Source organism: Trematomus bernacchii, unplaced genomic scaffold, assembly GCF_902827165.1.
Source record: "Trematomus bernacchii unplaced genomic scaffold, fTreBer1.1, whole genome shotgun sequence".
NCBI classification, from domain to species: domain Eukaryota; kingdom Metazoa; phylum Chordata; class Actinopteri; order Perciformes; family Nototheniidae; genus Trematomus; species Trematomus bernacchii.
The window spans coordinates 2,978,524-3,122,702 of NW_022987524.1; the positions used below are offsets into that span (position 1 = coordinate 2,978,524).

The following is a 144,179-nucleotide window of genomic DNA, read 5'->3' on the forward strand; positions in this document are numbered from 1 at the left end:
GTTTGAAATTATCTTCCTGAAAGGTGTCACTTCGGATGTAGTCTGTGGTCTACAGTAAATGTATTCCTGACAGCCACAGGTGATAAGAATCAAAGGTTCCCATAGGATTCCATAGAAAATGCATGGGGGACATTTTTTACCCACTTGGGGTAGTAATACAAAAACTAAAATGTCTTAATATGTAAATTAAAAATTTGAATGGGATGATATCAAAAACATGTTTTTTGAGGAATAGCTGGAATATGAAATTATGAAAACATTTGAGGGCAATAGATTCATATTCAATTTCTATTCAGTTTTATTGAAACAGGCATATTAAGGACATTGCTTTGTGTGCAGTGTAGTCGTTACAATTTCATCTTTCGGACCCTCCTGCCCCCCTCCCAATACATCCATGCCCCCTCCTCATCCCAGAGAGCCTGTATTGTTGTACGTATTGGATCGTACTAAGCGCAGCAAAAAGTGGGGGTGTTTGATTAGTACGGCAGCTCAGCTCAGTTCGTCTTTCTGGTGATGCACCTGGAGCACGATGCCCGGCCTGCGTTACAGCCGTCAGGTCTCAAGATAGTTCTGGAGATAGTGTATCAAAGCCCGATAAATTACATTGAGGCGAGTTGAAAAGAAAGGAAGGACAAGACAAAAAGCACAGGCGGTGGGCAGCCATTGGTTTCTGTCTTCGCTGCTAATAAAGAAAGCAGCGTCTCGCGCACAGGTCTCGCGGGGTGAAACAACAGAGCTTCTGGATCCGGTCATCCCGCTCTGCTCTGTGGACCGAGAACATGAATCTGCTGCTGGTCCTGGTGACCATCATCAGCACCTGCAGCGCAGCATCCCCAGTATCCCACAGTAAGTACACAGCACACACACCACACCACACACACACACACACACACACACACACACACACACACACACACCACACACACACACACACACACACCACACACACACACACACACACACACACACACACACACACACACACACACACACACACACACACACACACACACACACACACACACACACACACACACACACACACACACACACACACACACACACACACACACACACACACACACACACACACACACACACACACACACTAGCAACCATGCTAATCTGGTAGCCGCTCTTGTCGGGGCAGTGCAGTGTTTAAGCAGGAAGGACTCAGCCTGGGGCCAAAGCAGCAGCACACAGCAGGGCTCATACAGAATTGTACTATTGACGACACCCATAATAATGTGATTTGTTTCATATAATTCAGAACACCCCCCTCCTCGCCCCTCATAATGGTCAATGCATTCATATGTGCTCCACAATGTAACCAAAAATAGAAATGATAGCCTTATAGTCAGTGTAAAGCATACACACATGATATAAAACATGTGTCAACCAAGTTTGTCAGTGTGTAAAAAGTTAAAAACACAGTTCAACCAAGATTATACAATATTAAAAAAAGCTCCAGCACATTTAGTAAATGAAACTTAAAGGTAGGGTAAGGTAAGAATGGAGAAACCAGCTCGAGTAAGCTAGAATTTGAAAGTACACAACCGAAAACAATCTGCCCCTTCCTTCAGACTTCCTTACAGAGCCCCTCCTCCAACACACACGAACGCGCACATGACCAATAGTGAGGCGAAGTCCCGCCCATCTACTTCCGACCCATGGGACCTTATTTCGGAAAAATTATGTATTGAAGTCAATGGGGAGAGTGTAGTGCCGAGAGATAGGAGTCGGAGGCGGTGCATCGAAGGTGCAAATGGGAACTTTAATGAGCAACAGAAATAGACATGTTGTCGGGTCGCAGCCCGGGAAGAGAAGAGGAAGAAGCAAGGAGGGCACACAATAAGTACTGTCAACAACATGTGTGTCCGTGCGGAAACAATACCCCCAACATGATTGGATTATGTAACCCCAGTGTATGAATCAGTGATCACTACACAAGCCCCCCCAGAATTCAAACATGGCACAATCCTCGCGTCCGGGAGGAAGCACCACAGGGGCCGAGGAGGGCGGGGCCGCAGGCGAGGGTCGGGGCATGGAACGGGCCGTCGGAAGGGGGCCGCAGGAGAGGGTAGGAGCCCTAACGAGGGCGAGGGCATCCCCACCGGGGGTGGGGGGCGGGCCGGAACGGGCCGTCGTAAGGGGGCCGCGGTAGGCATCGTGGAGAACGAAGAAAACCTCCGCCAGCCGTAGAAAACAGGGCCGCTGTGCTGCGACGTGGGGACGGGCGTGAATATCCCGGTGGTCCCCAGCAGGGAGGAGCGCTGCCCGGCCGCAGGCGAAGGCACAGCGGCGGCGTGTACGAAGTCCTCGGGAGGAAGGAGCCGTGTCCCCGGGAGGAAGGAGCCGGGGAGAGGCCAGACGGGGCGCCGTCCGAAGCCGCCGTCGAGGCGAACCGTGAGCCGCGGTTAGAGGAGAGGCCAGGCAGGGTCCAGAAGCGCGCCACCCACGGGCCGATGAAGGCATGGGCGACGTCCGAAACCGCCGAGGCGAGGGAAGAGGCCGGACGGGGTCCAGAAGCGCGCCACCCACGGGCCGAAGAAGGCATGGGCGACGTCCGAAGCCGCCGTTGAGGTGGTGAAATTGCGAGAGGGTCCACACGAGGCCGACCAGACATGGTCGAACCTCCTCTCAGGCACCAGAAAAAAACTCAAAAGGGTCGTCCTGTCCACGATCAAAAACAGGTGGGCGAAATTGTGAGAGAATCCACACGAGGCCGACCAGACTTGATCGAACCTCCTCTCCGGCACCACAAAAAAAAAAGGGGCTAACAGTCGGATGTCGATAGCCAATGGATGTCGTTAGCCGCTAGCTGCTAGCCGTTAGCTGTTGTGGCTAGCCGTTCTCGACGGCCGTTAGTCGCTGTCGTCGTCGTCGTCGTCAGCCCCGGAGCCTCCACTAGGCGGCGTGCCCCCACCAGGGAAGGTGCTGCAGCGTGTAGTGGGTAAATCGCCGGGCGGCCAGGAAGAACCGGCTAGCTTCTTCGGCTAAAGCGCGGGGCCCAACACTAGCCGTGTTAGCTAGCGCAGCCTGGACATGCAGCCGCATGTCCCAAAGACACAGCTCCATGAGGTAGAAGTCGGGTTCCTCCATACCTAGCAGGTCGCGGGAATGGCGAGCGACGTCCTCAGCCATTCCGTGGGGCGCACCGAGCCTCAGTCCGTGTGCACGTGGCAGCCACGGACGTCTCCAAAAATCTCCGGCATTTCGAGAAAAACAGTGTTTGTTTTTTGCCGTGTTCGGTTCAGTCTCGGATCCTTCGCGAGACTTATGTCGGGGTCACCAATGTAGTGCCGAGAGATAGGAGTCGGAGGCGGTGCATCGAAGGTGCAAATGGGAACTTTAATGAGCAACAGAAATAGACATGTTGTCGGGTCGCAGCCCGGGAAGAGAAGAGGAAGAAGCAAGGAGGGCACACAATAAGTACTGTCAACAACATGTGTGTCCGTGCGGAAACAATACCCCCAACCTGTAGTTCCATGATTGGATTATGTAACCCCAGTGTATGAATCAGTGATCACTACAAGAGAAAGATTATCTTTCGATCCCGTTTGAATTGTGCCATGAATTACACATATGATGTTTGTCAATCTTAAAAAATAATTTCCACGTCAAAAAAGTCACAATTTGTCGTAAAACTGTTGAAATATAAGACTATGAAAAATACGCAACTAGAAAGACTACATTACATGTTACTTGTTAGACGCTTTTATCCAAAGCGACTTACATACTCAATACTGTGGGCAATCCCCACAGGAGCAATTTGGGGTGAAGTGTCTTGCCCAGGGACACAACGACATGCTGACTGCAGTGGGGTTTGAACCTGTGACCCCCTCATCCCAACACCAAGGCTCTATCCACACGCCTCCCCACAAATCCCAGAATCCCGGTCCCGCATACTGGCTCTTACGGAACCGACTAACTCCCCTTGTGTGTATGTACAGCTCTCAACATGCCCAGACTTGTAGTGATTTTCACCTCTTTTAATACTTTTCGCCTCATTCTGAAAGAAAGAAGTGAAATGTGCCAACGTGATAGCCGTCTTGGTGTGTGGTGCGATACGGGAGATGTAGGTCATTGAGTGGTTTCACACAAAAAAAAGTGTTACTTCACAGTTTTATGACACATTTTTATTTGTTTGACTTGCAAAATTATCTTTTAAATTGACAAACATCATATGTGTAATTCGTGGCACAATTCAAACGGGATCGAAAGATAATCTTTCTCTCGCCATTGACTTCAATACATACTTTTTCCGAAATAAGGTCCCATGGAGGTCCCCCGGAAAGGGAGGGACTTCGGCTCTCTATGAGGGCACGAGATAAGTTTGTGCACGAGATGGAAGGCTGACAGGCAGGTAGGCCATCCAATTATCTGCCGCGGGCCGAGGCAGATAATTGGACTTGCTTTTTACAGCGCCACGGCTTCCACAGATGAAATATTTGTATATATTTATTGTCAAAGCATTTAATTTCTTCATTGCTATCGGGAAGTTAAGAGCATTCCATGGAATATAACAAAGTGTTTCTGAAGTGAATTACCTACCCTACCTTTAAGATGATATTGTTCACTCTAAAATAATTTTATACTGATGGAGGATTTCATGGGAACAAATTAGTACAGTGTGTTATAAATCTATTATTCGTGTTTAATGCAAATGTCCCAATCATTCTCAGGGACTTGAATGTGTGTAAATGTGTTAAAAACGATGAAGGACAGATGATTAAAACGATTTGTATATTATATTATATATACCATTAATTATATTGAGCATTTTATACTTTCAGTATCAAACATTGATACCCTGTAAATCTAACCTTTGAACTCCTGCATCAAATTGATCCTAATTATGAATTTTATGACAAAAGGAGTACAATTCCAATAAGGACCACACTTACAAATATGATAAAAGGAAGATTATTCCAAACTGTTAGAGCTAACAAACAACACTACTCTGCCATCTTGACATAGTTTGAATAAAGTAGGAATACATGAAAAAGAGAGGCAATATTGTTCAAATGACAAAATAAGATCAAATATTCTTCAAATTCTAATGATTCTTCAGAAATGAGACATCATTGGAGTGTCTGGGGGTATTATATATGCTATTTTTTTGTTGAGAATCTCTCCCTTCGTCCTGTAAACAGCTTGAGACATGCTTGGCTTGGTGTTTTGTAATGCATATGAGGAAAGGCATTACCATGCCCCACACCTGTCACACACACACACACACACACACACACACACACACACACACACACACACACACACACACACACACACACACACACACACACACACACACACACACACTGAGCTGACCCCTCCCCCGCCAAAAAGCTGTTATGTGTTGAGAACAAAGACACCCCCCCACACCACACACACACACACACACACACACACACACACACACACACACACACACACACACACACACACACAACACACACACACACACACACACACATATTTATGATTTGTTTTTGACAAGGTTGAGAAGAAACAAACTGTTCAGCCTTGTACAAAACCAAATCAATGTAACTGTTTCCATGTATTTGTTGTTATTGTTATTTGGCCTTTAAAAAAACTGTTAGTGAAAAACATATAAGTGCAATAGGGTTAGAATAACCTTAATGATACTGAATTATTTCTAATTCAGCCTTTATAAAATGACAAGACACTGATGTTGGGCATAGATGCAATGCTGTTTCTTCTTATTTTCTTATCATTTTAATGAGCACTTGAATCCATAATGTCTAACGATAACGGGTCCAAAGGTGGATAGATCTGGAAACGGAGCGCTCTGATCTATACGATCATTTTGTGATAATGATGACGCAATAGCCCCGCCTCCCCCCACCTCTGCTGCTCACCCCCGCAAAAGTAAACTGCACACTGAATTCAGATTATTTATCTTTATCTCGATATGGACATAAACGCGAGTGAAGTCTAATCTGACAGGACGGAGACACGCAGCTCCTCCCGCTGTGATGCAGCGGGAGGAGCAAAACACACACTTCAAGTCAGATCATCACCCTTAGCTATTTTTATTACCTCTCAAACTACCTAAACTAGTTATAAATATGTTTATTTTTACTGTCGGGTCACTCATTACTGGATCAGCTGCTGCATGAGACAGACACTGACGCTGTCAGAAGAGAGGGAGTTAAAAGAGAGGCTCCGTATATTTTATTATTATATATCATCATATATAGTCGTTATTCATTTGTTTTAAAGCTCAATAAATAACAAAGAAGACCTTTGACCAGCACTTTTATAATTTTGTCCGGAAGATTTAAACTTCAACACACGTTGACCGGCGAAAAACTCTGCCCGGTTCCCTCGGCCCCCACCGCGGAGAATAAACAGAAGGGCAGCCATGACAACCACGCTTCTTCGCTGCTTTTGTGGAGGAAGTTACAGCGCCACGTACAGGCTCGGCATATGTACTGCAGCTTTTCCAGCGGTTGGAACAAACCGTCGTTCGGTCCCCTCGTTCCTTGGAAGAGGTGGGAGAGTGGGTGTTTGTCATCTGCTGGTGGACTAACCGGAGAGAATTACAGTGCTTGCCTCGACGGGGAGGGATTGCATTGAATTAAAGCAGCGGGAGCAAACGCTTGCCTCGGGGAGGGAGAAAAAGAGCCACAGCGGAGAATAAACAGAAGGGCAACCATGGTAACTATGGGCGGGAAGTCTTCTTCGCTGCTTTTGTGGCAGACTACAGCGCCACTTACAGGCCTGGCATATGTACTACAACGTCTCCAGCGCTTTCGAGCGGCAATGGCCGGCCGTGGCCCAACCCCACATTCCCCTGATAGGTGGAGAGTTGGCCATATAGGCGGAGCTCCTCGTTCCTGATGTCAGAGAATGTTCAAATCTGTATCAGTCTGTATCAGATCCGTTGCAGCCTCGTTTTTAGAGATTTGGGTATGGAGGAAAAGAGAGAGGGTTGTGTTTTCTGACACTTGGTGAGTGTCCTGACACACCGGGGACACATATTCATGTATAAAAGACGTACAAAAGTGCATTTTGCATGATAGGTCCCCTTTAAAATGAAAGCGTTTATTTAAGTAAAGTTTAAGTTTATTTAACAAAAGAGCACATGTTCAATGTGAAAAGTGACAGTAGATATAGATTAGTTGCAATTTGGTGCTATATATATATATATATATATATATATATATATATATATATTAAAAAAAATGATAATTATTATTTTTTTTAAACACCTTGAATTTCAGGGGGGGCACGGGGCTCTGTTGGCCCTCCAAGACAATGGCAGGGGAAACACTGATATATGCTATTTTTTATAGCATATATAATATGCTTTACACCCACGCCCCTATCAGAAACGTTGCTGTATCAGAAACAATGCGCGACATGTTTTGGAAGTAATATGGTCCGTGTTTACATTAGCAAGCATCGCTAACACTCAGAGCTAACGCTGTGCTGGAGAGAGTATGTGTAAAGAAGCGGGTTGTAAAATGTACAGTCCTTGTGGTAAACCGTTTGAGCTCCATACTGTTTCAGAAATAATGCTTGATGTGGTTTGGAACATAATATGGCGTTTAATCACGGCAGCGTTTTTCTTATTTTTTTTAAAGCTATGGACCCAGAATCAGCACTTTAGTAACAGGGCTGAAATAGAGGGGTATAAGGCATGCTACAATGGGGGATCTGTTTGGTATTTTGAGCAAAACATAGACATGTTTGGTATATATCTGAGACCTATAATATATGCCTAAAAATAGTATAATAGGAGAGGAGACCTTTAAACATGTGATTCACAAATGCTATCCATATCAGAAATTTATTGGTGTGTTGTGTCTGTTATTTTGACAGTTATTAGTTGGCATGCTTACAGCTGATAATCAGCCAATACAGACTGACATATTTGCTGATAAACATTGCGTCTGTTTTCTGTCTGTCATTCAGGAAAGTGTGAGAACAGCCTGGCCACTCCTCTGCCCTATAGCTCCTTCAGCAGCTCCTCAGTGTACACCCAAGGATGTGGAGCGGGTTACGCCAAACTCAATCGGAAACAAGGTACTGTATGCTTCTGTAATGGGAGCTGCTGCTGTGTCCTACTTACTACAGTGTGTGCACATAGGATCATACTCTAGATTTTGTCTGTTAATATACTGATGATACATTTAATCCTGCATACTAGTAGTTGTTGCGTGGAATAGTACTGAAGAATTGTGATGGATTTTTTCCATTATGTTTTGAAAATAACAACACTTTGTAAGTAGAGAGGGAGGATCCACTTCCACTAAGTCAGGGTTCATCTTCTTCACCCACTGAGGAGGTTTTAGCTTGCAGTACATGCCTTTAGACATTAGCTGCTACAAGCTCAAATATTCCCTTTCAGATTAAACATGATATAATAGAGTGATGTACGAATGGTTCCTAAAACAAGGAAATTATTTAGCAATTTACCATTTCCTGTTCCCTCGTCTGGTAGTCAATGGTGTTGTGAGTATGTTTGTGGTTAGAGGACTGTCATAAGATCTGTTAACACAAGCTAAAGAGATTTAAAGTCTTGTGTTCTACGGCATAAAATACATCATACAAACAGCAGTTGATATCATGCTGATTAAATTAAACTACTAAATGTAATTACGCTGAACATTAGCCGCCTTTAGCTTAGGGGTGGTGAAGGCAGACATGTGACCGTGATGTAGTTTCTTTATAGCCTAAATTAGCTCTTTACTTTTGGCGATTGTATGTACGCTTCAAAAATCATTAAGTGTTGTTAATATGTGGAGATTACAAAATATGCATTCAGGGGTGTAGTGCTATTTGTACTGGAGCGCTCCTATGATGCATGCATGCGTTCACGCACACGGTTTTGGCTCGTTTGAAAGGTTATGTAACCGCTGTTAATTAACATTCTCCGGACAGAATTGACAATGCAGATTATTTCAGTACCTGCGGCACACAGCTGCTTCATAGTATAAAAAGCTCACTAATCATTTCATGAAATCACTGCAGCAGAGCCATAGGTTCAGGGCTGCAGCCTGAGAAGTGCCTGCACGCACAATATGCTTTATATGCAGCCAACTGCATTTACTTTCATTAGATCTAAAAATCGACAGCAGGCTGCTTTTGGATGAAGGAGATGTGGATTTTATTTAACAAAAGTACATATTGTCTCTGTTGTTGCTTATCACTGACTCACATTGCAGTGCAAATGCTGTTGTGTCACAAATATGTGATTATCCACAGTAGACGATACACAATAATTATATATAAAACAGTGCCAGTTCGCCATATTCAAACTTTTTACCAAATCACTTTCATTATTATTTTATTTGTGTCGATTTAACAGTGTCTTCCTCATGTTAAATCTTACTCAATCTGCACTAGGTGGTGCGTGCTGCTGTGTTCCAAAAGTTAAACTAGGATACTTTCAACTAATGACACTGTAGTGCCCTGGTGATGAACAGGGAATTTGAGCATGCAAATACTTGGCATTGGTACGGGGCCTTATGCGTAGGCCTACTACAAATATACATTTTCCTCTGAAAATAAATGTCAATGCGGCGTTCTGGTGCGGTCTGGCAGTACTACGCCCCTGCATGCAAGTACCTTAAACGTGTGTTCGCCATAGATACATTTTTTCAAACTTATAACACCCTTCACAAATTAGCTTGCAAGTTACCTAACTAGAGTGGTGTTGAATACATACATTTTAACAGATATACTCAGATACTAATGTATCTGTATTTCCAGAGGGCTGCCCACAAACTAAATGGGCCGCAGCGGTGGGGGCCACACGCTAAATATTGTGACATATGCCCCTTTTCCACCAAACCGGTTCCAGGGCCGGTTCCGGGCTAGAGCCTGATTAAGCTCCGGTTCTTAGCTGGCCCCACTCGGCTGCCCGGCAAGAACCAAGAACCAATACTTCACACTTACGTTGGAAGGGGTGAGCTTAACCTGAGCAATAACAGTTTATGGCGAGTTCTGCCTCTGTCTGGCTTGGACTCAGGTGCTTGCCCCACGGGAACGCATACGGCAAAACGCATAGGATTAACACAATCGCAATCGCAAAAAAGGCTTCCGTCCACACGCAATATACACCGGATAGTGTCTGTTCACACGAGACAGCTCCGTTTAGCTCCAACCGCTGGAAAAAGCTGCAGTTCATATGCCGAGCCTGTACGTAGCGCTGTAACTTCCTCCACAAAAGCAGCGAAGAAGCGTGGTTGTCATGGTTCCCCTTCTGTTTATTCACCGTGGTGGGGGCCGAGGGAACCGGGCAGAGTTTTTCGCCGGTCAACGTGTGTTGAAGTTTAAATCTTCCGGACAAAATTATAAAAGTGCCGGTCAAAGGTCTTCTTTGTTATTTATTGAGCTTTAAAACAAATAAATAACGACGATATAATGATATATAATAATAAAATATACGGAGCCTCTCTTTTTCCTCCCCCTGTTCTGACAGCGTCAGTGTCTGTCTCATGCAGCAGCTGATCCAGTAATGAGTGACCCGACAGTAAAAATAAACATATTTATAACTAGTTTAGGTAGTTTGAGAGGTAATTAAAATAGCTAAGGGTGATGATCTGACTTGAAGTGTGTGTTTTGCTCCCGCTGCATCACAGCGGCAGGAGCTGCGTGTCTCCGTCCTGTCAGAATAGACTTCACTCGCGTTTATGTCCATATCGAGATAAAGATAAATAATCTGAATTCAGTGTGCAGTTTACCTTGACGCGGGGGTGAGCAGCAGAGGTGGGGGGAGGCGGGGCTATTGCGTCATCATTATCACAAAATGATCGTATAGAGGCGATCACACGGAGCCGTTTGACCCCCCAGAGCGCTCCGTTCCCAGATCTATCCACCTTTGGACCCGTTATCGTTTGCGGGGTCCGTTTCTATCGTTTAGTTACGGCCTCGTGTGGCAAAAAGGGCTATACGCAAGAGAAATATGCAGATACAACCCGTTTTCGTCCTCGTGGGGCACCAGCCTCAGGCAGGTCACTAACTAGAAGCCAAAAGCCTCACTCTCCATGAACGACCGACGCCTTGCAAACTACCTGAATCAGTTTTTCTGTCGCTTTGAAGACAAAGAGTTTAGTCCTGACCCCACCATCCCCCGTGACAGCTCCCAACAGCTCCAGTCTCACACCTCCACGCCCCCTCCCCTACAGTGTCCCGCTTTCCCAGACCACTGCCCTTGTAAATAAACGTTTAAAAAAACTCAGTACCAGAAAAGCTACTGGCCCAGATAATGTCTCCCCCTCCACCCTGAAGCACTGTGCTGATCAGCTGTCTCTGGTGTTTACAGACATCTTCAACACCTCACTGGAGACATGCCACGTTCCAGCATGCTTCAAAACCTCTACCATCATCCCGGTTCCCAAGAAAACAAGGATCACAGGATTAAATGACTACAGACCCGTCACCCTGACCTCTATGGTTATGAAGTCCTTTGAGCGCCTTGTCCTGTCCCACATCAAATCCATCACAGACCCCCTCCTGGACCTCCTGCAGTTGGCCTACAGAGCCAACAGGTCTGTAGATGATGTTGTCAGCATGGCCCTTCACTTCCTCCTCCAGCACCTGGACACAGCAGGAACCTATGCCAGGATCCTGTTTGTGGACTTCAGCTCCGCCTTCAACACCATCATCCCGGCTCTGCTGCAGGACAAGCTCTCCCAGCTGCACGTGCCCGACTCCACCTGCAGGTGGATCACAGACTTCCTGTCTGACAGGAAGCAGCACGTGAGGCTGGGGAAACACGTCTCTGACCCCCGGACCATCAGCACTGGTTCCCCTCAAGGCTGCATTCTTTCCCCTCTGCTCTTCTCACTGTACACCAACAGCTGCACCTCCAGTCACCAGTCTGTTAAGCTCCTGAAGTTCGCAGACGACAACACGCTCATCGGACTCATCTCTGGTGGGGACGAGTCTGCCTACAGGTGGGAGATGGACCATCTGGTGACCTGGTGCAGGGACAACCACCTGGAGCTCAACGCTCTCAAGACAGTGGAGATGGTTGTGGATTTTAGAAAGAACGCAGCCCCACCCGCCCCCATCACTCTGTGTGACTCCCCAGTCACTGCTGTGGAGTCTTTCCGCTTCCTGGGCACCATCATCGCCCAGGACCTAAAACGGGAGCAGAACATCTGCTCCCTCAGCCCAGCAGAGGATGTTCTTCCTGAGGCAGCTGAAGAAATTCAACCTGCAAAAGACGATGATGGTGAACTTCTACACCTCCATCAGGTATACTGATACTTCTACCTCCTCCATCACCATCTGGTACGCCGCAGCCACAGCCAAGGATAAGGGCAGGCTGCAGCGTGTCATCCGCTCTGCAGAGAAGGTGATCGGCTGCAATCTGCCATCCCTCCACGACCTGCATGCCTCCAGGACCCTGAGGCGGGCAGGGAAGATAGTGGCCGACCCCTCCCACCCTGGACACAAACTGTTCACCCCCCTCCCCTCTGGCAGGAGGCTGCGCTCCATCAGGACCAAAACCTCTTGCCACCTGAACAGTTTCTTCCCCTCCCGGCCTCATCAACAAGGCCTGCCCCCCCCCACTGACACTTTACCTCAGCCACATCATAGACTATGCATTACATTAATGCACACAATGTTGACAATATTGCTTAAAGCACATATTTTATATTCTATAATTTATTGCATTATATTTCAATGTAAATACTGCTTACTTTATTGCTATCTTACTATATTTGTATTAAAGTGTTCTTAATATAGTTAGCTATCTGTGTTTTTTTAAATTAGTGTTTTTTTATTTTAACAGTAAAATTCCTCGTACGTGTGAACCTACCTGGTAATAAACCCGTTTCTGATTCTGATTCTGAGTACCTTAGACTGACAGCCTTGACTGACAGGAAACTTCCTATAATTATGTTATAATGCTCAAATCCATAATTGTGCTCTTCTTCCTTTTCCCCATTTTTTTTTACCCTACCCACACCACTAGGTGCTGGAGGCTGGTCCCCCCTGGATACAGACCGTTATCAATGGTTACAGGTAGACCTGGGTTCAAGGAAGCAGGTGGTTTCCGTAGCGACACAGGGTCGCTACAGTAGCTCTGATTGGACCAGCAAATATCGGCTACTTTACAGTGACACACAGAAAAACTGGAGGCCTTATCTACAGGATGGAAACATCTGGGTAAGAATCATATGTCATCTCATCTAAACTTTACTCTTAACCAATTGAGGAAATTTGTGGCAGAAATTGCCCAAATATGTAATTTACATACTGCTGAACTCAGTGCAGCTAAGTCTCTGCAGTGACAGTGACTCTTTCAATACATAAACCCTCAAAACTCTTCAGATGTAACTTCACATCTTTAAGTAATAGTTATAACGCAAGTAGGAAATGCATAGAATTACAAAAATGTACATACAAACTGTCAGGGTTAGGCCAGAGTGTGGACCCAAAAGCAGTACAAACAGGGGAGGCAGGTATGAGAAAGTAACGAAAGGCGAGCTTTTATTAAATGAAAGCTGGTTCAACACAAAACGGCAGGAGCAGGCGAGGTGGAACAAAAGGAAAAGTAACAAACAAAACTAGAACAGGAGGGCAGACCAGGGAAATCCAGAACAAGACATCCAAACCACAGGACAAACGATGACGAACTGACAAGGAACGCAAGGGAAAGAAAGACTAAATACACAAGGGTAATAACACAGCTGGAGAGGGGAGGTGAAACACAGAGACAGGAAGTAAATACAGACATGAGACAGGGGGTGAACACCTTTCAAAGTAAAGCAGGAAACCAACGTAAAAATGAAAATAAACAGTTTGTGACAAAAAACTATACAGTAGCTACTGCTAATTCAATGATTGCAAAGCAAACTGCATATTTGCACTAAGCTAATGCAAATTACATAACTGTCTTAAACACAATACATATTTTGTCAATAGTCAGGCTTTATAATATGTCTCCCATAAAGTATGGGTAATTACAAAGTAATGGACATTTTGTCTCTCCCTTTGTATAAAATCCCAAATTTGACTGAAGTTGAGCTATGACTTTAGTAAAGTCATAGCTTGCCTGGTAGTTCACTGGCTCGAGACAGAGGATCTAGATCAGGGGTCTCAAACTCAAGGCCCGGGGGCCAAATCCGGCCCGCGACTTCGTTTTATGTGGCCCTGCAAGAGCTTGCAAAGAATATAATACGTTTATTATACGGTTACATGCCACTTTACAGAAGCAGGTTGCCCATAAACTACATGTCCCACAATGCATCTCGTTTTGTGACATGCACTGAAGAGACTTGCAATTATTTGCCCTGGACTTCTGCCAATTACTAAGTTATTATCCTATCCGATAATAATCCAATTCAGAGGCAATGATATAATATAATACATTATTTTATATATATATTATATATTTATGTAGTTACAACCGGCCCTTTGAGTGCAACCTTTATGCGAATGTGGCCTGCGATGAAATTGAGTTTGACACCCCTGATCTAGATGAATGCGACGAAGCAATTCATGCCGTTTTATTGTTTTTAACGTTGAAATGGCAAGTGCAACAGGTGAAGATGAAGTTGTTGCGGAATTGTTGTGAGTACCCTTTTCAAGACGACAATTTAGTGAAAAGACGGACATTATAACGCCGGGGGCGGCGGCGGCGGCGGGGGGTATGTGTGTCTACAGAAGGTCCAGTTGTGATAGACACGGTTCGCCACTGGACTTTACTATAAGCCAGTGCTTCTCAAAGTGACCACTGGTGGCCCGTGAGCGCCCCCTAGTGGTCCTTGAGTATATTGGTAACATTTCACATTTGAAATAAATAAATACATTTAAGTTTTCCACACTCTCGCGGGAATATCTCCGCAATGGAGCGAGCTTAAGTTTTGATTGCATGATATAGCCCAGCGCAACACCTTCGTCACACATGTTGCAACTTGTTTGTACCATTTTCAGGCGATTTGTAATCTGTTATAGAAAAACGATGTGTTTTTTTTTTAGATTTCATGAAGCGTATAAAACAAACAATGGATGTCTTTTATGAACATTTATCCATGCTGGAAGTAGATTTAGATGTGTTAGGAGTGAGATAGAGATTATTATCTAATATATGCATGCAATGAAGCATTGCATGAAGTCTGTTGATGATCAGAGGCTGTTGTTGGGGCTGCAAAAACGTTTTTTTATTTTTGTTTTGTAGGCAGACCATGCAGGCCAGCCCAATGGCCAGCCAAACATGTGAAAAAATTGCTTCGACCTCAGAGAGTTAAACTTGGGCCTGCGACCATAGTTTTACTGTATTTTGTTTTGATACAGCGGAGGTTTGTGTCGTACACACGCGGTGTGTATTTTGCATATCTCTCAGTAGCCAACGAGCTGTGAGTCTGTTGGCTCGGACATAAACTCCGTAATAAATGTAGTCTACATTTCATAAGAGGTGTAAAACCTGAGCATTTTAAATCGCATTTGAACTAAATGCTTACATAATCTGTAGTTGTATTTGTATTGTTGATTTAATGTGTGAACGAGGTCATATAGAGAAGGTTAAGCTGTCATTATTAGGCTGTAATTGTTATATACTGTTGGAGGTGGTAAGCAGGCCTATTGTTTTTGGATATTTGGGGAGTTAGGTGGGCCGCGAGTGTTTTTCTATTGGTTTAAAGTGGACCTATCATGCTATATTTGAATAATATAGTGTAGGACCATACCTATATAAGGCATATTTATACTTTTTTTTTTTCAAAATACCAAACAGATCATGCATTTTAGCCATGCCTCATTTTGCTCAATTGACATTTTTTAGCTCTGTTTTTTGCAAGGGCAGATTCAGTGAGAACAGCACCATCTACAGGCCTGGGCATATGTACTACAGCGTCTCCAGCGCTTTAGAACGGGCAATGGCCGTGGCTGTCTCCTCCTGATTGGTGGAGTTGGCCCAATAGCCGTAGCGCCACTGTCCTGACGTCAGGACAGTGTTCAAATCTGGATCAGTTTTTATCAGATCCGTTGCAGCCCCTTTTTTAGAGATTTGGGTATGGAGGAAAATAGAGAGGGTTTGTGTTTTCTGACACTTGGTGAGTTCCCTGGAACACCGGGGATACATATTCATGTATAAAAGACGTACAAAAGTGCATTTTGCATGATAGGTCCCCTTAAGTGGTCCTTGGTATGAAAAAAGTTTGAGAAACACTGCTATAAGCACTTCACTGTCCATGAATGAGCTTGCCACCGCTCTGTCTGATGACAATAATTAGAACTGTGGCGACCTTTTTGACAGAATTGTTTTGCATGTTTGTGTTTCAGACGTTTGAGGGGAATATGGACAGTGAAGCGTCTGTTCGCCACGAGCTGCAGCACGCCATTCTGGCTCGCTACATCCGCTTCATCCCAGTGGGCTGGAGCAGGGAGGGACGCATCGGACTTCGCCTGGAGCTCTACGGCTGCTCATACTGTGAGTGACAACAGAGGGAATCCTCGTGTTCAGGGTTTTATAATAATAATAATAATAATAATAATAATAATAATAATACATTTTATTTGGGGGGCGCCTTTCATAACACCGAAGGACACCTTACAGGGCATAGGGTAATATAGGGGAAATCAAAACAGTGGATTTAATGAAATGTCAGCCGGGGTAAAACAAGACAAACAACAGGAAATGGACTACAAAAGGACACAAAAGGACACAGGGTACAGTTTATAATGAGAATGCCAGTTTGAACAGGTGGGTTTTGAGTTGGGTTTTGAATGTTGTTATGGAATCAGACTGTCGGATATGTAGTGGCAGGGAGTTCCAGAGTCTGGGAGCCAAGCAGCTGAAAGCTCGAGCACCCATGGTTTTGAGGCGAGAGCTTGAGATGGTGAGAAGTCCTACGGAGGAAGAGCAGAGGGTGCGGGAGGGGGTGTACTCCTGAAGGAGGTCGGTGATGTAGATGGGGGCAAGGTTGTGGAGAGCTTTATATGTAAGTAGAAGGTTTTTGTATTCAATACGGCAGCGTACAGGAAGCCAATGTAGTTGAGTGAGAATGGGGGTGATGTGGATGAGTTGGTGTGGGTGATGATCCGGGCAGCAGAGTTCTGGATTATTTGCAGTCTATTAATGAGTTTGATGGGAAGGCCAGTCAGAAGTGCATTGCAGTAATCAATCCGGGATGTGACAAATGAGTGGACCAGGATTTCGGTGCTGGGTTGGGACAGAGATGAGTGGAGTCTGGAGATGTTCCGAAGATGGAAGAAGGCAGTGCGGGTGATGTTTTTAATGTGTGGTGCGAATGAGAGGGAGCCGTCCAGAATGACACCGAGGCTTTTCACTTGGGCAGAGAATGGTATGGCGAAGCCGTCGATGATGATGTTTGGTGCTGGGGTGTTTTGTGACTTGGTGAGGGTGGATTTGGAGCCGATGAGCAGGGCCTCAGTTTTGCTACTATTAAGCTTCAAGAAATTCCTGCTCATCCAGCTCCTGATGTCCTCAAGGCAGGTGGTGAGGGAGCTGGGGGGCAGGGCAGTGGTGGGTTTGGAGGAAATGTAGACCTGTGTGTCGTCGGCGTAGCAGTGAAAATTAACCTCATGGTGACGGAGGATTGTGCCCAGGGGGAGGAGATGTATGATTAATAGGAGTGGACCCAGAACTGACCCCTGGGGGACACCCAGTGAAATGTCAGCACACCCTGACTTGTGATTACCGAGTTGTACAAACTGTTGTCTGTCAGTGAGTCGTTTATTTTACCTTCGTCGTCCCGACATGACTTTGCGCTGTGGACGGTTCCCAGGTTGGCTAACTTTTTGCTGAACAACGGAAACTGCCTTCAGTAGAAGCTTCTGGATCCTGTCCTCCGAGTAAATCTCCAGAAGCGCCGACACATCATCATCACTCCACCGTTCCGCTGATTTATTTGGTGTTGCCATAGCTGCTTTCACAAAAGTAATCTCTTCGTTGGTGCGCTGCGATGACATTTTAATGCGAGCAAATAAAATGGCGGCTTCACAAACGTTTTTGGGAGTTTTACGGGGCGTGGTTTGCATTCCGCCCAGCCAATCAGACATATGAACCTTTTTCTCCCACGAAAGTCCCTGCTCTCTAGCAGGGACTGAAAAGCGGGTAAAAATGGTTCTGATGAACTAATTTAGTTCCTGGGGCTTTTTGGTGTGAACCCAAATATATCGTAGTTCTGATGAACTATTGTGGGACAAGTACTCCGGTGTGAACGCGCTAAATGCCAGCCAGGCGGTACAGGAGTAGTGGGTGAGAAATGGTATCGAATGCAGCGCTGAGGTCAAGGAGGATGAGGATGGTGAGAAGTCCGGAGTCAGCTGCACGGAGGAGGTCGTTGGTGATTTTAACCGTACTGTGTTTTTGGCGGAAACCAGATTGAAAAGGTTCATGGAGGTTGTTTATGTCAAGATGGGACTGAAGCAGTGCGGCAACTACCCTGTCAAGGGTCTTGGAAATGAAGGGTAGGTTGGAGATGGGCCTGTAGTGGTTTAGATCGGCTGGGTCAGTACTGGGTTTTTTGAGGATGGGAGTGATTGCAGCCAGTTTGATGGTGGGGGGTACAATTCCAGAGGTGAGGGAGGAGTTAATTATGTCAGTGATCATGGGTGATATGGCTGGTAGGCAAGCCTTGACCAGGGTGGTGGGAAGAGGATCAAACTGACAGGTGGTGGTTTTGGCTTTACGGATGAGCTCTGAGATGGTGTATTCCGATGCTGGGGTGAAGATGGAGAGGGAGCTGATGAGTGGTGGACCAGTGGTAACCATCCAGGGTGGATCACTTGAGGAGGTGCATGCTGAGGCCAGCTGTAGGTGAATGGTGTTAATTTTGGAGTGAAAAAATTGCAGAAAGTCAGTGCATTGGTCAATGGAGATATCGGGAGGGAGGGGTTTGAGGAGGCTGAAGTAGGTGACTGACTGTAGAGAAAATAACTCTGCTGTTACCAATGCTGATGAGGTTGTAGAGGTGAAGGTGATCCGAGTACATTTGAGTGTGAACTGAGAGTCCGGTGTTTTTGCACAGCCGCTCCAGTCGGCGGCCAGTTGTTTTGAGCTGACGGAGCTCAGAGGTAAACCAGGGGGCGGAGTGGGTGAATGAAACTTTGCGAGTTTTCAGGGGAGCCAGGGCAGTGAGGGAAGAGGAGAGACAGTTATTATAGTGATTCACCATGTCAGCAGGGTGGGGGGATGTGGGAGGATTGGGGTAAGAATTAATCAGAGTGGTGAGATCTGTGGGGTTAATATGTTTAATGTTTCTGAAGGTGATGGACCGTTGTTCTTTGGCTTTGGAAAGGGGGGCATGGATATCAAAGATTACAGCTTTATGGTCAGAAATGGGGAATTCAATGACAGCAAGGTTAGTGGGAGTGATGCCAGTGCAGCAGAGTAAGTCCAGTATGTGACCTTTGTTATGTGTTGGGGGGTTGACATGTTGTGTGATATCGAGGCAGTCCAGGAGTGAGATGAAATCATTTGCAAAAACATTGGATGGGTCGTCAATGTGGATGTTAAAGTCACCTAAGAGGATAACAGTAGGGGACATTGCACATACAGATGTTAGTAGTGATGAAAATTCAGTGAGAAAAACAGCAGAGGGCTTCGGTGGTCTGTAGATGGAAATAATGATGATGGGTTTGGGGCCAGTGAGTTTTACAGCTAACTATTCAAAAGAGGAGTGATGGGGGACAGTGACAGCAATGACTTTAATGTTTTCACGGTGCAACACAGCAAGCCGCCCCCCCCCCCTCCCAGTGGCACGGGGTTTACTCATAAAAGCATAACCCGGAGGGACAGCTGCATTAAACTGGAAGAAGTCATCAGACTGTTACCAGAGGCCTGTACTACGAAGCTGGATTTTCGCTTAGCCGGCTAAATTCAGGGAAATCTCGGGCTTTCCGGTCCTACGACGCTGGTTCTCTTTTTAGCAGGCTAGATTTCCATGGTAACTTATGCTGAGCGGCAAACCTGCTCCGGAGCAGGTTAGGTGGCAGGCTAAGAGATCAACTCAGTGAAAGCACCGCCTGCTGACCAATCAGAGCTCCGTGTGCGGTGTTTAAAGCTATCAAGTCATATTACAGGATAGAGGAAATACAGAAAAACTGCCGTTGCAGGAAAGACGGCCGGCCAAAATCAACTGACTGTGTGAACGTGAAATTAATACAATATCCCCTCCCATCTTCAGAGCAATCTGACTATTATAATATTAGCGTTAAGAAAGCTTACTTAAATATCTGCCACGACATAAGTAACCGGATCAGAGTAACATTAAGTACAGTCCGCAGCACTGTGAGTGCAGACGTCGATGTGTCCCATTATCATTCATATCATATCACATCATAATGTATCATATATTTCCTTATCTGAGTCAGCTGAGCCGTATCTGGCCGTGCAACACTCACAGTGTCACATACTGTATGCAGAAGTATTATTTTAAGCAACACATTAAGTTGATGAAACACTCGAGTCAAATTCTCCTAATTAAAGTCAGATCCACTCGTGTCTTGGGGCAGTGATTTCATAAACCTGTTAATGTACGCATTCAAACACTTTTTCTTTTACCAGCTGTATTCACCTTGCAGCTGCAGCTATGTGGCTTTTATCCTGGATAAAGTGTTTAAGTCATGGATGTTTAAAGTTTAACTTCTTCATATTTGACTAATATTAAAGTTCACTTTTCATTCAGGAAGTATGACGCTGCGCTGTCAGTACGGTTGTCCGTGTTTGAGATTGGTCGAATGCTCCAAATACCACCCCTTTCATGTGAACGCGCACCTAACTAGATAGGACACGGCTGGCTTGAGCGATCCACTTGATAACCGGCGTCGTAGTACAGCTTAGCGCCAGCGCGTATGTTTTGGCTTAGGCCAACCGGCTAACTCCAACATATCCAGGTTAAGTTGAACCAGCTTCGTAGTACAGGCCTCAGGTCTCAGTGAGGCATAAAAAAATCAAGCTTTTTGTCCATGAAGTCAGAAACCAGCAGGGCCTTATTGGTGAGGGATCTTATGTTAAACAGACATAGTTTCAGACAGGTAAGTTGTGCGTATGTGGATGCTTTAGCCAGGGGGGATAACACACTGTGATTGACAGCACGGGCAGTGCGAGGGGGGCGTGGCTCAGTGGACCAGAAAGAGCGGATTGTTTTGTTATTGTTGTGTTTTGTGTACTCAAAGTTTCGTCCAGATCCACGGTGAGTGTATCTTGGTCGTTTGAGAATACTAGAGTGTTGGGCAAGCAGAGCTGGAGGGGTCCTGGAATAAGACCGGGAACGTAGCAGCTCCGTTGCAGAGTAACGCAGCGGTAGAGACGCGCTCGTGACCGTGAGACTGTGCTCCATATGAGCAGTTGAAAAATCCACATGATGAGAGTTAAAAACAAAAACAATGTAATCCAGCGGTTTGATGATCCAAATGGTTAAAGTGAAGCGACAAAACCTGCACTGCTGAGTAGGGCTGCTCGATTATGGCAAAAATCATAATCTCTATTATTTGGGTCAATAATTGATATCACGATTATTAAAAACGATTATCCATTTACTTTGAAAACATCAATTTATTGGAGAAACAATTTTTGAACAGTATGTTTTTAACAGTTGATGTTACGACCTGGCTCAAAAAGCCACAACAAAGAGGAGACACACCATGTCAACGGTTACTAAAATATGTTTATTTAACCAAACAATTCAAATTAGCCAAATCAAATGAAGTGCAACAATAAGTAAAGCATGAGGTGTGGACGTCAGTGGTATCAGTAGTGTAAATGCAGGGTGAGGGTTGCATGGACGTGTATGTGTGAGGGTGTTGAGGTGCACAAAGTAAAGCAACTAAAGTAACAACAGCATATACTCAACAAAACCGGAGGCCTGTAGGGAAAAGCAGAGAGAGCACAGAGAGGCTTTAAATAGCTGCAGGACACCAGACCCAGGTGCCCTGAGTTACTGCAATCTGTGCAATCAACACAGCCCAGACAGGACAGCCACACCCTCTCTAATGATGGAGCCACAGGGGCATCACAGTTGATTACCCTGAACTTTAAGTATAATTCAACTGGAAAAAAAAAAAAAAAATGTAATTAAAAAAGAAAGAAAAGTAATAATAATAATAAAAAAATAATCGTTTTATTTCGATTACGTTGTTTTTGTAATCGTTGCAAGCCATAATCGTAATTGCGATTAAAATACGATTAATTGAGCAGCCCTACTGCTGAGGCGGAGGAGTAGTCGTGTTGGTTGTAGCAGCAGGTTTTCTCTCGAGGCGGAGAAACCAGACATACGGCGCTGAAGACGAGTGACAGGTTAGCCGGTAGTGGCTAACCTGTGTGGGGCGGCCTCCGTGTTAACAGCAATCCACAGGCAGAGATTTGCACCCAGGAGAGCTGGCACAATGGCAGCGGACAGATCCGAACAGGTGTGCTTTGTAGGGCGCACCAGATCAGGCTATCCGGTGAAAGAGAGCACAGCACAAAGGGGCCCAAGTAGTCCAGTACGGTGAGCCGTGTACCGGCGCGGCTAGCTTCAAGCTACCGAGTGACAGCACAGTAGCACTAGCGCGTACGGTGTACAGACTGTTAAACGGCTAAATTAATCGTCACAATGTTAGATGGGACAGGCGGGTTTGTAACAGACGGGTTTGGAGTCCAGTTGCACAAGACAACATTCAATAGATCGAGATGAAACAACACGAAACAATCGACAGACAACGGAGGAGGCGCGGCAGCAACTTGCCAGCGGCCCCTCACTGAGTTAGTCAACACTCCACGAGGATGTCAACAATCCTGTGGGAGCCATCAGGGAAATAGTATTTATTTCCTCATCAGACACTTTGGAGCTTTTATTTGTGGTAGTACTGTCTCCTGCATCATTTTTTGTTTCAAAACCATTTTCAATTTGTGTCACTGCATCCAAGAACAAGAACAAAAATTTTTATCTTTCCCTGAAGTGATTAGTGTGGTAATTTTCCAACGTAATTTGAAATGTATTAGTAACATTGAGAAATAAAAAATATATAGTTTTGTTTATTTCCAGCATTAGAATTTTTTTATTGATTTATATCATTTAGCAGTACTCCACAGCCTACCGGTGAGAATAGCTCCTGCAGTGTATGAGAAACGAAGGGGCCACATTTGATCCTATGCCTGATCTGTTCCTCTGCGCTGTAGAGGTTGCTTTTCTGATGTACAAAGAGTATAGGAAAACACATCAATGAGCCACACATGTTCCCTCATTACCACTGTGGTTTATTTGAATTAAAGTGATGCATACACACCTCCACACACAACAAACAACACTATCCTTTTGGGAATAGCTATTCATAACTAGAAAATGCATTTCCTGCTGAAAATGCGTGTGAATGCTGTAAACTGTATACATTTGTTGCTGAATTTAGCTGTAAATGCAGAAAAAGCTGAATATGTTATTAGCTGAATGGTCTCTGTAGCTGCTTTTAGCTACAAAAAGTGTGTTGCTGAACTTAGCGGAGAAATGCAGGAAAGTGAAATGATTTGAATCAAATTGTTACAGCTCAAATGCATTGCAATGACTTTGTTGAAAACTTGAAAGTGAAATGTTAAACTGGAAAAGTAGTAAAAATAGTGAAGAAGCTTAATATTTAAAAGAAAAGGTTTAAAAAAGGTATAAACAACAAAATGTATATCCTCAATGTCCTGACATAGCTGAATAATGTAAAAGTTGAATGGTTTCTGTAGCTGAAAGTAGGCTGAAGGAGTGTGTGTGTGTGTGTGTGTGTGTGTGTGTGTGTGTGTGTGTGTGTGTGTGTGTGTGTGTGTGTGTGTGTGTGTGTGTGTGTGTGTGTGTGTGTGTGTGTGTGTGTGTGTGTGTGTGTGTGTGTGTGTGTGTGTGTGTGTGTGTGTGTGTGTGTGTGTGTGTGTGTGTGTGTGTGCGTGCATATGTATTAGAGACATCCAGTGTTTGTGTGTGTGTCTGTGTAGCAGATATCGGTAAAACTTCAACGCGTGGAGCGTCTCAGGACCCTGGGGAGTGTCTATGTGTGCTTTTTTGTACTTTTTGGTCACTTCATGCCCCCAAGAGGCATTTTGTTTAATGTTTTTGTTTTAATTTTTCAACGTAAGAGAGGTTTTCCTACAATTCAAGCCTACAATGATGTCCCAGGAGTGTGGGGTTTGGGAATTATGGCAGTTTAAAAAAAAAATGTAAGGCGAATTTCAAGCTCTCCTCCACTCTGTTTTGAGATCAAAGCACTCTAACCCTTAACGAGCTGCCCAATTGACACACTCATGTTAAAATCTGAAGAAAGCCTTTTTACCAAGCTCCAAACTAAGTTAAATATCTCAAAAAGTGTAAAAGATATCAAAAATCTGAATAAGATCTTAATAGCTGAAGGTCTTGCGATCATTTTAAAGTTGGAATGAAGTCTCTAGCTGCAAGTATGTGGAAGGAGAAGCATTTGGCGCAAGGTGTAGGTAAAAGAGGATTTGAAGGTTCCTCCCATTGAGTTACATGTTAAAAAAAGAGTTTAAAAAGCTGAATATTTCAAAAAGTATGAAATATTTTGAAAAAGTTGAAAGTTTCCCATCGATTGCTGAAAAGGCTGAATATTTTGATATTTGAATGGTTTCTGTAGCTGAAAGTATGCTGAAGTTATTGAGAGCTAAAGTATTGGTTGAAATAATTAGAAGAGGAAGAATAAAGATTCGAAGAACTATAGTGGAATGCTGTAAACAGCATTCGCACTAATAAGAAGAAGACGGAAGAATAAAGAAAATAAGAACTATAGTGGAATGCTGTTGCACAGCATTCACACTATTTAATGTTGATTATGTATATGATGTGGGATGATTGTATGAATAATGTTGGATTACTATTCCTTATTTCGTGGGTCATCTGGGATTCACAAAGTTTTACATACAGTGTTTCCCCTACCATTGTCCACCCTGACAGAAAGTGTGTGTCGCAGGAGACCAGACACAGAGCCGTTTTTAAAAGTATTTTTGTAACTTCATATTTTCCTTCTTTGGAGCTTAGTTAAGTTTAGTGTACCCTTTTATCCATATAGGAGTAGTGTTGATTTACTGTTGATGAACAGCGGTAATGAACCAGCTTTGATAGATTGTTCTGCTTCACCACAAAAGCCTTCAAATATCAAAATAACAAAAGCTTTTAGTGTGAAGAATGTATAGGAAATTAAATGTTCACCACAAAATTAGCAAAGCTTTTATTAGCGGCTATTCTTCAAGTCTACTATTACCCCCACCCACCCCGCACATCAAATGCAGAATTACGCGTTTAGCATCTACATTGTTATGTGCATGTGTACAACAGTGTAATTTTTATGTTGTGTCATCTCCATTCAAATCTATTTGAATTTCTAATCCCCATTTGAAAACGTTTTCTAAGCACTAGCTGTGATGAGCACTAAAGAAATGCAGGGAAAAGGGAAACACTTTCCCACGATCCAGCAAGGAGGCACAATGATGACCCCGCTTCCATGATCTGTTCTTTTGGCAGGAAAGATAATTGTCTGAACCTTTTTTGTGATTTTCTCATTTTCTTCCAGGGGCAGATGTGATCAGTTTTGATGGCCATGGTGTCATCTCCTACCACTTCAGGAGTAAGAAGATAAAGATTGTGAAGGATGTGATCTCTCTTAAGTTCAGAACCACAGCTGGAGCCGGGGTCCTGCTCCACGGAGAGGGACAGCAGGGGGACTACATCTCTTTGGAGCTGCGCAGGGCCAGACTGCAGCTCAGCCTCAACCTAGGTAGCAAGCATGTTCACAACAGAGAACCTTTTCTATTCTATTGCGGTTTTAAGGACTATATTATACTGCTGATACTGCTGCATGATAATGCCATGATAAACTTGTACAATCTTTCTCTGTGTGATTTACTTGCTGCTCTCCAGGAAGTGACCAGTATGGTTCCATCCAGGGTCACACATCTGTGACCAGTGGGAGCTTACTAGATGATGACCACTGGCACTCAGTCGTCATAGAGCGCTACCGAAGGAATGTTAACTTCACACTCGACCATCACACTCAGCAGTTCAGGACCAATGGAGAGTTTGACCACCTGGACCTGGACCATGAGGTAAATTACAGTCCGTACAGTTCGGAAGCCATCAAAGGAATATCAGATATATCCTGAAGCAGCCATGTTTCCGTAAAGCACATTAAACTACACTCCTGATATTGTGTCTGACTCCTGGCTAACACCTGTAGTTTGTTCATTCCCATTATCCAGTGATTGTACGTCTCTTGTCTCCATTAATCTGTAACCAAAATGCCTCCTTCGTCTCTTCTGGGTTACACGGCACCCCCTGTGTCCTTCTCCAGATTTCAGTGGGGATAGCCATTGTTCGGACCACTATGCTAGCCTGTTTTAGCATGATTAGCTTCTCTCTGCTGGAAACAAGGCAGCCATATAGTTGCTGCGCAACAGTGGCTTGGATGCACAACAGAAGCAAATCAATGGCGATAAAACAAAAACTAAATCTCTCTGTACACCAAAGTTTAGAGAGAGTTTTGTTTTGTTGTTATGTTAAAATGTCTTAAGTGAAAGCTAATTAAGTAATGAGAGTTCCGGCCGGTAAGTGTGTGTTTCTCACAGTAGTACAATAAACATGGGGGTGGGATGAGTTTAATTTAGTCTCTGTCGCTCTGCTGCCTGTCCTCAGATCAGTTTCGGGGGGCACCCTGTTTCAGCAAAGCCCAGCTCCGGAGGCGTAGATAACTTTGTGGGCTGCATGGAGGGAATCACCTACAACGGAGACAACATCACCAACCTGGTCCGCAGGAAGAAGGTGGACACCTCCAGCTTTGTAAGAAAACTTTGAAATCAATGGGGTGTGTGTGTGTGTGTGTGTGTGTGTGTGTGTGTGTGTGTGTGTGTGTGTGTGTGTGTGTGTGTGTGTGGTGTGTGTGTGTGTGTGTGTGTGTGTGTGTGTGTGTGTGTGTGTGTGTGTGTGTGTGTGTGTGTGTGTGTGTGTGTGTGTGTGTGTGTGTGTGTGTGTGTGTGTGTGTGTGTGTGTGTGTGTGTTTACAGTAGGTTAGAATTCTACTAACTACATTTCCACACTCATGCATGCATTATATTTAAAGGGGACCTATCATGCAAAATGCACTTTTGTACGTCTTTTATACATGAATATGTGTCCCCGGTGTGTCAGGGAACTCATCAAGTGTCAGAAAACACAACCCTCTCTTTTCCTCTATACCCAAATCTCTAAAAACGGGGCTGCAACGGAGCTGATTATTATTTGAATTTTTCTGACGTCAGAAAAGGGGTGCTCCGCCTATATGGGCAACTCTCCACCTATCAGGGGAATGAGAGACCGTTCGAAAGCGCTGGAGATGCTGTAGTACATATGCCAGGCCTGTAAGTGGCGCTGTAGTCTGCCACAAAAGCAGCGAAGAAGACTTCTCACAGAATCAGCCCTTGCAAAAACAGGGCTGGAAAAGAGCAAATAGAGCGAAATGAGGCATGGCTAAAATGCATGATCTGTTTGGTATTTTGAAAAAAAAACTTCACAGACATGTGTTATATAGGTATGGCCCTACAATATATGTTTCAAATATAGCATGATATTTGATTCAAGAACACATCTTTGATTGGAGAGAGTTCATGTATTACACAGAAGCGTGTTTAATGGGTTTTGTTTTTGTTTGCTTTATTTTGGGCTGCAATATATGTTTCAAATATAGCATGACAGGTCCACTTTAAGTAATATCCATAAATAAGGTCAACTTGTAACTAGATCCGTTGTTGATGTATTACTGCTCATAATTAGAGCTGCTGTAACAGCTCAAGTCTGTCTCTGTGTCTCTTCTCCTCTGTAGCGTAACCTGACATTTTCTTGTGCTGAGGCCAACTCCTTCTCCGTCTTCTTCAACTCCACGTCCTTCCTGCGGCTGCCGGGTCAGACTGACAGCGACACGCTGTCCGTCAGTCTGTCGTTCAGGACCTGGAATCCCAACGGGCTGCTGATGTTCACCGCACTAGCTGATGGCTGGGTGGAGGTGGGACTGACGGAGGGCAAGGTCACCGTCTACATGAATGTCACACAGAAGAAGAACACGCGTATTGACATCTCATCAGGTTTGCTCAGATCATTGATCTTCAGAATGGATGTTCAGGAACCCTCAGATCTTCAATAAGTTAGCACTTTTAATTCAATTGTTTTTATCGCTGCTTTCCTCATATTTTTTTATATTTTACATGTTATCTTTAAAGTGGACCTATCATGCTATATTTGAATAATATAGTGTAGGACCATACCTATATAAGGCATATTTATACTTTTTTTTTTTCAAAATACCAAACAGATCATGCATTTTAGCCATGCCTCATTTTGCTCAATTTGACCATTTATAGCTCTGTTTTTGCAAGGGCTGATTTTGTGAGAACAGCACCATCTACTGGCCTGGCATATGTACTACAGCGTCTCCAGCGCTTTAGAACGGCAATGGCCGTGGCTGTCTCCTCCTGATTGGTGGAGTTGGCCCAATAGCCGTAGCGCCACTGTCCTGACGTCAGGACAGTGTTCAAATCTGGATCAGTTTTTATCAGATCCGTTGCAGCCCCTTTTTTAGAGATTTGGGTATGGAGGAAAATAGAGAGGGTTGTGTTTTCTGACACTTGGTGAGTTCCCTGGAACACCGGGGACACATATTCATGTATAAAAGACGTACAAAAGTGCATTTTGCATGATAGGTCCCCTTTAAGTTAAATGTATTTGATTCAAGAACACATGTTTGATTGGAGAGAGTTCATGTATTACACAGAAGCGTATTTAATGGGTTTTGTTTTTGTCTGCTTTATTTTGGGCTTTCAATCATGCTCATGTGCTTTTATCTGTGCAAACTCTTGTTTGTTTTAGTTTTTTTGAATGCCATCAACCTGCCAGGGACTGCAGATGAGAATTAGCCTCTATGGCTAAATCTGGCATTTTCATGATGGACTCACATGCTCATGTTAATTAATGTGCATTGTCCCTTCTTATATAAATAAATACAAACTAAAAAACATCTACCATTACCAATACCCCAAAAACGAAATTAATCTAACCCTAACTTCTAAATGCTAAGATATATTAAACCGAAATGTTTGACATTTACTATATTCAAGCTTTGACATATGTGCTCGACAAATGCTGCTTTGAGCACTTTTGGAGGACAGACACAGAGACATTTTTACAGTGGTATTAATGTCATTCCATTCTGTGGACTTCTGCAAACCGCACTGGAGCTGGATAGTCAGTGTACAGTGTACAACTTTTATAAAATCATTTTTTCTAGCCGGTGTGTGAGGGGAAATAAGTTGGAATAAGGTCTGTTGTTGAACATATTTATGACATTATTATACATTTAAAAAAGCGCTGTGAAAGATATTACATACGTGTTTATAGACTGAAGTGTGGTTTACCTTGCAGGCTCAGGTCTGAATGATGGCCAGTGGCACAGTGTCCATCTGAATGCTTTGGAGAACTATGCTATGCTGACAGTTGATGGAGACGAGGCCTCCACAGTGAGAACAGCCATCCCAATCCAGATCCAGACTGGAGGAACCTACCACTTTGGAGGTGATTCCTCAAAAACATTACTAACTGTCTGTTGTAACTTGTATGTGTCTTGAAAAGGTTGTAGTAAATAATGTAATCTGTAATCTGTCTCTAGACACTTTAGACTCAGGACCTGAATGTTTCTAATATCTTGCCTACAGTCATAGGGGTGACACAGCAGGAGAAGATGCAGCACATACAAACTGTTCAGTCGCAGCAAAGTTCATTCTATAAGATCTTTAGTGTTATATTAAAGACTTTTGACCTTCTCCGCTTGCCTTCAGGAAACGTTCTGCACGGCAACACTCGATCCCTTCAGCGCTCCTTTCAGGGCTGCATGCAGATGATCCACATAGACGACCATCTGGCTGACCTCAGGGCTGTGGAGCAGGGCCTCATTGGAACATTTGAAAATGTCAGCCTGGATATGTGTGCCATTATAGACAGGTATAAACATAAGATTGGAACAAATCTAAGAATGGATGAAGGTTCAGTTGGTTGTTCTGGTGCCTAACAGCAAATACGGTAGGTTTGAAACAGGTTCTCATGAGAATCCTCCCACTATCCCTCCCTTCTTTATTAGGTGTGTTCCTAATTACTGTGAGCACGACGGGCGCTGTTCTCAGACGTGGGATACATTCAGCTGCAACTGTAGTGGCACAGGATACACTGGAGCCACCTGCCATACATGTAAGTGCACATGCATGCTCGCACACGCCACACAAGCACACTAACTGATCTGTGTGTGCTGACCCATGTGTCTCCTCTGTAGCCATGTATCCACAGTCCTGTGAGGAGTATCAGCACCAGGGGAAGAGCTCAGGGAGCTTCTGGATTGACCCAGACGGCAGTGGATCTATCGCCCCCTTCAGAGTCCACTGTGACATGACAGGTGAGATGTCGCTGAAAAGGTTTAAACATATTTGTACATGCCACCCATGGTAATACAGCAACAAAAGACCAGAACAGCGCTTGTCAATGTTTGCCCAAACATTTTACACAAAATTCTTCTTTCAACTCCTGAGCTTAAAAAACATGGCACCTTTTTCTGAACGCCAGTGCCTTTTGTCCATTTTTTCCAAAGAGGAGAAAGCGCAGCCATCTTGAGAAAATGTTTTTTCAAGCGCATCCCCGTTTTTGTGCGACTGGTGGTGCTTCCGGATGAAAATATTTCAACTTTTCAGGAAAGCTCTGATGATGTCACTGTATACATTGGAGGAGAAGCCAGTTGTTTTTGACCATATATTTTAAATAGAAACTATCAAAACAAAGACCTAAAGGATTGTTTAAGCAAGCAATGGATGTTGACTTTTACCTCCATACCGAGATCGTACTCCTCGCTCTACGGCTTTCAGAATGAGCTTTGACAGACCATTCAGTCAAAGTGTGAGAGCAATAACCATATCATTGGTGTTAATGGTAAAAAACCTGTCAGACAAATATATAGTAGCACAAATAGATTTTTTTAAAAACCCAGGGGTGCCATGCTCGCTTATCTTACAACAGCGATGATAATTCGTTGTCATAGAGACATTAAAAAAGTGCTGGGAACACTATTCTGATGCTGGGAGGGCGACCTCCCTAGCGCCCTAGCAGCGCTATGTGGACACAGGCTCTTAAACAAAAACAATTTTTTCCCTTTATTATTATTATGTGTGTTTTTGTGAATGTCAAAATACATGTAACTACTGTGGTATAGAAACATCTATCTGTCATATGATACTAATGCTGGTATTTCTCTGGGGCTTTAGAGGGAAAGGTTTGGACGATGCTGAAGAACAACCTCTCTCCTCAGACATCAGTCACCAGCTCAGAGCAGGAGGGGAAGGCAGTGCTGCAGATCACTTACAATGTGACTGATGAACAGGTACACAATGACTACACACCTACTGTTAGCCACCTGGCTGCACACTTTGTCTTGTTGTGTTCAGAGTGGAGAACTTGAAGTATTTGTGTGCTTTGCATTGGTGCTACTAATAGAATACAGTCACTAGTTGAGGTATTTTTTTTTACATTTATTTTACACTGTGTTGTGCAATGAAGGTAAAACATGTATCAGTTTAAAAATAACATTAACCTTGTATAACAAAAGAAAACATAGAAAGAAGTTCTGTTTGTGTGTCCTTCCTGTGAGTGCAGCTGCTGTCAGTGTCCAGCAGTGCAGAGTACTGTGAGCAGTACGTGGGCTACGCCTGCAGGATGTCCCGCCTGCTCAACACTCCAGGTAAAACTGCATGCAGATATATGATGCACGTTAACCATTAACCAATGGACTCTTCAGGGAATTTTTGAATTAATTTATATAAGAAGGGACATTGTACGTAATTACATGAACACTTGAGCCCATTATGTAAATATGGCAGAATTGTTGTCTGCAGTGCCAGGAGGATGATGGAATAAATAGATACATATAAGAGCACACAAGCATAGAAACCACATGAGCACAATGTCAGCAAAAAGTACAGTCAGTAACACAATTATGGCACATATTAATGCACATCTGCACAATTAAATGCATGTAAATACTCACTCTTAAACCGACAACAGGTTTAGGTGTGTGCTCTGTGTTGGTGGTTTGCCATCACCTATTATAAACCATGAGAGTGAGCTAATGTTATACCCTTCAGTCACACTGTTTGAAGACTCATTCAGATGTAAACTCTATCAAAACAGTTGAGATAAAGTGCACGTGGTTAACAGTTCTGTGTAACTGATATGTTTTGGTGTGAATTGTACTGTAGAAAATACTACTGATATTTTCAAGGTAAAGCATGTGTCTGAACTAAAACATTTTGAATTGAAAAATGACTCCAAGCTGATGGTCTGACTTAGATGGTGCCCCTTATACCTGGTGGGTAGGAAGAGCCAATGAGAGGCATTCTTACTGGGGGGGCTCAGGACCAGGCATACAGAAGTGTTCCTGTGGTATCGAACACAACTGTACTGACGCCAAACACTACTGCAACTGTGACGCTGACCTGCGCTCATGGTGAGTGGACCCCCATCTGTTCTGTCCATTTGACAAAGGGGGGTATAATGCTCCACTTGAATCTTTTTTATGAATTGACGATTACAGTTGTTATTTGAAAAGTTAGTTGCATTCTGTAGGGCAGTTTCCTTGTTGAATTTGTATGTTGATTAACTCTTATAAGCGAAGTCCTTTATCTGCACAGCTAAATGATGCAGTAGACATATTTTGTTAATACGTCAGTTGTGTTTACTTTGAAATCAATGGTGTGTGTGTGTGTGTGTGTGTGTGTGTGTGTGTGTGTGTGTGTGTGTGTGTGTGTGTGTGTGTGTGTGTGTGTGTGTGTGTGTGTGTGTGTGTGTGTGTGTGTGTGTGTGTGTGTGTGTGTGTGTGTGTGTGTGTGTGTGTGTGTGTGTGTGTGTGTGTGTGTGTAGGAGGGAGGATGCAGGCCTGTTGGTGTATAAGGACCACCTGCCGGTCAGTCAGGTTGTGGTTGGTGATACGAGCAGAGCTGGATCTGAGGCCAAACTGACTGTAGGGCCACTCAAATGCCAGGGGGACCGTGAGTGTCTCTCTCTCTCTTGCTCTCTCTTTTAGAATAAAACACACACACCTTCATCATGCAAACACGCATCTATCTTTCACAGAGACTTGACGTATCATTACAGAAACATTGGTATGTTCATGCATGGCCTGCTGTTGTTTTCCGAAGGGAGCTTCTGGAATGCAGCGTCCTTCAGCAGCCCGGCCTCCTCCCTCCGCTTCCCGTCCTTCAGAGGAGAGACCAGCACCGACATATCCTTCTACTTCAAGACCTCCTCCACCCGTGGAGTCTTTCTAGAGAACCTAGGAACAACTAGCTTCCTTCACATTGAACTCAGAGGTAGGTGTGTGTGTGTGTGTGTGTGTGTGTGTGTGTGTGTGTGTGGTGTGTGGTGTGTGTTGTGTGTGTGTGTGTTGTGTGTGTGTGTGTGTGTGTGGTGTGTGTGTGTGTGTGTGGTGTGTGTGTGTGTGTTGTGTGTGTGTGTGTGTGTGTGTGTGTGGTGTGTGTGTGTGTGTGTGTGTGTGTGTGCATGCTTCTTCTTTGCCAATACAATTTAAAAAGACTAGAAGCAGGAGCCATAAATGGGAGGCTGTGGCGCAGTGGGTAGTGCATTGGTGTTGGGATCAGGGGGGCACAGGTTCAAACCCCACTGCAGTCAGCATGTCGTTGTGTCCCTGAGACACTTCACCCCAAATTGCTCCTGTGGGGATTGCCCACAATATTGGGTATGTAAGTCGCTTTGGATAAAAGCGTCTAACAAGTAACATGTAATGTAATGTAATAAAGACTAGAGACAAGAAACAGGGGCATAAAGACTAGAGACTAGAAACAGGGGCATAAAGACTAGAGACTAGAACAGGGGCATAAAAGACTAGAGACAAGAAACAGGGCATAAGATTAGAAGCAGGGGCATAAAGACTAGAGACTAGAAACAGGGGCATAAAGACTAGAGACTAGAAGCAGGAGCATAAAGACTAGAGACTAGAAACAGGGGCATAAAGACTAGAGACTAGAAACAGGGGCATAAAGACTAGAGACAAGAAGCACAGGAATAAAGACTAGAGACTAGAAGCAGGGGCATAAAGACTAGAGACAAGAAGCACAGGAATAAAGACTAGAGACTAGAAACAGGGGCATAAAGACTAGAGACAAGAAGCACAGGAATAAAGACTAGAGACTAAAAACAGGAGCATAAAGACTAGAGACTAGAAACAGGGGCATAAAGACTAGAGACAAGAAGCACAGGAATAAAGACTAGAGACTAGAAGCAGGGGCATAAAGACTAGAGACAAGAAGCACAGGAATAAAGACTAGAGACTAGAAACAGGGGCATAAAGACTAGAGACAAGAAGCACAGGAATAAAGACTAGAGACTAGAAGCAGGGGCATAAAGACTAGAGACAAGAAACAGGAGCATAAAGACCAGAGACTAGAAACAGGAGCATATAGACTAGAGACTACAAGCAGGGGCATAAAGACTAGAGACTAGAAACAGGGGGATAAAGACTAGAGACTAGAAGCAGGAGCATAAAGACTAGAGACTAGAAACAGGGGCATAAACACTAGAGACTAGAAGCAGGAGCATAAAGACTAGAGACCAGAAGCAGGAGCATAAAGACTAGAGACTAGAAACAGGGGCATAAAGACTAGAGACTAGAAGCAGGAGCATAAAGACTAGAGACTAGAAACAGGGGATAAAGACTAGAGACTAGAAGCAGGGGCATAACGACTAGAGACTAGAAACAGGAGCATAAAGACTAGAGACTAGAAACAGGAGCATAAATACTAGAGACTAGAAGCAGGGGCATAAAGACTAGAGACCAGAAGCAGGAGCATAAAGACTAGAGACTAGAAGCAGGGGCATAAAGACTAGAGACTAGAAACAGGAGCATAAATACTAGAGACTAGAAGCAGGGGCATAAAGACTAGAGACTAGAAACAGGGGCATAGAGACTAGAAACAGGAGCATAAAGACTAGAGACTAGAAACAGGGGCATAAAGACTAGAGACTAGAAACAGGGGCATAAAGACTAGAGACTAGAAACAGGGGCATACAGACTAGAGACTAGAAACAGGAGCATAAAGACTAGAGACTAGAAACAGGAGCATAAAGACTAGAGACTAGAAACAGGAGCATAAAGACTAGAGACTAGAAACAGGAGCATAAAGACTAGAGACTAGAAACAGGAGCATAACGACTAGAGACTAGAAACAGGGGCATAAAGACTAGAGACTAGAAACAGGGGCATAAAGACTAGAGACTAGAAACAGGAGCATAAAGACTAGAGACTAGAAGCAGGGGCATAAAGACTAGAGACTAGAAACAGGGGGATAAAGACTAGAGACTAGAAACAGGAGCATACAGACTAGAGACTAGAAGCAGGGGCATAAAGACTAGAGACTAGAAACAGGGGGATAAAGACTAGAGACTAGTTTCAGGGGCATAAAGACTAGAGACTAGAAACAGGAGCATAAAGACTAGAGACTAGAAACAGGGGCATAAAGACTAGAGACTAGAAACAGGAGCATAAAGACTAGAGACTAGAAACAGGGGCATAACGACTAGAGACTAGAAACAGGGGCATAAAGACTAGAGACTAGAAACAGGAGCATAAAGACTAGAGACTAGAAACAGGAGCATAAAGACTAGAGACTAGAAGCAGGGGCATAAAGACTAGAGACTAGAAACAGGGGGATAAAGACTAGAGACTAGAAACAGGAGCATAAAGACTAGAGACTAGAAACAGGAGCATAAAGACTAGAGACTAGAAGCAGGGGCATAAAGACTAGAGACTAGAAACAGGGGGATAAAGACTAGAGACTAGAAACAGGAGCATAAAGACTAGAGACTAGAAACAGGAGCATAAAGACTAGAGACTAGAAACAGGGGCATAAAGACTAGAGACTAGAAACAGGGGCATAAAGACTAGAGACTAGAAACAGGGGGATAAAGACTAGAGACTAGAAACAGGAGCATAAAGACTAGAGACTAGAAACAGGGGCATAAAGACTATAGACTAGAAACAGGGGCATACAGACTAGAGACTAGAAACAGGAGCATAAAGACTAGAGACTAGAAGCAGGGGCATAAAGACTAGAGACCAGAAACAGGGGGATAAAGACTAGAGACTAGAAGCAGGGGCATAAAGACTAGAGACCAGAAACAGGGGATAAAGACTAGAGACTAGAAACAGGGGCATAAAGACTAGAGACTAGAAACAGGAGCATAAAGACTAGAGACTAGAAACAGGAGCATAAAGACTAGAGACTAGAAGCAGGGGCATAAAGACTAGAGACTAGAAACAGGGGGATAAAGACTAGAAGCAGGGGCATACATTGTTCTTCATTTGTTTTGGTTTGAGTAATTTCACACCAGGACATTAGGACCCTGTGTTTAGTGTGAGTTGATCTTTCACATGTGGCAGTGCTGATCTGAGTGTGGTGCTCCCAGGGGGCTCGGTGGTCTCCTTCTCTTTTGATGTAGGCGGTGAGCGGGTGGAGCTCAGCGTCCGCTCGCCGCTGCCTCTGAACGATGACCAGTGGCATCACTTGGAGGCACAGAAGAACATCAAGGAGGTCCTGCTGCAGCTTGATGGACAGTACAGAGAGGTCCGACCCATGCCCCCCCATGGACACACAAAACTGGAGTTCTACAGTGAGCTTTATGTTGGTAAGACACACATCTAGTACTGTACTGTCCACAGCTGAGAAATGTCTTTGGAGTGTATCAGCAGAGGTTACGGTGAGTTTATTTATAGAGCAAATTTCAGACACAAAGGCAAATCAAAGTGCTTTACATGACCATTAACACAAAAGAAAAATGTGAGATGTGACTAAATGTTACCTCATCAGGGAGTCCCACTGGGATTCTGGCAGAATGATTCTAAGGATCCCTGTGACGTTTGTCATGATGAACAAACTGTGTGCCAGTTAATGAAAGCTATATACAGTATGTCTTTATAACTATAATTATTTTGTCGAATTTCGTTATTGATGGAAAACAACTTATTCTAAAGAAATACGTAAAAAGTGTCTGTGCTTTTTACCTGCATTTTTACATTTCACACAGTTTCAGAAATCAGAATCAGAAGCAGGTTTATTCCCAGATATGAGGAATTTACCTCGGTGTGTATGGTGCATACATAAACACAGTCAAAGAAGATAAATTGTTACAAAAGGACCAAAACATTAAAAAAATATTTAAAAAACTACCTTTGTGTGCAATGTGCACAATTCAGAGGGTTGTGCAGTCTTGACAGTATTAAAATGAACAATATATTGTTTGCATGAATGTAATGCATGCATTCTAATGAGCCAGTGGCAGTGCAGCTTGAATGAAGAAACTTGTGACTAATGTCATATTTCCAGGGGCATCCAGTGGTCAGAGAGGCTTCCTGGGCTGCATACGGGCTCTGAAGATAAATGGTCTGACTTTTGACCTGGAAGAGAGGGCACAGGTATCTCCAGGGGTGAATCCAGGCTGCCAGGGTCATTGCAGCAGCTTCGGGATGCACTGCAGGAACGGAGGGAAGTGTGTTGAGCAGTACAACGGATACTTGTGTGACTGCTCCCTCACTGCGTACGATGGACCCTTCTGCTCCGATGGTACGGCCTCCAACACGCTGCATCCCAAAGTTTAGATGATGTTATTCATTAGATAGATCAGATGCAACCGTCATTTACACTGGGGATGGAGGGCAAATGTCCCCACCACAAAATGGCTGGTTTTGTCCCCATTACCTTTTTTAAAGTTTACTTTTTTTAATAAATGTTTATCAAAAAGTACAATAAAAAAAACCTGTCTAGATTACTTATTATAAAATTACGGAAATCATGCATGTACCAATCAGTGGCTTTAAACATTTCCTGACATACTTTCATCTTTTGTTTCAATCTTGATAAATACAGTATCTACTCTGACCTCAAACTGATCCCCCACTTACATTGTCTAAACGTGTACATGTTGAAGATGACTTGGAGATCCTTAGACCACTCACTCTGTCCCCATCACTTTTCAACACCAAGTGACACCCTTGGGAGCAACAATCCTTCTTGTGTTTGTTAGATGTAGGAGGATACTTTGAGACGGGGACCCTAGTGCGTTATGACTTCCTGCTGGAGGCGGCAGCAAACGTGTTGCAGGAGGGGAAGAGCCTCTCAGAACTTGGTGTTCGTGGTGATGCCAATCTGACCCAGGAGGAGCTGGTGTTCAGCTTCAGCACCTCCAGCACCCCCAGCATCCTCGTCTACGTAAGCTCCAGGACTCAGGACTACCTAGCAGTGGTGCTCCGACACAACGGTGGGCTCATCATTGGACCTGATCCATTTCTTACAACAATATAAAAATATATATTTATTAGCCTGTGTTTGTGTGTGTGTCCAGGCACTCTCCAGATCCGCTACAGTCTCGGGGGGCTAACAGAACCGTACACCATAGATGTTGACCATCGTAACATGGCTAATGGACAGCCTCACTCTGTCAACATTACGAGGAACCTAAGGGAGATACGGCTGCAGGTCAGTGCAACACTGCAAAATCATCACTGAGAAATTAGCTGATTTAGTTTTATTCTGGAAAAGTACATGTTTAAATAGGCCCTTTGATACTTTACTGTAGTGTGTTCTATAGGTTTTCGTGCATGTTAATGGTCTGCAAAGTCAAAAATCCCTGTGTTCCCTCCAGAGGGAGTATCTCTCCCACACACACACACCCCCCACTGCTTGAAACGCCTCCATTGGTCTCCTTTGTTTACTTCAGGAACATAGTGATATCGCTATGTAACACTCATGCTCCTATTGGCTAGCGCTCCAACAGATTGTAGGCAGCAGTTGACCAATCAGAGCAGACTGGGCTCTGGTTTCAGACAGAGGGTGAAAAGAGGTGCTGCAGCACAGGCAGTATAAGAAAAATAAAGAGCTTTTTGAACATTAAAGCATGGAGACATTTCACAGTAGAGATTATAAATACAAATATGAACCTGAAAAAGAGCACAACATCTCCTCTTTAAATGGATTTAAATCTCTTGTAAATATATAAAGCTATTTAAATGACTGATCTGAAAAGCAGAATCAAGGGAAACAGCTAGCCTGCTTCCAAACATCACCTATTACATGACAGCAATACATTTTATTTAGCTCACATTCTGACAAGAATCTATCAGAGACAGAGGAGGTCTGGGAGTCCCAGTTGTTGGAGAGTATGAAGAGGGTCTGGTGGTTGAATGTGTTGAGCGGAGCATGGACCAATGATGGCAGAGGAGAGGGAGGAGGCACATCATTGTATGCTGCACATACTGTAACAAGACTTTGTGATTCTTAGGTGGAGTGACATGCTATTTCTCACTCACTATTTTAACAAAAGTAGTAGAGCATTCTCCTTAAATGTAGACTTAACCTGTTAGAATACGTTTTCCAGACAGTAGGGGTGTAACGGTATACTTATTCGTACCGAAAATATTCGGTATAGGCCCTTCGGTTCGGTACACGTGTGTACCGAAGTGTACCGAACGAATATAACGTTAAACGTAAACAATTGAGAACGTGAACAACTTTTTGGAAGTAATCTTACGGCCCGTCCACACGGCGGCGTGCGTTGAAGTTTCAACACTTCTGCCCATTCACTTTGAATGGGGTGACGTCCCGCTTTGCCGAACTGCATTGTGGTTCCGTCGCTTCGCTTCAAAAGTTGAGCAATGTTCAACTTTTGAAGCTTCGACGGAAGCGTCAGCCAATCAAATCATATGCCGGTACAAGCTGTAGCCAATCAAACCGCATGCTTGTGTGTCCGGGGCGGGAGATTCATGCTAGTGGAGCCTCGCAGCGGCTCAGTTGAGGCTCCCCCCGCAAGGTGAGGCCCCCTCCGCAAGGTGAGGCCCCACGTAGTCTGCATGATCGGCCTGTAGGGAGGGACGAAAAAGAAAAGTGACTGAAGTGCAAACCCAACTCCCACTAGCATTTAAGCCTCCAACACTCGCAAAAAGTTCAGACCGAGCCAAAGCTATTACAAACGCCAAATATCCTTATGTTGCCATGTTAGCAAAGCGCTACCTGGCTGTATCTGCTACCTCTGTCCCTAGCGAGAGGGTGTTCTCCACAGCAGGAGACATTGTTAGTGCCAGCAGATCTGCCCTTTCGGCAAGCAAGTTAATTTTTCTTAAAAAAAACATGAAAATACAATGACAAGCCTAATGTCATGGCTGCTTAGGTGAGTACTAGTACAGTACAGTTCAAGTACAGATTATTTCAGTTCATCGAAATGCTGCACCTTAATGTTTATTTTATTATATTTTGTATTTATTTGAGTGAATATTCACAGTTTAATAATAATTAAAAACCCAAAACAAATATTTTATGTTTTGTGAGTACTAGTACAGTCAAGTTCAAATTCAGATTATTTCAGTTCATCGAAATGCTGCACCTTAATGTTTATTGTATTATATTTTGTATTTATTTGAGTGAATACATTATTCACAATTTAATAATAATTAAAAAACCCTAAAAAATATTTTATGTTTTGTGATAATTGTTTCTGCTGTACCGAAAACGTACCGAACCGTGACCTAAAAACCGAGGTACGTACCGAACCGAAATGTTTGTGAACCGTTACACCCCTACCAGACAGTAATTTGTTTCTTTTTTAAAGGAAATAGGAGGGGGGTATGTAGAATGGTTTTAACTTATTCAAACTGATTCTGTGATTTTGTTGTTGATTTGTTTTTATTTTAAAGGGAATATTTCCATTGTGAGAGCACAAACACATGTGATGTGTGTGGATAGTTACCACTAGAGAGAAGTAAGAATGTTTTTATTTTAAGTAAAGGGAAGAGATACGAATAAAGGAGACAACATAATGATGAGATGCAGTGTTTCCCCTACCATTGTCTTGGCGGGGCGCTGCGCCCTGCCAACGGAGCCCCGCGCCCCGCCTGAAATTCAAGGTGTTTTTTTGGTTTAAAAAAAAAAAATTTAATTAAAAAAATATACAGTGGCGAGCCGTCAGGGCCCTCTAGGCCAGGGGTGTCAAACTCAAGGCCCGGGGGCCAAATCCGGCCCGCGACTTCATTTTATGTGGCCCCGCAAGAGCTTGCAAAAAATATAATACGTTTATTATACGGTTACATGCCACTTTACAGAAGCAGGTTGCCCATAAACTACATGTCCCACAATGCATCTCGTTTTGTGACATGCACACTGAAGAGACTTGCAATTATTTGCCCTGGACTTCTGCTTTCAGATGTAGTTGGTAGTTAATTACTAAGTTATTATCCTATCCGATAATAATACAATTCAGAGGCAATAGTGTAATATAATACATTATTTTATATATATATATATTAAACATTTATATATGTATATTTATATAGTTACAACCGGCCCTTTGAGTGCAACCATAATGCTAATGTGGCCCGCGATGAAATTTAGTTTGACACCCCTGCTCTAGGCCCTCTGTGAGGGCCTAAGATATTCCAAAAAATAATATTTAAAAACATTAAAAAAATATATATATTTTTTAAATATATATATTTTTTATATTATTTTTGTTATATTTTTCATTAGTTTTACCGAAAAAAAACTTGATTTAATAAAATAACATTTCCAAAAAAATAAATCCTTCGAATCTGCCTGTTCAGTCTCTGTTTGAATGTGAAGGGTTACATGAAAGAAGCTCGTCTGGCCCTCTCTGCGATTCACAGAGGGCCCGCTATAGTAACTGAACGAGAGAGTAATGTCAAATGACAGTACAATTGACCAATCATATCTTCCCTCTAAATGGGTGGGTTTTATTATCGCAGACTTTATGACAAGTTCCGCCTGCTGTGAAACTTTTCTTGTTTCCATAGCAACAACAACTTCCTGTCAACAGCGTGAACTCGCCTTCAAAATAAAAGCATGCCAAATTACACTTAAGACATACAACTGCAACGAAAGTAACAAACACAATGCAATATCATTTTCAATGTCAAAGAACACAAATTGGGTTCACAGGTGTTGTTTTGTGTGGTAGAGGGTCGCTGTCATTGATGCGTTTTGCACCCTGGGCCGTTGTTTTGATATTCCGCTGAAGTATACGCTGTGACGTAATAACTATTTTTTTTTCTTTTTTTCGAGGGAAGGGGTGGGGGTCAGAGGGCCTTGGTATAAAGCTCACGGCTCGCCACTGAAAATATATATATATAGCACCAAATTGCAACTGAAGTAATCTATCTACGGTCACTTTTCACATTGAACATGTGCTCTTTTATTAAATAAACTAAACGCCTATGTTATTTATCCAATGTATGTGCATGTTTCAGTGTCCACTGCTTTGCGTATTCTCATTCTCCCTCCGCTCTGTTTCTGAAGGGCGGGGCTCCGCTCCGCTCACCCCCCCCACACACACACACACACACGAATGCACACACTCACAATCAGAGACAAGAGCGGAGGAAAGGAGAACAACAAAGTGTAAAAAAGTCAAACAAATCTGCATTATTGCCCCGAGCTCTGCTGTCTGCCCGTTTGTGTGTCGTCCCCCCCCCGTTTCAAATTCGTTTATTATTATTTTAACCTCAAGCCGTTATCGTCACGGAGGAGAAGGACACACAGCCTTCCCGGATGCGCGCGACAACGAACGTAGCGTGCGCATTCTAAAAATAGCTCACAGATGGTGAGCAGGTACCGCGGTTTTGAACTACAGTATTGAATTTGACAGAAAACAACAATGAAACGCCAGCAGAAGAATAGTCTAATGAGTTGGGTGAAAAAAAAGACAGGAGATGTGAGTTGGTTTATTCAGTAAATTAGCTCAGGATAATTGGATGTTCTGTCTACACCTGTTGATGTGAGGCTAATGCAGGATTTGCTAGCTTGATGCTACCGGCATTTAGCGGCAGTGACTCAACAAATTGCCTCTTAAAATGTATCGTCAGCAATGTATGACAAGCAGACTGCTTGTTTAATGTTAGACTCACACCAATAGCTCAATATGATCATAACACGATTGCTTTCATATCAGAGATCAGATGAGGTGGAGCTGCCTCCAGCAATAGAGGGTGAGGCAGAGAGAAGCAGCACAGGGTTGCAGGTATGTTATATGCTGTAGTCAGGTGATTTAAATGTATCAATGAAAGGAAGAAGTGTAGGCTACATGATAAGAAGGGAATACACACACACACACACACACACACACACACTAATAATATTAATAATAAAGACAAATCTGAGTTCAAAAGAAACCTTCAACATTTGAAATGCTTGCTGGACAGTCTGATGCACTCATTGTTGTGTATTGCTTGGAGGGGCGGGGGGCACCAAATCATAATCTCGCCTAGGGCACCAAAATGTCTAGGGCCGGCCCTGCGTGATGTCACACCTAGAGTGGAGGAGAGCTTGAAATACGCCTTATATATATTTTTTAACTGCCATAATTCCCAAACCCTACACTCCTTGGACATAATTTGATGCTTGAATTGTAGGAAAACCTCTCTTACGTTGAAAAATAATGAAAAATTAAGCAAAAAAACGTAAACAAAATGCCTCTTGACGGCATGAAGTGACAAAAACGTTCAACATGTCTCCATTAAAGGGGACCTATCATGCAAAATGCACTTGTTGATGTCTTTTATACATAAAGATGTGTCCCCGGTGTGTCGGGAACTCATGCAGCGTCAGAAAATAAAACCCTCTCTTTTCCTCCGTACCCAAATTTCTAAAAACGGGGGTACAACGGAGCTGATCCAGATTTGCGTCCGATATGATGTAGTATCGGAAATGTAGGCTGGCTTTACACCCACGGCCCTATCGGAAACGTTGCTATCAGAAACAATGCCCGACTGTTTTGGACGTAATATGGTCGGTGCATGTTTACATTAGCATCGCTAACACTCAGAGCTAACCTGTACTGCACAGAGCATGTGTGAAGAAGCAGGAAATAAAAATAAACTCACCTTGTGGTATAACCGGCAAGAGAGAAAGCCTTTGAGCTCCATACTGTTTCAGAAATAATCCTTGATAATCCATGATATGGCGTTTCATCAGCGTTTTTATTATTTATTTTTTATTTTTTTTTAAAGCTTTATACCCCAAATCAGCACTTTTGAAACAGGAAGTGAAGTAGAGGGATATGAGGCATGGCTAGAATGGGTGATCTGTTTGGTATTTTGAGCAAAACACTTCATAGACATGTTTTTTATATATTTTTATATATCTGAGACCTATGCTATTGTCTATAAATAGCATGATAGGTGACCTTTAAGGCCCATTGTAAATTCAGCCTGATCTTTCCTCAGAGCAGCAGCTGCACACCTTTAGTAAATCTGCCAAAAATGCCACATTATTGACCCGGAAGTACACAAAAAGCAGACTCCGACGCTCCTCACGGTCCTGACATCCTCCACATCTCTCATTCAGAACAATGGATAGGCTCTCCTGATTACTGCACATCACCATGGTAACCTTTGATCTCTGGACACACACACAGGTGTTTGATAACGTCGTCACCTCAAACACAAACACCTGTGTGATGATGTCATAACTCCAACTAACATGCTCAGAACGTCACCAAACATAACATGATGGTTAACACTATGGCCCTGAACAGCTCTACATCAAATTTGATGTTACATAATGTGGTGTTACCATGGCAACGTATCCCTCGCCATAAAACACGATGCCGCTGTAACTCCAATGGACACGGTCCGATCGCCCCCCAATCTTCACTTCTATATCACCGGTCCATGCCTCAACAGCTCTACGCCAAATCTGAGATCTCACCATATGCCGTTTCCATGGAAACGCATCCCTCGCCATAAAACACGATGTTGTCGTAAATCCTATGAAAATGGTCAAAACGGCACCAGACTTCAGATCACAGTTAATGGTCCAGCCCTCAACATGTCTATGTGCCATTAGTGAGTTTTCCTCAAAAGCTGTTGCCATGGCAACGCATCCCTCGCCGTAAAACACGATATTGCTATAACTCCTATGAAAATGGTCAAAAAGTGCTCAAACTTCACATGAGTGCTAACAGTCCAGCCGTGTAGACATCTACGTGATCGTTTTTGAGATTCTTTCAAATGCCGTTGCCTTGGCAACATAATGCTCGCTATGAAACGTGGTTTTCTCATAACTTCAGTGAAAATGCTCCAAACGGCCCAAAACTTTACAGGTTTGGTAATGATGCAGCCATCAACACATCTAAGCGTATTATGGGGTGTCATCAAATACCGTTGCCATGGCAACAGATCATTCGCCATCAAGTTAGTTCAAAAGTTTGCAGTTTCAAAGCGTTTTTACTTTCTTTTCTCTTCTTAATACACATTCATTCACTACTACTTACATTTAAAGGGGACCTATCATGCAAAATGCACATTTGTACGTCTTTTATACATGAATATGTGTCCCCGGTGTGTCAGGGAACTCACCAAGTGTCAGAAAACACAACCCACTCTCTTTTCCTCCATACACAAATCTCTAAAAACGGGGCTGCAACGGAGCTGATACAGACTGATACAGATTTGAAATTGTTCTGACGTCAGAAACAGGGAGCTCCGCCTATATGGGCAACTCTCCACCTATCAGGGGAATGGGGGGTTGGGCCACGGCCATTGCCGCTCGAAAGCGCTGGAGACGCTGTAGTACATATGCCAGGCCTGTAAGTGGCGCTGTAGTCTGCCACAAAAGCAGCGAAGAAGACTTCCCGCGCATGGTTGCCATGGTTGCCCTTCTGTTTATTCTCCGCTGTGGACGCTCTGGCTCTTTTTCTCCCTCCCCGAGGCAAGCGTTTGCTCCTGCTGCTGTAATTCAATGCAAATCCCTCCCAGAGGCAAGCGCTGTAATTCTCTCCGGTAGTCCACCAGCAGATGACAAACACCCACCTCTCCGCCTCTTCCAAGGGACGAGGGGACCGTGCGGCAGAGTTTCAGTTAGATTTTTTTCCGCCGGTCAACATGTCCGTTAAAGTTGAAATCTTCCGGACAAAATTTGAAAAGTGCCGGTCAAAGGTTTTCTTTGTTATTTATTGAGCACAGAATCAGCCCTTGCAAAAACAGGGCTGGAAAAGAGCAAATAGAGCGAAATGAGGCATGGCTAAAATGCATGATCTGTTTGGTATTTTGAAAAAAAGATTCACAGACATGTTTTATATAGGTATGGCCCTACAATATATTATTCAAATATAGCATGATAGGTCCACTTTAATATCTAACTCCTTCAGCCTACTTTCAGCTATAAACCATTCAACTATTAAATGATTCAGCTATTTCAGGACATTGAGGATATATATTTGGTTATTTATACCTTTTTTAAACCTTTTCTTTTAAATATTAAGCTTCTTCACTATTTTTCCTACTCTTCCAGTTTAACTTTTCACTTTCAAGTTTTCAACAAAGTCATTGCAATGCATTTGAACTGTAACAATTTTGATTCAAATCATTTCACCTTTCTGCATTTCTCCGCTAAGTTCAGCAACACACTTACTTGGTTTTTGTAGCTAAAAGCAGCTACCATTCAGCTAATAACATATTCAGCTTTTTCTGCATTTTCAGCTAAATTCAGCAACAAATGTACACAGTTTACAGCATTCACACGCATTTTCAGCAGGAAATGCATTTTCTAGTTCTCTCACACACACATGCCTACATACACCTGTGCACACATTTATATACATCAATGTAAAGCATATAGATACACATTTACAACAAATACATCATATATACTCATATGTACACATATACAAATGTACTTCCTGTCCCTCCCTAGGACAGTGCACCTTTGATATAGGCCAAGAAGATGTGCCACACTCCATTAGATTTGCTTGGGACATTATTTACCCTGGCGATCATAATTTCAAAGGCCGCAGTCTCTGTCATGAGTTTAAGCCATTCTGTAAACTCTGGCTTATGTGGGCTCTTCCAGTTGCGCAGAATAAGCCTGGCAGCTACAATAAAACCTGTTAAAGTCAGTCTAAGTTCTGCTTTAGTAAGGCCTGGTGTCACAAGAGATTTGTCCCCCAGCAAACAGAGCTGTGGTGATTCTGGTATGCGGCTTTCACACCAGCGCTTTTCCCTTTCGAGCTCCTAGCTAGAGCTTTTCTGGTTCAGCTCCGGTTTCCCTTTTCTGCTCCCGCTCTGTTCACACCGTCCAGAGCTGCCGCTGCTGCGTCATGACGTCACCGTTTACATCGCTGATTTTCTCCCCAACGGAGCTCACAACAACAACAACAACAACGGGGGACTGCGTCAGGTCGATGATCGTGTTGCTTGTAATCATACGAAGCCAGATTAAATTAAATAACGACTTCTCCAACCTTATACTTTTCTCCAGAGTGCCGTGGTTCATTGTTTATTAATGTGTTCCAGCGACATTTACCGACCGCTGCAGTGCTGGCTGCTCTTCAACGGGAGTTTATTCTCCCGTTAGCTCCGGGTTAGCTCACACGGCTCTAAAGTATTCACTGTCTGACTGTCACACAAGCAGCTGATACATATCCCCAGTTCCCCTTAAGTGAATGTGTGTCAGTCTGAATTGACGCTGTTTGGCATCACAACGCTGTTATGAAAGTTTCTCTGGTATAACATGGGTGATGTTAGCATAGCAACCGAAGCTAAACTGACTACCTGCTAAGCCGTTTTCTACAGGCACATTTTACCGCCGTATTTTTCATTATGATTCTACTTGTGATAGTCGGACATGACAACCTGTGCAGCCCATGTATTGATTCCATCCGATAGCTGCTATAATAACAAACAAAACGTCTGCCTGCTCTCCACAATGATCAATGACAGCGAACGGATGGTCAAAGTAAGGTACAAATAAACAGAATCACACGAAGCCTGGTTAGTGTTGCCTGACTTTATAAAGTATGTTTTTTTTAATAAGTGTATGGTTGCGTTCTAGTCACTTTGCTCAGCACTACTGCTTGTTACAACTTTCATTTGCCGTACTCGCCATAAACTGTTATTTCTCAGGTTGATCCCGCCCCTGCCCCTGCCCCCGCCTCCGACGTAAGCGTGACGTATGCGGTTCAAGATCCGTTCTTGTGCTTTGGGTGCTTAACTGGTTTTTCTCTGTTTTTACAAGTGTGTGGTCACGTTCTAGTCACTTTGCTCAGCGCTACTGATTGTTACTTGTATTTGCCGTACTCGCGATTAACTGTTATTGCTCAGGTTGTAAGCGTGAAGTATTGGTTCTTGCCGGTCAGCCGAGTGGGGCCAGCTAAGAACCGGGTTTCGGTACTGAGAGCCGGCTTCGCTGCGGTGGAAACAAGAAGAACTAGAGCTAAATCAGGCTGTAGCCCGGAACCACACTGAGCGGGAAGCCAGTTGCAATATTAGATTATAACAAATAGACATTGAAATGGTTCAAACGTAGCAGCACTACAGCAGGGAACGTGGACAACGGAGAAAAAAAGAAAGCCAAAATTGAGCCAACAAAATGCCGTCAATATCAGGAGGCGTATGCTTTGATGGGATTCACGTCAACAAACGGCAACCCGCCCCAGGCATTGGGTTTTTTCTGTGGGGAGAAACTAGCCAACAGCTCGATGAAACCAGCGCACCTCCAGAGACATCTCAACACCTGTGTCACGTTGGTAAGCCACCAGAGTTTTTCAAGAGAAAACTTGCTGAGTACAGATTAGGGCTGTGCAATTAATCGTTTTTTAATCGCAATTACGATTTTGGCCTGCCACAATTACAAAAACAACATAATCGAAAAAAAAACGATTATTTTGCTTTGCTAGGTTGTGACAGTGCACTGCAACATATTTGATCTAATTTATTTTATAGTCTAATTTATTTATCATATTTATATATGTTTAGTAGCTTGTTGAAGTGCGCTCCAAAATATTTGTTGATCTTTTTTATTATTTTATTATATTTATTATTTTGATATTATTTATGTAAATGTAAAAATAAATGTATCATTTATTTTTGTATTGGTTTTTCAGTTGAATGATACAGTACGTTCAGGGTAATCAACAGTTAAACAGATACTGTTCAAATTATTATTTGTTTTAAAGTTCAATAAATTGAAGTTTTCAAAGTCAATGAATAATCGTATTTAATAATCGTGATATCAATTATTGACCAAAATAATCGTGATTATGATTTTTGCCATAATCGCACAGCCCTAGTACAGATCCTCGCAAGAGATGATGCGAAAAGCCTTCACAACATCAGCCAAAGCACTGGCGGTGTCACTGCTCATCGCTAAAGCCAAACAGCCGTACACGATCGCTGAGGACCTGTTACTCCTAAATAGTGTCAGTGCCGTGTTATTACATTGTTTGTTTAGAATTGCACATTTTTTTCAGTTACAACGGATTTAGTTTTTTAACCCTTTCATGCATTGTGGTCACTACATTAGAGACTGCTAATTGAATGCTGTTTTCTTAATATGCATGGGGGCACCACAGTGGATTTTATTATAATATTTGTGTATTGTATTTGATAGTTTTTGATTAATATATCATTTTGTTCATTGGTTTGTTAAACATATATTAGGCCTACTTAAAAATCTGTTTTAAAAAAATGTCTCATGCATAAAGATGAAAATATCCTTAGTTTGTTGTAATTCGTGCATGAAGGAGTTAATAAATCACACACTGACGGTACGTCCACACAGCAGCGTTAAAAAAATCTTCCAACGCTTCTGCCCATTCACTTTGAATGGGGTGACGTCACTTTGCCTCACTTTTCTCCGAACTGCATTATGGGAAGCAGAGCGGAGCTTTGGTGGCGTTTCAGGCTGCAAAAGTTGAGCAATGTTCAACTTTTGAAGCTTCTGAAGCTTCGGTGGAAGCGTCAGCCAATCAAATCCCGTTTATGCAGCCAATCACACCGCGTGTATGCTGGGAGAGACCAGAGGTGGGAGTAAGTCCTACATGTGCAAGTCATGTGCAAGTCTCAAGTCTTGACCTACAAGTATCAAGCAAGTCCCAAGTCACTGTGGTGAGAGTCAAGCAAGTCAAGTCAAGTCATTGCTCAGGTCAAGTCATTGCTCAGGTCAAGTCAAGTCATTGCTCAGGTCAAGCAAGTCAAGTCATACGAAATTCTGATGAATAAGCCCAGTTTCCGCATGTAAATCAGTTAAAAGACAGTGGTTATGAAAATGGATTCAACCCACACTATGATCTTCATTACATACACAGTTAATCATTTGAAATCTAATTCGATGACAATCATATTAGATTCATATTAACCCTAGAACTGCAGACAATATAGCTCGGACTCAGTCAAAAAGTCTGTTCAAAAAGGCAGAATTCCAGGTAAGAAAATCGTATATGGCATTTGCCATTACACATATTTAATTTAAATGTCTGTTAACACTAGAACCGCCAACAGCGTCAGCACCTACATAGATATCATTTTCAAATCATTTAATTTGTTCCTCTTCATAATTTCCTTATAAACTAAGTAGGACGATTTAAAACTCAGTTAATTGGGTTAATTTAGAAATTGCTTCAGTTTATCATCCTAATGCTGCGTTCACACCGGACGCGATGCGACTATTCGCTTCGCTCTAATCGCTGCTATCGCATCGGTCTAAACGCTGGAGTTTCACCGCGGCTGCCAGCTGTGTTTACTCGCATCATTCAAACAAGACGCGCTGGCTCGGGAGCTACAACTACAACAAATGAACATATTTTACCGTGATTCAATTGTAATACACGTTTCTAAATGATGCCGAAGTAACAACATACTGATACCGGTTAGTAACAACCATGAATTAATGCTTTGACAAGTCTGCAGACAAGACGGCAGGCAAAACACCTTTTAAAATGCTTGTTTTCTGAATGAAGATCGGGTCGACCAGGCTAAGCTAACGTTGTATATGCTCATTCCACACTCATAACAACGGCCTACAGACATAAATAAAGCAGCGACTGTATTCGCCATGACACAGACAGTCTGTGGTTTGTACTTGTTTAACTTTTGTCCAGTTTCTGAACAGATATGAGGAGCTGTGAGCTCTGTGTGCTAACTGCTAACAGCTAACGGCTGATGTTGTGTGGTTGAACGTCAGTGACGGCGGCTGAGATCCTCACCGCTGATTGGCTTCCGCGAAAACGCGTCACGTGAATTTGACGCTCGAGTTGAAAAAATTGAACTCGCGTTTAACACGGCACCGTTCAATCGCGTTATTCGCGCCGCATCCACCGCTTCATGCGCGCCGTCGGAGCGAATTCGTGTCTGTCCGCGTCTCTGCATTGACTTTACATGTAATCGCTCCGCCCCAAACATCGCATCGCGTCCAGTGTGAACGCAGCATAACAGATCAAAAAGTTCAGATTCATTTTTACAATAAATCAAGGAATGATGCACTTCTACAAACAAAAACAACATAATTAAAACATTTAAACAAACTACTAAAAGTAGATGAACTACATTATTCAAAAGTTTACAGTAACTTCTGATAATAACACAGGGGAAATAAACGAGGCATCTCTTTTCCTCTCTCTCTCTCCCTCTCCTGTCAGCCCGTCAGTATCAGGGTTAGTCAAAATGAATCCCTTGGCGGTTCTAGTGTTAATTGACCGTTTTGTCTTCTCTTTGCAATGCTTCATCGATTTGAAACCAAGTCTAACGTAGCTTAAACTTAACGTTAGCTTTCTAGCTAACACAACACATTCACGCACCTTTCTCTGTGGGGTTATTTGTAGTGACGAATGAAGTTGGATGTTGTGGTGGTCGTGTCACTGATCTTTATGCTGCAGACTCTGCATACCGCTGTTCTCTTCTTATTAGCGTCATCGACAACATAATCCTTGAATCCAAACTTCACTATTTTTGGAGTAACGCTAGCCGCTGCCATGTTAACTGACACTCCTGCCGTCTAGTGGGTTGCCAGGTTTGCGCACACGGTGCTATAATCACCCAATCACGTTTAATTGTAATTTAATTTAATCGAGTCTGACTCGAGTCAAGTCATGTGACTCGAGTCCCCACCTCTGGGAGAGACACACTGCAGGTCATTTCCTCATATTCCAAAAAATGGAGCAAGCTTCAACGCACGCCGCTGTGTGGACGGGCCGTGATGGAACATCACTATATTGTAATTATTTATATAGGGTTTTTCTATCAAAAATGTTTGGGGTCGGTCAGGGGGTACTTGGCTGAGAAAATGTTTCAAAGGGGGTACATTACTGAAAAAAGTTTGAGAAGCACTGCCTTATGGCGCGTTTCCACTACAGCGCGGAGCACGGTTTAAGAGGGCTGTGACGTCAGCGGCCCGTTTTTGGTTGCGTTTCCACTTGGCCTAGTACCGGCCGGCGGGTCCTAATTCACAGTTTTTCTGGCCTCATAAAATCGTGGGTCTAGGGCCAGAGACAACGAGGCTGAGTCGGGCTGAGTATGCTAAACTAGAGAGAGAATCGCTGGCAAGGGGGCTACAACTACAACAAGATGGACATATTTGACCGTGATTTAATTGTAATACACGTTTCAAAATGATGCCGAAGTAACAACATACTGATACCGGTTAGTAAAAACCATGAATTAATGCTTTGACAAGTCTGCAGACAGACGGCAGGGGAAAAACCTTTTAAAATTCGTGTTTTTCTAGATGGAGATTGGCTAAGCTAACGCAGTATATGCCCCGACCGTCCACACTCACAACAACGGCCTATACAGACATAAATAAAGCAGCGACTGTATTCACCATGACACAGGCAGTCTGTGGTTTGTACTTGTTTAACTTTTGTCTAGTTTCTGAACAGATATGAGGAGTTGTGAGCTCTGAGTGCTAACAGCTAACGGCTGTGTTGTTTTTCTGGGGTTCTCATTGAAGATGACGTCACGGCTCCGCCTACACTGCGTTACTATAGATACTGCCCCAGTTCCTAAACTGTAATGGAAATGCGCCATAAAGTGAGCCAGTCCTAACGAGGCCTAGCCATACCGAGCGAGGCCGAGCGAGGCCGTGTAGTGGAAACGCGCCATTAGAGGCCTCCTCTAAAGTCCCTACTTTATCTGTTGACCCGATGTTCACCAGGAAGAAACTCTCAAGATCCTCTGCCATTAAACTATTCAATTCTGTGTCCTGAAGCAAGGACACATTCATCCTCCATCTGCTGTTCTTAACCCCATCTGGCTCCATTACTAAGCATAGTTGAACTGCAGCATGATCAGTCAATGCTATACTATAGGTCCTATCGAGCAGTCTGAAATGCTCTCCACCAAATCTTTGCTGATCAGAAAGTAATCTATCCTTGAGTGAGATTTATGGTTGTTAGAATAGAATGTATACTCTCTCTCTCTCGGGTTGACAAGCCTCCAAATATCTGTCAGTCCAAGGTCCTTCCCCAAAAGCTCGATATTTATATCTTTTAACATTGCTGACATCTTTTTTGACTACTTATATTAGACGCACAAACCTGTAAATGTGAGCATACATACAGCAAAAACCATGGTATGAACGGAAACCACCTGAGCTATCTAGTATATCATTAATAAAACAATTAGATCTCTCTGAAGTGTTTCCCATAAAAGGGGCTGCCCATGTAATAATCTACCTCTTAGAGCCCACGCTGGAAGATGAACAGGTGGAAGCAGCATATGAAACATAATAGTAGGACTTACTGTTCTTTTCTTTCATCCATGTTCTCCAGCTGGACCACTACCCAGTGTCCACACACTTCCTGCCCGAGGCCTCCGACACCAACTTCAACCTGCTCAAGAGTATCTTTCTTGGAAAAGTATTTGGTAAGTGTGAAGATGAGAAAATGTGAGTGTGGATCCTGTTCAGACAGCACTGAAATCTACTGGGGTCATGCATTAGGAGTTTCAGCATCTTGAAGCAATATCAACAATAAGCTTCAAAATGATCATTTGTAAATCAATTACTTACCCTTGAATTCTTGAATATGAATATGAGAATATGCTTATTTTGAGTGTTGATTAATTCAATTAAATAAAGGTTTGACAAAAGCGAACATATGTCCAAATATCTGTTCACACACGTAACTCGTGCTGTAAACTTCATTCAAACTCATATTTCCCAAACACGTATATTTTTAGAAGAACAAAGCTCTCAGTGCCTTCATTATAGATGAGAAAGGGGGGAGACAGAGTTGATGTCAAAGATCTTCCCAGTGCCGGCAACTTTCCAGGTGAGGGACACTGGATGCTGACAGGAGAGGAGTTTAAGAGCAGTTTTAAACACGTTTGTGTTGTGTGTAAGGGAACTAACATCTGAAAGGAATGGCCACTGTTGCTTACTATAATATAATACCTTTTTCCAATAAGAACTATCCTCAAATGTGCTAATTATAATCAATCAAGATTTCATGCTTTTATTTTTGCTGTTCGTAAATGTTGGTTTAATAGCTAAATATGACATGGATCATCTCTGCTCTTTTTAAGATGAATGAATATGTATGAATGTTCCTTGTTTGAATAATATTATTTTTTGATGGTTATGACCATCATGTAGAAACTGGACAGATTGACCCCATCTTAATCGAGCGCTACAACACGCCGGGCTTTGTGGGCTGTCTGTCTCGCGTCCAGCTGAACGGCGTGGCCCCGCTGAAAGCAGCCCTGCGCTTGGGACCCGCAGCACCCGTCATCACCCATGGGATTCTAGTCCCCTCCAACTGTGGAGCATCACCCCTCACCATCTTCCCCATGGCCTCAGCTAGTGACCCCTGGCACGTCGAAGCAGGTAGAGACACAGACAGATGATGCATGTTAACCTCAGAAGCAGCCACAGTCAGATTCTAACAGATGTTCCTCCACAGCTGGAGCGGTGTTCCCCTTCAAAGAGAACAAGGCCAAGGAAGGAGTGGACCGCAACTCTGCCATCGTGGGAGGTAAATCTCATTCAACTCCTACAAACTGTGAGAGCTGCAGCTGTCTCCCCCAAACACAATGTCTTTTTCTATCAACATTACACAATTTAAGATTGATCACATCTAATCTTGTCAGGAAGGAGCACAAATATAAAAGCATAAAAAGCAATAAGTAAAGAAAGAAAATACCTAGAGCAAATGAAGTGGACAATGCACAGGATACATATCCAAGTCAATCAATTAATCAAAGTCATTTTATTTAGTCCATTATCACAAATGTTACATTTGTCTCAGTGGACTTTACAGTTTGTACAGAATATGAATATGACACCCTGTGTCCTTGGACCCTCACATCAGACAAGGAAACACTCCCAGAGAAACCCCCCCTGTTAATGGGGACAATGGAAGAATCCTCGAGGAGAGCAACAGAGGAGGATCCCTCTCAGGACGGACAGACGTGAAATAGATGTCGTGTGTAATTTAAAAAGATATTGATGATTTACAACATAGGTAGTCCAAATGCTTGGAAATGCATGTGTCTATAAATAAGAAGATGATGGATCCAGGAGGATGTCAACAATCCTGTGGGAGCCATCAGAGAAGTAGTATGATGAGAATCAGGCAGGACTACAGTGACAGGTTCAGCCAGGACTCAGGATCTAGGACTCAGGATCCAGGACTCAGGACCACAGTGACAGGTTCAGCCACGACTCAGGATGCAGGACTCAGGATCCAAGACTCAGGATCCAGGACTCAGGACCACAGTGACGGGTTCAGCCACGACTCAGGATCCAGGGCTCGCGATCCAGGACTCAGGACCACAGCAACAGGATCAGCCACGACTCAGGATCCCGGCGTATATAGACACCAAAAAGAAATTTGGGGAAGCTGGGTTATTGGGAACATGAGAGTACACAGGTACAGACAGAGAGAAGGAAGAAGTAAGGTGTCCCCCGACAGTCTAAGCCTATAGCAGCAAAACTAGGGGCTGAATCTAATCAGCCCTAACTATAAGCTTTATCAAAAAGGAAGGTCTTAAGCGCACTCTTAAAAACGGATAGGGTGTCTGCCGCCCGAACACAAACTGGAGGCTGATTCCACAAAAGTGGAGCTTGATAAGAAAAGGCTCTGGCTCCCATTGTACTTTTAGAGACTCTAGGAACAACCAACAACCCTGCATTCTTGGAACGCAATGCCCTAGTAGGACAGTAGGGTATAATGAGTTCTTTAAGGTAAGATGTCGCCTGCCCATTAAGGGCTTTGTAGGCGAGAAGAAGAATTTTAAATTCTATCCTGTGTTCTATAGGGAGCCAGTGTAAGGCAGCCAGAACAGGAGTAATGTGGTCCCTTTTCCTAACTCTGGTTAGTACACGTGCTGCAGCATTTTGAATCAGCTGAAGCGACTTAACTGACTTCTTGGTACACCCTGATAATAAAGAGTTACAATAATCCAGCCTTGAAGTAACAAATGCATGGACTAGTTTCTCTGCATCGTTTTGAGGCAAGATATGCCTGATTTTTGCAATGTTACGTAGATGAAAGAAGGCGGTCCTTGAGATTAGTTTTATGTGGGCGTTAAAGGATAAATCCTGATCAAATATAACACCAAGATTCCTTACAGTCTCACTGGAGGCCAAATTAATGCCATCCATAGTTAGTATATCTTTAGATAGTTTGTTTCCTAGATTCTTGGTGGTCAAGTACAATAACAGTTTTTGCTTTATTTTGCAGGTTTCGGCATCATGCCAAGGAGCTAGTCTATGTTGTTTTACTTTCTTCTTTTTCAAAGGAGCAACAGAGTGCAGCGCACCTGTAGCTCTATCAACTACATGATCACATTTGGATGGTGAAAATGTTGTATAAGATTCCTCCTTTACATACAGACATGCTATCGAGTTAAGTGTTGATGGAATCTCTTCCTTAAATTTGGCTATAGCACTAACAGATATATTTTGTACTGCAGGAACTTTTGACTAATGGTTTGTAGTCTAGTAAGAAAAATTCAAAAGTTACTAAGAAATGGTCGGATAAAGCAGGATTATGCAGTTCGACTAATAGTTGCTCAATTTCAATACCATAAATCAGAACAAGGTCGAGAGTGTGATTATAATAATAATAATACATTACATTTATATAGCGCTTTTCCTGGTGCTCAAAACGCGTATAACAGTGGGTTGGTTTATTTACACTCTGACGGAAACCAACATAATCTAATATAGAGTTAAATGCAACAGTAAGGCTATTTTTATCGTCGTCCACATGAATATTAAAGTCACCTACGAGAATGACTTTATCTGTTTTAAGTACCAAAGTTGATACAAACTCAAAGACTTCTGATAATAATTCTGAATAAGGACCTGGGGCACGGTACACTGTAACAAATAAGATTTATTGCAATGTTTTCCAGGTCAGAAAAACAAGGCTTTCAAAGGAGGTATCATTTCATTTTGGTTTAGTATTGATAAGTAAACTTGAGTCAAAGATGGCTGCATCTCCACCTCCTCGGCCTGTGAAATGGTTATGTAAATGTGTGTGTCAGAACAAGCTTTGGTAACTTATTTTATGATTTTTGTATTTTATTTGTTATTATCTGAGCCAGTGGTAGCATGTAGATGTTAAAGAAAGAGGCCCCAAGATTGAGCCTTGAGGAACCCCACATGTCATATGTGTCAGTTGTTAGTACATGTTAGTAATAGTGCCCCTTTCTGTTTTGACTCTAGGCATCATCTCCATCGTGATCTTCACTGTGCTCTGCATCATGGTGTTTGTGATCCGTCACATGTTCCGCCACAAAGGTTCCTACCACACCAACGAGGCCAAGGGGGCGGAGTCAGCAGACTGTGCTGACGCAGCGATCATCGTCAACGACCCGGCCTTCACTGAAACCATCGACGAGAGCAAGAAGGAGTGGTTCATCTGAGCCGCCCTCACCATGGACATATGACATTAGGATGTATGTAGTTTTTGAAGCATAGGTAGTAGTAGTGAGAGCCCCACCTGTGGACCCTCCAGGATGTGCCGAGTGGTTTATTTAAAGAATGATGGACAATGGACACCATGGCATCACAGCATGGGTATTAAAGCACAGGGCTGCCTGCTAAGTGTGACAGGACCACAGCCTCAGGTGGTGAAGATGAGAGGGACTGTGCTCATTAGCTTTTATTTGAGTGTTTATTTGTATCACTGTTTATTTCATTTTGTTAAATAATTTCTCTTATTTCATTTTTCTTTATACAAGTAATATATTTTTTCATAATTAGTTTTACTTTGTTTAAGTGTATTTATTTGTTCAAGATTAAGATCTTCTATGCCTTGCACAACGTGCGGATATATAAGAAAATAATGACATTTATTGTAATGATCATTCATCCCAATCTCATTGTCTTAATCTTTTAATTTTACATTTATTTCAGTTAAGGGAATTTCTGACTGAAGCGTGTGTGTGTGTGTGTGTGTGGGGGGGGGGGGGTCCGCACTTGCCAGCCTGTCTGTACAGGAGATGTAGCCATGACTTTGGACTAAGAACGTAAAGGAAATGTCACACTTCTATTTATTTAGCTTTTTATTGATTCTCTTATGATTGCATATGTTATTTTACTGTTACTGCTGCCAAATTAGTTGAGGGGTTGACCTTGAACTGAGTCCTGTCCACTGAGCTCCACTCATGGTTTTTACTTTGTATTAGCAACACCAGTACGTGATAATGCTAAAAAGCTTTAGACCATGTGCTGTAAGACTTTTATTTAAGGAACTTAACAGCTTTTGAGGAATCTTCTGGAGTGGTATCTGACTAAGAGTTGAACTCAGTGCATCCTGTGCAGAGACAGGTGAGGAGGGATTTAGTGTAAAGACATGAAGCAGGAGGAATCACTTGACTCATTCTATGCTGTTACCGATCAGACAGAGGTGGAACCTGACACCATGGGGACAGGACCTTTGTGTTTCAAACACTGATGGCACCCACAACCATATTTTCTTTTGTTTCTGTTTCTACACATGATGAAATGTGCAAATCACAGGTCTGTAGTGAGGGACACTCAGGTTCATATCCAAGTCGGAATGGTTTTAAGATTAATTCAAGACCGAGTCCACAACGGGGCCAGAATCACAAATCCATAATTCGTCCCATAGCGAGGATGTTTCATTGTTGCAGCTTAGGGACAGTGTAGTTAAAAGGCATATTACAGGTGTACATATATTAACATGGAACAATTTTCGAAAACAAATTATTAGATAAAAGCTAAATATGAAAATCTTGGTTTAAGGTGAAGCCACCATGGAAGGTAATCAGTTTCTGCACTTGTTAATGGTGCAGACCCTTGTTTGCAATTTCAATAAAGCCCCTAGGAAGCACCCAGCCATGCTGTATGCAAGGAAATTAAGATAAAAAGCTAATCAAGGTAAGACCACAGATTGAGATCCAGATCAAAACACTTGATTGTGATGAGTCTGAAATAAAAACACTGTAGGTCTGGTTGGAAGGTGTGTGATTTGTGTCCCCTGCTCTGTGTGCTTTGCTGGGCTCAACACTTCCGCACCTCTCAGGCTGTGAGAGATGAAACTGACAACGGTACAACAGGGCCAGTAACGGAAAGTCGTTTGCATTTTCAACTTAGTATTTTGGAAGAATTTAGCAGTGTTATTGATATTGATTTCTTTAGGCTTAGTTAATTAGTGGTCATAGTATGTGTGTCTGAGGGTGTTTAGCAACACAAACTCTTCAGGTGGCCTGAAAGGACTCTTAAGTTCACAGTTCTTCTCAAATCTGTCCTTTAAAGGCGATGTCTTTGTTCTTTGAGAAGTAGGGAGGTTCTATGGAAAATAATGTATGTTGCCCACATACAAAACTGGCATACATCCTGACAATTGATTGTATTGCATTTGTATTCCTTTAACTGCACTGCAGTGTAATGGCATGCTGTTTGGCACTGAATGACACATATTTCTGTTTGATAAGCCGCTGTGGCATGTCATTGCTTTTGCCTCATGTTATATGTAAATCACTTTGCTAAACTGTACTTCTTTCATAGCTGATTTCTCATTATTTGTGCTTTTCTCATTGTCTTGAAAAATGTGATGCTTCCTATTGGGAAAACCAGTAAAATATGAGTCAAAATCACACTGGCTGTTGTTAGTGTTTTTGGCCAAACACATCTGGATCCAGGTGTTCAGCTTCTGGAAGATGCCGAACCCCTACCTTTCGACTGAAAGTCCTACTGTATACTTCAGGAAATAAAACATTATCAGTATGGAGATGTTGGTGCTGGGAGTAAAGGTCCTCCATGGATGGCAGCTCCGTCCTGGTGATGTGCTGTGCAGTTTTCACCACCCTCTGTAAAGCCTTACGGTTGAGGGTGGTGCAGCTGCCGTACCAGGCCGTGATGCAGCCGGTCAGGATACTCTCTATCAGAGGTGGGACCAAGTAATTGTTTTGCAAGTCACAAGTAAGTCTCAAGTCTTTGGACTCAAGTCACAAGTAAGTCTCAAGTCTTTGGACTCAAGTCACAAGTAAGTCTCAAGTCTTTGGACTCAAGTCACAAGTAAGTCTCAAGTCTTTGGACTCAAGTCACAAGTAAGTCTCAAGTCTTTGGACTCAAGTCACAAGTAAGTCTCAAGTCTTTGGACTTAAATCACAAGTAAGTCTCAAGTCTTTGCACTCAAGTCACAAGTAAGTCTCAAGTCTTTGGACTTAAATCACAAGTAACTCTCAAGTCTTTGGACTCAAGTCACAAGTAACTCTCAAGTCTTTGGACTCAAGTCACAAGTAACTCAAGTCTTTGGACTCAAGTCACAAGTAACTCAAGTCTTTGGACTCAAGTCACAAGTAACTCAAGTCTTTGGACTCAAGTCACAAGTAAGTCTCAAGTCTTTGGACTTAAATCACAAGTAAGTCTCAAGTCTTTGCACTCAAGTCACAAGTAAGTCTCAAGTCTTTGGACTTAAATCACAAGTAACTCTCAAGTCTTTGGACTCAAGTCACAAGTAAGTCTCAAGTCTTTGGACTCAAGTCACAAGTAACTCAAGTCTTTGGACTCAAGTCACAAGTAACTCAAGTCTTTGGACTCAAGTCACAAGTAAGTCTCAAGTCTTTGGACTCAAGTCACAAGTAAGTCTCAAGTCTTTGGACTCAAGTCACAAGTAAGTCTCAAGTCTTTGGACTCAAGTCACAAGTAAGTCTCAAGTCTTTGGACTCAAGTCACAAGTAAGTCTCAAGTCTTTGGACTCAAGTCACAAGTAAGTCTCAAGTCACAAGTAAGTCTCAAGTCTTTGGACTTAAATCCCAAGTAAGTCTCAAGTCTTTGCACTAAAGTCCCGAGTCAAGTCCCAAGTCACGATGGGCAAGTCCAGTCAAGTCCAAGCCCTAAACTTTGAAAACCAACAAGTCATTATGTCATTTCACCAAAACAGAATATAATATATAAAATGTACACAAATCATGAATCATGTATTTATTTCTCAAACAAGTTGCTCCTGAACGCAAACATTAAAGAGTACCATAACAATAATAACTAAATCAATAAATGCATAGCTGTTCCTCATCATATTGCAGATCAAACTGCTCTTTATTACTCATATTAATTTACTAATCAATTTTCTCTAATCAAACTACACTTGCTGTCTTTGGAGCGTCTGCCCCCCACCCTTCTTTCACATAATGGTATGATCCTAGTGTGTCCTCGCATATGATTGGCCGCATGGTGGCCCAGCAAAATAAAGTCCCGCCCCTCCCTGAAAGGATTCTCAGCAAGAGTAGGGTTGCGGTCGAATAGTCCATTTAGCTTAGGAACCTTCCTAACGGAGTGAAATGACCCGGAAGTCCCTCAGTGGCAGCCATGATATGTGCCGTTCGAATTCTCTAAATGAAAGGAAAGGAGGTTTCAAACTTCCTTTATAACCTCCTTTAGCTTAGGAACCACTGGACCTCCCTAACCGAAAGGAGAGGAGAAAATGCTGCCCCACAATGCCTTGCGGCCGCCGCATTTGCCGTCCGTCACACAACAGTCGGCCGTTCACGGAATCAACCGATTATGACCGAGAAATGATATCAAGAAAGTTATGGTGCTTATTAAGCTTTTTAAAACGTATGTGGTAACTTGCCAAAGTGCTTTGTTTTGAACGTTCATCAGTATTATAATCAAAAAGAGAAATATGAACGTTAGTTTTTACTGAAATGATCAAATAAAGTCAACATTTCACAGTCTTTACTGAGCTGTGTGGGGTTTGTTCAACTTTTAAAAGATGTTTGAATGGTGATATACACAGTGATAGATGTTAAAGACTAACGTTTATAATAAATACATTTGTATTGATTTTAAGATCTTTTCATACAATCATACGTATTGGGGTCATTTGTATTAATGTGGACCGGAGGGAGAGGGTGACGAGCATAAGTTTCACTTTCCTTTTTTATTTCAATTCCAACTTTGGTCATGAAGAATATGTTTCTCTGTTGTCCCCGTTCATAAAGCATAAAACAACAGCATCAGAGCACGGTGCAGAGTCTCTAGATGAGTTTACAGTAGTCCCTCGTTCTTATTAAACATCCATGTTGTAGTCCGCTGTATAGAAAACTGCAGTTTCCATAGTTTCCCCACAGCAGCAGACGCACATTTATGACCTCCGCTGGCGCATCATAAACACGTCGGATAGTGAAAGTGCAGTCGGATTCTCTAAAGCAGGGGTGTCAAACTCAATTTCATCACGGGCCACATCAGCATTATGGTTGCACTCAAAGGGCCGGTTGTAACTTTAATATAATATAACTTTAACTATATCATTAATTAATATAACTTCATAATTAACTACGTCTGAAAGCAGAAGTCTAGAGCAAATAATTGCAAGTTTCTTCAGTAAGAATGTCACAATATGATTTTAAAAGAAAAGCCACATTCTGGAAAAACATTGATTGTGACATTTTGAAAAAGAGAAGTGACATTTTGAAAAAAAAATCTATTTATGAGAAAAAGGCTAATTCTAAGAAAAAAGGCATATTTGGAAAAAAAAAGTCAAATTCTGAGAAAAAGTCAAATTTGAGATGCATTGTGGGACATGTCGTTTATGGGCAACGTGCTTCTGTAAAGTAGCATGTAACCGTATAATAAACATATTATATTCTTTGCAAGCTCTTGTGGGGCCACATAAAATGAAGTCGCGGGCCGGATTTGGCCCCCGGGCCTTGAGTTTGACACCCCTGCTCTAAAGTACCGCAGTCTCTTCTCCTAAATCCTTTTGAATTCTCCTATCCACTATCCCTTAACCCCATGACGTTTCACTCAGAGGTTAAGGAATAGACGATAGGAGCTGATTTTTTGACTATTCGACCGCAACCTAGGGCTGCGTTTCACTTCAGTTAAATGGATTCCTTGCGTCCCTCACTTGCGTCGTTTCCCTGCGTTTAGTCCCTCCCACCAGGGAAGCATGGAGAGACGCAAGGAAACCACGAGAAGCAGGGAAATGAGTTTTAAGAGCAATGGGACGTTGTTTCCTCCAGAGCGTCACGTGAAGCGACGTCCGTTTGTGATGACGCCGCACAGCTGTTCGTCTGACAGCAACTCTGTCCCCGTTGTTTTCACAAACACCCGCGCCTCTGTTAGTACACATTTACACAAACATTTGTATCATCTGTTGTAGACCCAAATAAATAAAATCAAATAAGAACTCATTCTCAAAAAAGATAAACGCCATTCTTAAAATGTATAAACGAACATTAGTTTGATTAATATTGATTAGAGTGCACAATATAAATAAAATAATTGAGAGAAGAAAAGAGATATGTTATCTATCAAAACCCAGTTAGATTAACATTCATTGGATTGCACACTTAGTTTGTTTGTGTGGATATGTAGCAAATTAACATGTTAAATAGCACTTAATGACTGACTGAATAGAATGGAAATGACAATAAATGAAAATGTAAAACGAAAAAAGCGATCATGAAAATGTTTCCAAAAAATGAATAAAATGATTTTTGACCACTTTGTTGTTCAGATATATCACATATTTGTAACTGAATGATGCATTCATTGAAACAAAACACAGTATGAACTGAGGAGTGAGTCCCGTGAGTTTCATGTGTTTTCTTCACTCCGCTGGGAAACTGCTCTCATGTCAAGAAGCATCAGATCATTGCATGCGCTGCATCGTCCAATCAGTGAGCGATACACAGTAAGGGGGCGGGGCGAGTATCTGAGGATTTCACCGGAGGATGGTCTGGTGGTTCCTCGATTATAGCTCCTCCATTATCGCTCCTCGCTCCTCCGGCAAAAATAAGGCCATTGGGACGCTACTCAAGATGTCGCAGACAAATCAACTTCCGGTGAGACCGAGACCGAGGAGCGAGGAAATGAAAAATAAGAGAAGTGAAACGCAGCCTAGGAGAGGCTGAAGATTAGGCTCTCCCTGATGGGAGTCTGCTCTTCTACCGGTAGCTCGCGATCGACGTGTTGGAGACCCCTGAATTAAAGTATCAAGTCACCTCAAGTCAGAAGGCTCAAGTCCAAGTCAAGTCCAGAGTCATTGGTGTTCACGTCCAAGTCGAGTCGCAAGTGTTTTGAGATTTTGTCAGGTCCTCAGTGATGAGTCAGGTCCTCAGTGATGAGTCCATGTCAGGTCCTCAGTGATGAGTCCATGTCAGGTCCTCAGTGATGAGTCAGGTCCTCAGTGATGAGTCCATGTCAGGTCCTCAGTGATGAGTCCATGTCAGGTCCTCAGTGATGAGTCAGGTCCTCAGTGATGAGTCCATGTCAGGTCCTCAGTGATGAGTCCATGTCAGGTCCTCAGTGATGAGTCCATGTCAGGTCCTCAGTGATGAGTCCTTGTCAGGTCCTCAGTGATGAGTCCATGTCAGGTCCTCAGTGATGAGTCCATGTCAGGTCCTCAGTGATGAGTCCTTGTCAGGTCCTCAGTGATGTGGACCCCAAGGAACCTGAAGCTGCTGACTCTCTCCACCGTAGTCCCATTGATGGCGATGGGAGCGTGTCCCTCTCCCTGCTGCTTCCTGTAATCCACAATCAGCTCCTTGGTTTTGCTGACGTTGAGATGGAGGTTGTTATCCTGGCACCAAGATGTCAGGTTTTCGACCTCCTCTCTGTACGCCGTCTCGTCACCATCGGTGATCTGGCCGATGACGGTCATGTCGTCAGCAAACTTCACGTTGGTGTTAGGGTTAGGCTGTGTGTGACCACGCAGTCGTGAGTGAACAGGGAGTAGAGGAGAGGGCTGAGCACGCAGCCTTGAGGGGCTCCGGTGTTGAGAATCAGGGTGGAGGATGTGATGTTTCCCACCCGCACTGCAGGGGCCCAGAGAGTCAGGGAGGGAGGAGGTGATGAATGTTTTGACTAACCGCTCAAAGCACTTCATGATGATGGAGGTGAGTGCTACTGGGCGGTTGTCATTGAGGCTGGTGGTTTTTCTCTTTTTCTCCAAAGTGGATCTGGTGCGGGGCTACCACCAGGTTCCGGTGCACCCCTCAGACGTCCCCAAAACTGCGGTGGTTACGCTGTTTGGGCTGTTCGAGTTTCTGCGTATGCCGTTTGGACTTAAGAATGCAGCTCAGTCCTTTCAGCGGCTGATGGATTCGGCGCTCAGAGACATGCCATTCATCTTCGTCTATTTAGACGACATCCTCGTCGCCAGTTCCTCTGAAGAAGAGCACCAGGCACATCTCCGAGACCTTTTGCGAGGCTCAACCAACACGGCCTGACTATCAACCCGGCAAAGTGTCAGTTCGGGTTGTCCTCCATCCACTTCCTCGGACATCTCATCAGCAAAGATGGAGGCCTCCCGTCGAAAGTGGAGGCCGTGTCCGCCTTTCCCCGACCGCCCACAGCTCAGGCGCTCCGAGAGTTCCTCGGGATGGTGACGTTTTATCACCGGTTCATCCGCAGGGCTGCCCACACCATGCGTCCGCTGTACGAGGCCCTCAAAGACAAGTCCCCCAGCCAGGCCATAGACTGGACGTCTGCGTCACTTCCCTGTTTAAAAGCTTGTTTCTTTTTCTGAATGCTGGACTTAACCGCCTTGGTCACCCATGGTTTGTTATTAGGGTATATTTTGACTTGCTTACACAGAATAATCATGTCTTTACAAAAGGCTGGATATGAGCATGTTACATCAACAAGTTCATCCAAGTCGGCACCACAAGACTCTTTAAACATATCCCAATCAGTGCAGTCATAACATTCCTGCAAACAGGCTACAGATTCTTCTGTCCAGACATTTATGTCCTTTGTCAATGTTTTCTCTCGCTTCAAAACTGTTTTGTATATGGGCAGTGGATGCACACAGTTATGATCAGCAGAGCCCAGTGGGGGTAATGGGACTGACTTATAGGCTTCCTTTACTGACCCATAACACTGGTCTAAAGTTTTATCCCGCCTGGTTGGACAGGAGACATATTGATACAAGTTAGTGAGTGTCTTTTTAAGGGTCACATGGTTAAAATCCCCAAGTATAAAGTTTGGTGCGTCAGGTGAAATTGACTGCAGTTTTTGCACCAAGTCAAAGATAGTGCTGGAGGCAGAGGTGGCATTTGCCCTGGGATGAATGTAACTATTGTTATAAAAAGTTGGGGAAACTCACGGGGCAGGTAGAAGGGACACAATGAAACAGATAAAAGTTCAACATCTGGGGTGCAAATGTGTTCTCTGACAGTCACAGAGCTACAGTATTGTTTGTTTACGTACAAACATAATCTGCCCCCTTGAGTTTTTCCTGTCACTTCCGCCTTTCGATGCACACGAAAGGGAGCTCCAAAACCGTCAATGAACAGATCGTTGTCCTGGTTACAGTCAGTGAGCCATGTCTCAGTGAAGGCCAAAACACAGCAGTCCCTGAAATTCTTCTGAAACCGAACATTACCCTGAAGCTCGTCCACCTTGTTCCTCAGCGATTGAACGTTCCCCAGGATCATCGAGGGCAGAGGAATCCGAGGGAGCCGCTGCTTTCTCAGGCGTAATCTTACGCCACCGCGTTTACCCCGCTTCCTCCTCTGGTGCCCCGTTGCACCAGAGGTTCCATTTGGATTTCTCAGAATAATGTCCGGTAACTGTAACGTGGTATCTATCACGCCAGCCAGACTTGCCATGTTCAGTTACAGCAGCACATCTCTGGTGTACTGTGTCCTCTCCCGGATGACAGCCCCATTGATATCACATGCAAACAGTTGAAGGAATACGATCCACAGAATCACAGAATAAAGAATGTCCATTTTGACTAGCGGCGCAGGGAATCCATTCTGCTGGGGAGAGCGGACCGCCATTTCATTTGAAAAAAAATCACTCGTCACCGTCGCGCATTGCACCCTGGGATATGGTAGACCGCGGAGGATACATCAGATGTGTCCTTCAAATCCAGGAAAAGAAGGCTACATTCGTGTCTTGTCTTTTTTTTTTAATTGGGACAGCCTTCTTTCGGCGGAAGTGACGTATGCGGTCTACGAATGCAGCCTCCGAAGGATGCGGCCCCTGAATTGAGACACGGGTGTGACTACCCGATTTGCATGTCTGCCCGATTTGCACTGCGCGAGTTGGTCCTCCATTGGACAGCTACGTACGGCAATCCAAACAGGACATTTGACAAAGCGGTGTTTCGCAAAGAAGAAAAAAAACCCGACCGCATTAATCTGAACGAGAGAGATGAGTTATTGTTTTTACAACGTAATTTCCCGATTATTTGAGAAGAAATCCTTTTAATGGGTTAAGTACATTCTTAGAATAAGTGAGAAATGGATTTAACGTCTGTTTGACAGCCTTCACACTGGAAAAATAAGAAACTGTAAATGTATACAATCATTTATGGCATTTATAATTAATATCTAATTCTTAACTGTGAATTGTTTTAATTTATTTAACATTAGAAATGTATTAGTCTGGACAAACTTTTTCTGTTCAGATTCCTGGAAAAGGGAAATGACTTTGCATAAAAAAAGTTGATTCAAGAACAAAACTCTGTTATTAGATCAGTACGGACGTCAAATGTCCTGTTTGGATTGCCGTACGTAGCTGTCCAATATGAGGAACAACTCCCGCTGGAGCAGTGCAAATCGGGCAGACATGCAAATCGGGTAGTCACAACGGCCACTGAGTTTTGAGACAAACTTTCCGCCGGTCTTGACTAAAATCTGATCGTGTCAGTCGGTTATTTTCAGAAACCACGTGATGGCCTGTTGATGACGACATTTCCGCGTTTTTAAGGTTTCAGAGTAAGAGCATGATGGTTGTTTAATGTGCCGTTTTTGTATTACAATGAACAGCGGTACGTTAGGTGCATTCTTTATCACCATCATGTTATAGTGATACAGTTAGTTTGTGTTAGTTTATTTGTTCAATACAGCCAATATTCACATTCGTATGCATCGATGTTGAAGTACTTAGGCCACGCCACTTTCGGGTCCCGGGGGGCAGCACCCAGAGACAACTCTTTCTTCATATTTTGTTGTGTATTCATTCAAGCGGGTCAAAGTTACAAAGCACTTCACATCTTATTAATCGGCCTAGTTTTACCTTACCAGTGCAGTGGTAAGGTAATCTGTAGAAAAGCACCATATTTAGGTCAGCCTTCATAGTAAGGCTACATTAAATGTTGTAATATTAATCGTGTCCTTTCTACTGTAGGCTATATGTATAAATACACACTTCCTTTTTCTTGCTTTTATTTGTATTTCACCTATCTATCTACCACATACCTATCTATCTAGTTACTTTTAAACCTTATAATGCGGAAATGTCATCATCAGCAGGCCATCACGTGTTTTCCGAAAATAACCGAGTGACACGAGATGATTTTAGTCGAGACCGGCGGAAAGTTTGTCTCAAAACTCTGTGTGTGTAAAAAGACAATCCACAAACAGAGACTTGTCTCACACAAATCACGTAAAATCACACATTTACATACAAATCATTTTTATGCTCACACAAATATTATTGAGACAAATCTAACCCCATAAAAGAGCTTCACCAATCCCCTGCTGGTAACCAGTCGCCACACATTCGAATTCGAAAGCTTTATTGGCATGACCATAATGACAGTTACAACATGCATCTGATTGATTTATACATTTTGAACCAATGCAGAAGTAACGTGTTTTCTTATATAGCTGATATAGAGCCCCCCAGGTGGTCTGATCCCCTCATGTTGTTGGAGGTGTGCGTATCTGAGCCTCTGTGCTGTATTCTGACTCATGCTCCAGTTAGTGTTAACTGGTCGCACTATCCATTTTTCTGCGCCAAGGGAATAGAGTAAAAGTCTGTGCATGTTTGAAGTTCAGCTGGAAGCAGTTTCCAAAGATAACTGAATTCGCGGTGCTGAGAATTTTATACTCATTGTGCCGGAAAATTAATATACCTTTACATTTTTACCACAATCTCAACTCTTAACAGACTGCCTTCAGTCAGTTAAGAGTTGACCACCAGGTACTCCTATCCAAGCTGTGCAATTACAAACTTTCCTCACAAACTTTAGACTGGATAAAATTGTATTTGTTAAATCGCACCCACTATAAACAGGGTTGCCAACTTTGGGTACCTGGCTGGAGTGAGATTTTGATATCATGGGTTTAATTCGGTTTAATTACACATATGCGCACGAAATGACTGCTATCGTGTCAGCAGCGGGACCTTAGCATATAGGATATATATACAATATATACAAATACACAATAATGGACACAGACTATAAAGGGCACACAGTTTCATTCACTAATGAAAGTCAAACATGTTTGTTTCCACTGTTTTATTGTGTGCCTGTCGCGATAAGCAATTAATTGACTTATCGTACGATAAATAAAAATGCACACACACAAACAAATCTACAGACTTACTCCAAACTGCCAAATATATTAATTAACACACTCTCACTCTCATATACTCTTTGACTCTATTTTGGCCTAGTAGAACAATAAGCAGCAGACTTTTACTTTTTTATCATTTCTACTGGATTTTAGATCTGCGCATGCGCAATACGGGTCGGCAGTTGCGGCTCCAGAGTATTTTTGTTGGGTAATCTATGGTAGGGCTAACCCATACAGTGGTGGGGCTCAAATCAGTATTTGCAATGTAATTACATACACGCTCCCCCCGACAGTGAAACGCCACGCGTGAGGTTTAGATTATTTCCCTGTCTCAATCCAAATTGAACTGTATGAAATAAAAAGGCACATTTGTCTTGCAGTAAATAAAAAGGGCGACCTGGAGCCAATCCTGCAATTTCCCCACAGGTGAAAGAGTTGACATGCTGAAGACCCAACCCCTGCAGGGGGGTCTGGGGGGATTCTCCCCCAGGAGATTTTTGGAAATACTAACATAAAATACACATTCTGGTACTCTCTTGAGAAGAAAAATAAATAAATCTATTACTACACAACATATTTAAACAAATTAATTAATTTTAGTTTTTTGTGACTTTGTTCTGAAAGCTGAACCTGCTGCTCCTCACAGAGAGAAGAGGGAAGAGGCTGTGTGAATTACTTTACATTGTGGATAAGGGTGGATAGCCCCCATTGTTCTGTGTGTCAAAATGAAAGACAGCCCACACACCTATCAATCATCAAACCGTGGGGTCTTATTTCATTACGTGTTGATTTCTATCAACACGTAATGTTGTATCGATGTATAGAGATGTACTACCGCAAAAGTATTCTCCGTCGGGACTTCCTGCAACAACACCACGCCGTTATCGTGATTCTGATTGGCCAGAAGACATTATCAAAGATGTTTTATTTAGAAGATGATCACTACGTGACAAAAGTTTTCAAAACCGTTTCTAGTCTTCGGTATTCTTGTTTTTGGCGTGAGAATAGTTTGGGCAGCGTGAGAGCGTGAGATTGAGAGTGAAAGCGTGTGTCACACGCCAGATGCGTGAGAGTTGGCAACCCTGCTATAAATAACATTATCTCATCAAAAACCTGCACCATCTGATCTGCAGTTGATCAGTCCTCTTTCTCATACAGAGCAATAAAAGCGGGCGGAGCTAACACACTTAGCTATTTGATCTACCTCTGGAACAAGCTAAACTAGATATAAATATATTTATTCTTCACTGTCGGGTCACTCATTACTGGATCAGTGAGCTGCATGAGATACTGACAGGCCGTCAGGGGAGAGAGAGAGGGGGAGAGAGGAGAGAGAGAGGGGGAGAGAGGAAAAGAGAGCGCTTCCGCTAATTTCTCCCGTGTTATTATCCAAAGTTAATGTAAACTTGAATAATGTACTTCATTTGAATGTAATAATTATGTTGGTTGTTGTTTGTGGAAGCGCCAGTGAATGAGCCCAATTAACTGAGTTGTAAACATCACTTTAAATGGAAGATCCCCATAGGCCCCGCCCACTCGATCGGTATCGGCCGATACTGATTCCGGCGATCGGAGCATCCCTAATTTTAACTGAACAATAACTGAATGAGTTTGTTTCACTCTTAGACCAGCAGGGGAACCAAATCTATGCAGACTGCTGCAATAAGTATATTAATTAACTGTCTCATCGATGTTTGTCTGAATGAATATGATAATATTAACAATCATATTATTCCTATCAGCTGTCAATCACTGTTATGATTCACATATTCATTTATTATTGAATAAACTATATTTCTTGGAGGAGTTAATGATGAATGTTCCTCAAGATGCTTGCTCACCCTGAAGATTGGACAGTTGCCATGAGACCGTCTGCTTATGTTTGAGGCTGTGCTCTGAACGATCTACATCATGTTCACATGATATAAACACTCTGCATCCAATCATAACACTCAATTATAATCCTAATGACGGCTTCACTATAAACTACACATCTACATCTGAACATCCAGCCAATCAAGTGAGTATTTTGAGTTTCTGCTGCAGCATTAGACTAAAGAAATGCAGGACGAGCCCCCCCGCCCCCTCCGTAAGAAACACATTCGTTTTTAAGTGGCATATACAGAACTTGTTTAATGTATTGATTCATAATATCCTTTTGGGCTTGAACACACCTCACTGTGGGGGGGGGGGGAACAGGGGGGAAACACTCAATTTAAGTAAGGGTCGATTTGCTTAGGGTGAATGAACTTGGAGTTTAAAGATGATACAAAATTCAAATAAAATAAAAATACATAATAAAATATATCTGATAGAAAAAATGTGATTCTATTCACCATGGCTTTCCAATGTCAGAGTTCATAATAAGACCTTATTAGCGTGTCAGCAGCTGCAACTCATGCATCACTTCCTTCTGAACACAAGAAACGTCAAGTCGGAGGCCTCAGACTTCATTTCCCAGCACGCTCAGCTATCATTTTGCACACTTTTATTACAATCCTTTCAGAAAAAGGGGAATCACCGCTCGGTCACATTGTCAAACATCTCAACATAAACGCAGTGTGGTGTTCATGGGTAATGGGACAGTAGGCCATCATCTGGAATGTAGATCAAGAAAAGCAAAAAGACACAAATAAGGCCTTCACAGGAAACACAGTCAGCCCGTCCAGGATGTAAAGTTGATCAGAAACAGCCCGGCTCTGCTATCAGAGGGTCATCCTGTTGGAAATGTACCAATTCAACATAATAACAAACCAAGTTCAACTCTTTCTGGAGGGTCCTTCGGTGTATTCATGCGAGGAACAAACACATTCCAAGGGTGAGGTTTGAAATGGTACATTCATAAAATAAGGGCTGCTAACAGAACAGAAGGTGACGATGTGAAGTAGAAGGCTCAGGTGCAAATGTGCTCATAATGTGTGTGTGTGTGTGTGTGTCCCAACATAAGACCTGAGGAATGCAAAAGAAAAGCCCTGAATGAAAGCAAAGCATAGCATGTGTACATGGAATGATTGTCTGCTGCATGGACATTTCAGAAAACAGAAAGCAACGGCCCTAATTCAAAGCCATGGATACGTCAAGGTTAAACAAATTCCACCATTAAACTGGAGAAAAATGTTTTTGTTTGTACTCCAGGGGGGACAAGAGGCTATCAGGTCAAACGGAGCAGATTATCAAGATGTAGCAAAAACACGACAAAGATGTGTGTGTTAGGAAGAAAGAGATACAACCCTAAAGATGCTGTTTAGTGGCCTGTTGCAACCAGCAAAGATCACATGACTAAGATGATTTGAGTTATATGATCCATTTGCACACATGTGATCAGCTGCCTCTCATCCCTACTCTCTCTAATCTGCCTTTCCACTCTGCTGAGAAGCCACAACTTCACCTATCAAATATTGCTTGGTTTTGACTATTTACCAAAACATTGTATTGAATATGAACCATGACATACTGTACACTGTTCCATTTCATGTAGAATGTCACATATCTGTCCATCTTGCACAATAAGAAAAGTGGAGACGATATGGAATGTTGCAGTGGGAGATCAAAGCGGTTATGATTAGATTATTTCTCAAATGAACTGAATAGGAAAATAAAGACCTTCACAATAGTGAGAGTGCAATCATTAGTTTTCTGTAAATGATTAACCTTTCAACTATATCCCATTGGCTGATAACAGGCTCCAGTGTTTAACAGCACTGATGAATCAAGATGGAGAATACAATGTTAGACGTTATGCAGCTCCTGGTTCTGAGCGACAGACTGTCACAAGACATTAAAGAGTCAGCTCCTGATGAGATCAGCTCAGTCCACACACACACACACACACACACACACACACACACACACACACACACACACACACACACACACACACAACACACACACACACACACACACACACACACACACACACACACACACACACACACACACACACACACACACACACACACACACACACACACACACACACACACACACACACACACACACACACACACACACACACACACACACACACACCACACACACACACACACACACCTTCCGTTGGTTAATAAATAAGGTTAAATCATCACTAACACGTCCCTTTCCCGCTCCCTTTCTGTAGCGCGACCATGAGTGCACGCTAGACGTGACTCTACAATTATTTGAACATACATTTAACTATATTACAGGATACTTACGTGACGGGCAGCGAACGGAGTTTCGCCGCCGTCTCCCCAGCAAAGGGAATGTGGGAAATGAGTTAATTGTGTAACCTGTTGAGGGTAAGCCTGTGGGGAGGGGCTATGGGTTCAAAGGCAACAGCTAGGATGTGTTTAGAGGGATAGACAACCTCATTTGGTCAACTTTGATTTGGTTTATTTAAGTTATACTGTTTCCCTTTTGTCAAACAGTAGATCTTTTTTTGTGGCTGTTATAAATAAAGCTTTTGGAGCTTAATTCAACCGACTAAGCCTATGTTTGCAAACGGACAAATAGAACCCCGTCACAGGCCGATTCATTTAAACAGAGAGAAGAAAATAAAAAGCTAAAGCTCCTCCACTGCTTCAAGCTGTTGTCTCAGAGCACAGCACGAGCGCTAGTGTGGCAACAACTCACTCTATATGAAACATTTCCTCCAGTGTTATCACATGTACCTGTCCTTATTATACAGTAGAAGATGCTTTGATGTAGCTGTGTGTGTGTGTGTGGGGGGGGGGGGGTCACATTGCTAATCAAGCATAATGTACATTTCCACAGAACTAAATGGTGTCTAATGCTGAGCTGCCGTCAGTGAGACGCTGCACCTGCTCAAGCTCCTCCATCACTGGAAGGGTCTGATGTGATGTTTAACTGGGGGGGGGGGGTCATACCAGGGGACAGTAACAGCAGTCAGTAACATTAACAAGCTAAAAGGTCTGGGATTCATGTTAGAGAACGGGCAGGAAGTAGCAGAGTGACTGTCCTGTGGAAGCCAACATGATGCTGTGTTTCTCACTTAGGAAGCAGGGGCATCAACGCTGATGTTGAGAGGTAATAAAGGCCAGAGCCACTATTGGAGAATTTACTGTAGACTGACTAAATGTGTTAAATACCACATTTACACTGAACATACATTAAAATGACAAAAACCTTATTTATTTCAACCAACATTATGTGTTAGGAGCAAAGCGGAGTGTTAAAGGGAACTGAGGTATATTAGCATGCATGTCATGTAAACACATTCCATCACATTCACTCCACAGCCAGAAGAAGCACAGTTTGACCCAGCATGTGACAGACAGGTGCACTCCCATTTTCTTCGTCAGCACATTTCAACCAACCCTCTCCCAGGAGACAATAACTGTTTCAGGCTTCATGGACATAGCAGGGCACAACAGAAAATGTTCCTAGAACTCATCGGAGCTCTCAGGATGGTAATGGGCCCGAAAGCGTGGACTGGTGGCATTTAGGCACCTCTCCCACTCATACATACATAAATAGGTTGGCATACATTCAGTAAAAGCATTTTTTAAATGAAGGATACTTTATCAACATGGGGGGGACATGGAGTTAGCGCAGGTCTTCATCTTCCTTCCGGAAACAAAAGAAAGGTTCCTCTCAGCTCACGGCCGCTGGTCCATGCAGTCTGAACAGGATGTTATTTTCTAAGTACTTTCATACTGCCCCCTAACTTGGTCCGTCTCGTATTTAAAACCACGGTTACAAATATTTGCAACGCTTTGGGAGTATTTCTTCTTCCATGGGTCTCAAAAAGATGAATGGGCAAGTTGTGCACATCCATGAACAATACAACACACCAACGTCTGTGTGAACAAAGTCCATTTCAATTCACATCTACAAAGTGCATCTTTCTATATGTATGTATGTGTGTGTATTGTGTGTGTGTGTGTGTGTGTGTGTGTGTGTGTGTGTGTGTGTGTGTGTGTGTGTGTGTGTGTGTGTGTGTGTGTTTCTAAAGCGTGTAAGGTGCAGGTAGGCAGCTCTGTGATGATTTGAATGGAAGCTTAAGAGTGAGGGAGACTCACAAATGTTCCCCAGCAGTCTGTGGGCCGGGGTGGCTAAAAGTCGCTGAAAGGTGGGGTGGGGCACTTATACTATTTTCTCTTATAGGAAAAAAGAGGCCAATTTACAAGTCCACTCTGCTCTCATGAGGTGTGGTGCAGGTGGAGACCAATCACTGAAGCTTTTGGAAGCAGGAGCACTTCCTGTCAGAGGCCTGTTGGTCCTCAGCTCAGACTCACAGCCCAAGCAAAGGCTGAGCAGTGGGTGTAGTTATAGGTCCACCTCTGGGGGGTGTGGATGAAAGGAAGAGAAGTTCTTCACCCACTGCTGCGATAAGGTAGATTCTCAGTGAGGAGCCCCCCTAGTTATTATTGAATGTGGGAGAAATAGATTGATGGCCGTGGTGCGGGGGTGTTGCTCCGCTGAAACACTTCAAACAGTAGTGAACCATGAAGAGGCTCATATCTCGTAGGTTTAGAATCCCTCTTGGTGGAGGGTTCTACGCCCGACTCGCTGGGTGAATTCTCGGTTAGGAGGTGGAGTTTCCTCCTTTAAATAAATTCTGGACCCAGGCGAGGGGCGTGGCCTGATGTCAGGAGTCATCGTCTGTGTCCTCGATCAGAACCTTGGTGTCCCGGGTCTTGGATCTGGAATGGGAAAGAGGCAGAATGTGTTTATATGAGGCTACAAGTCCCCCCCCCCCCCATCACTGCACCCTCTCTTCTCCTTTTCTCTCTATTTCCAAACAACTACACGGTAATCTTTATTGATTTGCATTTTAGTTTGAACAAACCCAGACTGAACCCTGACGCCCTCACCAACACTGACGGCTCCATTGTCCACCCCTCCACTCACGACCGTCACTTTAACTCCCTCATGAAGACCAGATCTCCCCCCTAAGGAGCGTCCTCCCTCATCCTGATCCATGCCATCATCCTGACCTGATACTGCAGCAGCACTCTTTACGGTTCACCTGCCTACATCCTCAATAAACATCAATATGTCCAAAAATCAGCTGCACACAGGCTGACCTCCCTGACGCTCTGACCACCCCCCCTCCAGCTCTAAGGTCCCCCCCCCCCATGTTGCTGAGTGTTGTTGGACTCACTGAGAGGCCAGCCTCGGCCTGCGTAGACTCATGCTGTAGCTCCTCTTCCAGTTCTTCTTGCCCTGCCGGTTCCGCACCCCGTCCTCCTGGTCCATCATCTGCTCCAGCAGCGTTTGGTCGTCTGCGTTGAGCGGAGCCACGCTGATGTCTCTGACGGCCCTGAACTCACCACAGTTATTCAGGTGCTCGTTCTCCAATCGGAAGAAGTTCCACACAAAACGTCTGCGAAGTACAAACACTGACTGTCAATCAACAACGGGCTACTTACTAAACATTTGAACATTATTGAGTCAAAGTGGTCCACATCCTGAACCAAAGGTCACATACTCAGCAGTCACTCATATTGTCTTCTGATTGAGAGAGTGCATTGGTCATTGGACAGGAAAACAGATCAGATAGAAAAGAGAAGACATCTTGGGCTTTGGAAGTTTGATCAGACAATACAAGTGATTAGGGCTCTAGGAAACGTTCAGAGAGTTTACTGAATAATGGACCAGTAAGAACAATTGCAAGATTAAGAAAGAAAGAGGCAAAAGAAAAGAAAAAGGATGGCAGAAGAAGACAGAAATCTTTAAAGATATGATGACTGTGTCTACCTAAAGACCTCCATCGGGGCCAGCACAGTGGCCAGGATGTCGGAGATGCCGTGCAGCCCAGAGACTGTGCTGAGGGACACGGTCAGAATCCAGGAGAAGCGCAGCAGCACATCCTCCACTATGGCACTGTAGTAATAGGCCTGGGGGGAGAGAGGATGAGGAGGAGAGCAGTTTTAACACATCATCACAGGGTGGGTTGTATTGTCAGGGGCTCGCGCCTCCTCCTGTGAGGAGATACCTTATGTGGGTACACTATCTCCTCTCTCAGGAAGGTATTCTCTCCTGCGTTCCGGTCAAACAGGCCCCAGTCCATCTTCAGATCCCAGATCAGTGTGTAACAGGAGCTGACCACCAAACAGCCGATATACAGGTAGAGGAAGATCTGTGTGTCAGCGTGGCCTTCAGCTGAGGAGAGACAGAGGGGGGGTGGTATCAGACAGCTTCCACAGCAACAGGTTCAGAAGTTTAAAAATGGCAATGCGTGTCCTATTTGTTTTCTGATCAAGCAGACTATTGTATTTATACTTAATGAAAAGAAGACAGCTATAAGCAGGACCATCAAAAACCATCCCAAGCCTTTAACCTCTACATACATCTGCTAACCTGCTGTTCTACATGACAGCAACATATACCTATACTTAATATACAATGTCCAAACAAGTGTGCTGAAGCACAAGTGAGAAATAAACGATATTATGTATGCAATAACATATTGCTGTCAGTGTGTTTTGGACTTTTGTTCCCATTGTGTACGGCTTCAGTGGTCATATAGAATTGTTAGCTGTAGATGTGATGAGTGGCAAACATGTTTAAGTAAATAAGAGATGAAAGAATTACAATTCAGACGCATTACCTGATATTATTAATGAATTATATAATAACAGCACAAGCACCCTTTGCACAACATGGAGTCATGGTGCGGGGCGTGATATGCGTCATCTGTTTGATTGAGATGGACTCATACCCTCCCAGAAATGAGCTTTGAGCTGCAGGACGGTCGAACTTGAACAAAAAGGCCTTTTTATTTGTTTTGCATTCAGGGCACGGAGTAGGAAATGACTCTGTTGCTGCATGAGCTTTCTGAAATGAAGGTTTCTCAAAATATATTGCAAAGCTGATTTCTTCTGAAAAACATATAACCACAAACCATCACTAGGTGGCACTACACAACATGTAATGGGACCAAAACTCTTTTTTTGTTGTTCTTATTATTTATTTATATAATTAATTTATATTTCTGTATGATTATTGTATTATTTGTGTGCGAGTTGCTATTGCCATCTAGTTGGGTATTTCTCCTGTGCTAAATTAGAAAAACGGAAATGGGAAAATAAAAACAGGAGGGGGCTCCGAAAACAGGAAGACCTTTTGCAAAATTATGTAAAATGATACCATAAGTAAAAATGATAAATAAAGGTCTTTCTCCAATAAAAGCATGTTTAAGCTTAGCTGTCTGTGCATTGAACACCACACATGTTGTGCACTAATATCTGCAGTCTACCTTTATGTGTGCTGTATAGGGCAGCAAAGGTGACAACAAAAAAGGAAGTGGAGTATTTCCCAGCGTTCACAAGGTGAGGGAAAGCCCGTTTGGTGTCGCGGTAACGGCGCAGACACTGCACGAACCGGAACCAAGCAGGAAGACACTGGATCACTGCTCGCACTCCGTATGAGTAGGAGTTACACACATCTCTACCTGCAGGAAAGGGGACACAGACATGTGGTCAGGAATAGGTGTAGGTCCATCGCCATTGGATCCGGCTGCCAACCTTTCACTGTTCACTCTCACCCTCACTGCTGATGAGTCCATCATGTTTTTTCCAGTCTAGTTCAAAGCTGTAGAAACAGATCATATACTCCAGGTCCATCAGAACGACACCCAGAGAGTTCAGCTGGTCCGCCAGCCAGAAGTCTGCAAAGCCAACATGATGGAAGGGAGCAGTCACCACTCGAAACTGTGGAGGGGGGACAGAGGACAGAGAAGAGATATTAGCAGTTTCCTTCACAATCGTACTGGATAGATAGAATGGGAGGGATGAAACCCTCTTTAATGGTCACACATGCAGAGCACACAGCACACAGTGACATTTGGCCTCTGCATTTAACCCATCCTAGTACCAGGAGTGGTGGGCAGCTATTGTACAGCTACTGGGGAGCAATGGGAGTGGGGGGGGGTTGTCCGGTGCCTTGCTCAAGGGCACCGCGACAGGGCCCAGGAGGTGGACTGGGAACTCTCCAAGTAGCAGTCCACACTCCATATTTAGGTCTGGTCGGGGACTTGAACCTGCGACCCTACGGCTCGCAGTCCAATCCCCCACTGCCGGACTATACAGGGACAGTAATTAATATTTGGGGTAACCATACATAAAGATGGATTGCTGTAACGAATTATTGATCAATGATCCAATATGATCAATGCAAAGTTAAAACCTTAATACAAATAGTCAACTGTAACCTTCCTAATCATTCAAACATTGCATAAACATGACAAATGTTGCACTTTATAGTGAACAACAGGAGGTCTTTTTTTCTTTAATTACCGGTAAATATGAATAGACTGATGTTTCGTTCAGTGCCATTGTCACAGGTGTATAAAACTGCTGAGGCAGATATTGGGTCAAAGTGGCCAAAGCTCTGCTGACTCAATAACTGCAGAGTTCCAAACCAGCTCTGTATTGTTGTCCAAATAATCAATATCATTTGTAGCGGCCAAAATCATATAGAAATAAAACAGATAATGAACTTAAAATAATACAGCCGCTGAGGCACCAGTTAGCGAATCTTACGCAGGGCAATGATCCAGGCAAGAATCTCCGTTGTGCATTTTATTATGATCCAATACCATTCAACAGGTTTCCTATGGTTTGTTCCTTATGGCTTTCCTATGGCTTTCCTGTCTTGTGGCTAGAAACCCCTGGTAACTAGTGCTCTGGCTCCCTCCACCACCTGTCTCCCATATATACAATTACACCAGGCTCCACTAGTGAGGACTGTGCCACACCTCAGTGAAACCTGCTCCTGTACATGTTGTCAGGTCAACCAATGATTATTTCATTGGCTTTAATTCCTTTTAATAGAAATTGAGGAGGTAATTGGTAAATAGCGCAAAATAGGGCACTGAACTTTGAACATGGTGAACTGTTGAACTCTGCTCACCCGTTCTGCATGCAGGAGACACATTTTGCTTGCCAACTGAGGTGTTTCTAGATAGTAAAATTAGAACTCTAAATGAATGAAAGCAATCTGAAGCGGCCCTATTGACTCGGGAGATGAGCACACCAACACCTGCTGCACACACTGCGCTGATATCCGGCGGACGCATTGTGTGTGTATTTTGTGAAGTATATTGTTGACTTCATTTCTCTTTGATTTAATTTGGCAAAAAACTTTGCTGATTTCCCCCTACTATCCTTGATTATGAAATAGTGTCACACCTAAATGCAATGTAGGTATATGGTTTAAATCTGCTGCTTCATGTTCATAGATTAGGAGCTGCAGAATGCTTAATGTCAAATAAGAAATAAACAGGAGGCACAGATTGCATCAAATGGTAAACTAAATATTTGAGGCTATTTACACGATTAGTACTCTCTCTCAAACCCTTAAAACAAATCAATTATACTTTACAGTTACACAAAGATGAACAATGGTGAGAAAAAAAACGGATGTTTGTAAAATGTAATTGAGTAATTTACTGTACCAAGAGTTTTAGGAGCCAGAAGCGTGACTTGTAGTAGCAGGTCTTGAAGGGGTTGATGAGGAAGAGGAAGAAGAGGCCGTAGAGAGCGAGAGGGTTAGCCTGCATTGGTACCAGGATGCTATCACTGAAGAGGCAGGACAGCAGGCTCACACACCACAGCACCCCCAGCAGACCTGCAATCTACACACACACACACACACACACACACACACACACACACACACACACACACACACACACACACACACACACACACACACACACACACACACACACACACACACACACACACACACACACACACACACACACACACACACACACACACACACACACACACACACACACACACACACACACACACACACACACACACACACACACACACACACACACACACACACACACACACACACACACACACACACACACACACACACACACACACACACACACACACACACACACATCACACACTCACACACACCACACACACACACACCACACACACACACACACACACACACACACACACACACACACACCACCACACACACACACACACACACACACACACACACACACACACAGCATTAACAAATCATATTTTTCCATATAATTCGGTAATGTTGTGATTGTTGGACAGAAATATTATTTGCTCGGACCTCAAACAGATGTTGATGTGACAGGTTGTTTCGGGGGTTGAGTTCAAATATGAGCACATGGTTAACTCCTGCCTGCCTCCAGCCGTAGGTGTTGATGCCTGAAAGAGCAGAACAGTGGCTCATGCATTAATAGGATAAACACAGCTTCCTTCTTTAGGCCTTAGGCTTTTTTCAATTCTCAATTTGTTGCCTCCTCGACTCCTTAGCTGGTAGCTTGTGAGACGGAAATCAAACTCAGCCCACAATCTGAAGGACATCAGATTCCTAAAGTGCATCTGGAGGAGCGGTAGTGAGGATGGAGGAGGATATACCGGTGTATTCTCTGTAAGTATTTCCGGCATCAATGATGTTTAATAGAGGCCTGGCACACTGGAATAATCACAGACCCTGTCAGGTCTCAGCAAATGTTCCCCTTGTAACCATGAGTTGTAATTATTTAAGATGATCAAATGTGCGATCAAGCTTTCTTCATGTTTATGTAGTGCCTCGTAAGAAGCAGTCCTGAGATTCATCAATGACATTTGTTGAATGATGTTTAAAGTTTAACGTCTTCATATTTGTCTAATATTAAAGTTCACTTTTCATTCAGGAAGTATGACGCTGCGCTGTCAGTACGCTACTCAATGTTTGTGATTGGTCAAATGTTGCTAACCCCGCCCCTTTCATGGGAACACGCACATAACTAGATAGGGCACACCGGGCTTGAGTTACCGAGTTGATAACCAGCGTCGTAGGACCGCTTAGCGAGAGCGCGTTTGTTTTGGATGAGGTAAACTGGGTAACTCAAACATATCCAGGTTATGTTGAACTGGATTCGTAGTACAGGCCTCTGGTGTACAAATCCAGCTGCTAACGTCTGCTAACTGTGTCTCTTTATTTGCACAATTGGCTACTTTATATACAAACATGTGTAGTGCTTTACACAATAAAATATTATTATTATTATTATAAACTGCTTTAATATACAGAAACTTGCCTGGATTTAATTGTATAATTTGTTTGTGTGTATGTGTGTGAATACCTAACAGGAAGAGGAATTCTATCAACAGGAAGCCTCCTCTGTAGATCCTGATCATAGGCCAAACATCAGCAGTGTGTGTCACCACAGCCCCTTGTGAGAGAAAAGCATATCACTTTACCAACCATGTGTAGAACTAGTTTTAAACATTCAAAAAACTGTTGTGACTATTTTTATTTATAAGGAGGGAAGAATGAAAGAAGGCAGGAGGGAAGAATGCAGGAGGGAAGGGGGAAGATAGGTAGGAAATAAGGAGGGAAGGAAGCAAAGAAGTAACAAAGGCAAGAAGGAGGGAAGGACAGAAGGAAGGAAATAAGGAGGGGAGGAAGCCAAGAAGTAACAAAGGCAAGAAGGAGGGAAGGACAGAAGGAAGGAAATAAGGAGGGGAGGAAGCCAAGAAGTAACAAAGGCAAGAAGGAGGGAAGGACAGAAGGAAGGAAATAAGGAGGGGAGGAAGCAAATAAGTAACAAAGGCAAGAAGGAGGGAAGGACAGAAGGAAGGAAATAAGGAGGGGAGGAAGGAAGGAAGTAAAAAAGGAAGGAAGGAAGTCAAGAAGGAGGGAAGGAAAGAAGGAAGGAGGGAATGAAGGGAGGGAGGAGGGAGGACTTGTGCTAGAGGAGTACCTGTAATGACCACTGTGACCATCAGCACCAGGAACACTCCACAGTACAGCCCCACTCTGAAGGTGGTCCAGGCAGGAGCCGGCTGAGGGGACACCACAACACTCTGAGCACATTGTACAGCATTATACATGTGATCATTAGATAACATCACTTTACAGGCATAATGCTGTCTATCAGAGGGGAGACCACTGCAGGTGTCCTCTAATCATATTGTATCATGATTATATACAATTGCAGTGTAAGTTGAGAGATGTAAAGGTTAGACTTGTATGTTTGTTTTTGGGTCAAATAAAAGAGAGAGAGAAATCCATTCTGAAGTAGCATCAACATTCAAAATGATCAGATAAAAAAATCTAACTGTAGATTGTGTCTAACCTTTGGGACAACAAATATCCATTTAAGGGTCACTGCTCAAAGTTGCTTTATTTGACAAAAACAGGACAACAGGAGCATGTGCTTTGATGTCCTTCACAGAAGCAGCTCAAGTGAATGCAGAGGATGACGAGTTAGTGAGCAGAACCTATGAGTTGATACTGTGTGTGTGTGTGTGTGTGTGTGTGTGTGTGTGTGTGTGTGTGTGTGTGTGTGTGTGTGTGTGTGTGTGTGTGTGTGTGTGTGTGTGTGTGTGTGTGTGTGTGTGTGTGTGTGTGTGTGTGTGTGTGTGTCAGACCTGTGCAGCTCCCAGGGGGGGGACCCTCAGTCTCTTCATGGCCCTCTGCCTGTCACCGCCTTCCAACTCTGTTGTGACCAATGCCTGAAACACAGAGAGGATGTTGATGTGTCCTAGCTCTCATGCTAGTGTGTCTTTTCTACATAAACATGTTGTGACGGCCGCACATTGATTTAAGGTGTTTTTTCTAAACTGTAATGGCAGGGGAAAAGGTTTAAGGCATGTTGTTTATCATGAAATGAAATGAACTATGATACATGTATATTATCCTCGCAACTGCAGTTGTTAATGTCCACTGTTATGTACGGTTTCAGGGCGAGGGTCTGCAAGCCTCATCTACATATTCACCTGTCGCGGCGCGCAGAGGCTTCTTAGTGGGCGTGTCACCGGGACGCCAGGGGCTGGTTCTCACGGGAGGAGGAAGTGTGTGTGTGGCGAATGCGGGTATTCAGCGGGATATTTCAGTTTCCTCAGCATGTATACATAGGTTAAAATGCAACGGGGAAGTAACTGAAAGTAACTGAATGTGGATATTGCATCGACCGACCTGGAAGCACGTCTCCGAGGAGAGGACGCGCACAGATAGAGAGAGAGATTCTCTCCAACACAGGGTGAGATCGATCCTTTGTGCCACGCCGATTATCGTGTTTTCCTTTTTTGTGGATTATGGCCTAAATAGGCCTACAAACATTTCTGTTTTTTGCTGCCGACGGGCGCAGGAGCAACAGCTTTTTTTCAATGAACTATAGTGGCCTGGTTTAGGCAGTAAAGACCATTTTGGTTTATCGCCGAGCTGACTTTTTGTTGAGTTTTGTTTGTGTTTTGCTTGGCTGGAAAACTGTCAATATAATTGAATAACGTATAAAACCTGTCTTTGTTTATTTTGTGAATGTGTGGATGTAGACAGCAGTAAATACACTTCCGTGGGGACTATTTGGTGGAAAGAGTCTGTTTTGCCTTTATAATATTATTTCATATCAAGAACCCCTTGTGTGTTTATTTAACACAGCTATCTTTGATAGTTGATTGTTACAATGTGTCCCCTCTGTGTAAAGAGACTCTGAACGTTTCAGGAACAAAGATTCTCTCTCTTTGTGTCCTGATCCATTTCTATAAAAACCTGTCTGAAAATGAGCTGATCAGATTTTGGAAACTTTATGATGTCATAACGATGTTTTGTCTTGTGTAACCATTAGCCAATAACCAACCAAGGTAACCCCCCCCCCCCCCACCTTATCACCTGAATCTCCTCCTAGAGCACCATTGTGTTTTTTTTAACCAAATCTCTCTCAGAGGGGCGTGGGGAGGGGCTCCTTATTTTCATCTAAAGTAACAGACAGAGAATCAGCACTTTGGAACAGGGCTGAAACAGAGGGGATTATGGGATGCTGCAATGATCTGTTTGGTGTTTCAGTCTCCTTCACTGTCCTCTATTTACACTTCTTGCATGCTAGATGATGAAGATGATGAAGATGCACCTCCCTGTCTCTCTTTAAGCCTCCGATTTGCTTTCTCCAAAACTTGTTGCCAAAACTGTGAAGTCCTTGCATTTCCTGAGGCCAAGTTGAAGGATCAAATACTAAGAACTGATCACATGACTTGAAGTCATATCTGATTTCAGAGGTGGGAAGTTACTTAGTACACTTATTCAAGTACTGTACTTAAGTACAATTTAAGATACAGTACTTGTAGTTTACTTGAGTATTTCTATTTGATGCTACTGTGTACTTCTACTCCACTCATGTGTACTTTTCCTCCACTACATGTATTGAGTACCTTTAGTTACTTCACAGATCTGGATGAATGATGTGAAATATAATCAAGTGTTAAATCAGACTTCAGTTCCACCTGGAGTAAATCCACAAGCTACCCTGCAGTATACAAAGTCATTACAACTCATTTTTAAACACTTTAATGATCAATAATTATAAAACATATCATATACATTATTATGAAATGGACCAATCTGCAAAATGACTACTTTTACTGTCGCTACTTTAACTAGATTTTGATGATAATACTTTTTTAATTTTACTTGAGTAACACTTCTTCCACCTCTGTCTGATTTCAAACTCTTCCATTAACAGCCTGAGTAAGTTTGCAGGCAGCTGTGTGTTTTAACTGCAGCAGCTTGACCACAGAGCGTGACCGTTGTGATCAGCTGATTTTGCGCAGTTCTCCAGTGTGTGCGCGGGGCACAGAATGTGCACAGGGGAGTCTCCCACTGCAGCCAGTTGATGTAGTTTTGGTACAATTCTGTTGTAGGCCTACACACCGACGTTAACAGCAGCCCCGTCTGTGCACACGGCGACCAACTGTCGTCCAGTGATCTAACCTCTTTCTCCGTCGGTTATGTCCTGCGCGGCACAGCCAGCACCCAGTTCAATCAGTCAGAGAAAGTCCGAAGATTTTTGCAGGGAGCGAAACGGCAAAGTGGCTGCTTAATGTCTTTGTTTTTTTGGACATGTCTAATCATTTACTCCACTGAGTGTTGACAAGAAACACGTGTAGACGAAATATGTGTTTTGTTTTGATGACCTATCAGGTACGCAAAGGCGCGTTGTGACACAAGTGACATTACGCATTTCAGATTGTTGCCGCGCATGCGTACCTGCGTACCAGTTATGTGCACCCCTGATAATAGGGGACCTTTAAGAAAACTCTTCTTGCTGTATGCACATCAATACTAATGAAGCATATGTGAATTAAAAGAGTGTGTGTGTGCGTGTGCGTGTGCGTGTGTGTGTGTGTGTGTGTGTATACCTCAGTCTCAGAGATGAGCTGTGTGATTTTCTTGCATGTGTAAAATGGAGCCACTTCAACATGGACTACCCTCCAGTCGGCCCCTCTGGAAGTCTCCAAAATCTTATCATGCTTCTTCAGGATCTTCCTGAAACCTGTGAAGTTCAGGTTCTGCAGAGACAAGCAGGGAGAGGGAGAGAACACTTGTAATGAAAGAACAATCAAAGCTGTCAAAGCGGCTGATTGAAGATGTGAAACTCTAAAAGGGATATGCCAGGAGGCTCTGCATGTGGTCCAGCTGTGTTTATTAACAGGGAATCTGCAGTACACCTACTACAGTATCAGGATTAACGGAAATACCATGCCGGGAAAAAACAAGCAGTAAATCACATCTGACATATTAAAAAGCTGTTATGACGACACATGCAGCAGACTTAGAACCTCTTTGGAGTTGGCTTTATGTCCACCTGATACATTTAACTCCAAGCTAACATTTACTTTGTAACGGTTTCTTTTCATGTTAATACCCTCTGTAAACGTATGAATTAGTGCAGTTTTGACTACAAGTATCACCGTAAGTATCACCACAACAAACTATTATCATTTATGTGACCAAAAAGGTTTCTCTAAAACGTATTATGAATAGTAAACATGTGTAAATATAGTGTTACTAGGGCTGTCAATGTTAACTTATAATGTTTACCATGAACTGCACAGCAGTGAAAGCTAATGAAAGCTACATGTATTGCTCTGACTGGAGACAACTGATCCAGGATTAATGTTCTGCTCTTGTTGGTTTCAGGTGTGGTTCAAACGGAGGAAAACCATGCACCATTGTCCTGAAGTTGCACAGGAAAGGATGATAGTGAAATGAAAAGTGAATGAAACCCTCAGTTTTTTTATTTTCTAATAATATCAAATCAAGAGAAAATAAATGAGGTGTAGAGGAGGACTGAGTGTTGGATCACGCTTTGTGTTGTAGTTTGAGAGCGTACCTGATAGTTCTGCAGCAGAATGAGGCTGAGGTAAAACTCTGAGAAGGCCAGCTGCAGGTCCTTTATGTTCCTGTGTTTGCAGCGCTCCTGCTGCGACAGGGCGAACACCGTCTTCCTCTTCCTCAGCCCCCGCCCGTTGGCCCAGCTCTCCCTCTGAGCATCCAGCGATGACTGCAGCTCGTTCTGCAGCGTGGCAAACCGCCGCTGGGCCTCGGCAAGCTTTTCTGGAGGGAGGAGAAGAATACAAGAAAAAGGATTTTAAGTGTAGAAATGATGTGCAGGATAATAATCACAACAAACTCTCCGAGGTTTATTGAAATGAGTGTGTGTATGGAGCAGTGGTAGTAGTTGTAGTCATTACCAGAGTAGAAGGTGTTGATCTTGGCCAACTCTTTTTCACACGTCTGGAAGAACTTCTCCTCAAACTTGGCATAGTACCGTTTAACTGTATCCTCATCTGTGACTGTAAGAAGATATCAGAGGTAAGATTAGTGAACCTTCAAAACCACAGTGAAGACTATCAATCACCCTAATGGACCTGAATGGAATTAATGATGAAGAGGAGGACAGAAAACAAATGCAATTTAAGAACCAGTGTGTTGTGCTGTAACAATGTAAATGGCCCCTCTGTGGGACGAATAAATGTATTCTGTTTCTCAATCTGATTCTGAAAGCTCCGTGCAGAGGCCTGCAATGGGCTGCTCCGAGCAGAGGGAGCAGCAGAGCACACCCTTTTGGATTCTTTTGAACCTAAAAAGGTTTTATTTAAGCTTTGCAACAACATGCGTACGTTTATTGCATGCCACACCTTGTTAGATGATTCTCAAATATTCTGCATGGAATGCATGGTGAATGGTGAATGGTGAATTGAAGTGCTACAATGTTGCTACCTCAGCTCACATCATCCATCTGCACCTCTCCCCTGGCCTGAAGATACAGATAGAACGACAAGCCTTGGTTATAGTGCTGTTCTTTTGTTCACCTCCCTAATTTTAGCTAGGGATCAGCCACTTTGGACCACACTGAAATAGTGTAATAACTATTAGATGCATTGCCAAGGAATTTATTTACAAAAATGTATATTCTTCTACTAAAGAATTCTTCTGAGTCTGGTAATGCCCTGATTTTTCTCTCCCATGATGTCGACATGTGTAGTTTTAATGTAGTAATCCTTCAGAATGAATTAACTTGCTGTGATTATCACCTGATTTTAGTGGCATTAATCTCAGCATGTAAATACATAAACTTAAAACATGGATGTGTCCATATAGCATGCAGTGACAAAGACATTGTGGTATGGCTCACAGACTGACTCATTTGCAGCATAACTGATTTGTCAGAGCCTATTCTTAAATGGCTCCGTTATATACAGATCTCTATAGTCACATGTTGCAGTGATTCACAGTTTTCCCTACTCCATTCTTATATTCTGATTTGGAATGTGATTTAAAATAATCCAATAGTTACTGTCCTCAGTATACAGACTTAATCCACGCCCACCTATGACGTGGGCCCCACCTACGGACTCACTTCCGTATAAATAGGAAGGAGGCCCGACAATCTGCTCCCACACAAACAGCTTTTCTTCAGCTATTCGCGGAGCCAGTGGGGCCCGAACCTTAGAGGGCTGCGCCTATACTCATAGAAGATGGGTTATAGTACGTAACCCCAGTTCTATATCGTATAGGCTTCGCCCTCTAAGGCTATCGCTATTGGGTTAAGGGCGAAGCAGGATGTAGTCCACGCCCCACTGGTCCGTCCGTTACCAGAAGCACAAAAACACATCTACTCAATTAATAACCCATGTCCATCACAGTCCCTGGGAATATAGCATTTAAAAATGAATATTCTCCATGAGGGGACGAAGGTAAAAACCTGTCGTTGTGAAAAGTATAGACGAATGTCACACTTTGTTAAAACGATAAGAGGAGAAAAAAGGGAAACTCTCTGTGTGCCGATAGGCAGGAGAGAGGGCACACAGCTGAGTCCTCGACATCACTCTATCTGACACACTCAGTACAGAGTGTGTACATTTACTATCAGTACATCTGGATGTGCTGTGGTTGTCATGGTGACGAGCCACGTCAGAGCCCTCGCCGCCGTTGCCCGGGAAGCAACCCAAGAGGGGCCCGGACCGAAAAGGCTGCGAGGGGGCCTCCACACGCTGCATCTCACACCGGCTCTCATCCTGTCTCTGTTTAGGAGAAGGCTCGTAAACTGGACATTGAGATTTTCATAAGATTTTCATCGTCATAACTACACTGTAGCTATGTACGTATGACTAATAAAAGCCTTGAACCTCACTAAGCATCATTACATATTCATTGAATATTGAAAATAAAAATTGCCAATTATACCAAAACGTTATCATAAAACGGCCTCTAGGTTAACTTGTTTTCTACATGTTAACACTGGACCTTCATGTTTCCTACCTATTGTAGGTGCTTACAGCAGACAGTAGCTAGCAGATTTCGACAGATACAGCCCACTCAAAAATATATTGTTTTATATAAAAGAGGGGTGTCTATACGAAGCCTATACGATATAGAACAAAGTATTTATTTGTAATGCTCTGAACAACACAACTTGATTCAATGTGAATGCATTGCATTGAGGTGGATGCATTAATCCCAGAGAAAGACATTTGCATGGCTGGATAGCACAAAGTAAGAGAGAACATGTCTTTTTGGTTACCTTTAAATGACATGTTTTGCTATTCACAAGCTCTAAATACTGTTTAAGTGCCTTTGAGCACGATACAGAGTTCTGATGGCACACCTCCACAGTGTTAATGTGGGAAACTGTGACAGTAAAGCAGGGTGTTGCTGGAGAATGGAGCCAAAAAACATCAATTGTCAAATGGAAAGTATAGCCTATTACCGAAAAACAGACATGTCATAATGATAATAATTATAATAATCACGGTACATGAGCCCAGTCACAGAGAGAAAAGAGCAGAATAAGGCAGAGAAAGGATAAGGAGATTACTGGAATCTGACTGCTGGCTGTTTTGCACCGCTGGGGGTGGACACACACACACACACACACACACACACACACACACACACACACACACACACTCCAACTGAGTTAATTTGGTGTCTTGTTTAAAAGCAGCCAGTCTGAAACAGTGAATCACTGAGTGTGCAGAGTCTGACTCAAAACCACCTGCAGTCTGCATCTGGCTGACCGAGGAGAGCTGGGTCCACACACAGCTTCCTGTCTCCTTTTTGATGAAATCACACAGAAAACATTTGACTCAATGTGAGGAACAGGAATTAACTTTTTAAGTATATATAATTTATTATCAACATAGTTCTCCAAAACAACTTGAGGAGTACTGAAACAGATGCTCTCGCCTCACTGACTATACATTTCTTATGATCAATGCTAAATTGCCATGAAAAACGGAATCAAACTGTTTGTTTTGTTTGTCAAATATGTTTCCCAAACATTTGTGTTATCTGTCTTATGAATTTGTATAAGTTTTCATTTATTTTAGATTGTTTGACAGCCAGCTGAAGGCTCAAGTGAACAGCTGTTCATGTGAAAGTAAAGAAGCTGCTGTGTCTCCTTCAGGGTATTAAACAGGTCTTTAGTCCAGCAGTGTGATAACAAAGGATTGCCATAAACTCTATCCCAAAGAAAACTCTAATTATTGATTATATTCAGATCAGAGGTAACACCACAGAGAGCATTATGGTCAGCTCTTTTTTTCTGAATAAGATCTACATGACAAAAGCCAATAATATACTTCACAGCAGAGCTTTTTTATTGTTATTAAATATAGCGGAATAGTAACCAGACACTGGCTGGTTCAATCATTTTGTATAGAAAAAAGGCCAACCTTACCAACGTTAGCTTGGCTAATCAAACGGAAGAGGGCGCGCCTCTATAGGGGTCCTAGAGCATGATCCCCCTAAAGAAAGTTGTCTACATTTTTTAGTTCAATGGGAGATTGGGAAAGGAGCAGCGGAATTCTAACGTTTATTGTAAAATGCGGCCATATCTCCGGCTAGGAAGGTCGTATCAACGTGCTCCCGTCTCTAGCACCCCCGCAGCCCGAGCTACGAGTGAAAGAACTAAACCTACATGAAACTTCCGTTGGGTTGCTTTTAAAGTCAAGCTTCAGTTTAAGATTCACCCTGTAATAGAAACATGTGATGGAGCATTACTAACTTGACTAAGATGGTTTGTTTCACCAAACCATCTAGGAAAGCTCCATTGGAAGCCATTTGGAAAAGTATTTCAAAAATACTTGGCAGGTGATTGGATCAATCTGTCTATCACCTACTATCATGGGCCACTTCTGATTGGTTAACAATGACTGGTACATGTGGAGCACAGCACTTCTGATCGGTGTGGATGACTGACACACAAGAAGAAAAAGAAAAAAATCGCAGGCTTTGCGATTTGATAATTGCATGATTTAAAATCGATTAATCGCTCAGCCCTAGTTGAGTGGACAAGCATTTTTGGTTCATTATGAAACTGTGGCCATATACATTTGTTAATTAATGGGACTCTGCAACACAAACAGCAGCGCCACATTCAAAATAAACACAAAGATCAGATTCTGAGATCATGTCAATAATCGAATAATGTGTTTTTATAACAATATGGGTCTTTGAGTACTGTAATCATACTTAGATAAATGTGTGAGTGGAATTAGTACCTTCGATAGATGGGGCCTGGTCCTGAGCAGCATACAGCATCTCTTTGAAAGCCTGTAGACACAACAGGAGAGAAACCATTTCCATCGTTAGACATTGTCACATGATCTTGTTATTCTAACGTGGTCTCGCAAAGAAGTCACTTGTCAGACTGCTTCACAAGGTAATGTGATTTGAGCAGGCATGGAACAGTATTTTGTCAGGTTTTTTTATTAAAAAGGGCCAAATCCAGCAGGAAAAGAATTGGAGTATTGTTTGTTCTCCGATTTCTCATTTGAAACCCAATTGAAAACAACAACAAAAAAGACACCAAAGTGTCACACTATTCACTCTCACTTATGTGACATGAGAAATACTTCAATGACCAGCCCTGCTAAAAGAACCCAAATCAATCAATCATCAACGGACTGTCAGACCCTGCTGCAGTCAGAGAATCTACTGTATGCACACTAATCACAATATCATCTTAACAAGAGCAGAATCTCGCCGTGTCGCAACCCAAGCTGTGAAAATAATCCATGCCTTTGTTCTCCCCAGTGGTTGCGTTAGACTTTTTCATTGTCCGTCATTTTTGACGGACAGGATCGTAACATTTCCGTCATAATCCATTATTACCCGTCATTTTATTTTTTTATTTATTCATTTAATAATATTAGCTGCTAATTGTAGCCACCAGAGTATCGCAGCTTCAGGTTTTGGCTATGCGTCACTCTCACTCCCTATTTGGTAACGTGTGTGTGTGTATGTGTGAAAAAAAAAGATGAACAGACACCGACCGTGCGGTCACTTTTCATGTCAACACGAATATGAATGATTTATTTGTTCCTGCACTGACAGCACAGCAGAGGGGGGCAGAGGCCACTAAAACACCGCGACCATTGTGCCTAAACAGGCAAATATGAACAATGCCATTGTTTGAAATGAGACAATTACAATTAAAATATGAACAAAACATTTACAAGAACAACTCAATTGACCTGCTGTAGCCTAGCCTGAACTCAGACCTTCCTCCTGGGCCGCATGGATTTAAACTGGGTGCTCGCTTGTGCGTAGTCAAATGCATCAAGGGAGATTGCTGCAGAGGCGATGGTCATTAAGCGTTGGGTCTTTGCCTCGGACAGACGACTTCTCATGGCCGTTTTGATGTTGTTCTGAAGGCTGAACCCGCGCTCTGCTGCTACGCTGGAGACTGGAATTACCAGCGCCACTTCAGCCAACGTTTTGTAGTCGGGAAACATTTCTCCCAGGGAAGTGATCAGAAGTCGGCAAGACTCTCTGAACGAGGGATTTCCCGATCCTGCAAGCACTCGCTTCACTGGGAGGAAATCCCGCAGCATGCGCTCCTTCTGCACCAGTGGCGCAGCTGCATCCCTTTGTGACCCGTAGTGGTCACAGACGCGCTCCAAGGCCTCCAGTCCGTAGCTCTTTAACGCGCTGTCAGCACCCGGATAGCGAGATGCATTGATCACGGTGTCGAGATCAGCGATGATGCCTACATGCTCCGAAGGAAATCTTTTTTTGATGGATTTAGTAACCTCCGCGATGTAGTCTGTGCGCACACGTGAAAAGGTCTGAGCGTCTGCCTGGGTGAGCGTGATGCCACAGAACTTGCCGTCTTGTAAAGCCTCGTTAAATGTGGTCTCCGCCTCACCTGGCCCATTCATCAAGTCCTCGAGGCTGGCAAGGGTCATGTTCACGACGGGCTGGATGGAGGAGATGTTGACATCTTCTTTTTGGAAGGTGAGGTTCATGCGGTTCACCACGGCCAAGACGTCAGTCAGCAGGTGAGTCAAGGCAGGGAACATGAGCGTTTGGAGGCGCTTTCTAATCCCCTTAGCGACCGGACAGTCTTTGTCAGCTTCCTCCTCCTGCAACTCCAACACCAGAGCAACCCAGTTGGCACGTATGCCCTTAACTGCCCTCTCCAGCGACAGCCAGCGTGTAGCTGATGGTTGTTTTAGGCTCAGCAGGTCGTGTTCCTGCATTTCGTTTTGGAGTTCATTTAGTCGGTGTGTTCGAATGGGGGAATTCTTGTAGTAAGTGTATATGTTATTAATAGTCGTAACATATGCACTTATTTCACGCACAGCCTTGGAGGCATCGCGTGCAGCCAGTACCGTTCTGTGCGCACCACAGTGAATGTTTACGAGGTAGGGACAGTCATTCAGCCGCATCTTTTGTGCAACTCCGGCCTTTCGACCCACCATCACATTCGCTCCATCACTTCCCAGACCGACGACCCGAGCCACAGCTACTCCACGGCCCGATAGCACATCTTTTATTTTTGTTGTGATGCATTCTGCAGTGCCAGAAGGTATTACATAATTGCCAATAAACACGGTTTCAGGCTCCCCTTTATGCTGAAGTGTCAGGTATGTGATCAGCATTTTCTCAACCGTGATATTAGTCGTCTCATCTACTATTACCCCGACATATTTACTGTTGGCGATGCGGTCATCGATAGTGCTGGATATGGTCATTGCTATCGCCTCCTCCATCTGATTGACTGTCTCATGGTGGGTGTACGTGTGCGCACTGTTGAGGTCTGGACATCCAGCAGATTGTAATAGCTGTATTAGGTTGGGATATAGGTGGCTCGGGGTGTTTGTGTTTGCCATACACAACCTTCAATTGTGTTTTTAATGCCTCGTTACAGGCAACCTGCGATTTCTCCACATGCTTTACCATTGCCACGCTCTGGTTGACCACGCTTGAAGCTTCGATGTGGCTATGGCTACTTTTGTGATCATTCAGCGCTGATTTCTGCATCGTCGTGCACCCTCGGACAAATCCGTTACTCATCTTAGCTTTTCTACAGATGTCGCAGAACATTTTGCCATCTTCCCTCCTCAGCCACTTAAACTCTTGCTCCCACTGAACCCGGTACTCCCGCTTCAACACTTTTTTCTTCATGTTCTGAGTCTGTGTTCTCTAGTGTTGTCATATTTGAGGCTCTTGCTATTGTTTGTACGGGAGTCCAAATCCAAGAAGAAAACAAATATTTTAATAGTTGAATGGTTTCTGTAACTGAAAGAAGTTTGGTGCCAAAATAGGTACATAGTAATATAAGTTCTAGTAGTAATTATAGCTGTAGTAGTAGTAGTTCTAAAAATCCCGAGCTTATTGTTTGGATACAGTGATATTCTAGGGCGATTATTTGCAGAAAAAACATACTATTCCTACGCTACCTGTAAGGATACAGTAACTATATAGTGCTTTTAATTTATTTTGAAGGGGTGTGGGGGCAGTGAGAGGGGGAGAGAAACAAAATGAGATGACCATATATGGGAGGTTATTCCATAAGAACAATGGTTTAGTGGGAAAGGGCCGTGTGTGTGTGTGTGTGTGTGTGTGTGTGTGTGTGTGTGTGTGTGTGTGTGTGTGTGTGTGTGTGTGTCCCATTCAGAATGCATTGAGGATTATCTCTTTGCATTGAGGACCTGACCCGACTTGCTTGTCTGAAGAAAGATCTGGACAGATTTAACATCTATTGGGAAGCTTGGTGGACTTTTGATATGATGAAGGCAATCGAGCAGGCCTGACTAATTTTGCTCCTGAAATATTTAGAAATTATTTGAATAGAGTGTTTATTTTGGGTGTGAGAGCAAATATTTTTTCGGAAGATTTTAAAGACACTCTAATGGCGCATTTCCACTATGCGGCCTCGCTCGGTATGGCAAGGCCTCGTTAGGCCTTGTTAGGACTGGCTCACTTTATGGCGCATTTCCATTACAGTTTAGTTACTACCCCAGTTCCTACCCCAGTTCCTATAGTAACGCAGTGTAGGCGGAGCCGTGACGCCATCTTCAATGCGAACCACAAAACCAACATCAGCCGTTAGCTGTTAGCACTCAGAGCTCACAGCTCCTCATATCTGTTCAGAAACTAGACAAAAGTTAAACAAGTACAAACCACAGACTGCCTGTGTCATGGCGAATACAGTCGCTGCTTTATTTATGTCTGTATAGGCCGTTGTTGTGAGTGTGGACAGTCGGAGCATATACTGCCTTAGCTTAGCCGATCTCCATTTAGAAAACACGCATTTTAAAAGGTTTTTCGCCTGCCGTCTGTCTGCAGACTAGTCAAAGCATTAATTCATGGTTTTTACTAACCGGTATCAGTATGTTGTTACTTCGGCATCATTTTAAAACGTGTATTACAATTAAATCACGGTCAAATATGTTCATCTTGTTGTAGTTGTAGCCCCCTTGCCAGCGATTCTCTCTCTAGTTTAGCATACTCAGCCCGACTCAGCCTGGTTGTTGGCCCGGAAAGAACCTCGATTTTATGGGGCCAGAAAAACTGTGAAATAGTACTTGCTAGCCTGTACTACGCCAAGTGGAAACGCAACCAAAAACGGGCCGTGCACGGCTCGGCACTAAAAACGAGCTCCGCGCTGTAGTGGAAATGCGCCATTAGTCAGTGCTTCTCAAACCTTTTTCAGTAATGTACCCCCTTTGAAACATTTTCTCAGCCAAGTACTCCCTGACCGACCCCGAACATCTTTGATAGAAAAAGCCTATATAAATAATTACAATATAGTGATGTTCCATCAGTGTGTGATTTATTAACTCCTTCATGCATGAATTACAACAAACTAAGGATATTTTCATCTTTATGCATTTTTTAAAAACAGATTTTTAAGTAATATATGTTTAACAAACCAATGAACAAAATGATATAATATGCAAAAACTATAAAATACAAAACCCCATGCATATACAAGAAAACAGCATTTAATTAGCAGTCTCTAATGTAGTGACCACAATGCATGAAAGGGTTAAAAAAAAAAACACTTTGTAACTGAAAAAAATGTGTAATTCTAAACAAACTATGTAATAACACTGCACTGACACTATTTAGGAGTAACAGGTCCTCAGCGATCGTGTACGGCTGTTTGGCTTTAGCGATGAGCAGTGACACCGCGATGCCTCCAGTGCTTTGGCTGATGTTGTGGAGGCTTTTCGCATCATCTCTTGCGAGGATCTGTACTCAGCAAGTTTTCTCTTGAAAAACTCCGGTGGCTTACCAACGTGACACAGGTGTTTGGTGCTGAGATTTGGTGCTGAGATGTCTCTGGAGGTGCGCTGGTTTCGTTGGCTAGTTTCTCCCCACAGAAAAAACCCAATGCCTGGGGTGGGTTGCCGTTTGTTGAGGTGAATCCCATCAAAGCATACGCCTCCTGATAGACGGCATTTTGTTGGCTCAATTTTGTCTTTCTTTTTTTCTCCGTTTTCCACAGAGAAGAACCAGTTAAGCACCAGAAAAGCACAAGAACAGATCTTGAACCCTTGGTGGTTCTAGAAATATTTTATATACAATTGGGTTTTCTATTGAACTAATTGTACTATGATTCTTTTTGTAATCATGCATGGTATTTTTTTTATTAACTGTTCTATCTCACGTACCCCCTGCAGTACCCCAACGTACCCCCAGGGGTCTGCGTACCCCCATTTGAGAATCACTGCTCTAAGTGATGATGTCACACACTCTAGCCCTGAAGAGTCCCTCCCATAGACACCCATTATAAAATCTAAAACGGCCTTAAAATGTACCAAAACTTAAACTGTGAAAAGTCTAAATCTGTATAAGATATCAATAACAGCATTCACACAATAACTTTATGGTCTGTATGGTGATTTTAAACCCCTTCTTGACTAAAGAAAAATGGATGCATTAGGATGTGTTGTACTGTGATATATAAACTGTGTGGTTTTATCTACAGACAGTTCCTACATTTATTTTTCAGAAACAATGACATAAGTTATAACAATATATATTGACCATATACAATTAGATGCACTGTGGTAGAAGATGATATCCATACCCCATTCCATACTATAACACATACAGTACAATAAAAGAAAGGTTTAGTTGTAACTCTCTGTCCAATCATTGAGAATCTCTCTCTCTCTCTCTCTCTCTCTCTCTCTCTCTCTCTGCTGCTATAATAACAAACAAAACATCTGCCTGCTCTCCACAATGATCAATAACAGCGAATGGATGGTCAAAGTAAGGTACAGAATCACACGAAGCCTGGTTAGTGTTGCCTGACTTTATAAAGCGTGTTTTTTTTTGTTTTTTTTTTATAAGTGTGTGTGGTCACTTTGCTCAGCGCTACTGCTTGTAGGCAGGCATGACGAGGCTCTTCAGTCGACCCATGTTCAGGGGAGGTGGGTTTAGTTTCCTGCACGCCTCGACGTAAGAGAGACGTAAGCGACGCCGCCTCTTAGCTCCGAAGCTCTTGCCTCTAGACCGACAATTTTTTTGGAGCTGGAAGTGAACCGCATTCCGGAGCTATGAGGCGGCGCTGCTGCGGTGTGAACAGGAAAAAACGGTACTTTTCAGGCTCTAGCTCCGAGCCGGAGCTGAAAACGCGTTGGTGTGAAAGGGGCATCTGTGTGTGTGTGTGTAAAACGTGGGTGAGTGGATTTGAGATTTGAGTAAGACAGGAGGACACACAGCCTCTTTCATACACTCTCACTCCAGAGTTAGACAGCAAGCTGCCAGTCAGTGTTTCAGAATGCTATCAGAGCAAAGACTACAATGGCCTCACTGTGAGCTAGCCGCTATAAGAGTTGGAGAGCTGGCTTCTGCAGCAAACAGCAGAGCAAGTCAAGGTCATGCTGTCTATGCTCAGTGTTTCAGAGTGCAGCCCCCAAACAATGTAAAGGACAGCAGCACAGACAACAATCAAGAATCCAGATTTACATTTAGAGACACTATGCTAACAACTTGTTTGTGTGTCTATGGTCATCAACCTCATGGCGAGCCAGTTTTGGCCTTTCCGCACCAATTTTCAGCAGCTCTGGTAAACAAACAGCCAAATAGAACAACGTCTATTTAAAGGCCCCATGTCATGGCCATTTCTACTGATCATAATTCCATTGTTGAGGTCTACTAAAATAGATTTATATTGTGCAATTTTCCAAACTCACATTGGTTTCTCATACAGCATCTCTGTATAGTATGTGTATTCACTCTCTGTCCTAAACGGCTTGTTGGAGCTCCTGTCCCCCCCCTCCCTATGAGCCCAGTGGCCGTCTGCGAGACAGCGAGACACAGCGAAACCCAGCCCGAACACACACACACCCTGGCTGGGAGTTTGTGTGTGTGCTCACACACCGACTCACAGCGTCCCGCCGTCTCAGGGAGACTCCACGGATTGGTCCATTTGGACCAATGGGTCCATTTGGGTATGGTCACATCACTGTACCCAGGAAGAAAAAGAGAAATCTCCAACGAGGCGTTCTGGGGCAGCATAGACAGGTCTTTTCTGTGTTAGAGTTTTACTCCCTACAGGGTGTACTTTGAGGGTTTGTGACTCTGCAGACCGTTTACATGCAGAAAAACCTTCATAACACACAAGGGGACGGGTAATAACCGGAAAAGCATGACATGGGACTTTTAAAATGACAAGTTCATAGTGACAGAGTGCTTTCTTTGTACATCTGAGTGATGACTGCAAAATGTCCATCCAGAGCTTTTAATAACAAACAGCTGTCTACTCATTAAAGTCTAGCTTGTTACTCTTTTATATTCATTTTTATATTCATTTTTGTATGCATGTACATTTTACTATCACCAGCCCTGGCCTATTGTTGTTTGTTGTTTGTAGTTTGCATTGTAAAGTGTTTTGAGTGGTTGCTTAGACTAGATAAGCACTATATAAATACAGTACTGCAGTGAGCATATACATACAGTACTGCAGTGAGCATGACAAACTCCACTGAAAGAGCTGAAAACAGGGAATATAGCCATTAGCCAAAGTAACAGGTCTATGTGTGCCTCTGATTTTAAGTAGCTCATTATCAGAACTTAATGAATGATTCCCTAAACCTGTGATCTACTGTGCGTTTAAAGGTGTTTCTGTGAAGCAGCATGTCTCCCTGCTTCATCCTGAGTGATGCAGAGAGTACGCTCAGGCCGCGAGTGAGTGAGTGAGTGAGTGAGTGAGTGATCAGTAGGCAGGCTCAGCATGTGCTTTGAGTGAGTTTCCAAAACAAAACACACGCAGCTCAGCAGAAAGAGGGCAGCTGTGATCCTCACAGATTACCCTACTTCTGTGCTTTCCCCTTCTCAAGCCTCCACCTCTTCACACACACTCACAGGGCTCTTAACCTCTTGCTGGCCTTGTTAATCAGCCAAGGGCATTTTCTCTTCTCTCTCACACACCTGCCTTGATCCAGACTCATGACCGGTGGCTATCCCCCTCAGACAGAGCTGTGTTCTCTCTCTCAATTTGTTTCAATTCAATATGCTTTATTGGCATGAATGTCAGGTCAACAATATTGCCAAAGCGTCAAGGATAATACAATTCAATAGTGATATGATAAGAAAATTAAATACAATTCATTCATTAAACAATTTACAACAATATATTATTACAAAACCGCAGGTGCTTATGGTTCTGAAGAAGGATGCAGGGGAACTTAAAGGGCCCATGTCATGGCCATTTCCACTGATCATAATTACATTGTTGAGGTATACTAAAATAGATTTATACTGTGCAATTTTCCAAACTCACATTGGTTTCGCATACAGCATCTCTGTCAAGCATGTGTATTCAGCAGTATTCACTTTCTCCACTAAACGACTCGTTGGAGCTCTTGCCCCCCCCTCCCTGTGAGCCTAGTGTGCTCCGATTGGTCAGCTCGGCCACTCGTTCTGATTAGTCAACCACCAGAGAGGCTGCGCCCATGTCTAACAGTGCTTTTCCCGGCTGCTCTCAGCGTAACATCAGTCTTATCATGGCGTCGGCACAGCCGTATATTTTATATACATATATATTTTTAACTGTTGTTATAGAAGAGTGTGACGGCCCCAGGGCCTTTGTCTTACGATGGGGTGGAGCTGAAGAGGCTAATCAGCACGATCACGGACACCTCCGGACACTACGGCCCCAGTCTCTCTCCAAAGCGGCTGCAGGAAGACTAACTCTGCGATCCTCTCAACCACCTATCTCTCCATTTACCACAATAAATGTGCCGTGGTTTTGTAAACTCGTGTATGTCTCCTTGTCTTTGTGGCCTACGAGCCGCTCATAACAAAGAGTAAGTTATTTTTACCCGTTATAAACTACTACTGTTTGATGAGAAATCAAATCATGGTTTGCTATATATGAATTCAGGGAAGAAAGGATAGGCCTACTAAGTATTTCCATTAAACTTTATTTTTAGAAATGTACAAAATGAACATAAATATACATATATACACGGTATATCATCCATTCCTCCTCCTTGCATCTTGCCTGCGCACAGTCGGTGCGGTGCCTTTTAGCACGACGCCTCAGTAGTAGTAGAAGTGCCTTTTAGCACGTCATGGATTGTCCGCCAGGATCTGGCTGGACGAAATCAAATGCAAATCACAAAATATTAGAGAAACTTAGTTGTTTTAGATTCGTTAGTAGTAGTTGTGTAATGAACAGCTTGCCTGCTAATATGCTAACCTAGCTTTGTTTACCTTGGTAGCTAACACGATATGAACGTTAGCTTGGAGGAAAGGCAACTATAATGCAGTGTAATAAAACTACTATGAACAAAAGCTAGTGGTTCATATTAGGCTAGCAATAACGTGTTTATAATTGCAATCGTATACGGGTATTCTGCTACCATACAATGTAACTTGCATGAATACATTGTTTTGCGCTAGCATACAGCTAGCCTCGTTAGCTACATGCAGTATATGTACGGTCACAATGTACGGTAAATCACAGTACAGTATACTGTATGAGTATTCCGTGTGTGTGAATGCAGACCTTCTCCTGCTATGAGATACATGTATGCAAGGCCATCTGCTGATATTAGAGTTGATATATGGAAACTCTAGCAACTTAGTTAGCACAGTTAGCACTGTGTCAATGGCTTAGCAGTCCAACACAGTTTACACATTTAAACAGTCTTGTTTGATAAATACACAAATAACAATGCAAACTTACAGGTTGTATACCCAGATCTTCCCCTGCTCCAAACGGTCCAAACAAGCTGTGCATATCCGGCCTCAAACTGGGCAATGTTTTGGAAGCTTTCGTCTGTGAAATGCCGGTTCTTCGAACCTCTGGAGGAGGAACACGCCGCTGCTGGTGTGGCCATAGCTCTTCGGGATTGGTCCATTTCGTTCCGGGTACCGCATGACATCAGGCGGTACCCGGAACTAAATGGAAGACTCAAATGGGCAGTGACGTATCTCCAACGAGGCGTTTTGGGGAGGTATTTTCTGTGTTAAGAGTTTTACTCGCTACAGGGTGTACTTTGAGGGTTTTGACTCTGCACACCGTTTACATGCATAAAAACCTTCATAACACACAAGGGGACGGGTAATAACCGGAAAAGCATGACATGGGAGCTTTAATCTGGCTCCCTTTAAAAATTGATGACTTTGTGTATACTGTACATGTTACGTCTGACATTTTGAGATGTTTTGGTTGTGGAGTGGCAGGAAACCTGATCCACGCGTGCCCGGGGAGGGCGGGTGACGCGGCCGTGCCCGCGCCCATGCCGCCCGTGCCCGTGCCGCCGGTGGCACCGCCGGTCAGTCGGTCCGCGGCAGAGCCGACAGTTTCACACACAGAAAGCACACAGGCAGGTACACACAGTAAGACAGTTTCACACAGTATCACACACACAGACACTCAGGTCACACAGAATGCAGACAGTGAGCACACTGCAGCCAGAGTGGCTGAGTCTGTTCTGGAGGATGTTGTAATGGATGAGGACTTGTTAAGGTTACCTGTTAAAAGGAAAAATGAGGAAGTGAGCAAAGACAGTGTGGCACAAAAAGGGAAGGTGTCAAAGACAGAGTCGCTGTATTCCTCCTCTCAGCCAGAGGGAGTCACAGAGGACTCAGAGGACAGTGACAGTGAGTCATTCTTTGACATCGTTGAGTTAGAAAAGGGAGGAGTATTCTTTCCAGAGGATCAGATCCTTTCTGAAGGAAACTAAGGGGATGAGGGCAGTGAAGACAGAGGATTTTTTTGTTGATTTGCAGATTTTTCATAATTCTGCCAGGGCGCTCATGCGGCGCACAGAAGCCTTAGGGCACATGTGTCAAACTCAAGGCCCGGGGGCCAAATCAGGCCCTTGGTGGATTTAATTTCGGCCCGCAGGATAATTTCTAATTACTATTAGATCTGGCCCGCCGGTATATTACACGCACACCTTCACTCCATCCTGAGGGTCTCCTCAGCTCAGAGCCTGAGCCCAAACATTGATGAACTTGCACCCAAGATGAGATGCCAAGTATCTGGCTTGAACTAGCATCACAGAGCAGCACACTGAGTTTACATGGATGTTTCCTTCTGCACTTTGTTTCTTGCGACAGCAGGGCATGTTTGGTTTTCTCTTTGAGGGGAATAGTTTTTTTGAAGCTGTTGTTGGCCTGTGGAAAAATGTAATCATAAGAAATGAAGCTGCAGATAGAGCCATAAGAAATGAATGCAACTGATTATTTAATGTTTAATGTTGTTTTTATAGGCAATAATTTAAGCTTTGTTAATTCCAGGTTTAATATATGCAATAAGTTCATTTCAATACGTTTTGCAATAAACATTGAACCAGTCCGGCACTCGACTAGTACCCATTTTTTTATTTTGGCCCACTGTGTATTTGAGTTTGACCCCCCTGCCTTAGGGGAACCTGTCTTCAGCAGCCCAGAGAAGCACAGGCTAAAGAAAATACTGCAGAAGATTGGAGAGCAAACTGCAAATAATGATGAAGTACATTTTGTTTTGACTTTTTCTCTTTTATTTTTCTTCAGCCAGGTTTTTGATTTTGTTAGGATGCAACTAGAAATGTAATTATGAGTGACATAAAGCTGGGCTCTTTAAACATTAACGGTGCTCGGGGGGATGCTAAGAGAGCATCTTTATTTACTTTATTAGAAAACAAGAGTTTAAATGTGACGTTTCTCCAGGAGACTCACAGCACTGCTGAGAACGAGAGTGACTGGAGGAGGGAGTGGGGGGGGGGGGGGGGGGGGAGGGCTTCTTCAGCCATAAGTGCAGCAATAGTGGAGGGGTTGCAGTTCTCTTTGCGAGGGGCTTTACACCCTTCTCCTGTACGGTCGATGAGGTCATCCCAGGACACTTGCTAAAAATAAATACTGAATTTGAAAAAGTTAAAATATGTTTTATAAATATTTATGCTCCCTGTGTGGGCGCAGAGAGGCTTTTGCTTTTTGAGAAACTGAAAGATACTCTTAGCACCTGTGATAGTGAGGAGTATCTGTTCCTGGGGGGGGACTTCAACTGCACAGAGAACCCTGTGCTGGATAGGAACCACCAGGAGCCGCATGCTGCCTCAAATGCCCCTTTCACACCAACGCAACTCCGGTTCAAGCTCCGTGCTAGAGCTTTTCTGGTTCAGAACCGGTTCTTCGGTTTAGCGCCGGCTCTTTTCACACCGCTCAGAGCCCGACTGGTGCTGCCGCTGCTGCGTCATGACGTCACAGTTTACGTCGCTGAGTTTCTCCCCAACGCCGGAGCTCACCTCACAACAACGGGCCGGTGACTGCGTTGCTTTTAATCATACGAAGCCAGATTAAATTAAATAACGACTTCTCCAACCTTATACTTTTCTCCAGAGTGCCGTGGTTCATTGTTTATTAATGTGTTTCAGCGGCATTTACCGACCGCTGCAGTGCTGGCCGGCTGCTCTTCCACGGGAGTTTATTCTCCCGTTAGCTCCGGGTTAGCTCACACGGCTCTAAAGTATTCACTGTCTGACTGTCACACAAGCAGCTGATACATATCCCCAGTTCCCCTTAAGTGAATGTGTGTCAGTCTGAATTGACGCTGTTTGGCATCACAACGCTGTTATGAAAGTTTCTCTGGTATAACATGGGTGATGTTAGCATAGCAACCGAAGCTAAACTGACTACTTGCTAAGCAGTTTTCTACAGGCACTTTTTACCGACGTATTTTTCATTATGATTCTACTTGTGATAGTCGGACATGACAACCTGTGCAGCCCATGTATTGATTTCATCCGATAGCTGCTATAATAACAAACAAAACGTCTGCCTGCTCTCCACAATGATCAATAACAGCGAACGGATGGTCAAAGTAAGGTACAAATAAACAGAATCACACGAAGCCTGGTTAGTGTTGCCTGACTTTATAAAGTGTGTTTTTTTTAACAAGTGTGTGGTTGCGTTCTAGTCACTTTGCTCAGCACTACTGCTTGTTACAACTTTTATTTGCCGTACTCGCCTTAAGTGTTAGCTCAGGTTAATCTCGCCCCCCTCCGACGTAAGCGTGACGTATGCGGTTCTTGCTTCTAGACGGACAACTTTTTGGTGCTCGAAACGAACCGGATTCCGGAGCTATGACGCTGCTCCGCTGCGGTGTGAACAGGAAAACCCGGTGCTTTTCAAGCACCAGCACCGAACCGGCCCTGAAACACCGTTGGTGTGAAAGGGGTAAAAGAGTGCCTTAATAAGACTGACAGAAACCTTTGAGCTGTGTGATGTGTGGAGGCACTTCCATCCGGGCCAGCGGCAGTACACGTGGGTGCACTCTAGGGATAACCTGTTGTCTCTAGCTAGGCTGGACCATGTCTATATTTTTAATCATCACATTAATGTAAGCAGAAGCTGCTCCATCAGTCCAGTGGGAATCTCTGACCATTCCCTCGTACAAGTCTCACTTTTTATGAATCATGTTAAGTGTAATAGTGTGTATTGGCACTTTAATGCTTCTCTGTTGGCCGACAACCATTTTAAAAATGTTTTTACATTTCTTTGGGAAAACTACCGTTTATCTAAGAGTGAGTACAATTCTCTTCAGCAGTGGTGGGATGTAGGTAAAGTGAAAATCAAGCAGCTTTGCCAACAGTACACTTTCAATGTCACAAAGGACATGGCTAGATCTCTGAGAGCTCTGGAGAGAGAAGTGGTGGAGCTGCAGGGATTGGCAGACTCCACAGGAGAGCGAGAACATGTTAAAGTTTTCAAAAGTAAAAACTCAGCTCTGTCTGACCTGCTGGGGTTTTCTGCTCAGGGTGCTCTGGTCAGATCCCGGTTTCAGAACATCGTGAAAATGGATGCTCCCTCTCACTTTTTATTTGGTCTGGAGCGTAAGAATGGTCAGAGGAGGCTGATGCACTCCCTGCGATCCAATGCGGGGCAGCTGCTTCAGGAGTCCGCCGACATTCGTCAGTGTGCTGTGGAGTTCTACAAAGAGCTCTACAAAACAGAGTTCCAGGCCGAGCCAGAGGTGGCGCAGTCGTTCTATGAGGGCCTTCCTAACGTCCCTGAGGAGGACCATGCAGAGCTGGAGGCAGAGCTCTCTGCCCAGGAGCTGCAGGAGGCCCTGCAGAGCATGCAGAGTGGGAAGGCTCCTGGCATAGACGGCCTGCCTGCAGACTTCTATAAGGCTCTCTGGCCGGTTATAGGAGACGACCTGCTGAGTGTGCTCAGAGACAGTCTAAGTAACGGGAGGTTGCCTCTGAGTTGCAGGAGAGCTGTGCTCACTCTCCTCCCTAAGAAAGGAGACCTGCAGGAGATTAAGAACTGGCGTCCTGTGTCTCTACTCTGTACCGACTACAAGCTGCTTTCCAAAGTGTTAGCAACGAGGCTGAGAAAAGTGATGGAGCATGTCATTCACGTAGACCAGACATACTGTGTACCCAGCAGGTTGATAACTGACAACGTGACTCTAATTCCAGATGTTTTGGACCTCTCCGGTTCATTGGGATGTGAGCTTGGTGTGATTTCTCTAGACCAAGAAAAGGCTTTTGACCGAGTTGAGCACCAGTACTTGTGGCAGACGCTGGAAGCTTTTGGGTTCAGCTCTGGTCTCATAGCCAAGATCCAGGTCTTGTACAGGGACATTGAGAGTGTACTGAAGATAAACGGTAGTTTGTGTGCTCCTTTTGAAGCTCAGAGAGGAGTCCGACAGGGCTGCTCTTTGTCCGGGATGCTCTACTCCCTGGCCATAGAGCCTTTTTTACACCGGTTAAGGTCAAAGTTACAGGGTTTCTCTTTTCCTGGCTGTAGGGATGTTTTTAAATTGTCTGCGTATGCGGATGACATAATGGTCTTTGTTAAAAAACAAGAGGACATCAATGTTTTAACCAAAACTGTGAGCAACTTTTGCAAAATCTCATCTGCTCGAGTCAACTGGGGGAAAAGTGAGGCCTTAGCAGTAGGAGAGGGCAGCATTGACAGCTTGTTTTTACCTGGGGGCCTTGGTTGGAAAAGGGCAGGGTTAAAGTACCTGGGTATTTATCTTGGTGATGACACGTTTTGTTTGAAAAACTGGGACGGGCTTATAGAGAAAGTGGAAGGCCGGTTAAAGAAGTGGAAGTGGATCCTTCCCAAACTTTCTTTTAAGGGGCGTGTCCTTATTTTAAACAACCTTGTTTCCTCCATGCTGGCTCACCGGCTGGCATGCACCGACCCGCCCGTAAACCTGCTGTCCAGGGTGCAGGCTCTCATGGTGGACTTCTTCTGGGACCGCATGCACTGGGTCCCTCAGAGCGTCCTGTTCCTGCCAAAGGAGGAGGGGGGACATGGCCTGGTTCACCTGGCGAGCAGAGGGGCTGCTTTCAGGCTCCGGTTCCTCCAGAGGTTCCTGAATGGACCTGCTGACCTGGTCTGGAGACCCGTAACTCGGGCCTTATTGGAGCGCTGTGGTGGGCTGGGTCTGGCTGAGTCGCTGTTCCTAATGGACCTGAAAGGATTACGCCTGAATAATCTCTCGGGTTTCTATGGAGGTCTCTTCAAGGTGTGGGGACTACTCAGAAAAGAGAGACCAGAGTGCTGTGGCTCACTGTTCTGGCTCCTCAGAGAGCCGGTGGTCCGTGGATCTCGTTTTGTGTGTGGAGTAGGGCCTTCTCTACAACAGAGACTCTGTGAGGAGAGGATCCTCACGCTGGGCCAGGTGGTGGAGGTGTGTGGCCCCCGCCTGGACAACGCTGCAGGCCTGGCCTCACGTCTGAGCCTCAGGTCAGTCCGGGTGGTCAGCCTCCTGCTGCAGAGCTGGAAACAGCAGCTCAGCCAATCAGAGCTGGCACTGATAGCTGCTCACTGGACTGAAGTTGACATATGACAATGACTCTTTTCCAGAGATGCTATGTTTTTCCTGATCTCAGTTGTGATGTTTTTTTTGTTAAAGTTGAACAATGTTACTGTTTTTAAGTTTAGCACCATGTCAAACAAAACCTTTTATTATTTGGTGATAATGTGTCTGTTTGTTTGTTTTGTGAATAAAAGTGGTTTGAAAAATCAAATCTCTCTCTCTCTCTCATATTGGTGGATTACGGTTTTAAAACTTATTTTTTATGTTTTGGCCGTCGTCACGTAGTTTGGGGCAAAATGAACATCGTGCAGGTTTGTGCTGCTCTTATAACAGTCGTATGCTAGCCAATGCTGTCAGCACTCAACCTTTGTACTAGTTTCCTCTCTTTCTCAATCTATCAGTGTTAAGGCTTTGTTCTTCTTCTCCATTTGTTTCCCTTTGGTACATGAAAGAAGTTTCTATGGGGATTATCTCAATACAGCCTGTAGAGATGTAAGATTATCTGCTCTTCTCTCTTTTTATCCCTCGTTTCTGTCTCTACAGTTATTTTCACTTTCCTTCTGTGGACATTTTCTGGAATCTATTTCTTGTGGGTCATATAACTCCCTCTACACTGCCCTTTGTGTAGACATCTTTCCATCTGTATTCTCTTTAAAGCATGAGAGATATAAAAGATAGTAGTTAATACTTGGCAGAATTAGAAGTTGTCCCACATGACTATAATTTACTAAAAGAAGCATCTTTTATACCAACAACTGGTCCAAAAGACTTCGATAAAGACAGCGCTGCTTCTTCTTAGGTCTGCAGCTTAGGGCTGGATGTGTCCTAACATGTGGATAAGACCTGTCCCATTCGGAAGGATTCTCCAAATACGGCACAAAATATATAGTTTGTAGCCCAAACACAGCATCACAGTTTCACGTTGCACTTGGTATATAAATTCACATGACCATGTCATATTTACCAGGTGTCAGTGTTCAGACGTTTAACACTCACTTGTGAATAGAGAGGTGCAGGAATGAGTCATACAACCCAGAAATGAGTCAGCATTTGACCACTTCAAATCAGTTTTAAAATAAGGAGTTAAGAGAGGAAAAAACATCCCAACAGATGAGACTGAAGGAGCAAAACTGCTGCTATCTTCATGTAGATATGGCAATAGACTAGTATAAGCAATTCACATACACTGTAGGTGCTCCTGTCTGTAGCTTCAACTTACACGCACACACTCAGTTTCCTTCAAACCGTAGATAAGAAACTGAACACAGTATTATCATTTTTCTTTTACAGGCAGCGGACTCATTATGATTTTAACCATGAAAGTATTAAGGAAGTATTAAGATAAGACTTCATTGAGGAAATTCACAACATTAAATATAATTCCAAACAACTAATAGTGTAAGTTATTTAAGTCTGTCAGTGTTGTTTCAGAGACCCTTCTCTAAAAATGTGCTCCCTGGGACTGCAAGTGAAAAAAGGAATTGTTTATTCACCCTTATTTTGGGCTTCTCTCTTCATTATGCCCAGTGAAAAACAGCTATCGTCAGCAAACACCCTTCCCATGAACTAAGGCTGCTGCGGGATGAAGTTTCCATCAATGCTGCTGTGCGCAGACTCCATGTATTAAGTTGAATACAGGTCAAAGGCATATGGGAATTATATAACCAACAATGGTAACAACAGTTTACAATGGAAGTAGTAAACAAACGTCGACATTTGGCAAAGTGCTACCTCAGTCCCCCAGCAAGAGGATTTTCCTGTCTTTGACACTTGCACTACTTTAAACTCGATGAAAGCAAAGGTGATTAGACTTTGGGTAATCATTTTAACCATTCACTTAGCCTCATCTTCCTAATAAGTTTGGAGGGTAAACTGGCTGTTGCATAAAACCTGCATGATCATCGCTAGACTGTTATCCCTTTTTTCCATTTCACGTTAATGAGCAATACGACAGTTTCCTGTGAGAAGAGGGCTGAATACCGAGGTAGAAAGAAAAATAATACTTCAAGACGTGTTGATCATTTGTTTCCTGAATTACACAATATCCTTGGACAGAAGAAGAAGAAAACAAATAATAATAATAATAATAATAATAATAAATATATTTTCACATTGTTTTGCGATGGTTAGGCCCACAGGGCGGCAGTTTATAAACTGTGCTAAAGAGGCTGTAAGTAGTGGCGGACTCATGCGCTAACCAAAATCTGCCCAGGTGGCACAGGTTTTCAAATGTTTCTACAGAACAGCTGATCCTAATATCATGTGACAAGGTTTTTTTGATTGTCATCTTTGCATGAAAAATAACTGACAATTGATAAATTATCAAATAGTTGGTTCTTGGTTTTCTGTTGATTATCAGTTTAATGAGTTGACTTACAGTCGCAGCTCTGGTAGAAACCTTGATGGCTGCAAAGCACCAAAGCCCTGTAAAAGCCTAAGGGAAACCCCTAACATGAGATCAAAACAGCGAGATACACTCTGCTTATCCAACTATCCTGCTAAGTGTCTGACCCAAACACAGCTGCCAAGACAAAACATGCCGTCCATGGAGAAGCCCTGGTCAGCATGGCTCTGCAAACCTCACTGGCCTTGGTCCCCCATCTTCACAGGACCCAAACTAACCAGGCTCAGGGCCAGATGTACAGCTGGGTGGAACAACACGCTACATCTGGCCTGCATCTTAACACTGCAAGAGCAAAAATAAACTGGATTCAAACTACAGTGGAAATAAGCCAAAGACAAGAGCACAAGGAGAATTTGAAAACTCATCCATATATACAGTATATATTTGGCCGGATTTTATTTAAAACTACTGATGTTTTATACTCACAAAAATCAATGGATCCACAGACAGAAAATATCTAATCATTCAACAACTATTCTATTCAATAGTTTTCAATTCACCCAAGGCTATTTGGTTTGGCCATAACAAAAGCTAATTCCGATTTGGACCTCTGGAGCGGAGCTAAACTTGGGTACATTTTTAAAAGGTGGTAAGCTTTTTTACACTGAATAGCACTGCTGAAGATGCTCTCTAAAACACTCATTACCAACTCCAAAAAGGACTTTTGGCTCAAAGCTTAATGTAATGGTGCTGCAAAAGGAACTAAAACAATGTGTCAGAAGTGCAGAGCAGATGACTGATTGCTTCTGATTTGGAGCCACAAAGCTAAGTTCTCCCTAATTCTAAGGTATGAATAAATTGTCTAAATTATCTAACTCATATATATATATATATATGTTGAGGTTTTGATTGTGACTAAAATAATATACTGCAGTCACACTATGCAGAGCACCGCGATGACTGATGAAACACTGCAACCCGCAAACACTGCAGAGGCTGCTGCTACAGGTGAACACAGGGATTGGATGCAAGCCTGTCATAGCTGTTTTTGTATACATACATATTGGCATGAGCTGTAACAAATGAAAATGTACTGATATGAGTCCTAAATGGAGCAAAAATACATTGCTGCATTGTCTGAAGCTTTAGAAAACATAAAAGGCAACTCTATATAGTTAATAATATACAATCATAATATCACCCATGAAGACATGAACAAGAGCCATGCTTGATGGTCCACAACAGTAATTAATGGGTTGGCTCCCTTCAGTTTGAGGTCTAGTTTAGTTTCTGATCTGCGTCAAGGTTGATACAGTCCCTGCATTTGGAAGGTCCGAATCTATGTTGGCTTCAGTTAATTAGTCAATTATTTGTTGAAAGCAATCATCTTGATAATAAATTAATTTCTTTAGCAAAAAATACAAAATGTTCATTGTTGCACCAGATGTGAAGATGTCCTTTTTGGGCTCTGGTGGGGCCCTTTTCCCTTTTCTCTAACATCTTATAGACAAATCTTATTATCACATCATTAACTGACGTTGAAAGATTAACATCACCAGTACCAGTAGCTTGTCAAAATAATCCTATCAGTAACTTGCATGAAGAGAGAATAAGAAACTCATTCCTGTTGTATGGTTCATGTGCTTCCTGCAAACCAATGTCGATTCTGAGCAAAGAAAGATTGTAGGGGTGCGGCAGAGAAACTCTCTCTGGCGGGAACACATGGATTTTAGCCTTTGCAGACCATTTACATGCACAAAAACACACTACAGGAGAGGGAAAACCCCAAAAAGCATAATAAAGAAACTAGTCCTACTCCGAGACAAATCGGACACACCCCTACATCGTCAGCACGGATGTATGCACATGTTTGCATGGTCAGAGTACGGTCTGTGCAGCAGTCTCGATCCTCTCAATTTCAGGTTGTCAGTACAAATGGCAGACATTATGCTGGCACCAAATGTAATTACACTATAAACAAGACATATATATATATATATACATGTACAATTAACACCTGTTCTTCAAAATGGATGGAGTTTGTGACAGCTGCTGGGAGTCCCAGCAGCTTCTACTGAAGCCAGTCCCCAACTCCGGGGACTTCGGGTGGCAGTATACGCCGTGAAGTGGTTTGCGGCCTGCCAGTAAACCCAAAGCAGAAGAAGAAGAAGTCACGTCAGCGGCTCATTTGCCTAATCCTCCCTCAGGAACGTATTCCGGTGCGATCTGCTCTTTAGTTCCGGGAACTAAAGAGTTCCGATGAACTAAGTACTGGGAACTAAGTACGGCAAAGTGCTTGGTGTGAAAGCGCTTCCTACTGTGTGTAACTTTCACTGGGTTACAAATGTATCACTGGTAATGAAATGTGTCCAGCACACAGAACAACTGGGTAACAGCTTTGAATTGCATTTATGGCTAGATATAGCTCAATTAAGACTATATATTAACTGGCATTCTCTTAGGATCAGCACTAAGTTCCTGCTGTATAAAAATACTGCGATCCAAATAAACAAGCTTATTTGGATCTTAGAATAAGAAGTTCAAATATAGTGGCACAAATGTAAAACTATTAAGAATGTGTTTACCTGAAGCCCTGTATAGGAATTAAGGCAACATAAAGAAGTGAATGTCTTTAGTGGGTCAGAGGTTGTAGATTGAGCTATCAGCATCCTGGCAGCTTATGACAGAACACCAGCAGACTTGTGAGCTGGCTCAGCAGTTTAGGAAACAGAAAGGGTGGTTAACAGGCTCAAATACATAACTAACGTTAGCTCAATAATGATGAGTCAGCCGAATGGCTTTTGTCTCCAAAACACATTCCAAGCAGCTTATCGGTAGAGGACAGACACACTCTGCAGGCCGGGGTCGTATCGGCTGGATGTGAGCAGCCTGCGGAGCAACAACAGAGCCTCTTGCCTGTCTGCTAGCTAACGTTAGCTAACACTAGCTGGCTGCTGTTGGTTTGCGGTTGTTACCATCTAAGCAGTTCATCCCTTCCTGTTTATAAAGACAGGAGTATGGTAGAAAATCTAGATATCTCCAATTGTACTCACATAGTTGTCAAAAGAAAATACAGGTATAAACGGACAGACATGAGACAGCCAGTTAGCCTGTGAGCTAGCAGTTGGCTGCAGAGCAGGTTCTCACCTCATACTGGATGTACTGCTTCCTCCACTCCGGGGTGATGTGAGCCGAGAGATGCTCCGTGAACTTCATGTTCACAGTTTGCTCGGTAACTCTCCTCTGCTTGTATAGTAACCAGGACCGTTGAGTGAGTTAGCAGCGGGAGGTTTAGTAGAGCTGGTTCACCGACGGTAACACAGACACTGTCATTGAAGACTGCAGTCACAGCCTCAGTCTTACAGCAGTTTGTCCTCGCAGTATCCGAGCTATCTACCGGGGCACATCTCTGCCGTTTGTGACACAGTCGACGAAGGGCTGGCGGGGTCACATCTTCGCTAAAGCACACGCTTAGATGTGCTCTTATCTATTGCGCCAGTATCGCAGAATAGCGGCTGGTTTCTGGTAAACACGCTCCTGTATCTCTCTCTCTCTCTCTCTCTCTCTCTCTCTCTCTCTCTCTCTCTCTCTCTCTCTCTCTCTCTCTCTTCTCTCTCTCTCTCTCTCTCTCTCTCTCTCTCTCTCTCTCTCTCTCTCTCTCTCTCTCTCTCTCCCACTGCTGCTCAGACTCTCTCCACCTCCTGTCTCCCGCTGCATTCAGGTGCAGTTGGAAATATTATATCAACCCAATCTTGAGCGCACCTAAACATATGTTTAGTGGGTGTAGAAAGGTGTTGCCCAATCCTGCTTCAGGAAACGTCATCCAGCCAGGACGGTCAACTAGTTATCTTATAACTTGATGGGGAACAGGCGCTGGCTGTGGAAGGGGAGGAGGAACACACATTGATGTTCCATTCAGAGACAGTCATCATGCCATTTTAACTCCCATCACTGTTCCTGTGGTTCATCAGCAGAGTGTTTTCATGATTAATTTTTACTCTGCTGGATTTTGTTTGTGCTTCGGAAGGCATGTTTAAACTTCACTAGTGTCCTGAAACTCCTATTCAGGTGGAATGCAATTTTGAATTTGAACAATTATGATAATTATGCTTTTTGCTCCAGAGAGCAACCCTTTGGCATTTATAAAATACTGCTTAGTGTTTACATATTTAATTGTATCTCTTTAAAAGTAGTTGTTTTCAACACTGCTCATAACTTGCTTAGAGAACAAACCTTGTCCTGCTATATATTCCGATGATACATGAATGTTACGTGTGACGTCGCCAGCCACCCATGCCTTTGTGAGCAGATGACGTACTTCGTCGTGGAAGGGGGAAGTTCACACTACGGTTCAGGCAGAGCCGTTTATGAGAGTTGCGACAAGTCCAAGTCACGTGGTTCATGGAGACTCAGATAGTTCCCGGAAGTTCGTTGCGGGGCATTTGAATGCGTTAATAACAGGAGATATAACTGTGATTTTTGGTAATTAGTAGTCAATAAAGGTTTTGATTTGCAATATTTATATAATATATCGATATGTGTATGGAGTTACATCAGTGTTTGTCAAAGTGGGGGGCAATAATTATTGATTCGAAAATAATATGATACAGTGCGTGCGCGAGCGGGAGAGAGAGAGAGAGTGCACCGGTACCGGAGATCGTTGTTAGCTTCTCGTGCTAGTGAGCTACGCTAACTGATATAAGGAGCTTTTTCAACAACAAGGTGGAGAGGCGCTTTATAAATTCCATTTATTATTATTATTATTATTATTATAGTTATAAAAAAATAAGAGAATAAATGAAAAACAGGTTTGAAATACTATATGACAGTAAAAAAAAGAATAAAGTTTAAAAGGGGGATTTGTAAAATATCCATAAAGAAAAAGTAAATCAAGCTACCCCACAGCACCTCCAAAAGAAATCTCTGGTGCCGCCACTGAGCCTGCAACCCCGTTTTGAAGAAATGTGCAGTGCAAAACAGGCTCATTGCAGTCACTAATGCTGTGATAAGACAGCAAATATCAGCATTTTCTTTCTTTTCATTTTTTTTTCATGTGGCAAAGTATTATAACTTATTGTTCTAGCAAAGGGATTGCACAATTGTATTGTGTATTTATTGGTTTGAGCACACAGACTTATGGAGCATTGTTTTATTATCACTGTTCTAGCAAAGTGATTTTTTGGAAAGGAATGCTCACGTTCATATTGATGTATTTCAATAAATGTTAACTTGGCCCATTACGTGACTATTTGTGTTGGGGGGGCCCGACTTTTTTTTTTCTCCAAAGGGGGGGCCTGACAGAAAAAGTTTGAGAACCACTGAGTTACATCAATATGTTTTTTGTTTTTTTTAAAGTAAAATTCGATAATATTTGAGGATTAAGATAAGATAAGAAGTACTTTATTGATACCAACTTGGGAAATGTTTGCGTTGCAGCAGCAAAAGACAAGGCATTGTACATTAGAGAAGTTAAAAGACTAGAAATGAACAATCCAAAATGTAAACATCCCAAATAGAAATAAAATAGCATTAAAAAAAGTAGAAAATATACATAGATAGTGTGAACAGCTATTTTACCTGTTAACATATACATGTTAGGCTAACGTTCAAAAGTCAAAGTCAAAGTCAGCTTTATTGTCAAAAATTCTACATGTGTTATACATCCAGAAATATCGAAATATCGTTTCCCGCAGTCCCACAGTGTGACATGTATACATAAAACAAAACAAAAAGGGCCTAGATAAACGTGGTATACATTTAAACAAAACAAAGAGCCTAGATAACCGGGGTATACAGTTTAAAATGTCAATAATATATTTAAAGTGTTCAAAGTACAGTTTCAGTGCAGTAGCAGCGGAGATGGGCAGATTGCCTTGGTTAAAGAGCCTGTTGCTGTTGTTTATTGCTTTGAATTCTTTAAAACAAATATTATCTTCTTAAACTTGTATGGTAGTCAGGAGCCTCACATCCTAATGTGTATTGATATATTTAGAGGGAGGGGATGGCAAGGAATGTTTCAAAATTCAGATTAGATTAATTTCTACCATTTCTTTCATTCATGGTGGTTTCAGTAATCCCATGGTAATTGAGGACATAAGTAATCTAAATGACTCATGTAATCTTTATGACTTTCAGAAAGGACAGGAGACCAACAGGTGACTATCAAAGGACTAGCGGCAGCAGCATGATGATGATGTGAAATGTGTTGTTTTAGGAACATCCATTGTAAATAAATGGAATTCAATAAACATCGAATAGCATGTCATGCAGTTTGTCTGTGCCTTTTCCTCTGTGTTGTCCTGGCATATAGTCTCCCCCATGGTTTGCTGTGCTGCCTGGGGATGCTCCAAGCGCTCAGAGAAAGGAGTATGAATGTACAGTTTCCCCACTGACACAGAGAGGAGGAAAGAATGGCTGGCTCAAGTCAGCAGGAGCAATTTAACTATCACAAAAGACAACAACAGCAACAGAAAGACGAAGACCACACCATTGGGAAGCTTAATGTCTGTTTAATAAAAATAAGGAACAGGGAGAGGCTTGCAAAACTCTGGGAGTTGAGACTCAGGGTGAGGGTCTCATTGCAGGTCTTCAGGCTCCATTGAATCCCCCTGGGGTTCTTGTGCTGAAAGAGGGAGACAAAGACAGGAGAAAGGGTTAGATACATCTAGTAACCTATAGGATGGGAAATTACTGACCTATTTTAAACTTACCTTGTGTTTTCACTCTCACTTAGGTCCCTCTCCCTTTGCCATCAATCCAAAATCAGCTGAGCTGCAACACAATACAGACAGGTAATAATCAACAGAATCACAAGGACATAATATGGCTCTGCTAAAAACACTCACCCAGAAGTTACGTTTTTGTTTACTGTTTGGAAGTCTCAAATATGCACTCTAAATCCATATCAATAGCGATGTACCACAAAAATAGCTCTCTTCCTTATTATTGTGTAATGTTAACTATATTATACTAGCTTGAACTCCAAAATGGATATCCTCATTTCACCACCTCCACCCACTACAATCACACGCCCCAATGTTATATTTAACCAATATTTAACTCCCTCCACCGCGCATAAAAGCACGTTAAGAAGCACTTTTCTCTAATTCCACATTGTTGGACGAAATGACATTAAGAGAACGGAATTTACAATTAAAAGGCTGATCATGGTTAACGTGTGTTGCTAACTTTATCCGGTATCCTAGCCTAATCTGTTTTCGTTCCCTAAATCTACTAATTTAGAGCGGGATAATCCACTAACATACTTTAATTCACATGTTAATTTGATTCAGATGTGCTGATAATATCCGCAATATAAGTCTTTAACCTGTTAAGCCCTGAGCCTGTTTTTCAGGCCTCAGGCTCGAAAATGACATTCCCAGAACAAATGACTATATCTTCACTTCTAAAGGGGGTACATTAATAATCTTTTTTCTCAAAGCAATGATACACCTGTGAGTTGGATGTAGAAGTGTCAGAATCAATATAGATGTTTTAAAAAAAAGTAAATTCAGATTGAACATAGTAAAAAAATGTAAATTATAGTGTCCGTCCAAATAAAAAACATTACTTATAGTGAAAACCACCCTTGAATGATGGGATAGTAGACTAAAAGCTTTAGGAATCCAAACTATAACATATAATAAGTACCCTGTATCAAGATTGATGCAAAACAAGTGACATTTGACCTTTTTAGAGAGGTTTAGAAAAAGAAACCCACCTCTGGGTACATTTGGGTGTATTTGCCGTATCTCTGGAACCCATTGGTCGATTTTGGGGATTGACACCACTTTATAACCGTTAGAGCCAATAGAATCGAGGGGGAGTTCCTAAATCCACCTACACGTTACCATTGGTGAATGAGAGTGATGCGCACGCAGTTTGCCCAAACCGAAAGCTCCGTTACACTCTATATGAAAACTACGTTTATTGACATAAATGTTATTATGGATTATCAGTAGCCTAATCCTTTCAAAGTGACACGGAGACATTGGATCAGTGGTGTTGTCTACGTGATATGCTGGTATACGCCGTATACCCACTAGAAAATGCCAGTGATTTCCGTATACCCTCTTAAAAATGAGCGATGATACGTAACAACATCATTTTGTGACTGCGCTTTCACGCTTTCGCCCCTTCTGTGTTAATACTTTTGGACGTCTGGGGCTTCCGTCGCCTGTGGCCTGTTGCTAAGCAACAGCAACACACTTTGTTCGGCTCTGACAAACCCCACGTTTCTCTAACGTTATCAGAATTTGATCCGTCCACCATTCAAGTTCGCGGAGCGCTAAACAGGAAGCAAACCTGAAACGAAAACAGACGACAATATTTCAATGTTTTCCGAAGTTTTCCCCTACTACCACTACAGAAGAAGAGCCAGGTCAGGCGGCTGTCCTAAAGGTGACAGAGAACGAGCCCGGCGCTACCGCAAAGTTACCCGGTAAGTGAAATTAGCATGGTTATCATTTACGTAACTGTAGCAGGGGATAGTTGGTTAGAACTAGCTAACTTGATCAACGTTAGTGTGGTGGATCAATGGAAGAGAAAGGGAGCGAGATACTGCGTGTGTGTGTGATGTGTGTGTGTGTGTGTGTATATGTGTGTAGCTTTGTGTGTGTAGCTTTGTGTGTGTGTGTGTGTATGTGTGTATGTGCAGTCATAAACAGAACACAATGTTTATATTATCTCCTTGTTTCGGACACAGATGAGAGCTCCTGGCCAGCCTTGTGGACTGAAAGTCAGGCGAGGGAATTTAAGAACAGGCATCCTTGGTTAGAGTGGAGGGACAGAAAGTTAGGTAAATGTCAGCACACATGCAAAGGAAAGCTGATCTAAACAACAGAAATTCATAAAGTCAATGACTATGCAAATGAGAGTTAATTCATGGTCATGTTAAAAGTGCATTTAAAACATTTGCACCATTAAATTACTATATGTTACTTATCAGTAGTTGTCAAATAATTAGCTATTGAAAAAGTGGAACATTTTTCTCCTTTTATCTGCTTTTCATGCATTTGTTAGCCATGATGTAAATATTGTAAGCAGTTTATTAAATACTCTTGAGTAAATCTTGGCTCTTTTCTGCAGATGTTATTGGTAAAAACTTGTATTATGCTAATTAGTCATGGTTTTGTTTATTTCCAGGTTGTGCTCTTTGCAGCGCTACAAAATCAACCGGTGTCCTCACAGAACAACGAGTGTCTATGTCTGAGGAGTGGGTGCACTTTAAGATCCAGTCCTCAGATTCAAGCAGATCAACATCTCTGGCCTCTTTGAGAAACAAGATCAGACGACATGAGACGTCCAGAGCACACAAAATAGCCCAGGAGCTCACGGAGAAGGGTGGACAGGATTTAGTTGGAAATTTGGTGAGAGCTGTGTCAGAGACTGTGTTTGCAGAGACAGATTCTGTATTCAGAACAGCATACTATCTTGCGAAGATGAACCAACCTTTTACTGACCATGATAGTCTCATTGAGCTTCAATGCCAACATGGGCACTAGTCTGCACTCAAGGTACAGTTCCACAACAATTGTAGAACACATAGCAAAAGAGATGCAGAAAAAAATAGTTCACAGTATTGTGACGTCTTCAAGCAAGTTGTCTGTTCTCATTGACGAGGCTACATCTATCAGCCACAAATCTGCAATGATTGTCAACTTGAAAGCCTCAGTGGATGGAGCTACTCCTGAATTTTTGTTCCTGGAGCTGGTTGAGCTGGAGAGCCAAAGGGCAAAGGATATACAGTAGAAGAAGCTCTGCTGAACCTTTTGTACACTGCAGGCTCCACTGAAGAGTGGCTTCAAAAGAACTGGGTCTCATTTGTTTCTGATGGAGCCAGTGTCATGTTAGGCAAGAACTCTGGTGTGGCAACCAGGCTGACAGCAAGGTACCCTACCCTCTTCACATGGCACTGCATGAACCACCATTTGGAACTGGCTGTGGATGAGGTTCAGGCAGTCAACCACTTCTAAGTGTTCCTAGAGAAGATCCACAATCTCTACAGTCAGTCCAATAAAAATTCACGAGAGCTTCTGGAAGCAGCACAAGAAGTGGGCTCGCAAGTCCTGAAAATTGGCAGAGTTTTAAGTACGCGATGGGTGGCCAGCAGTTTCCGTTCTGTAAAGGCTGTGTGGACATCATATGAAGCACTCAATAGACACTTTGAAAATGCTGCAGGCGACCAAACAAGAAGCAGCAAAGAGAGACAAACTTATAGAGGCCTGGCACGTCGAATGCAAAGCAAGGAATTCCTGTGTGACCTCGGACTCATGTTTGATGCACTGTCTGAACTTGCAAACCTGTCTCAGCAACTCCAGGCCCATTCTGTCACACTCTTGAGAGCAGACCATCTTCTAAAGCGCACCATCAGAGTGCTGGCATCATTCATAGATACCCAAGGAGATAAATTAGAGGAGGCACTGACTGCACAAGCTTTGGGACATTTAGGATCTGTTCCCTTGGAGTCAAATGCAAAGCTCACACCAATCAATGCAAAACAATTCCTACAAAGTCTGATCAACAACTTGGAGAAGCGCCTCTCATTTGATGGTGAAATGCTTCATGATCTCAGTGTTCTGGATACAGGCAACTGGCCATCAACCCCTGGCATACGGCATGGTGAGGCACAAGTGAAACGACTCTGCAGGCGGTTCAATCTTGGTGAAGAGCAAGCAGTTAATGGTATGAGAGATTTCCTTGAGCACCCAGACAGTGAGCCTGAAAGCTTAAAGCCACTCATACAATGCATGAAGACCTTCCCTTGCAGCACTGCTGAGTGTGAAAGGGGCTTCAGTCTCATGAACAATATATGCACAGACAAGAGATCGACACTGTTGTTGTCAAATGTAAGTAGTTTGATGATGATCAGCATCAATGGGCCCCCTGTAACACATTTTGAGCCAAGGAAGTATGTCACAACATGGCTGAGAAGCCATCGCTCTGCCACGCAAGCAAGGAGGCAATGCACACCTCAGATGCCTGAGTACAAACATATCTGGAAAGCTCTGTAGACGACCAGACTATGTCTAGAAGTGTTCCATCCTTTTTTCAGGGCTTGTGGACTAACACAGTGAACCCAGTATGGACATGTTGAGTGCTTTTTCAACCCTCATTTATTGAGGTGAAGCTTATTTGTTCATTTGTTTCTTGTTTGAAGCTAATTTGTCTTGTAGCACTTCAAGGATGTTTGCTTGTTCATTTAAGCTGATACAGTACATAGTTTGACAATGATTTATGGAAGATAATAGGGCTGAACAAGTTTGAATAAATATCTAATGCATTGAAAAATGTTTAAAATGATTATTGTGTGATATTTGTGCAGATCTATGCGAAACAAAGATGTTTTTTTAAGTGTAGAATATGATGTGTGGGTCAGGACATCTGTAGCATGACCATATTTATTGTATATTACTTGAAAATTGCAGTAGGCCATATTGAGATTTTGATAAAAATGTCGATTAATTGTTCAACCCTAGAAGATAAGTGAGCTTTTTCCATCATTGTTCATTCTTTTATTTTTGTATTTTTGTATTGTTAATGTCACTGGCAGTTAAAAGTCACATAAAAATGCTTATAATACATTGACATGTTGATAACACATAACCAGTCTCAAGACTAGTCTATGCATTAGTGAGTGTGATGGTGTTCATGAGGTGTTGCTTCGAGACAGGTGTCGCTCCGCGATGCGTCGCTCTAGGATGGATGAGTACAATTATTACAGTATACCCACTACAAAAAAGTAGACTACACCACTGCATTGGATTAACCTTCAGCAGCGTTTATATGCGTTTTAATGCCCTTGAACACAACTTTTGATCAGAAAACAGCAAAGGTAAGATGTATTTTCTGTTTTGGCTACGTAAAGTGAAGTGTGTGTTGCCTCTGCTGGCTTTCGCTGCCGTGAGTTTTGGTCGCACAGTGATGATACTTATACCAATGGAATCTGTGGACTCTCAGCTTTCATATGATTTTTCGCTTAGTGCTAATTCAGAGGCTTGGTGTTACCCTTGTGTTTTGTTTAGCTAAAAATGGTTAATATTGTCTGATAGCTGAGTTTCTTCCCGTTAAGTGGGTATGACACATTAATAGGTTGTTAAATGTTAAGAAGCCCTGAGACACAGTTTCGTGCAATATTGTTGTGTTTACGCCCGCCGTCTTACCTTTAAAAGTCCATCACAAACGGTCTATTCTGCTGCAACTCTACTGCGCTGCTAGTCTTTGCCGCTAACTTCCGGGAACTATTGAGAGGCTCCACGATCCACCATTGCTGTAAAAAAAATGGTCCATCGGAGTGAACAGAGATGACGCAACTCTCAATAAAGGGCTCTGGGTTCAGGGGCCTCATTTATAAAGGTGGCGTACGCTCAAAATATGGCGTACGCCAATTTCTAAGCAATCTTTGCGATTTATAAAAGACAAACTTGACGGGAAAATGTGCGTTCCTCCACGGACACTCTGACCCATGCGTACGCACCAAAACGGGAGAGATGAGAAACTGCAACACCGTTGGCAGAAGGAAGAATGGAGAGAAATATGTGAAAATAATACCATAAATAAAATGTTACCTCATGTATCATATTATGAAGAATTAATTTGCAAAAATTGATTACAGCCAATCTTTAAATGATTAAACAAATGCCTGTTTGAGACTCCTCAGTGCACACAAAAATGTAACTTGGAGAAATAAATATATACGGATATGTTATTGAAAACCACCTCGAATATGTTGTCTTAATGTTATGACATGTATTCTCATAAATGATGCGGTAAGCAGAAGGACAGAGTTATGTATAAACTGACGCCTTTTTGCATTTCTATAGGTTGTATAGGTTGTAACAGTGATTCTGCAGCACTGTTCTCCCACTCTGGAAACCTTTATCATCAACTGCAAACCCTTCTATTCCCCCCGCGAGTTTTCTTCATTCATTCTGGTTGGTGTCTACATCCCACCGCATGCGAACGTGCAGGAGGCGCAGCACACACACGCCGACCAGATACTATGTGTGGAGAGGACCTATCCGGACTGCATAGTTATTGTTCTTGGTGACTTTAACAAAGGCAACCTCAGCCATAAACTCCCAAAATACAAACAGTTTATTAAATGCCCCACCAGAGAGGGGAATATTTTGGATCACTGTTACACAACCATCAAGGGAGCCTATCACGCCGTCCCCCGCGCTGCACTGGGCTACTCTGACCACACCATGGTTCACCTGATTCCTGCATACAGGCAGAAACTCAAGCTGTGTAAGCCTGTAGTGAGGACATTCAGGCAGTGGAGCAGTAAAGCTATGGAGGAACTTCAGGCGTGTTTGGACTGTACTGACTGGGACATGTTTAGGACTGCTACTCAAAGTCTGGATGAATATACAGAGGCTGTGACGTCATACATCAGCTTCTGTGAGGACAGCTGTGTACCAACACGCACCAGGGTGAGTTTCAACAACAACAAGCCCTGGTTCACAGCTAAACTGAAACAGCTTAGATTGCAAAAGGAGGAGGCGTTTAGGAGTGGCGATAAGGCACGTTTTAGAGAGTCAAAGTATGTCTTTAGCAAGGCGGTGAGAGATGCTTAACGACAATACTCTGAGAAACTCCAACACCAGTTCTCAGCAAACGATTCTGCTTCTGTCTGGCGTGGACTAAAGGCCCTGACACACCAAGCTGATTTTGGCCGTCGATAGATGTCTGGCCGTCGATGAGCGTCCTGTCGCCCAACTCAGATTGGTGTGTCCCGCACCGTCGTGTCTTTTCGGCCGTGCCGACACCCTCCGCTACGGATTCACCGTGTTGAATCCGCAGCGGAGGCTGTCGCCAAAAGAAATCACACAGCAAACAAACGATTAGGCACACACAGACGGATATTATTTTTCATTTTCATCTCACCTGGACGCAAGAATTATACGATTATAAGTCGCTATGTGAAACAGTCTGTGAAACAGTCTGTGATGGACGAGAGTGAAAATGGAACGCACACGCTAATTGTTGTTTGTATATATCACGCAGTCTGTCTTCCGGTTGCCTCTTTTGAATGACGAATACACACTACCGCCGCCTGCTGGTAAGGAGAGTTATTGCCACTCACTCATGCGCAGTGCCTCACTCTCTATGAACGACCGACGCCTTGCAAACAATCTGATTCAGTTCTACTGTAGCTTTGAAGACATTAGCCGCGTTCACACCAGAGTACTTTTCCCCGTACTTTTCGCGTTTAGTTCCGTTAGTACCCCTTATGTCGCATTCACACCAAAAAGAGTACTGAGTGCCGGGAACTTTTACCCCCATTTTTAGTGCCTGCTGAGAGATGGTACTTTCCTGGGGGAAAAAAGTGTCCCAGTTCTGATTGGCTGGGCGAATTGCAAACCACGCCCCGTACAACTCTGAAATGTTTTGTAGAGCCGCCATTTTATTATCCTCGCATTAGCATTATTAGCATTAGCATTCGCCCAGCACACAAACGCAGAGAGACTAACTTATGACAACACAAAATAAAACATGGGAGCGGTGGAGATGAGGAGGTGTCGGCGTTCTGGCGATTTACTCGGAAGGCTTCAGTAGAAGCTGCTGGGAGTCCCAGCAGCTTCTACTGAAGCCAGTCCCCAACTCCGGGGACTTCCGGCCGGGGACTTCGGGTGGCAGTATACGCCGTGAAGTTGTTTGCGGCCTGCCAGTAAACCCAAAGCAGAAGAAGACGAAGTGACGTCAGCGGCTCATTTGCGTAATCTTCCCTCAGGAAACGTATTCCGGTGTGAACGCGATCTGTACTAAGGTGCCGTTTACACGAGGACAAAACGGCTTGTATCTGCATAGTTTCTCTTGCGTATAGCCCTATTATTTACATGAGGCCGATAGAAACGGACCCCACAAACGATAACGGGTCCCAAGGTGGATAGATTTGCAAACGAAACTCTCTGGGGGTCAAACGAGTCCGTGTAATCGCCTCTATACGAATATTTCCTGAAAAAATAACGATAGCCCCACCTCTCCCCACCTCTCCTGCTCACTGCTGTAGCATGGCCAGTAGCCATCTGTAACGATCAACTATCAAAAATAGCTGTGTTAATTAAACGCACAAGGGGTTCTTGAATGAAATAATATTATAAAAGGCAAACCAGAATTGTTAACGCCCAATATACTCCTTTAACAAAATAAACAGAGTCAGATTTCATGCATTGATCCATTATATTGACAATTTTCCAGCCAAACAACACAAACAAAATTAAACAGTCCGCTCTGCGATACACCAAAATTGTCTTTACTGCCTAATCCAGGCCATTATTGTTCATTGCTCCTGCACCCGTCGGCGGCAAAAAGAGAAATGTTTGTAGGCCTATTCAGGCTATAATCCACACAAAAAAAGGAAACACGAGGACCGGCGTGTCCCAGAGGAGCGATCTCACCCGGTGTTTGTAGAGAATATCTCTCTTTCTGAGCGCGTCCTCTCCACGGAGACGTGCTTCTTGGTCGGTCGATGCAATATCCACAGATTCGGTTTCTTTCAGTTAACTTCCCCGTTGCATTTATCCATATATTTACATGCTGAGGAAATTAATATATCCCGCTGAATACCAGCAATCGCCACACACACTTCCTCCTGTCAGTAGCTACTGCTAGTGCTACTGCTACTGACCATGCTACAGATGTTAGTGCAAAATCTACAGCTCCTCTACCACAACCATCAGCAACAAGTGGACATGGAGAATTACATGAACTACATGTTGCTAAATCCACCGCGGGGCATAAACAGAAGGGTAGCCATGGCAACATTGCTCCAGGGTCTTCTTCGCTGCTTTTGATGTATTTTGTGGCGGAAGTTACAGCGCCACTTACAGTCCCGGCATATGTACTACAGCGTGTCCAGCGTTTCCAGCGGTCTCGTTTGAACAGACACGTTAAATGAAACGAATGCATGTGAACGGAAGACTTTTTTGAAAATGCATACTGTGCATAAACGCAAACGTTCCCGTGTGCACAACGCCTACACTGTAAAAAAAGATCGTAATTTTACAGGAAATAACTGTAAATTTTTATAGTAATTATCATGTTTTTTTAAATAACTTGCAAAATCCTGTAAAATGACAGATATTAACTATAAATTAACAACCCAAAACATTATTTTAAGTATTTTGACAATAACAACAAATAACGATTATTTCATTTTTTTTTACAGTAAATTTACTATATAATATTTACAGTATTTTTGCACTTTCAGAAAATACATGCAGATGTACATAAAATAAAAAGTATTATCTGTAATTAAATATGTAACTCGTAATATAAAAGTGTATTACTATTATAAGACTTTAAGATATTTCTTTGTAATTTTAAGGTAAACATAAAACTGTAAAAAAAAGCGTCAAACAAAAAAAATGTAAAGTAAAACATTTTTACATAAATTATTTTCTCAATATTCGATTGAATCCACCACAAACACAAAATATCCAATGTTGAAACAAAAGTAAATAAATATGTTTTCATTAAATTCCTAACTTACTATATTGTAAACATCTACAGTTGACAATATCATTAAAAAAAATAAAAATCTTAGAAAGTGGAGAAATCTCTGCAGGGAGGACCCAGGTTTAAAACACACACTGTTATTTACTCAACAATAAGTCACAGTTATCCTTGTTTTATTTATGTGTTCTGTTGCTGTGTTTTTTTTCCCATTGGTCAATATACAGTAATAAGCCTTAGTCTTACATGCAGTATAATGTGCATGGTTTTCGGATTCTGGCCGACAGCCAGAGCTACGGCACTTGAATTGGAATTCAGCCATAACACGGCAGACAAGTCAGGCATGTTTGGAATGAGTCCACAACACTCCTGATTGGTTAATATTAACGTCATCGAAGAAACCTGCCAATGAGAACTGCCCGCGCCTGTTGTTCACATTTGAAACATTCACGTCAGTTAGAGCGGGTCTCCTCCTGCGGACGGAGCTACAGCTGTCTGCCCCTTTCACACCGGCGCTTTTCCAGCTCCGGCTCGGAGCTGCAGGAGTTTATGGATTAATGGATTAATATCGGGATCGTTTTACATCTACACGTTAAATATGAGCATCGGGACGTCAACAAAGAACAGAAGACTTGAGATCTGGTGAGTCCTGCAACTGTAATGGAGTTAAACATGTATTTAGATAATCCTTAGTTTGTGAATGTTTTATTTTTTATTTAAGGTTACGTTTCTTCTTCTAGTTAGCTGAGTTTGCATCATTAATAGGTTGTTAAATGTTAAGAAGCCCTGAGATGCTGTTTCTTGCAAGATGTTGCGCCCAAACCTGGTTTAACAAGGTGGCTGCTAACGTTAGCTTACAGCTTATTGCAGTGCTGCCGCTCCACCTCTCGTCTCCAACACGGGAGAATTACACATAAACATGCAGCGGGGTGTCACAGTGTTGTCGCCAAGTTTAATGTAAAGTTTCACAGCTTTCTTACAGCGGGAATCCAGTTTGTTAATGTTCAGTAGCCAACAGCTAGCATAGCATAAACAGCTAACCGCTAACGTTCGGCTAACTTGCTAGTTAGCTCTGCTCTATATATTACAAGCTAACATGACTAGCTAATGTCACACTGTGTGAACTAAAATACTTGTTGTATTACTACATCATACATGCTTGGTCCAAATCACTGCTAAAATTAATTATTTTTGAAAATGTATAGTAAATAAACACTCAGCCATGCATGAAATAACATAGCAAAAGAATACGGGCAATGTTTGACCCATGTTGTCCCTTAGAAGTGTAGTGATACAAACATGATTTTTATTCAAAAAGTAAGAAAGTAAATATTAGAATCAACCAAGCATATCTTCCCCCTCGAAATCCCAGTTGTACTTCGCTAACATGGACTAGGTCATGTTAGACAAGCAATCCAGTGGTTAGTTTTAGGGTAAGCTCCATTGTTTTTTTTGTTTTTTATTCACTTTAAGAGAAAGGGATTTCAGAAACAAGTATCACAAGTTTGGCTCGAGGTAAAATTAACAAAAGCTAACTGTTGTTAGACTATGTTCCCCCCCTTCTAAACTTTGAAATAATCAATGCCCTTGGGATGCTCTCGTGTGTGTGTGTGTGGTGTGTGTGTGTGTGTGTGTGTGTGTGTGTGGTGTGTGTGTGTGTGTGTGTGTGTGTGTGTGTGTGTGTGTGGTGTGTGTGTGTGTGTGTGTGTGTGTGTGTGTGTGTGTGTGTGTGTGTGTGTGTGTGTGTGTGTGTGTGTGTGTGTGTGTGTGTGTGTGTGTGTGTGTGTGTGTGTGTGTGGGTAGTCCATCATACAAGATTTAGGGGATCTATTGGCAGCTGCTGATAATAACATCCATCATTATGGTTTACTAATAGTTATCACTTCACTTCCTCCTCCAGCACCTGGACACAGCAGGAACCTACGCCAGGATCCTGTTTGTGGACTTCAGCTCTGCCTTCAACACCATCATCCCAGCTCTGCTGCAGGACAAGCTCTCCCAGCTGCAGGTGGATCACAGACTTCCTGTCTGACAGGAAGCAGCACGTGAGGCTGGGGAAACACGTCTCTGACCATCAGCACCGGTACCCCTCAAGGCTGCGTTCTTTCCCCTCTGCTCTTCTCCCTGTACACCAACAGCTGCACCTCCAGTCACCAGTCTGTCAAGCTCCTGACGTTCAGACGACACCACGCTCATCGGACTCATCTCTGGTGGGGGGGGGGGTCTGCCTACAGGTGGGAGATGGACCATCTGGTGACCTGGTGTGGGGAAAACCACCTGGAGCTCAACGCTCTCAAGACAGTGGAGATGGTTGTGGACTTTAGGAAGAACGCAGCCCCGCCCGCCCCCATCACTCTGTGTGGCTCACCATCACTCTGTGTGACTCCCCATCACTCTGTATGACTCCCCATCACTCTGTGTGACTCCCCAGTCACTGCTGTGGAGTCTTTCCGCTTCCTGGGCACCATCATCGCCCAGGACCTCAAATGGGAGCAGAACAGCAGCTCCCTCATCAAAAAAGCCCAGCAGAGGATGTTCTTCCTGAGGCAGCTGAAGAAATTCAACCTGCCAAAGACGATGATGGTGAACTTCTACACCTCCATCATGGAGTCCATCCTCACCTCCTCCATCAGCATCTGGTACGCTGCAGCCACAGCCAAGGATAAGGGCAGGCTGCAGCGTGTCATCCGCTCTGCAGAGAAGGTGATAGGCTGCAATCTGCCATCCCTCCACGACCTGCATGCCTCCAGGACCCTGAGGCGGGCAGGAAAGATAGTGGCCGATCCCTCCCACCCTGGACACAAACTGTTCACCCCCCTCCCCTCTGGCAGGAGGCTGCGCTCCATCAGGACCAAAACCTCTCTCCATCAGGACCAAAACCTCTCTCCATCAGGACCAGAACCTCTCTCCATCAGGACCAGAACCTCTCTCCATCAGGACCAGAACCTCTCCATCAGGACCAAAACCTCTCTCCATCAGGACCAGAACCTCTCTCCATCAGGACCAAAACCTCTCTCCATCAGGACCAGAACCTCTCTCCATCAGGACCAAAACCTCTCTCCACCAGGACCAGAACCTCTCTCCATCAGGACCAAAACCTCTCTCCATCAGGACCAGAACCTCTCTCCATCAGGACCAGAACCTCTCTCCATCAGGACCAAAACCTCTCTCCATCAGGACCAAAACCTCTCTCCATCAGGACCAGAACCTCTCTCCATCAGGACCAAAACCTCTCTCCACCAGGACCAGAACCTCTCTCCATCAGGACCAAAACCTCTCTCCATCAGGACCAGAACCTCTCTCCATCAGGACCAGAACCTCTCTCCATCAGGACCAAAACCTCTCTCCATCAGGACCAAAACCTCTCTCCATCAGGACCAGAACCTCTCTCCATCAGGACCAGAACCTCTCTCCATCAGGACCAAAACCTCTCGCCACCAGGACCAAAACCTCTCGCCACCTCAACAAGGCCCCCCCCACTGACACTTTACCTCATCCACAACGCAGACTCTATGCATTACATAATGGAGATCACAGGATGGTAAATAATGCAATGTTTAAATATTGCTTACTGCACATATTTTATATTCTATAATTTATTGCATTCTATTTCGATGTATATTACTGCTTTATTTTATTGATATCTTACTATATTTTTATTACAGTGTTCTTAATATAGTTCGCTATCTGTGTACTTTTTTTTATTTAATTTTTTTTATTTATATGTGTATGTACGACACCTAGTCAAATTCCTCATACGTGTGAAAAACCTGTTTCTGATTCTGATCTTTTTGTCCTCTAGGTTGCACTGCCACGTCTATAGTAGCGCAGAATGGACAGAGGAAACATGATTGGGCCTCAAGGTTTTTGCAGCCAATATACATTCTACAAACTTGGGATAGGAGGGTGAGTGAACAAGTTATCCATTGGTTGGAACCTACATCCCCATTGTTAGACGTACTAAATCCTGCACACTGCTCCTTCAAATTGACAATGTGAACATATGTTGCCATTTTGTAATTTCTGTTATTTTCAGTTGAGAATGTTTCAAAGTACTCTTAAAAAAATTCAACTTACTTTTTGTTTCTACTGTTTATAAGTATGATGTTTAAATATGAAATGCTGTATTCATTAGTTGTACTATAATTCTACAAATATTTTTATATTTTAAGTTTTCAGAGTAATTGTTTCCTACAGAACATTTTGTGATTTTATTGAACCTGTTTGATTGGAAAATGTTAGAAAAAAGCTGTAAAATAACAGTATTCTACCTGTAGAACTTTAGGTTCTGTATTTATTTTAGTGTTTGATCATACAAATCTAATAAAAAAAAAATGTAAAAAACTGTTTTTCTCATCAGAACTTTATTTAAGGTATTTGAATGTAACATTTTAAGACAATGGATTTTGAAAAGAGAGGAAAGTTTCCTGTAAAATCGTTAAGGACAATTTCTGTATATTAATTGCTTTTGCACTTTATTTGAGTTAAAGTATTTTTACTTTAATTTTATGGTTTTTGTTTGGCAGCCGCTGCTGCCAGTCATTTGACCGTTTTTTTAAGGGTTTTTTGCCCGTAGAAGTTTTAGTGCTGTACTTTTATTAAAGGTTATTGACTGTAAAAAGAGAGGATAAATCTGTAAAATTAGAGTATTTGTACGTTAAAGTATTAGTAATGTACTTTTATTAAAGGTTATTGACTGTAAAAAGAGAGGATAAATCTGTAAAATTAGAGTATTTGCACGTTAAAGTATTAGTAATGTACTTTTATTAAAGGTTATTGACTGTAAAAAGAGAGGATAAATCTGTAAAATTAGAGTATTTGTACGTTAAAGTATTAGTAATGTACTTTTATTAAAGGTTATTGACTGTAAAAAGAGAGGATAAATCTGTAAAATTAGAGTATTTGTACGTTAAAGTATTAGTAATGTACTTTTATTAAAGGTTATTGACTGTAAAAAGAGAGGATAAATCTGTAAAATTAAGAGTATTTGCACGTTAAAGTATTAGTAATGTACTTTTATTAAAGGTTATTGACTGTAAAAAGAGAGGATAAATCTGTAAAATTAGAGTATTTTCCTGTAAAATCTTTAAGGACAATTCCCGTAAATTAATGGCTTATTCACTTTATTTCAGTTCAAGTATTTTACTTTAATTTAAGGGTTTTTGTTTGGCAGCCGCTGCTGCCAGTACTTTTGCCGTTTTTTTACGAGTTTTTTTTTTACAGTGGGTAATAAGCGCCGGGTCACTAATGGCGCGTTTCCACTACAGCGCGGAGCACGGTTTAAGAGGGCTGTGACGTCAGCGGCCCGTCTTTGGTTGCGTTTCCACTTGGCCTAGTACCGGCCGGCGGGTCCTAATTCACAGTTTTTCTGGCCTCATAAAATCGTGGGTCTAGGGCCAGAGACAACGAGTAGTGATGGGAATTCCGGCTCTTCTTGGTGAGCCGGATCATTTGGCTCGGCTCACCAAGAAGAGCCGGCTCTTTCGGCTCCCAAACGGCTCTTCAGTTTACCACATATTATACCTTTTATAATTCAATCAAATGTAGCCCTGTTTTGACTAGTGATTTATATGTGTACACATATCACTTAAATTATTCAATACATCCTTTGTACTGAAGTATTCAAAAGTAAAAATTACATGTTTAATATCAATTATTTGCTGTGGCCAATTGTTTTCATTGCATTTACAGTATCTCTGATACCACCCAATGAATGCACAGACTTGCTTGTAGAACCACGCTACACAAAGCAGATAGCAACACCTATAAAAACGTAAGCATAGACATTTAAAAAAAGGGGCTACTGTATCGACATTATAAAATTATATTTAAAGAAAAGGCCCTGACAAAACAGCAGGGCTCTATTTCAGTATTAACTATAGAAAAAAAGACAGCAACAGCTGACATCAAATCTTTGCTGAGCCCAAGGATAACCATAAATAAATAACATAGTGAAAAAAAATATTGCAATGCTCAGTACAGCAGCATCCAACCGTCTCTAATCATAAAAAAACTAGGGCTGTCAAGTTAACGCGTTAATAACGCGTTAACGCAAAAAAAAATTAACGCCACTAATTATTTTAACGCGATTAACGCATGTGTATTTTTTGTCCTCGCCGCCCCGTAGTTTCAGAGCGCATCGAGTTTTAAAACACCATCTACAAGCTGATGCTGACAGCCCCGCTCCTGCTGCCCGCTTGTGGCAGACCACACTTTCACGCTCACCGGCAGCCCCGGACTGGCCATCGGGAGGACCGGGAGGGAGTGTGTATGTGTGGCGCGACTCGCGCGAGCGAGGCACACCTTACGTGTTGTTGTTAGCATCTGGTGCTAGCTAGCTGCGCTAATGGATATAAGGAGCTGTTTCAAGGACATTTCGCCGACAACTGCGCCGAGCACTTGACTTTATGCAGGTAGTCAGACAGTGGGACATTGTACGAAAAGTCAGCTCACTCAGCACGGATAGTACGCGCTACATGATTGCAGCGTCCAGGCAGCTCCCATTCGAGCATATATGCCTTGAGCGGCACATAGCTCCAACACACACACACACACACACACACACACACACACACACACACACACACACACACACACACACACACACACACACACACACACACACACACACACACAGTATTGTATGAGAGAGGTTCCAGGTTGAATTGAAGCGAATATTTGTAATGTTCAGAGGTTGTTGTGTTTAATATTCATGAGAATATTTGTCATTGTTCAAATGATAATAAACAAACATATAAAGCATATTTGTCCACTCATATGTTGATAAGAGTATTACAAACTTGAAAAATATCCCTCTAAGGTACATTTAGAACAGATAAAAAATGTGCGATTAATTTGCGATTAATCGCGATTAACTATGGACAATCATGCGATTAATCGCGATTAAATATTTTAATCGACTGACAGCCCTAAAAAAACCATAATACAAATAAATGTATTGCAATGCTCAAAACAGCAGCATCCAACAGTCTCTAATCCTTGGATATTACATGCCACTTCATGCATGCACGGAGCAGCTGTAGCGCGGAGATCATCATATCATTCTGTCTTGTATTACTTAACAAAAAATAACAAAAACAAAAAAATGGCTCGTTCGCGGGCGCGAGCCGGCTCCCGTCGTTCACTTAAAAGAGCCGGCTCTTTGAGCCGGCTCGTTCGCGACCGACACATCACTAACAACGAGGCTGAGTCGGGCTGAGTATGCTAAACTAGAGAGAGCATCGCTGGCAAGGGGGCTACAACTACAACAAGATGGACATATTTGACCGTGATTTAATTGTAATACACGTTTCAAAATGATGCCGAAGTAACAACATACTTGACATGTCTGCAGACAGACGGCAGGCGAAAAACCTTTTAAAATGCGTGTTTTCTAAATGGAGATTGGCTAAGCTAACGCAGTATATGCTCCGACCGTCCACACTCACAACAACGGCCTATACAGACATAAATAAAGCAGCGACTGTATTCGCCATGACACAGACAGTCTGTGGTTTGTACTTGTTTAACTTTTGTCTAGTTTCTGAACAGATATGAGGAGCTGTGAGCTCTGAGTGCTAACAGCTAACGGCTGTGTTGTTTTTCTGGGGTTCTCATTGAAGATGACGTCACGGCTCCGCCTACACTGCGATACTATAGATACTACCCCAGTTCCTAAACTGTAATGGAAATGCGCCATAAAGTGAGCCAGTCCTAACGAGGCCTAGCCATACCGAGCGGGGCCGAGCGAGGCCGTGTAGTGGAAACGCGCCATAAGTGCCGGCACTAAGTACGACAAAGTACTTGGTGTGAACGCGGCTATGATAGTTCAGTCCTGACACCATCCCCCGTGACACCTCCCAACAGCTTCAGTCTCACACCTCCACGTCCCCCTCCCCTTCAGTGTCCCACTTTCCCACACCACTGACCTCCCCCGACACATCAAATTCTCTCTCAATCAATAGCCGCGTTCACACCGGAGTACTTTCACCGTACTTTTCGCGTTTTAGTTCCGTGAGTACCCCTTATGTCGCGTTCACACCAAAAATCGTACTTAATCTCGGGTACTTTTACCCCCATTTTTAGAGCCAGCTCAGAGAGCGTACTTTTCTGTGGGTGAAAAGTGCTCCAAAAGTGCCCCAGTGCTGATTGGCTGGGCGAATTGCAAACCACGCCCGTACAACTCTGAAAATGTTGTGTGGAGACGCTATTGTTTTTCCTCACTACAAAAACACAACGCTCCGTGCGTTGTGTTTGTTTTTGAAAGCAGTTATGGCAAGCATCAAGAAATGATGAGGAGGTGTCGGCGCTTCTGGAGATCTACGCAGAGGACGCGACCCAGGGAATGCACTGAAGCCAGTTCGGTAGCTTTCACTCGACCTGGGAATGTGCACAGACCCACGGCACACACCGGCTAAAAATAAAGAAACTCGGGCAGGACTACAAACGGCGGATTCAGTGGCCAACGATGACGACCACGACGAAGGTAAAATCAACTACATGCACTGGGGTTTTAATCTGCACAATAATGGTCTCAGATGTACTTTTATTTGCTCAGTAGATCAAGCTAGCCATGCTAGCCATAATAGGCTAACACCGGCCCCGAGCACACAGTACACACACACTGTAACTTTGTCTTGAAAGAACGTTACGCATCGAACTGATGTTCACAATCATGTTTATTTCATAATATTCATCATATTTTATGTTTAACTTGCCTCAACAACATTAAACAAAGTTCAAGCATACATGAAGCACTCTTCAAAAAGGAACAATCCTCCGTGTTTGAACCTCTTAAATCGCTGCATAGCCGATTTATTTGGACTGGATTATCCCAGAGAGGCCAAACATTCTTTATAACACAGTTTCAGATTTGTGAAACCTTTAATTCTATTTGTGAAAATTAAAAAAAAGGGAGATTTCAGTGCTTTTTTTACATGTAGACCACATTAGACCAGGTCCTGATCTAAAACCACTATACCTAGACTCATCAAATCTGGACTGGATTATCCCAGAGAGTCAAAAGATTCTTTATAACACAGTTTCAGATTTGTGAAACCTTAATTCTATTTGTGAAAATACAAAAAACACATTCCTAGTATGTTGTAAAACTACATGGCGACTAAACTTGTATATTGTATATTGCTTATTTTCCCCTCTTAGGAAAGCGGAAACGGGATGCAAATTTCTTTGACACCGCCCAGGCGTTGGAGGACCGGCGTGCCGTGGTGAATGAGTCGCTGCGTGGAGATCAGATGGTGCTGTTCACCAAGGCCCAGGAAACGGAGGACAAGATGCTCACCTTGATGGAGCGCCAGGCAGAAGTGTTCAAGCAGCAGAGGGAGCGCCAGCAGCACCAGGATGAAGTGTGGGGCGCAGCGGCAGGATGAGCGACAAACTGCATTTAATAACAGTTTATTTGGTATAGTTTTTGTAAATACTGACACACGACACACAACGTTGCACTAAGGTGTGCATGCTGCTGAGAATATCCCTACACCTGGGACAGTTTATTTTATATTGTTATTACTGTTATGACTTTATTTTATATATAATGTTTACTGACATGTACAACTGACACTTTATTTACATTTAAAATTGTTCTATTTAATGTTATGTCTTGAGAGTGCAATAAAGAAAACCGACATGGCGATTAAGCTTATTTCTCCTGACACTTTATCTTTTGTGACCTGTGTAGCATCCTATACATCACATGTAAGTGATTATTCTGATACCATCATGTTTCATCGGTTATAAACTGGCAAAGCTTTATTTGTCATTTATTTATCATCAATGTTGCAACCTTGTGGGGGAATGGCAGGGGCACATACACAAATATGACAATTTATATAATTTTAAATATTATTTGACCTAAACTTTTAATTCCCCCCCATTTCACACAACACAACATGGAGTCCACTATGGGCCAAAACTAACATGTATGTTTGCATAGTGTTTATGGCAGACGGATGCAGTGGGTCTCAGGAAGATATATAATAAAGGTGGGTTTGCTGCTGAGACTCCCTACACCTGGGAGTTTATTTTATATTGTTATTACTGTTATTATATAGTACAACTGACACTTTATTTTATATTGACAATGTTTACTGACATGTACAACTGACACTTTAGTTACATTTAAAATATTTCTATTTAATGTTATGTCTTGAGAGTGCAATAAAGAAAACCGACATGGCGATTAAACAGATCCTGTATCAGTTTTTCTTCTTCTTCTCTTGTTTTGTAGCGGGTTGCAAACAACTTTAAGGTGCTTACCCCCACCTACTGTACTTGTAATCTTCCCTCAGGGAAAAGTACTCCGGTGTGAACGCGATCTGTACTAAGTACCCTGGGGTTAAAAGCGCCAGGGCTCTTAGTGCCGGAACTAAGTACAGGAAAGTACTTGGTGTGAACGCGGCTATTGAAAGGGATGTAAACAGACTTTTTAGAAAACTCAATAGCAGAAAAGCGGCTGGCCCTGACAATGTCTCCCCCTCCACCCTGAAGCACTGTGCTGATCAGCTGTCTCCGGTGTTTGGAGACATGCCACGTTCCAGCCAGGGGCGGCGCCAGGGGCGGCACCAGGGGGGCGCTAGGGGGTGAAAAAAATTATTGATTACATCAATGCGAATGTGAAACAAACGAATTTTTGACCAAAAACATAAGGCCAACACAGTTGATATGATTAGGCCAATGACCAGCAGACCATTAGATTTTTGACCTACCCATAGGCTAAATTACTTTGTGACACTTGACTGACATCCTGTTAGCTAGAGTGCCAAATTATTTGCTAACGTGGATGTTGAGCAAGTGAAAAATGTATCGTGTTTTAGTCCTTAAACGTCCACGTGTGGAGACTCAATCAAAACCACCTGAAAGCGAGAGGGATTCTGCACATAATAGGCCTCGTGAGGCTGAAGGTGTCACGGTCACCGACCAGGAGGAGGCCCAAGAAAAGCCGTGGGAGGATGGAGATGAGGAGGAAGGCGCAGACCTGCCCGCGGCTGCACCTGCTGCTGCGGAGGACATAAGTAACAATCCCCAAGAGGGCCCAAGACGGCCAATTCTTCAGAAATACCCCACACGACCATTTGGAAATCAGCAGAGATGTTTCTATAAAGGCTGGATGAATCAACATGTGTGGTTAGAATACAGCGTGTCCAAAGATGCAGCGTTTTGCTTTGCTTGTCGGCACTTTTCAAAACGAGTGCACGGAGTACAACCAGCATTTATCAGCAACGGGTTCAACAACTGTCGAAAAGCATCAGCGACTCTGAACACTCATCATGAAAGTGCGGCGCACAAGTTTTCTATGGAAACATGGAGTGAGTTTAAACAAAAACAGACAAGTGGCTCAAAAATAGCAAACATGATTGACAAGGGACATTCAGCTTTGGTTATGGAGAACCGAAAGTACATGCAGGCCGTGGTTGAAAGCCTTCGCTATACCGCTTGTCAGGGAATCGCACAGCGAGGTCACAGCGAGGGTGGGGACTCCTCTAATCGGGGTAATTTTCTCGAGCTTTTGCACCACATCAAAATGTTTGATGTTGCAGTGGATACAAAATTGGCAAGCAATCCATCAAATGCCAAATACACTCACCATGACATACAGAACGAATTATTTGATATAATGGCTGATATGATACGAAAAGAAATAAGTGATGAGGTGGGGGAGGCAGAGTACTTTGCTGTTTTGGTGGATGAAAGTAAAGACATTAGTAAGAAGGAACAGATTTCAGTGATCGTGCGGTATTTACAGCCACTGACAGAGACGTTGCATGAGGAATTTTTGCATTTCACCCCAGCAGATGTGTTAGACGCAGACTCACTACTAAACAGCATAAAGCTTACACTCAGTCAGTGTAATATAGACATTAATGGTTGTGTTGGCCAGTGCTATGACGGAGCATCTGTAATGTCAGGATGTAACAATGGAGTGCAGGAAAAGTTCAGGAAAGAAGTGCCACAGGCAACTGCCATGCTCATAGGCTCAACTTGGTGCTGGTGGACTGTGTGCATAATGTCAACGCTGCAGCAGAGTTTTTTGAGACACTACAAATGCTCTACAAGTTTTTCTCTGGGTCAGTGGTGCACGATCTGTTCATGAAAAAACAAAAGGAACTCGAGCCAACAGCACAGTGCGTAGAACTCAAGAAGCTGAGTGATACTCGCTGGGCATGCCAATATAATGCAATCTGGGCAGTCAAGAAAACTCTCCCAGCAATCCTGGCTACCCTGCGTGACATCATCGGCCTGTCAAATCCACACCGGAGGACAGAGGCGAGAGCTCTCAGTGCAATCATGGACGAGACGTTTGTTGTACATCTCATTCTTTTCGAGGATGTATTCAGAACAACCAAGTTCATGTCGGATCCGTCACTTTTGATCTTGAAGCGGCAGATGATCTGGCCCAGTCTGTTACCACTGCTATATCTGAAAAGCGGACAGAAGACAAGTGGAGGGAAATCAGAAATGAAGCAGAAAGTCTGTGCGTGAACGCAGGAATTGCACCATAGACGCAACGTGAGAGAAGGCGGGCCCAAACATCTCGACATCTGGAGGGGTTTGTAGTGGAAGCCCCGTTAGAAAGAGCACGCTTAGACACGGATGACCTGAGAACACACTCGTTCTATCCTGTTATAGACAGGTTGTTAATGGAGATGAAACGTCGCTTTTCAACAGAAACAAATGAAGTACTGAGAGGTGTGTCCGCCCTGAGCCCCAAACACACATCATTTCTGGACAAAGAAATGATACTGCCCATGGCCCGCCACTATGGAATCAGTGAGGAAAACCTGTCTGCAGAGCTTTACCAAGTTCGCCGGCTGTGGCAAAGAAAAGAAGAACAGGGACATACTATCACCAGCACCAAGGAGTTTCTATCCCTCATGAGGCCATACAGAGATGCATTTATAGACTTGTATAAACTGATATGCATATCTCTGACACTTCCCGTGACCTCAGTGAGCTGTGAGCGCAGTTTTTCTTGTCTGCGTCGTTTTAAAAACTACCTGAGGAACACCAGTGGGGACTCTCGAACCAGTAACCTGGCACTGTTGGCTATACACACCGTGAGAACCTTTATATATACAGTCTATGGTGAGAACAAGGACCCTGGACAGCGACAAAATCATTGATGCATTTGCCCTTAACCACAACAACAGACGCGTTGTTTTGTTATGAAGACGTCTAATGGTAAGTGCATGATGATGCACCTGGCAAAAACAAAAAGATTCGGAGACAGTTTCTTCCCGCGGGCAGTGAGACTGTTAAACAATTGAACTGCTGAAACAATTTCAAAACATTCATCTGCTACTTTGTAATATATATCTACTATCTAATATATATCATTCCAATAACTTGTATATAGACTCGTACTGCACTATTCCACATACTCACTTTATTTTAGAACTATTTTTCTTTTTGTATTACTTTTACTATCTCTATTATTATGTTGCATTGTTGGAGAAGCCTGTGACATAAGATTTTCAACGACATAATTACTCTGTAGCTATGTCAGTTTGACAATAAAGAACCTTGAACCTTGAACCTTGTTGCCTATTATAAATGTAATGCATTGATGGTTGAGGCAAACATTCTGACTGTTTATCGTTATTTCTATGTGATGCTCATTCATATAACATTAGGTCTATGGAAAGGAATACTGTTGATTCATTAGTCGGCGTGTTTGTAACTGCCAGCGTGAGTTTGTGATCTTAGAATCTGAGTCTGAAATGTGAGAAACCATGTCCATGACTTGGGGCCTGTTGTGTTTAATTTTATGTTCAGAGCCAGAGGTGTGTTAGGCTTGTGAACCTTACCCCTGTAACAGTTGTAAATATGTAGTGGTGTTTGTTTGTACATAATTTAAATTAGTATAATCCCACTAATTGTGATCTTCATTTATTTATGTTCAATACAAGGTCGGAGATCATTGGGCGGAACCTCTGAAATGTAGTCACTGTACTCAGAAGATTTTTTCTGTGGGTACACCCCCCCTTTATATTGTGTCCCTCACGTTTCCTCTTCCCTTTTTGTAAATGTTTCCGCGTGAGAGGAGTCACTGTGAGGGATACAAAATGTTATACTGATTTGTTATATCTGTTGTCAGATTGTCAGTGATTAAAAGGAGATCGTCTAAACTGGTCAAGTGACTGACAGCTTGTCTCATCCATGAACAACGCAAAAAACAACGCAGAGTCTGAGACCGCTTAACAACACCGGTTACACCCCTATATGCCGCGAGCTGATTATCGAGCCGTCTTTGTAACTGTCAGTGTCGTGGATATACTGTGTATGTGCGTGTGGCGAATGTTGCAGTATAAAATTCAGCTGTATCGACCTTAATGGGAAACCCTAAATGTTTGAGCACCCTCTATGAAACGTCAAGCTCCCCCACAGCACCCCCCAAAGAAAATCTCTGGCGCCGCCACTGGTTCCAGCATGCTTCAAAACCTCCACCATCATCCCGGTTCCCAAGAAAACAAGGATCACAGGATTAAATGACTACAGACCCGTCACCCTGACCTCTATGGTTATGAAGTCCTTTGAGCGCCTTGTCCTGTCCCACATCAAATCCATCACAGACCCCCTCCTGGACCCCCTGCAGTTGGCCTACAGAGCCAACAGGTCTGTAGATGATGTTGTCAGCATGGCCATTCACTTCCTCCTCCAGCACCTGGACACAGCAGGAACCTATGCCAGGATCCTGTTTGTGGACTTCAGCTCTGCCTTCAACACCATCATCCCGGCTCTGCTGCAGGACAAGCTCTCCCAGCTGCAGGTGGATCACAGACTTCCTGTCTGACAGGAAGCAGCACGTGAGGCTGATTCTGATGTTTAATCGTGTTTTATGCCATTTGCGAAGACTTGATAAGTCGCTCGTAAAACACAGGAGGTATGGAAACTAAGAACACCATATTTGGTAAATTGTACCGCTGATATAACACAACACATTTGTTTTATTTTATTTAAGTGGTGGATAGAGTTGCTGCTGGGGGGTTAAGATGCAAAGGCTGCAGTGGAGACGCTGCGCACAGCTGATTGACAGCTGGAACACAAACCACCAATTTAAAAACAAAACAACTCAGATCAAGTCGTCATGACTCCACTCCGCAGGGATTCCCCGATCATTTATTGCAGTTTCTCATCAAGGGGGTGTCTCCTGTCCCTGGCACCAACACACTGACACACTGCCTGAGGAAGGTTATGTGTATTTTGTCATTAACTTTTTTCGGACCACTTATTTATTTATTTTGGTGACGATCCGACCTCCATGATGCTATTCTGGTTCAAACTGCATCCACCAAACAGTCTTTTTTAGCTGTTCTATCGTCATTTCCTGCGATCTTCATCATGCAGTCAGTCCAAATGAATATTAATACGGGCATTACGTGAGGCCCGCAAAAGCTGCACCGCATTTCGAGTTGATTGTGATTTATAAAGGGAAACCGGCGTAGGACGAGCGTGTTTTGTAAATCGGAATATTTTTGTGCGTATTTACTTGCTTTGTCCTACGTACGCCACCTTCCCACGTGAATCCTACACAAAGTTTTATAAATGAGGCCCCAGGTCCGTACTCTTTTACTCTCAGCTTTCCCTCCAGTGTCCTCCTGGGTGTTTCTTTAATGGCGCAGTTCCACTGCAGCGCGGAGCTCGCTTTAAGCGTGCCGTGTCGTGCCGTCCCCTTTTTTGGTTGTGCTTCCACTAGGCCAATTACCGGCGCGGCACGGCGCGGGGCCACTTTTTCACCTCTTTTCTGGCCCTAGAAAATTGTGGTTCTATCGGGGCCAACAAACAGGGCTGAGTCGGGCTGAGTATGCTAAACTAGAGAGAGGAGCGCTGGCAAGAGGGCTAGAACTACAACAAGATGGACATATTTGACCGTGATTTAATTGTAATACACGTTTCAAAATGATGCCGAAGTAACAACATACTGATACCGGTTAGTAAAAACCATGAATTAATGCTTTGTCAAGTCTGCAGACAGACGGCAGGCGAAAAACCTTTTAAAATTCGTGTTTTTCTAGATGGAGATTGGCTAAGCTAACGCAGTATATGCCCCGACCGTCCACACTCACAACAACGGCCTATACAGACATAAATAAAGCAGCGACTGTATTCACCATGACACAGGCAGTCTGTGGTGTGTACTTGTTTAACTTTTGTCGAGTTTCTGAACATATATAAGGAGCTGTGAGCTCTGAGTGCTAACAGCTAACGGCTGTGTTGTGTTTCTGGATTTCTCATTGAAGATGACGTCACGGCTCCGCCTACACTGCGTTACTATAGTAACTACCCCAGTTCCTAAACTGTAATGGAAGCGCAGCATGAAGTGAGTCGGCCCTGTTAAGGCCCAACGCGGCCAAGCCGTACCGAGCCGTACCGAGTGTGGCCGAGGCCGACCGTGTAGTGGAAATGCGCCATAAGTGATTAAACATCATTTTCCTTCTCCATATTCGCTATCTAGTTTTGTTTACACTCCGTCTCCGTCTAACTCTCTCTCATTCAAACGTCAATCACTCACTCTGGCGCTCCTGCTGCCCCCTAGTTGTTGGAGGTGTCAACAGCTGCTTTGGGCGCAGCTTGTGTGCACCCTGAGCTGCTCCTATCTGTTGCATTGACGAGGTGCGGACTGCATATGCACCACTTATAACGAGAGTCAATAGAGTGGTGCAGGGATGACGTATTTACCCGGAAGTAAACTGCTGGTTCCCTCGACAAAAAAGCAATGGGATTTCTCCATAGGATTTTGGAAAATAGCTCAAAATAAGGTCTGTGGAAAACGAACCTGTTTGATAAATGCATGTTTTGTTCAGCTGGATAATACCCACATGTATAACCTACTTTTATAATTTTCCAATCATAAATCTAATCGCCAGAAGCAAAAGGGTAACGTTATGCTATAAACGAACTACAGCAGGGTCGCTGCTTCAACGTCACGCCAACTTAAGATCCATATTCAAACATACAGATTCTAAATTGTACAAGTTGAAGTGTTTGTTTTAA

At 43.1% G+C, this 144,179-nt stretch overlaps 2 protein-coding genes across 2 annotated transcripts; one reads left to right on the forward strand and one right to left on the reverse strand.

The window, feature by feature from the left end:
• Nucleotides 1-505: 505 nt before the first annotated feature.
• Nucleotides 506-59,892, forward strand: LOC117473759 (contactin-associated protein-like 2). Its single transcript, XM_034119561.1, has 25 exons — nt 506-846; nt 7,945-8,055; nt 12,962-13,155; nt 16,273-16,420; nt 25,492-25,695; nt 25,839-26,023; nt 26,610-26,753; nt 27,772-28,030; nt 29,364-29,513; nt 29,777-29,939; nt 30,076-30,182; nt 30,265-30,384; nt 31,244-31,359; nt 31,632-31,716; nt 32,325-32,481; nt 32,895-33,022; nt 33,173-33,343; nt 36,456-36,674; nt 37,373-37,609; nt 38,070-38,303; nt 38,388-38,521; nt 53,592-53,685; nt 54,416-54,646; nt 54,723-54,794; nt 57,494-59,892. Exons 1-25 carry the CDS (start codon nt 780-782, stop codon nt 57,691-57,693), a joined length of 3,930 nt encoding a protein of 1,309 aa, XP_033975452.1. The 5' UTR covers nt 506-779; the 3' UTR covers nt 57,694-59,892.
• Nucleotides 59,893-74,669: 14,777 nt separating this feature from the next.
• Nucleotides 74,670-114,267, reverse strand: LOC117473763 (xenotropic and polytropic retrovirus receptor 1 homolog). Its single transcript, XM_034119577.1, has 16 exons — nt 113,859-114,267; nt 92,352-92,403; nt 88,038-88,139; nt 87,677-87,900; nt 86,703-86,852; nt 83,940-84,023; nt 83,270-83,351; nt 82,649-82,738; nt 81,628-81,725; nt 80,963-81,142; nt 79,052-79,217; nt 78,764-78,958; nt 77,501-77,667; nt 77,263-77,402; nt 76,667-76,888; nt 74,670-76,205 (listed from the first exon to the last, which is right to left on the reverse strand). The coding sequence occupies exons 1-16, from the start codon at nt 113,925-113,927 to the stop codon at nt 76,151-76,153; spliced, it is 2,076 nt and encodes a 691-aa protein (XP_033975468.1). The 5' UTR covers nt 113,928-114,267; the 3' UTR covers nt 74,670-76,150.
• Between the last annotated feature and the right edge of the window lie 29,912 nt (nt 114,268-144,179).

Coding starts and splice junctions, on each gene's coding strand:
- LOC117473759 (XM_034119561.1), top strand. CDS start 780: ATGAATCTGCTGCTGGTCCTGGTGACCATCATCAGCACCTGCAGCGCA. Junction 30,183..30,264: donor TGGAGCCACCTGCCATACAT/GTAAGTGCACAT, acceptor TCTCCTCTGTAG/CCATGTATCCACAGTCCTGT. Junction 38,304..38,387: donor AGTGGTGCTCCGACACAACG/GTGGGCTCATCA, acceptor GTGTGTGTCCAG/GCACTCTCCAGATCCGCTAC.
- LOC117473763 (XM_034119577.1), bottom strand. CDS start 113,927: ATGAAGTTCACGGAGCATCTCTCGGCTCACATCACCCCGGAGTGGAGG. Junction 92,404..113,858: donor AGCAGTACATCCAGTATGAG/GTGAGAACCTGC, acceptor TTGTGTCTACAG/GCTTTCAAAGAGATGCTGTA. Junction 76,206..76,666: donor AGGCCGAGGCTGGCCTCTCA/GTGAGTCCAACA, acceptor TTCCCATTCCAG/ATCCAAGACCCGGGACACCA.